General features: G+C 33.1%; 1 protein-coding gene and 1 long non-coding RNA gene across 2 annotated transcripts; both read right to left on the minus strand.

Moving 5' to 3' along the window:
• Positions 1-44,778: 44,778 nt before the first annotated feature.
• On the minus strand, positions 44,779-52,854 carry LOC129217628 (uncharacterized). Its single transcript, XR_008580237.1, has 3 exons — positions 52,783-52,854; positions 50,770-50,894; positions 44,779-44,863 (listed from the first exon to the last, which is right to left on the minus strand). It is a non-coding gene; the product is annotated as an uncharacterized LOC129217628 (long non-coding RNA).
• Positions 52,855-68,032: 15,178 nt separating this feature from the next.
• Positions 68,033-90,439, minus strand: LOC129217629 (ER membrane protein complex subunit 3-like). The gene is made up of 7 exons (XM_054851958.1): positions 90,129-90,439; positions 88,302-88,359; positions 82,406-82,604; positions 77,630-77,711; positions 75,833-75,912; positions 70,225-70,307; positions 68,033-69,154 (listed from the first exon to the last, which is right to left on the minus strand). The coding sequence occupies exons 1-7, from the start codon at positions 90,275-90,277 to the stop codon at positions 69,053-69,055; spliced, it is 753 nt and encodes a 250-aa protein (XP_054707933.1). The 5' UTR covers positions 90,278-90,439; the 3' UTR covers positions 68,033-69,052.
• Between the last annotated feature and the right edge of the window lie 53,740 nt (positions 90,440-144,179).

Consider the following 144,179-nt stretch of genomic DNA (forward strand, 5'->3'; position numbering starts at 1 on the left):
AATGTTTTATGTAATTTTTAGCACTTTTTAGTACTTTTGACCTCACAGATCCCGAACCAATCGCGCCAGACGGATATTTTTTGTACTATTGTGTAGGAAATTTAATTTTAAATATGATGAATGAAAAAATTTTGAAGGTAGAGCAATTTTTGTATTTTTTATAGATTTTTGAAAAAACCTTTATTTTACATTTTTTTCTGGGTTTAGTTTTTTTCAAAACCCATCCTGCGACAAGTATTGAACCCTCAATTCTAAAATTTTAGTCGGTAATAGTAAAAACATTCCGATCCCTTCAGAAGAAAAAAGTTTTGAAAAATACGCAATAGTTTTTTTTTTACAATTTTTTTAATGGCAGAACACAACGCGAGCTGTTCGCTTGCCGGCTGATTCCGAGCTTACCTCATCACGTGATCCAACTGAAATCGTTTGCCTTCTCTTCACCTTTTTTTTTTTTTTTTTTTTTTTTTTTGCAAGAGCTACTTTTTGAACACTACGGGGAACATAGAGCCTTTATTTTTGAGGGCTATTTTGATTAAATAAATGAAGCCCGCGATTTTTTCCATGATCTTCGTTTCTGTTACGAATTGGCGGTTAGGTTAGGTAGATACAGAGATAGATAGAGGTTGAGTGGACAAAAAATGTTTTTGTTTTCGAATTAATACTTATATAAATAAAAAAAGATTGTACTGTCAGGAGGTAGATATGCGCAGATCGTATTGATTGATAGGTAGACAAATATAGAGTTCGATATAGCAGATGGACAGCAAGAAAGAGGCATGCCCGTCATTTAAGGAATTTCAACGGGGTGTCAATGCCCCCCCCCCCCCACAAACCATGACTTTGAAAAAACAATGCTTTCACATAAAAGTGGAAGTGCTTTTTGTTATTTTTCGACAAATATTGCATGAAGAGTACCTCGTTTGTGTCTCCCCCTCCTTTAAAAATATTCCAAACGACGGAACTGGATGTAGATCTAGAAAATATTTTATTCAAACTATATCTATGTATGATATACATAGATATAGATTGATTGATAACGCCACGAAATTTGTTTAAGCAGCTGCCGAAGGCGGCAACATCGGTGTAAAAAGGCGAATGATAATATTGAGAAAAAAGAGAAAAACATTGATTAATACCGTCAATAAATTGTCTAAACAGCCGCCGAAGGAGGCAACTCTGGCGCAAAAAGGCGGACCAGCTGGTCGCCGCAGGCGGCTAGTTAACAAACAATGGATGATGAATTTCTTGCAAATTTGCTATGTTAAATGGCTCGCCCGTGTTACGGTTCCACGTTATGATGATTTCGTAATATACTATTCCACGTTGTGATAATTTGCTAGGAAAAATTTTCTTAAAATTGGTATGGAAAAAGAACAAAATAGAATTTTCGAAAAATCGCTTCTAGGTGCACACCCCCATGCTACAGACTTATTCTGTGCCAAATTTCGTGAAAATCGGCCGAACGGTCTCTGCGTTATGCGCGTCACAGAGATCCTGACAGACAGATCCAGATAGAGAGAGATTTTCAGCTTTATTATTAGTAAAGATATTTTTTTAAAAACAAGTTTTGAAGTATTTATGAGAAGAAATACAATCGTGCATGTCGTTAAATTTCAAATCTTCCAGCATACAAAAAAAGAAAAACTTAAAAAAGAAAAACTTAAAAAACAAATTTAGCACTTTTCATATTTCCTTTCTTTCTCGTTTCTTTAAGCTTTATGTGTAGCAAATGTCATTTTCAGTTTAACATTTTACAATCACTGCAGAAAAAAAACAACCTTTTATTATGTGAAAATGACCTTGCTATTCGGAGCACAGAGTTTACTGTAGATTATCCCTTGTTTCAAACGGAGTAATCCAAAAACGCTAGATTCAAAACGGCTTTTTATGGGTAATAATCTTTTTCAGAAAGCTAATGGTAGTTATAAAACATTTCATTGTTGTCATAATGTCGGTAATTTTTATTCGGCAACGATAATTCTATTCGGTGCTTTTGTGTTTGTGCCAAAATATAAATTCTTCTTTCGTTTGGGAAAATGTGTGAAAATTTTCGGAATTAGCTCGGGGCATTTTCGAAAGCGAGCATTTCTGTGTTAAAAGATAAATACAAAATTGTTTGTAACATTTAGGAAAGTAAGTTTTGGGAAAAATGAAAGTTCTGCTTTTATTCATTACATTCTGCGCCGAAAATTGAATTAAATGAAATCTTCTTAATGTTAAGTTATTTGCTGCAACAACATTCAAGCTATTTTCTAGAGAAGACAATCAAAACTTCACAAGATCTGAACTGCGCAAGAATAACGCTGCACTTGTAAGTTGATTTACAGGATTTTAAAAGTATTAAATTTTAGCCAGTGTTCTTGTTTTTATGTAATGGGGTCGTTTCCGAAATTTTAAAAGTATTTTTTTTTTTTTTTTTGAAAGAGCACGCTTAAAAACATAGGATCTGACCATTTTTTAAATAATTTGACTAAGTTTAATATTTTTAAAAACTTATTTTAATCGGTGCGCTTTTATTGTTTACGCTTCTGCCGATGACATCACAAATGATGAAACGCTGTTCACTGATGCCATTCACAGAACACAATATTTAATTCGCTTCTTAACTCACATGTACTGGCAACGATATGGTTGATAGCAAGCGTAGTGCGCAATATTTAATTCGCTTCTTGATTAACGTGGAAACGCGGTAGACAGATGCGCCAAAGTACATTTTGCGTGACATCATTAAGACCAAGCCTTATTTTCAAAATCGGGCATTTTAAAAGTTAATTAAAAATCAAACGTTGGGAAAATTAAAGTTTTTTCTCGCTCCAGTTTTTTTTTTTGGTTATTCTATCAATTTCAGTGACTAAAAGTAGTACTTTTGCGGCCGTGACGTTTTTATGTAGACAGGGTGAATCTAAACTCTTGGGCAAAATTTTAAGAGGTGTTAGAGGTGAGGATAAGAAGCAAGAATCATAAGGAACATAGTTATGGTCGCAAACTCAATGCTGTGCGCTACATGCACACAAAACCAGAAACTGATGGATGCATAACACATGCATGCATCGCGATGACAAAACACTTTCCGTCGCAATAAGGAGCCATTTTGGCAAACTTCCGCATTTGTAGCGAAGCGTGTGAGTGCTACTGCTGTCCGTAACTTTTAACAACTGGTCTAAACATTTTTTAAAAAACTAAAATGTTGCGTAAAATCGTTTTTGTGCAGTAAATTTTCAACCTGTTTTGTATTCATCAGTTTCTATCTTTGTGTGCATGTAGTGCGTCAGCATTGCGTTTGCTACTATGTTTTCCCTATAATTCTTACTTCTTATCCTCCCCTCTAACACCCCCTTAAAGTTTTCCCAAGAGTTTAAACTCGCCCTGTACATTTATGCTTTAATTCAGAAATTTTTATCTTTCGATTTTAGTTTTTCAAAAATGTTAATACAAGTAGTAGCATCGTGTATCTGAGTATAGAGTACAATAAAAAGGAATTTGTATTTGAAAAGTAATTATTTATGCATGCAGAGAGGGTAAAGCAAAAGCTCCCTACCGCACTGTTTATAAATTGTTTTTCAAAAAAAAAAAAAGGAAAATTGATGCTTTGTAATATACAAAATAATTGCTAGAATTCCTTTACTCCGAAAATGTAAAATCGAAGTTTAAAATTCCTTAATTAAAGTGCAAATACAATAGAACAATGTTTATCCAGGCTCCATTCATCCGGATCTCCGGTTTATCCGAATCAAATTTGTAGAGTTTAAAAAAAATACATTTGTATAAAGTATAATTTTACATTATGATTGCAAAAACAGAACTGTGAATGCGCCCAATACTCCGACTACGGCAAAAGTTGTTTGCAGGCATGCACTTTTCAGAGGCTTGCCCGTCTACTAGAAGGGCGCAGTTGCAGATGGAACTGGTACTTCGATGGAACTTACTGATGGAACTTTGGTGTACATCTAGGAAACACTATATCTATGATCTAGACATGGGGTTGACAGTCGAGCGGTAACTGCTTCCCTCAGTGTTAGATGCTGTGATTATGGGGCGTTTCTTTATCTCAGGCTAACCTGGAAATAAGGAAAAACTGCTGCTTTAGTAGGGTTGTGGGCACTTGGAATAGCCTACCGGATGACGCGGTAATGCGCAAGGGGGTGGATAGCTTTAAGAAGGCCATTGATCTTCATTGAGGACTAATTAATTGACTAGACCAGCCTAACTGGGCCAAGAGCCTGTTGCTGGTCGTCACATTTGTATTTGTATATTTTAAAACATAGTCCGAATTTTTCTCCTCTCCGGCGTAGATGGCACCATTTTGTCGTCCAACAGTACCTCCTTGGACAAATGCGTAACCGAGATATTTTTCACTGATACTCATACGATTGAAGCTTCAAAATCGATTTGTTTCAGATAAATAAACCACCAATTACAGACTTTCTACAGTGCTATTCCTTTTGTCCCGTTTAATATGAAACACCCTGTACTATAACCAATGTTAAACAAAAAATACTATTTGTATTAAACCTATTTTGGAATCTAAAAGAAAAATAAATAGAAAACTTACTCGCTTACGAAAGTCATTTCAACTATAATTGAATCCAAAAACTGGAACAGTTCAACTATTTTTAAGCAAAGCGATTTTATATAATATATATATATATATATATATATATATATATATATATATATATATATATATATATATATATATATATATATATATATATATATATATATATATATATATATATATATATTTCAAGTGTTACCTTTTTTTAAGAACTACGGGAGAAATAAATCTATCTCTCTTTTCTTTTTTTCGTTATTTGGAAAAGAAAAATATTTCTTTTCAGTGTTATAAGTACACGACTTCTAACATGTCCTTAGAAACAATGTTTATTTCCCATGACGCTATGCTAAGTAACTTCTTTTCCAATGAAAAACTTTGACACAAAATAAATTTTCGAAACAGAACTTTAATCAAACCTTTTCACGAATTTAAGCTTTTTCCGATTTCTGAAAAGCTTTTATTTCTCCTTCTTTGGTAATAATAAATTGGAAATATATGAATTTAAACGAAATTTCCCTGCTTAATAACTTGATTACAATATTCTTCAAGAAACAAAAATATTTTATTTCTGTTCGCCCACATTGTTTGCTTTACAATCGTTCAATAAAGTAATTTAGGATTAAAAGTATATTCACGCACTTGTGTGAAATACAGTTTGTTCCAAAAATGACTGATACATTTGAAAAATCAATAAAAACTAAGCGGGCAGCGATAGAAAATAATCGTTTGTTGCATTATGATTGGGACAACAACAAGTTTTCAAACAGACAAAATTTTAAAATTAGTTAAAATGTACCTCAACAGATGGCGCTGTAGGTATTTTAAAAGGTATAAAAGAAAAGGCAGTCTGTAAGACCGCCAAAACGACCGGTATGTTTGAAAAATCAATAAAAACTAAATGGGCAGCGACAGAAATACACCGTTTATTTGCAATATGCTTGGGAAAGCAGTAAATTTTCATACAGACACACCAGCAGCCTTCTCTAAATACCTGCAGCGCCATCTGTTGAGTAACATTGTTACTAATTATGAAAGTTTGTCTGAAAATTTGCTGTTGTCCCAAGCACATAATGCAACAAACGGTAAATTTCCATCGCTGCCCGTTCAGTTTTTAGTGATTTTTCAAATGTGTCAATCATTTTTGGAACACCCTGTACTTTAATAATAAGGCTAGACAAGGAAAAAATATTGGTTCACAAAAGCTGACTTAAGTTAAGGCATGTTTAATGACAAACTCAAAAAACTATATTCACAGAGTTCACAAAAATTATTCAATGTTCTCAGAAATCCATCAGTCTTCTCCAAATGTGATAGACCTAAATTTAATCATTTTCATAATATACGATTTATCAACTGTCACAAAATCAGAATGACCTTTACATATTACCAGTAGATGCATCTAACCGATATATATATATGTATAGTGCCGCTCTGGTTAGTTGAACTGTGACATTGACTATGTTTATCTGTTTTAGGGGAGTTTAGTGAAAAATAGACCGGTAATTATCTCGGGTTTCAGTTGGAACATTTTTGAAAAACTACTAAGAAAGTTTCTCAACTCAGCTTAGCGCCAATTACCCCTCCCTATTTTCCGAAACAGTGGTAAATATTGTCAGAGTTGGAGCTCAACTTCTAAGAGCCTCACGACTAATAGTAAATTTTTGCTTGTATTGAGGTTATTTTTTTGAGAACTATACATGATATAAAAAGCTAAGAATAGTGTCATTCTGAAAAATTGGGCTATGACAATGCTTTCTTTGTTTTGGGGAGTTCAGTTTAAAAGGGGCATGTTATTCGCTCAGATTTGTGTCAGAATTCTTTAACTCAACTCAGTGCCACCGTAAGAGCTATTCATGCAAATTCTTACATATAAATTTTGCAAATTAAAATGAAGAATATAAAATAACAAAAAAATTGTTTCAACCGAGGTATATAGGGTATTCAACGATGTATGTTATATCTGAGTATATATAGAGAGATATATCATACCATATTGTCAACGAGGTATACAGGTAGTTATCAAAATAATGAAAACACCTGTAAATAAAAGTGACATTTTTGAATGTGCTTCGTACGTAATAAAGAATAAAACTAGATATCTGTTTTTTTTTTATATAAATAGCAATGTACACATTCTGGTAGTATATGGTGGGTTAACTGAAGTTCTGGACGTCTTGGATTTTTTCAAACGCGTGAAATGTCGGACCTCTCAAATTTTAAAAGAAGCCAAATTGTTGGAGCGCGTCTAGCTGAAAGCAAGTGTAACTGAAACATCTCAACTTTTTGGTGTTTCTAGAGACACAGTATCTAAAATCATGACAGCATACAAGCAGCGCGGTAAGACAACCTCGGCAAAGCAAAACAGTGGACAGAAGGAGAAGCTTATAAAAAAGAAACCGACGGTATTGAAGAAGATGTAATGTCTAAAAAGCGAACACAATATCAGCAAAAATGACCAGAGAACTCAATCACCATCTGGATTCACTAATGTGAGTGATTAGAGTCAGAAGTCACCTTTATCAACAGAACATTTTTGGCAGAGTAGCGATTCACAACATACTTGTCACAGAGTGTTTCCATTATTTTGATAACTACCTGCATATCATACGAGGTATTCAACCGAGCTAACATAGAAATTTTTGAAAAAAATTTCTATGTTTACTCCTCACGAGATATTATTATTGACGACATTTTACCTATGAAATATTAGATACATACCGTAACGAAATTTAATTTCTACGCAACTCAGCATAAGCATATGCGAGTAGTATTTGATTGGAATTTTACATGTGATAAAATTTCACGTGTCATCACATACATTCAAGTATTTCAAATCAATGACTCGAGAACGACCTGTTGTTGTTTTTCGAGAGAGAAGAGTTTTTTTTTTCTTTTTCTTTTTTACGAAGTCGGGAGTAACCTAATTTATGATGTTTTCTCGACGTCAGTTCTTAATGGTACCCTTGCAATTTCTTTCTTCCAGTCGATTTTGTTGAAAAGCATTACCTTCATTTGGAAAGAAAAGCCTTCAAGTAAATCCCTTTGTGACGCAAAGAAATTGCTATTCAATTAAGCATTCGCTTCTCCGATCGATGCTACTCTTTTAATAGCAGTCACCTTGAATGTGATTTTATTTCTTCTTTCCAACCAATTAAAGAAATTTCTATTGAAAATACATGAAAAAAATTCTCATTATAGTATCTACTAGACACGAAAGCGTTGTTTAAGAATTAGTTCGGAATTATTTTTTACACATATATTTACATATGCAACTTGCGTACGTTGTTTATTCCCCAAGGGCCGCCATCACACTCTTTTATGTGCCACTACTATCGACGAATCGCCATTACCACTTGAATTTTGACACCTATTTTCCCCACTATAGCGAGGCGAATAAGCTCTTACGATAAGAAACTGCACTAAGAATTTAATTATGCTGAGAGTATTCAAAGGTCAAATGAATAATCAAGAAATTTTTAACGTGTCGCATAATTATACGACATAGATGTTGACGATTTCCTGCAGCTTGAAAATTCGTTGATTGGGCATTGGTTTGGACACACGTGTTTTTGGGTGTAAGAGGTCGATATTTTACTGGTGCTGGATCTACGGGGAGCTAGCCGGGGCTCTATCTTTTGGTGGTAACTTCTGGCGGGGGAGGGGGGATTCACCCTACTTCTGCTTTTTATTTATTTATTTTTTTTTTTTTTTTGTAACTCAATATAAACATTTTGAAGATGAGTAGGGGGCTGTAGTTTCCAAATTTTTCCCGGGTCGGAAAAATCATAGATCCGGCATTGCACTTAACCACAATTGACAATAGCGAATTTGTGCGGAATTATGCATGACTGAAAAACAGTGTAATCTCATCAGTAAGAAATGAAATCAATTCATATGCTGTGTATTTCGCTGTAAGAGTATTCGGTGTTCTAGTTATCTTAGTAGGAGAGTTAACTAAGCCTGAACTTACAAATGTTCGAAAATATTTAGTTTGAATAGTGTCCTAAAATGTAGTCGCCTAATGCATCTGGAGTTTTGTGGATAAAAAGAATACTAGTAATTCAAATTACCTAGATTAATTTCACCTTGGTGATTATTTATAAAATGCAGTCCATGGTGTATTGATAAAATGCAGTCCACGACAAATTATTCACAGATGACTCAAATGATTACGAATACAATTTGAATTCGCTGCTCTCGAAGCAGTAATGCTCTCATGGCGTCAATTAACTTTAAATGTATTCTATAACATGAAATTTTTTGCGGAGTCATTCAATAAATCCAAATCGAAGCGAGTTCAAACCCAGTTGGCGTATGAAGTTACATTTCAAATCGCCCATATGAGAGCATAGCAAAACAACCTACGATTAACAGAATAACAAACGAAATGGTAACTTAAAAAGAAAACATTTTGTATACTACATCGTGCAAATTATCTAAAGAAACCTTATACACACTTTATACTATTATGAAAATTCCCCTTCCAGCGTGTGTTTAGTTTGTGGGAATGGACCATCTTTCGTTGGCTAATCTGGTTGTCTGCGTTCTGTATTAGGAATAATGATGATCTCCTCCTACGCATACCCCAACAAACGATCATCACTTTCATGGTGTTGAAAGTGACAAGTGCTGAAAAGTCATGGCCTTTACGTTTGAGAACAACAGAAACAACATCACTTTGAAACTGTGATGGCAATATTTGCGATTCCTGAACCGAGAAAGAATTATCTCCCGAGATTTTTTTTTTTTTAAGAAGATGAAATGGTTGATCAATCAAACATTTTTGGACAACGCAGTAAAGGGTGAAACACATTTTGCATGGCAGAATCAAATAAGATCAAACAGCTGCACTCATTTTAAATATCACACAATATGGCAAAATATTAAGTCAACGCTCTTCAAATTTTGAGCAAAAATGATATGATTTTTGAAAAACATCTTTGGAACATGCAATATTCATGTACTTTTTTTATTTGCCATCAGTTTTTTCCCCTTTAGCGACAAAATATACTTATAATCACACATGTGCCCACAGTTTTTTTTTTTTTTTTTTGGAAGAATTGGAAGAAAGGAAAGGTTTTTCTTCGTGTGTGTGTGTGAAAGTTTAATATAGTTTAAAAAGTTCTCTTTTATGTAGTTTTCATTCACAAAGATAAAGACAGCACAAATCGAGGAATGCATGTATTGATGAATTTTTTGCCAATAGGATAATGAATTAATTTTGAATTGATGCATTTTACATTTCAAAGATTAGGGCTAATTTAAAAATGAAAATTTTTAATTCGTTGGAAAATAAATTCATTAGGAGTCTATCCAATCAAAACGCACGCAGACGTCATTGCTTACAAGTTTAAAAACGCTAAGCTTAAATTTAAAAAATTTTTTTTTTTTGAAGTCGACTGAAAACAACGAATTTCGCTTTCAATTATTTATAACTGAAAAGATTATCACATTATAAATTTAGTACTAAAAGGGCCCCACTAAGTAAAAATTTATGTCAGCATGAAACATTATCGAATTTCCCATTCAAAACATGAAGAACTTTTCATCTTCGTTGCATATTTAGAAGCAGTAACTGTGCTTCATCTACAACAGCAACCATCTCATAACTTATTCTGACTACTTCGCTACCTCCAGACTGAATTAAGTCACTTTTAATGCCATACTTTAAGACTCTGTTCTTTTAATGCAAGACGTCAGCTCTGAAGAGTTAAGATTAACCGTTATTGCACCGGGTAGCAGTTGTCAGCATTGAAGAGTTGGGGTTGCTTCGTTAATGATAATGCTCGAACCATCGGAAAATTCAGTTTGTGTCTAGAAATTTTAATCACTGAAGGGCGATATACAGAGTGTAATTATCTGAAGTTGCTCGTAGAAGTTATGGTAATTTGGAAGAAGGTTGCAGCATGTCAAAAAAATGAAATTGTCTTTACTAATAATAAAGTTGAAAGTCTCTAGGTTTGGATGTCTGTCTGTCAGCATCTCTCTGACGCGCATAGCGCCTAGACCATTCGGCCGATTTTCATGAAATTTGACACAGAATTAGTTTATAGTATGGGAGTGTGCTCCTCGAAGCGATTTTTCGAAAATACGTTTTTGTTCTTTTTCTATTCCAATTTTAAGAAAATTTTACCGAGCAAATTATCACAACAAATTCATCATCCATTATTTGTAAATCAACAGGCGAACCAAATGATCTTTTAATTTTCTACTACGGGCAAAGCCGTGCGGGTACCATTAGTATGAAATGAAGTTGATGACTTTAACAATCAGTAAAATATTTTCTGAGGAGTTAAGTTCCATGAGAAATGCTTATACATGTCTATTTAGAGAGAAATTTTCTGATATTATGAAATAACTTTAAGGTTTGAGTTTCTGTTAAGCATATTGGTTTAATATAATAAAAAGTTGAACTCACACATTATGCGAACTTAAACTCAGTGTGACTACATACGTTGGCTTAAAAAACATTTTTTTTTAATCTTAATATTTGATACTCAAGAAAAAAAATGTCTTGAAATGTTGTTCAAATTTTAAAAATAACTATTATTTGAAATATAGGGTTCACCACTTGACTGTAAAGTACATGAGAAGCAGTGTGTAATGCACTCATTGGCCACTGAATTAGAAACCTTTGTGATTTGCATTTGAATGCGTGCACTGTGCAAGGGTCTGGAGGGAGTATCATGATATGGAGCATGTTCGGTGCAAAAATTTAATCCCTTATCATTATTCAAAATGAATGATGTTAATGGATTAAATTTTTGCACCGAAACAAGGACAAGAGGGGTCATTGTTTTAAACTATTCAAATCTCAGGCTAACCTGGATACAAGGAAAAACTACTACTTGAGTAGGGTTGTGGGTGCTTGGAACAGCTTACCGGAAGAGGTGGTAATGAGCAAGGGGGTGGATAGCTTTAAGAGGGCATTTGATTTTCATTGAGGACTAATAAATTGCCTAGGACCGGCCTAGCTGGGAAAAGAGCCTGTTGCTGGTTGTAACATTTGTACTTGTATTTGTTCTGCTGGCATGGAATTGGTACCTAGGGGTTCCTTGAGGGTAAACAAACAGCCATGCGATGCCTAGATATACTACCAGATTAAGTGCACCCTGCAATGTTGCATTTTTATCTTGATAGCGACGGATACTTCATGGACGATAATGCAAATATACATCGTGACAGAAGTGCTGAATGTTGGTTCTCTAAGCACCCGTCTGACTCCCAACACCTTCCCTGGCCACCGCTTTACCCAGGATCTTAACCCCATAGCAAAGGACGGATCTAAAAAGTGTTCAAGGAGGAGGCGATTGATATTTTGACCAACTTCTTACGCATCTGGTTTACACATTCTTGTCGGGGGGGGGGGGCACGGTAATTTTATGCAAAACAACTATAGTACTAAGATTTAGCCAAATAGATCTTCGAAATTATTCCTTTATTTTTTCTGTTGAAAGATGTATTCTAAGCTTTCATTTTAGAACTTCTGTTTCGTAATAATTTCAGGAGAATGTTTCGAAAGAACCTCCCTCTAGCATCAGCGAAGGTCGTCTAAAATTGCGCTTTTTGAAATTTCAGTTTCGAAAAATTACCAGAGGATAGTCAGTGAACCCATTCTTTCCCTTAACATTGCCCGAGAATTCTACAATCTTGTCTTTATAACTTCTATTTTTGCAAATTGCTTTCAAGCTTCTTATCCTCCTAACATCGCCAAAGAGCGTCTATAATTCCCTTTTTGAAACTTCAACTCCGAAAAGTTTCTGGAAGGGAGATTCGAACTCCATTCCATTTCTTAACATCACCAAAAACAGTCCACACTTGCATTTTAGAACTTCAATTCGGAAAACTGTCAATGCATGGTCCCTCAAGGGAGGGGCGATCGCCACCATCGCCCCTCCCTTGTATCCGTCCCTGCCCATAGCAAATGTGTGGGATATGGTGAAAAGACGAATCCAACAACATTCTAATCTTCCATCTAATTTACAAGATCCAAAAAATCAATGTTAAAAGCTACATGGAAAATGCATGGTATTCTCTAGATATAAAAGCACTCCAGAATCTTGCAGGCTCGATCCCCAAACGAATCAGAACTGTTATCCGCACAAAAGGTGGTCTAATAAAATATTGACATTAGATTTATAATTCATAGGCCAGTAAGTGTATTTATTTCATTTGCATATTGTGCAAAGCAATAATAACCAGTTCGAATCTTAACAGTTTCTATTTACATTCAACAGAAAACTACAAAACAGAATGAACCTTGTAAGCAATATTAGTGCTCTTACTACCATCACAACTATAGTTTTATAATTATAATAATCAAATTTCATTTTTGCACGGTACTCTTCTTCGTTTCTTCTTAAAATGTAAAACATAGACTTCGAAAAAACATGATATGCAAAACATCCGAGTTCCATATTTTCTGACCTGAATTTTAAACCCATTTCGTCTGTAAGCGTTAAAAACAACAGTATGAATAATGCAATTAAAACAATTTTTATAATACTTATATGTTTTACTAAGATAACTTCAAGTAAAAAAATCTTGAAAAATTATCAAGTAAGGGAAGTACCAATCCTACTTCTTGGTAAAATTTTTAGAACAATCAGCCATTTTTTTCTTGTGTGGTGACAACTTCTTTGTTTCAGTAGGTGTTTCATATTATTTTATCCCTATCTTTTCCGTGCGAAAACGTATTTTATACTGACTAATAAGCTAAGCTTAATTATTGCAAACCATTACGAGAACATTGAAGTTAAATTATGACACTATTTGAATTTTTTCATCAAGTTAAGAATTATTTATTTTGCAAGTTAGTTCTAAGGATGATAATGAGGCACTTGTGACTACATTTAGGGACACATGGAACAGTTCCATATCCTCTCCGTAATGTTAATATTAGTGTTGGACATTATACGCGTTAAAAAATGCGTAAATATTTATAAAAATATCATTTTTCTATAAACAGTTTGCAAGTTTATTGTAAAATATTACAATTATAAAAAATGTATTTCTTTTCATTTACTAAATAGTTGATCAACAATTTAGTGTTACGTATACATGAAATAAAAAACCCAAAATATGTTTATTTAGTTAAAAACCCGAGTTTCATTTTAAAACACATTATCGTTCTCTCTATGCTACTTAAAAGCAGTATATAATGAGATTAATCTTGACATGGTTAAATATTATTTGTACTAGATTATTTTAAAGGTTTATTTTCTTGTCTATCTATTGATCAGAACATACTTCATACGTTTAAAGTTTGACAGTTTTTGAACACCCACCTAAAGATTTCAATGACTTAGTTTTTGCTATGAACAGTCCCCCCCCCCCCTCAGGAGAGCACCCCTGTCAGTTGCAACCTGTACAAATGCCATAATTTTAAACTATCAGAGGGCGCACAATGAAATAAGTCCTCCTGAAATATCTTATTATGTTACACATGATCAACATATTCATTAAAACCAGAAAATTTATGAACGCGAAAAATATCTATCAGCATCAGAAAATATTCATTTCAGACAATCACATATAATTTGTTACTTTAGAGCAACTAGTTCCTCACGAATGAAGATTAAGTTCGAACGAAGTTCGGAACAGTGGCTCGGATTCCTTGTCTCGATTAATTTTCTCAAATTATTAATGATTTCTCAGCTTTTAGACCTGACATGTGTTTGAACTCAGAATACACTCACTTAATCATGGGGTTACCTTATGTTATTACTCTGGCACTGATAAGATTTTGGGGATAGTTTCATAAGGAAAAGGAACAATTTGACAGGAAAAGACTAAACTTATCTTATAAGTAAAATTTTCATAATCACAATAAAAATATTTTTCAAAATAAAAATTGCGTGAAAGAGCTAGCTTTGAAGTGAGCGTAATGCATGGGGAGCTCGGGAAAAAATATTCAATTGTAATTATATTGGAGGCATTGGATCATATGTTGTTCAGTTCCAGGTCTGGATTACAAAAAAAAAAACATGAAAATATTGATAGATTGTTCTTTTATCTGTTGTATGCTGTGTGAGCTATGTCGGACTTCTACCCTAGCGGTGCTTGTCGAAACGCAAATTCTGCCTTAAATCTTGTTGCAATATATACAGCCACATCGCGCTACAATGCGATTCGACTTACGCGAAGCGGTTATAACGTGAGTTTATCTCGTGCAATGAATTCTCCTCGTATCATCACCAAAGTTTTGTCTAAAACTGCGTTTTTAGAGCTACAATTTCGACAAATTTCTGTGGTGGATTTCCCCCGAACCTCTCCCTTTTCAACATACTTGGTTTTTGCGTATTTAACGTTTCAATTTCGAAAAAGGAACGTGGGAGCTCTCTCAAACCTAACATTATTAAACCTCTCTAACATTATTAAAGCTCATCTAAAATTCATTTTTAAGACTACAAATTAAAAAAAAATCCGAGAGTGCGTGTGAGCAGATTTGTATCTGCCCAATGGCTATCGAGTGGGACAGTGAGTAGGCAATGGGCACCACCGGAGTCAGGTCCGTACCTGGGTCCACGGTGTCTAGAGTCGTAAGTGGTTTAGATCTCGTTCCCTTACGGGTAAGTATTCCAGGCCCCACAATGTATGCCCGTAAAAATTTTTAGGTCCAGAGATTTTCTCTTTATAATCTTGATCTGTAGGTGTTCTAATGTGAGAATATCTTGGGTAGACATGTTGAATCCTGCGCGAAATAATTTTACAGGCCATCAAAGATAGCGGCCATTTTGGTTCACGTGCTCATTAGGTTTTTCGCAACGTGCGTACCTATAAATTTAATTTTTAGTTTTGAACTGAAATTTTTTGGGCTTTAGAAAGTCAATTAATGTAATAGTTATGTCATAAAAACCGCTCTGACTTTTCCCACAATTTTTACGTGAGGTATCTCTGACGTTTTTTGTTTAACATTCTAGTTACTTAAAAGTGTACAAAAATTAATAACTCTTAATGAAACCAAACGATTTCGAAGTGTAAAACCTTTTGTGTAAATCAATATTTTTCAAGGTCACCAGCGCAGCCAGCAATATCTTCTGTAGGGGGTTTTTTGGTCAAAAATACCTTCTGAAGGGGGTTTTTTGATGAAAAAACCTTCTGAATGGGTTTTTTCGATCAAAAATACCTTCTGAATGGGTTTTTTCGATCAAAAATACCTTCTGAAGGGGATTCTTTGGTTGAAAACACCTTCTGAAGGAGATTTTTTGATCAAAAATACCTTACGAAGGGGATTTTTTGATCAAAAATACATTATGAAGGAGATTTTTTGATCAAAACAGCCCTTTTATATGCATAAGCTACTGTATTAAAATTTGCATTCATGTTAAAAGCAGTAGCTATAGGGATTCCCCCCCCCCCCCTTCGCTCCACGCTGTTCAAGGTTATTTATCGTCTGCTATCAAAGTAATTGTTTTCGAGTAAAAATATTCCACAGTTCCAAAAACTTTTTGTTTCATGTTTTTCTGTGACAATAACTATTTTAGCAATGGCTGATATTTCTAAACCGAGTTCAGAAAGTTTTGGTAGGCAATTGAAGACATCTTGAAGACAGTTTTAACAAACGAATATGTAGTTTGTAAAAAGGAATCAAGAGAAAAATTATGTTCTTCGACAAAAACAAGTTCGGGAAGCTGCTGAAATACGCAAAGACGCAATATTGGAAAACGCAGCAAGAAAATATAGTGTGTCATTGCAGCAACTAGTGCTATAAGAAATACACAAGAGGAAAAACGCTAAAAAAATGGTAGAAAAAAATGCACAGACAAGTTATTTTGAAAGTGAAAACAATGTTTTAGAAAAATCAGAAAGTGCTGAAGGAGGTCCAAATGAAGACGAAGTTTTTGACAGAGTAGCAGATATTAACAGCGATATTAATGTTTCTGCTGCGAATTCATATGCAAATCCAAGCTGTATAAGTTCTTATATTCGAAAGTATAAGTGAGAAACCAATACACAGTCTGCGCAACATCTATCCTCAAAATTTGAACTGTTTAAAAAGGCAAATGAAATATTAAAAACTCTATTAAATGCTGGGCATGGATTTATTCTTTCAGAAATAAAAGAGTTGATGCTCAATGTAGATGAAAATGCATTGGTTTTTATTAATGAAACAAAACTATTTCTCGTAACAACGTATAATGAAAGGATTCTTTTCTGTGCTTCCTAAAGAAAGAATGCACTTTTGTTGGTTTTTTTTTAGTCATTTATCTCCAAAAGTACTTGCTGCTGCTTTTAGCTCACAAGAAGCTGTGAAGACTGCAGAAAATCATTGAGAATCTTGAGAAAATCATTATAAGATGTTGATTTTAGACTACAAGAGAAGTTCTGCTAAGCGAGTAAAGACGATTCAGGATGCTCTTGGCTCAAAAGATGAGGAAAAAAGTCAAATAATGATTCAATCGCTACGCACAAATATTGAAAGCTTGAAAACAGAGATTGAGTTTTTGTTAAAGGATGTAGTGACAAATCAGAACTGTGCAAGGGTTGGGAAGTGTTTCGTTCACTGGTATCACTTGTAAAACACTTGATTATTGCTGATCGCAAAGAAAATTACAAATCATACGTTCAAACTGTTGAATTACTGTTTCCAGTCTTTCGTGTATTTGATTGCATCATTTATTTACTATATGAAACATGGTACGTAGAAAGGATAAGAGCGTTAGAAAATGAGTGTCCCTACCTGTAAGAAAAATTCATTCAAGGTAAATTTGTTGTTAAAATTCAATGCTGTGAAGCCAGAGATGAAATTGGAACAAACGACTCAACGGTCACAGAAAAGTACCGGAGAAATTGCAGGGCAGACGAGAAAAAGTTGCCGGAGTGGCATTTAGAGTATTATGAAATTTTAATGATATGCAATGTGTTTCGTGGTCTTACTAGTTCTCATTTAATGGATCACTGTGAGAGTGTCCCGCATCCTTATTTTTATAGGCAATCGTAGCCAGTATTTTGATGAAAATGTCAAAAGACTTGTTGATTTTATCTATCAACATGTAAATCCCTATGATATTTCTGAAACAGAGCAACTTTACAACTTTCTCACTAAACAACTTGTGAATGGTAGTGTCAGGATTCGCCTTCTCAGTATCATGAATATCATGAATCATTGATCAGAACCGTACCGCCAGTTCAGACTGGATACATTTTGTTTCAAAAATTGTCTGATTTACTTTCCAAAGTCAACCTACCATGCTTTGAGGCACACAGTTCTTCATAAAATATCACTTCTAAGTAAGCTAATGGGAAAGAATCAACTTTAACAAGGGTACAGAGACATGGAAATAGCGAAAGAAAGGGGAGAATGCATTAAAAATATTTTAGCTCATGACTTGTTTCCAACGAACACATTATGTGATGGTCAGGGGCGTGCACAGAAAATTTGGGGCCCTTCAGAAATGCCCACAAATGTTTCGGCCGCCCTTCCATATTGTTTAAGCACATATTTCATCCCTAGTTTTAAAAATAATAGGCCCCCTTCAGGCTCAGGCCCTTGCCAACAGTTTTCTCTTCTCCCCCCCCCCTCCCCTGTGCACGCCCCTGGTGGTGGTGATTCACCTACCAAGCTAGATTGCAGAAATATCCGTTCTCAGAACATTTTTTATTTAGCAAAGTATCCCCAATAAAAACTGCCTTCGTTATATATTTCATGCCACAAGTCCGCTAAATAAAGAAAATTTTTGGCGAAGTTATCAGCAATGTTCTGCATGGATTCATTCCTGTATGCTCTTTTCATGAACTTCATCCTGTGTTCGATAGTTATTTGCAGCATGTTGTGAAATAATCCGAAAAGATGAGAAGAGAATCAACTAAGGGCAGAACAAACATTGCTGTAATTCACAGAAAAACACTAGTACTGATGCAGGTAGAAAAATTCTGATCTTCAGTATCAAATAAGGAAAATTTACAGTAACTAGCACGCAAGGAAATAGAAGAAATGTCCAAAAGTGCTACATTTTCAGCTATTGCTAGTGGTTTAACAGTTAATGAAGAAGCAATCTGCAATACTTTTCATAGGAGATTTGAGACACATCATTGAAGAGCTTAATTAGAATAACTCAAGAGAAGATGCAGATCTACGAATTTTTCCACACATAGACTGGGCTGATAAAAATTGCTCAAAAAGAGTGGCTGCGGCATCAAATGATACAGACGTCCGTCGTAGTGCAATAACATGCAATGCAAAAACAGATCGTAACCTTTTTTAAAAGTAACTAATCTTGTATTTTTCGTTTATTGTGTTGTTGAAGAAACATGTATGTGATAAACAGGAGTTTAAAATGAGCATTTTAAATTATTTATTAATTTTTGTACCCTTTTTAGTAACCAGAATATTCAACAACAAATGTCGGAGATATCTCCACGTAAAATTGTGGAAACAGCTAGAGCGGCTTTTATGACATAAGTAATACATTAATTGACTTCCTTAACTCCAAAAATTGCAGTTCAAAACTAAAAATAAATTTGTTGGTACGCCCGTTGCGAAAAACGTAATGAGCAAGTGAACCAAAATGGCCGCTATCTTTGATGACCTGTAAAATTATTTCGCGCAAAATTCAACATGTCTACCCAAGATATTCTCACATTAGAACACCTACAGATCAAGATTCTAAAGAGAAAATCTCTGGACCTAAAAATTTTTACGGGACTACATTGTGGGGCCAGGACTAAAGGGGGCCCCGGCCGAAAGGTCAGTTCTCTGGAAGCCCCAGATGGCATAGCAGAGCGGGGTTCCCTGTTTCGTACCCCCGGCTCCCTTCTCCCCCTTATGAAGTGAATATTATTCTCAGGATTATCTTCGCATTGTCAATTCTTAGACATAGTAGCGACTTCTACAAAAACCTTAAAAAAATAATAACCCCATTACCTTTCCCTATGTTTGAGATACATTTGAGGCCATTACATGAGGCCACCAGTTTCATACATCCCCTTACTTTTTTGATCTCGCTGCGGACCTGCACATATGCGTATAGGGTAAGTTATATAAAAAGCGTTTATAGATTTTATTTCTCTTTTGTACATTAGGCAACGTAAAATTTCATCATAACAGAAACGTAAGTGTACACAAAAATTGTAATGAATTTCATGTTTACATAGACCATTAAAACTTTCTTTTTTCTTTTCTCTTTTTGGTTTTGTTGGAGGGGGGGATGACATCACAATTACCCCAAACGTCACCCATTGCTACGTACGCCCTAGTTTAACTGACAAAAAATATCAATAAATTTTTCACATTATTTTTAACTAAGAATTGTTGTCTTCTTGTTCTAACACATGTGTCGTTAAAATTAAGCACGGTCAATCTAAAGATTTGTCTTTATAGTTCAACTGCAGTGGTATTTGTAATGTATCGAACTAACTATACAGAAGCTGTACCCTTGAAAAAAACCGAATATTCGGCTTACTTACGGTTACGTTCTTAACTACCATGATTAAAAATGATCTATGAATATACATATCTTTTAATCTATAAATTTGATCCGGAAGATCTGGTTAAACGATGGCCGGATAAACGAGGGTTTTCTGCATTACTTCTCCATCAACCAATCTTCTTTTTCGAAATGTTTAATTTTTCAAAGCTGATTCAATTTGAATTTCTATTTTTTTTTATTATCAGTAAATACTATTATGTCACAAAAATCTGCCACAGAGCTATTCATATCCCCCAAAAATTGCAACAGTCAACTCTCTTAGAGAAGCTATTAACCTTTCCAAAACTTTACCTCTCTACTTCAATAGGGTACTAACTATTTCCAACAGAATAACTACAGATTTGCCGACGTAAGCGCTCAGGAAAAGATGATTAACTTTATGGACCAATAAATAATAATTGGAAAATCAGCGGAGCATTAAAGTGGTACCCAAATTCTGAGTTACATCTCGCTTAACATACACAATCCCTTACATGTAAGTTAATAATTGTATCTAATGTGTAACTAGAAAAGTATTTTATCTTCATAGAAATTTGTAGTAATTCGGACGCACTGCAAAGGATTACTTTTCACGTTTGGGTAATTTCGTTGGAGGAAAACTAAAGCGCTTTACATATTTTTTTCTATCGCTTGTAAAAACCAAGTCTCTGTGTAAGAAATTCTTTCGAAATTGAGTTTAAATCGTGCCATCAGAAATCTTTTTAGAACGAATGCAAGGGAAGATTTTTAAGCATCGTTCAGCTATAAACGTAAATGTACTATTGGTGGAAGGTATTAATTTTTCAATATCTCTACTTACGTTGGTTCTGTGTGGAGTTTTTGTACATTTATGCCATATACTTACATTTTATAAATGTAAATTTGTTATTGAGCAATCACGATTGCTTATTGTTCTCACTTGACTGTTTTGATGTCCTATGATTTTATTTTCCCACCAGCACCCTCTGCAGCATCACCGTCGACCGGCTCCTCAGGATGCTTCTCCTCTAGCGAAAAACGTCTCAAGGTTGCGTCAATATCCTACACTTACACGCAAGCATACACGCACGTACACACACACAAACACATACACACACACGCATACATGCAGACACCTTACACGTACACACACCTACACACAACTACTCACACACTCATGCCTGCACATAGACACAAACACATATGCCTACACACACATACACATCCCCCCCACACACACAAACACTCATACACACAACTACCCACACACTCATACCTGCACACAGACACAAATACACATGCCTATACACAAATATACATACCCTCCAACACACAAACACACATACCCCCCCCCCCCCCCACACACACACTCGTGATTGCGAAAAACATAATTTGAACTCAAGAGGTCGAAATTCAAAGTATTTTTTATTATTAAGTTGACCACCCTTGTAAGTTGATTACCTGTCTATGTTGATCACCAATATATGCATCAAATTTGGCTGAGAATCATATAACAAACCCTTTGTAAGTTGACCACCTGTCTAAGTTGACCACTAAAGTACTGCACCGCAAGTGGTCAACTTACACAGGTTTCACTGTATTAGTTTTTTTTAGCATTACTATTTAAAGAACAAGTAGTTCTTTCTTGTCGCTGACCACAGTTTTGGAAAAGTGATTTAAGGTTTGGGAATGTTGAAAATGGTACTAATAATCATGAAAATGAGAATAGCAATAACAATCTAAAAATTAATGGTACCGAAAAATGTTATGAACCAGCTGGATGAAACTGAACGTAACTTCCCAGTCATACACAGAAATTCTTGGTAAATACAGTCGAACTCGCTTTTAACGAACACGAAGAGACTCCGATATTTGCTTGTTATGCTCGTAAAAATCGGGTTGCCGAAAAAATGCATATTAGGTAATTTCATATGTCTGTGCAGTACTAAACAAGTTGGTTAACCGTGCTCTATTGCTTTATAATTTTTTTCAGCAACAATAGTGCAAAATAAAGAGAATCACAAGCAGTGGCGTAGCCAAGAGGAGGATAGAGGGGTCATAACCACACCTAGAGGCTCATCATGTACACATGAGAAAACCTAAAATTGTGCTTTTTGGCCATTAATTACGAACATTTTCGTATCACCGCCGCCCCCCCCCCCACACACACATGAAACATTTCTCGCTACGCTTCACAAGAATCGATGACATAATCCAAAATAAACGCTAAGATACCAACAATACTTTCCCTGCGCAGCAAAATATATATTTCCGCTTGACTGTATAAAAATTCAATTTGCTTACGGAATTCACCAACCTTTTCTGCCAAATGGCTAGAAATAAAAATAATTCATTCAAATATTCCAAAATGATGCAACAGTTCTAACGACGCCGAGGAATCAATAAAACCGAATTTTCGGTTTTATTGATTGCCGGTCTTTGCCATAGAAAGCATTTTTGAAACACGAAAAAAAGATCGAAAACGTTCCAGCAGTCTCTGGGGTGTAATGAAAATTGATAGGCTGCCTCCGAACGCATTGTGTTACCTTTCTAGCTCGTTCTTTTTTCGCGTCCTAAAGCCTGATAAGTTTCATTCCCGCAGTCTTTTGTAAATGTCTCTGCTTGTTATAACGTCAGCTATCGGTTTTGTATTTTTTTATTTTTTCGGCGTTCTCCGTTTCAAACGAATAGTTGTTATTTTTGAGTATGGGGAAAGTAAAAAAAGTGCTCTTTTTTTTTCTGTTTGTAAAACAAGTCGTTTCATATGTCTGAAAGCTTTTGTATCGGAAGCATTTTGCTTTATTCTTTCGTTCTTAAAAGAAACTATGATTCTGATAACATTGTTACAAACAAGCTTTAAACTTTTCCTCTGAACCAAAATGATTTAATAATTTTCGTGATTGAAATGTACGTATAGAAACCACTTTTCCAATTCATAAGTCTTTTAAATTTACTATTACGATATTTCACAAACGATTGTAAAACATCGATGTAACAAATTAAAACATTGGCGGTATTGACACATCGACCAAAAACATCGATATTTTCAAACATCGATATTTTTATCAATATATAACATACATTTTTGAATGCACTACAGTACAGACTTACATATATGATAATCTCTAACAAATGTTTCTTAGTGGATCAGTGAATTCTTTCGGCATTGCGTCAATTCATTGAATTATAGCTATTATTTCAGAAATTTCTGCATAAAGCCAATAATAAATTATGCATATTTTATATATATTTGTAAATTTAAGCAATACAAAAGAATTCGTACCCGACGAACATATTGAAAATACTGAACCTCTAATCATGAATTAAATTTAATAGGAATAATTTCTCAACACACGTGTGAAAATGAGATCCGTATTTGAGAACTATCGGGCTTCTGTACTTCTGTTGTAAGACATCAATTCCTTTTGTATATGGTGTAAGGGGTATGTCATTGAGTTTGATGTTTCCGAGAGTTCAATGTTTTTGGATCATTTTATAGATACCAGCGTTTTTTTTTTTTTTTTTTTTTTTTTTCATTTTGAAGATCGATGTTTTGAAGCATTGATGTTTTTTAATCGATGTTGCTTCACTGTGAGAAATTTTATAATAATTTTGAATTAAAATACAAAAACATCAATATCGAAAAAACATCGAACCCAAAACATCGAACGTAAAACATCGATGTTAAAAATGTCGATGTTTTAACAAAAACATCTATGTTTCCAAAACATTGACATCGATGTCGCACCCCTAGTAGGTACGGAGGACCCTGGAGTGTGATGTACTGTCTTGGGTCCAATCCAAATCACCGAGGAAAATCCTTGTTTCTGGGGTAATGTTGCTTCGGAACTGGGGAGGTAGTTGAGTCAAAATAACATATTTTTTTTTTAATTCAAAAAAGGGATCTTGCAACCCCGAAACTTGTGTTACAATATTCTTCAATTTGTGTCTGTTAATACGTTGACTTTACTATGTAATAATTTTTGTAAAAGTAAACGCTTAAATTATTATCATGCTTCAATTTTTAAAAGTCGTTTTTCAATCTTTCAAATCAACGAAACAAAATGCGAAGGAAAGTAATTACAAATTCTATGTTTGCAGTAAAATTGAAAAGGTCAGAAAAGTTTTTTTTTATATTGCAGAGACAGGTATTGTTATTAGTAGTAGTAGCAGAATGCATTAATAAATGAAAAAAAAAAACTTTTGGGCTGAAGAGGAAAAAAGGTTCCAAAAAATATTAAAATCTGACCTTGATAAGCATAAGTAATCATCTTTCGGATGTCTTTACATCCATAAAATCATTTTTTTTTTTTTTTTTTGAAAAATGGCTTTGTTATCCAAAATGTTTGTATGTAATTTTTGGAAAATGTTGAACTTTTTTACTGTTTTTTTAAAAAAAATTAGTCTGGTGTTTTATCAATATTTAAAATTCAGTAAGTTTTATCTATACCAGTTTTGTACTGCTTAGACTTTTTTTTTTTTTTTTTTTGAATAATATCATGAGAATTAGAAGCGAAAAATTACAAAAATTCGACACTTTCACAAATTATTAATGAAGCAAAACTCATGAAAACCAAAAAAAAAAATGTAACGCTAATGGTGAGGAAAGATGTATGTAATCCCAAAATATCTCATGTGCACTCTACAACGCTTAGCAATTTAAAGTGGGAAAACACCCAATGATATTTGAATAGAAATCTTAATATTGTGAAGCCCTGAGAATTTGAGCTCTGACAATATTTATCTCTGTTTCGGTAAATAAGGAGGGGGTAATTGGCGCGAAGTTGAGTTGAAAAACTTTCTTAGTAGTTTCTCAAAAATATTCCAACTAAAATCCGAGCCAATGTTACGTCTATTTTCCACTAAACTCCCCTAAAACAGGTAAACATAGTGAAGGTCACTGCTCAACTAACCAGAGCTGCACTATACACAAACAATCAAAGTTTTCAATTTCAAGTTTACAAAATGCCTTTTTATGCACGGGTAGTTTGAACAAGATACAGATATTTACCCATTTTGTCGAAAATAAGAAATTTGTCCATTTTTTGAAGGCATTTTTCTTTTTACAAAAAGTTTACATGGGCATTCGAAAACATTTTTTTTTTGTTAACTGGAAAAGTATGTAATCGGCTTAGACTTTTTAAGTGTACATCCCCCCCCCCCCCACCAATGAATTCCAAAATTATTTATCTGAAGCAGAGGTTCCTAAACATTTTCGATATATGGACCATCTGCCCCCCCCCCCCCCGATTTTGTAATGGACGTTTCAAAAGAAGACGGAAAAGAGTGATGCCTTAAAATTTGAATTTCATAACCTGCAGAAATTGAAATTCCCCCCCCCCCCCCAAGTCGTTCTAAAACAGTTAGGAGAAAGCAAAATGTGTTGAAATATCATGGAACGATTGCAGAAATTAGTTATAAATCAACTTTTTTAAGAATTATTTTCTAATTCCTCTTACCATTAAGTAAATTTTCACTTTATTCTTCTACATTTCATGAAATGGAAGAGACGTTTGCTACTGATATAAAATAATACTATCATGTAAGTATACTGGTAATGTTTTGGCGACAACTATGAAAATAAGATTGTCTGGCGGATCGTGTACCTCTCATGTACCCTTATTTTTTTTTTATTTCGCTGACAAACACGCCCAGTATGCATGAATAGACCCCTAAGTTTTAATGTTGGAGACACGTTGGGAACCTCCAATCCAAAGGACTGACGTTTCATGACCAGGGGACACACCCCTGAACAAACCATACTTAAACAACAGTAGTTTTATAGACATTTTCATTTCATAAACTAATATCAAAAAAGAAAATGATTTGAACTCAAATTAATTTGAAACTGCTTCAGTTGTTTAATCACAACTGCTTCTGTATACTGATACTAAACGATTCAGTTTTATTTAAAAACATCCAAAAATTCGAGACACAATTGAAAGAAAAAGTTTAAACTAAAACAGTTAATTTTTGAAACAGTTTGAGAGCTTAAAAAGTAGTTACAGGTACAGCAGCAAGTACAGTACAGCGCACATTCGAACATCAAAACCGTATCACCGCCATGAAAGGTTCCAAGAATCAGCAAACAAAGTTAAGTTACTGCCAGATGCACAAAGTAGAATTCATTGTAGTATTCTATTCTATTCTATTCAAGAGTCACAACTGACTACAACTGTATTTATGTCGAGGTCTGCATACTAGTGCCTTGCCTCCATTATTTTATATACCGATAGATGGCAGCACCATCACCGGATCGAACAGTTAATGAGAATTTAGAACTAGTCCAAGAGCTAATAGCTACCTGGTACTAGCACCCCCAGAGGTATCGTTTCACTTGGAGGACATTGAGACCACGAGCATATTTAACGTCGCCCAGTCCCCTTTAATGACGACGGTGGGTCTTCGACCAGCGGGGATCGAACCCGAGCCCCTCCGGCCCCGAGTCCAATGCCCTACCGATCAGGCTACCACGGCCCCTTCATTGTAGTAAGAGAGAGAGAGAGAATAGTGTAGAACAATATCCTCTTAATTTAAAAAAAAATTAAATAAATAAAAATTAAAAACTCGTTTCCTCTTAATTATTGTAACAAATTCAAGAATTTTGACAATGTGATACTGTTATTTTTTAAAATTTCTTCAAAAGTATATTTTTGACCTGTTATTTATCCTTTTTGTTACTTTCAAGTATTTGGGTCTGCAGATAAAAACTAGAAAAACTGATGAATTGGGGCCTCCGTAACCAAGCGATGGAATGCACTAGCTCTGACAGCTGCCTGGGTGCAGTAGAAGAGGTTGTAGGTTCAATTCCCTCCATTTCCATTCAGTGTTATTTCCTTTTCTTTATGATACAAATTCAATTCTGAATCGTGCCAGCTGTGCTGTGTAGTACTCACTGCGGAACACGATTTTTTTTTTAAATTTCTTTAAAAAAATTTTACAGTGACGATTTTTTTTTAGAGAAAAGAGTTCAGCCAGAGATGAGAATCCATTGCTTATTTCAGCTTTAAAATGAGGTTTTCTCTTTCCATACCCTTACTGAGCGATTAAATTCAAACTCACACGCTGACCTCTTGAGCAATTTTTAGGTTAATCTGTCCTAGCACAAAATATCCCTTGTATCTCAAACGGGACTTACAAATTGAAAGTGGGCTCCGAACCACTAGGATATTGCAGGAAGAAGGACAGTATGGTCGAACATTCAATCATTTGTCGGGTATAAACCCTTTATGGGCCATAATCTTCGTGGTAGAGCAATGGATGAATTTAAACATACTAAAACTCTCAAATGGCGAAGTAAACTATATGTAGGGTAAAGTAGCTAAATACCCGCCGTGTCTAATTTCGTCCCCTAAGTTTCTCTAGTCTGATACTAGGTGTCGCCACCGGTGATATGTTTTCCGGGGAATATTTGGGAGAACTGACCTAGGAGTTTAAGGGGGAGGGTGTGTGAGCTCATCAAAAGAAAAGGTGAATAGGAACTGATTTACATTACATTCGCATTATTTTTAAAATTAAAAACAAAATAGAAATTCTGAGAATAGTGCCCTCTCCACTCCGTTTTGCGCTCCCCCCCCCCCCTCCCCAAAAAAAAGCAACAGCGCAGGTCACATGTTTCGCATTAAATGCTGCTAAAATTAATTTACGTTTTCCGATAAGATTATTAAAAATGAAATGTCCGTCTACTGGATTAATGCATGATCGAGCATTGAATTTCTATGGCCCTTGCTGGAGAACTTACCCTTTTTAAATATAGGTTAACCTTTTTAATAAATCTTTTTATTTCCGAAACAATCAGTGGAATATAATCAGAAAAGTGTAGAATTCAGTGCTACACTACCTTTACTGTTATACTGATTGCTGAAATGTATTAATTTTTGCAAAATTCAACAACTTAAAAAGTCGACGACTGATGCATTTATTCAATAACTAATAAAAACAACACATGAACGAAAATAGTAACTTTTCATGGATTTCTTGTAAAACATGCATAAATGTCGACGGAAATACAATAAATTGGGATTTTAAATAATTGTTGTGTGAAGGTCATAGCGGCGACAGCAGTCCCCCGTCAGAGCTCTATTATAGTTGTGTTTGCCGAGAGAAAAAAAAGAGTCATATGAAACCATTTAATTTTCCTTTAAATCCGCAGGAAAAAAAAAAAAAAAAACTCCTTCACTTATCCTGAAAATATCTGAAAAGAAGACATGACAAACTCACACACGTTCGTAAAAGAAAGCGCTTACAATATGTTTCGTAGTGTGGAGCATAAAAATTCAAATCATGTTTTGGTTGCAGCATAAAATTTTATTTTTTCTTCCTCTGGAAGAACTAACAGAACTGCTTTAGAAGCGAAAATACGATGCGTATAAAATAGACACTTGTTATGAACATAGAACTCACACTCTTCAAGAAAGTTGAACATTTCCAAGAACTGAAAGCTTAAATTTGTTGCAGTACCAACTGAAAATCTGGCTGATAAATATACCTTTCATCCGAAGGACAATATTTTGAAACGTAAATAGTACTCAGAGCTGATGGTAAAGTATTTAAGAACAGTGCATTTTTAACCCCCGACGAAAAAGAAAGGGCTGTGTGTACATTATTACTATATTAGGTCCATTTCAGGAAAAAGTCAATCGTTTGTGTCGCACGTGACGGTGCATATGTTTCATTTAAAAGTAATAATTCTGAAGGGTAACGACGAAATTTTTTCCTTAAGATATCGCACATAAGTTTAATTTGTTAAGCAGAAAAAAAATTGTTTATTAAAGTCTTTTCAAGTATTATTTTTTACTAGAAAATCGCCCGTCAAGTTATATGTGACGGGTGAAAACTGCTTCTACTCTTCTACATTCGAACGAAGTCATTGCCTGTTTGGTGATATTTTGAAACTTGAAATTGTAACCCTAACTTCAGTGGATGAACCCTAAACTCCAGTAGGGAGTGTTCATTGTTAACCATTTTTTCGTTTCTTCATTCCCCTGAAATGAGTCTTACCAGTAAAACTGTTAAATTACCGGATCGAGTTCAGCCTTGTCGGGATAAAGCCTTTCCCTGCATGTTAAACATTACCAAACCATATTATCAAATTACCATGCCGTGGAGAGAGTATCATTGTTGAAACACGCAGGTTACTCGATCATCGGCTAATATTTACATGAGGATGACACGTATGAGGCGTCATGTGTGGGACAAAATGACCGTTTCCCGTGGAATGACCCATTATAAGCATATTTAATTTCATTTTCAATCGTAATTATTCCTGTGAATGTAACTGAAATAAATATAAAAAATACGGGAACTTCTTTACTGAAGATTTGCAATGCGATTCGTATGCAACATGCGATATTTCAAGATTTAAAAAAAATCATTTATTGGGGGGGGGGGGGGGGGCTCACAAATCGTATATGGCCGAAAATAAGTGAAAACATGTCGAAAAAAAATCCAGGAAAAAATTGTTTTTGACGATTTTTTAAAATTATTGGGGAGAATATCCCCCTGAATCTGTCCTTCTTGCTACAAATTTTAAGTTTTTGATCTTTTCTTCTCTCTGGCCTCTCAGAAGAAGGTTAGCCGTTTATAAAATGCTCCCTTCCCCTGGTAATCAAAATAATATCTACGAAGCAGTCGAAAACTGAAAACAACGAGCTGATGTGTGCATCACATGACTTCCTTTTACTCCAATTTAATGTCATTTCCCTATTATTGGCAATTTTAATGTGATTCAATAGTTTACTCTCTAAATATCACCAAAAGTGGCGAAATTGAAACTAGATTTTAAAAAAATGGCGCAGACTGGCGATATATCGCCAAGTGTCCGCCAAACTATAACACCACTAGAGTTTACATCGAAATTAACAATGATTCCTCCCCCCCCAAAAAAAGGGGCAAAAGACTCCTTTAAAAACTCCCGAATGCAACCAAAAAGAGAGGTGCAAAACTAGACCCCACTAGGAGTCTACGTACTAAATTTCAACTTTCTAGGACAAACCGCTCTTGAGTTATGCGACATACATTGGCACCTACGTACATACAGACGTCACGAGAAAACTCGCTGTAATTAACTCAGGAATCTTTAAAATGGATATTTCGCGTGTCTATACATAGGCACTTATCCACGTGTGCTCGAGTCGAAAAAAAAACTTAACGTTCATTCGGGGGTGAGCAAAATGGAAATTAACGTCGATTTTTTAGGGAAAATTTTTTCGCTAATACAATACTTCCTTTTTTGTAAAAGGAAGTAAAAATAAGGGAGAGCAACCTCCAAAAAGTGGTGAGTTATTAATGTGACCACAGACGACCCGATTTTGTCAAACCTTTTGTCTCACAGTCTGAGTACCGCTAAAAATATGCTTTTCTGTTAAAGTTCCATCAAATTCATTGTTAAGAGTAAAATAACCTATTTTAACTAAAATCAACTTTCCGTATTAATTCAAGCTTTTTTTTAATATATTTTTAAAAAAGCATTAAAAATTTTTAAATGAAAATTGCTTCCAACGGTGCATATGAGACAGACACTTTGCGGTTATTTGCTGTAAGCTTTAGTTACTGATGGCATATTGAGTAGCATTTCAGCTTAAGTTCCTTATGGGTACACCTGAATTACTTTCCATTTATTAAATATGATCTCATTTCAAAACTATTGAGTAGGTCTTGGCCCCCATGGGCTAAGGCGTCACTGAGTTAAGCTTAGTAATTTGTATCTAAAAAGAAAGCAATGCGAGTCTTGTAATAAAAGAAAACACTTTAGTTTGAAATCTATTGAGTTGTTGAAGAGCTGTATAGTTCCTTTCCTGAAATAAAGCCTGTTAGCAGGACCTGATTACCGAATAGGCCAACTAGGTCGCGGCTAAGGGCCCCCACCTTTTTAGCCCCCCCCCCCTCCCCCCATGGCTGAAACTTTTTTAGCCAAAGACAAAAATTGTGAGGTTTGACAACAAACGGGACTAAAAAGAAAAGTTTGGCCTAGAGCCTCTTTTCTTGTAAAATCTTACGAAATATTCGTTGGAGGCATCTTGTTCTTATATTCTTATACAGTAGATAACTATTTTCTTCATTTCTTTCAATGTAATGCAACAAACAAGTGTAGTGTCGCCTTTCCGCACTGAGGTCTTTCATTTTAACAAATTCATCTCTAAAATTGACATCAAATATGATATAAAACAGTGCTTGGAAAATAAATAAATTTTATATATATTTCACATAAAAAATACAGTTATAAAACGAAACGGAACAAAATAGGAGTCATTAGTTTCTCATGTAATTTCTCGTTCTGAAATAAAGTTTTAATGTAATACATTAAATATGGTGTGAAGATGAAAAAAGTTTTATTCTGTGCAATCTTATGTAAAAAAAAAGAAAGAAAGATATTGTCAGGCTACCTGAAGCGCATTTCCGAGACACCTACTTCAAAGCGCCAAATAACACAAAATATTATTGAATTTTTCATATCAACCCAACTTTTAATCTCCAGAACATATTTTTAGGAATCAATATCAAAAGACTTGAGTCTCTTTCGCCCGCACACCCCCAGTTGTGTCAACGGCTTTTCTGAAATAAAACATCCTTATTGATTCGAAAGCTCCGAGAATAGAAGGGTTTTACTTGTCACGGGGGATTTGCCGTGATATGAAGTTTAGCCTGGGGGCAACCAACTTCGCAGCAGATATTGATATCGAGTGATTGTGATGCAGAAGCTCACGTTGCATAATCTATTATGTTCCGACTCCGAGACAAATGAACAGTGACAGCTCCAGAAAAGAGACTTGGTCTCACTGACTCGCTGCCGAACTTTGCACGTAACTCTTAATTAGTTGCTAATTCCTACCGGTTTTGAGTATCTGTAATTGATTGCAGTGAATGGGTAATGGCTGCAGATATTAGTTACATTTATGCATCTGTAACTAGATATGTGGTTAAAAGTATAAGTGTTTACTTTGCTTCTTCCATGCGATCAATCAGGCACGGCATTTAGGGGGAAAGCAGCAGGGGTAATTTCCCTTTCCCCGGCTTTGGGAAATCTATGTATTTACATACAGGGTAAACTTGGGTAATGATGCTCGCTCATTTAAGGGAAAGCATGATCACGATTAATTATAGTTTGAGCAAACCTAACCTGGCAGCATCGCAATGTTGTAATTAAAATCTGTGAGATCTTTAAAATGGTGACAGGTCTGGTTTGCTTTAACTATAGGCAAATTTTTACAACAATCAGTATACTTTTTTGACGAAGAATAACTCCCAAGCTAAAGAAACAGTGGATGGGGGTAGTTCAGTTCAGGTAGGTTGTACACTCAAAAAGGGGATGCAGCATCATGCATCAACATTTAAGAACGACAGAAGTTGCATGAACAGGTGTTTGAGCTGTTCGCATTCCTAAATATACGAGTAAATTTTTCTAACACCGAAAAGCGATTAGAAATAATAGCATAAACCTCCATTCCATCAAATGAAAGAAGATCCAAAAGAACCTACTAATGACAGAAAAAGATGTACTACAGAAAACCTTTAGCGTAAAAATAAATCTTATTCGTCAATTAAACGTTTATTAGATATAATGTGGTGTAGAAGCAATAATCAGAACTATCCTAGCCCTGAAGTACAAGTTCGAGTCAAATCATAGAATACCATTTTCAAAATACAGATGAGGGAGATTTTCGGTAATGATGATTTTGGTGACATCATTAGGAAACTAGGGCAAGTGCAGATAACGTGTTCGCGGCGAGTTTACAAAAGTCTTAGCACCATGACTGTCGAAAAGCAGAGGTGCTAGAGGGGGGGGGTGATACGAGGCAATGCCCTCCTCCCAGTTTTGGGAGGACTTTATACAATAACAACACGCCTTCCAAAATTTTAAGACAAAAAATCATGATTCCCCCCCCCCCCATTTTTTCGAATAGTGCAGAAGTGAAAATGAAGAGAATAACAAATGTCCTTTTTTGATGGAGAAGGGGGGGGGGGGACACCGTACAATACCGTTTAATACAAATATCACAGTTGTCACTGGGGTTGCTGAAAATGTGTCTAAAATGACTACTTTGGACTGCAACCCATTAGAGCAAGTATGTAAATAAAAATATAGGCTGAACCAGCTATGCATTCAGATGCTGCAATTGCAACTTGTCAAAATAATCGACGAGTATTTTAACAGATTAGAAACTAAAGCAAGGGAGACCCCCCCCCCCTCCTTTGCCCTAACAGGACGATCTTTTTGTTGTGATTTGTTTTCTTTCTTTTCAGAATGTTTTTTTCCACTTTGCGTGATTTCAAAAATTAGATACTTTAGGTTGTTGTAGACCACTGGTGAGCAACTTTTTTCTGACCGCGGGCCTTGGACCGCATATTAAAATCATTCTCGCGGGCCAGAACAAATTTTAAAAAAATCAAAATATTTCATTCTTTTCTGAAAAAACATGGGAAAATACGGAAAAAGAAGGACAATTACAGACGAATAATTGTTATTATTATTACTTGAAGCTTATTTTGATAAATTTGATGCATACTTTTAAAAAAACCATCAAACCAACATCTGAATATTCGGCTCCAGGTTTGCGACAGTCACTAATCGTGCTATTCGACTTGCAATATTGAACAAAGCAACGGGCCGGGCCACACAAATCAGCTTCACGGGCCGAATATGGCCCGCGGGCCGCAGGTTGAGCATTACTGTTACAGACGAACGATTTTGAAGAATCTTCTGGTTTCATACGCTCAAATGAAATTGGCTGATTTGAAGTGAATGCTATTGCAGAAGAAGCACTGAGCTAAAAGGTTTTGATACAGCAAAATTCTGTTAAATATAAGTTTACACCATACTTAACGCATTTATGTACCAGTGAAGCAAAAAACTGGAAAAATTGTCCAACCATTGCAGAAACGGAAAGTTAAAGCGCTTATAAACCATGCGTTGATTTTTTTAGGAAAACAAAATAGAAATCTCAATCCCCAGCAGTTCAAAACTAAACTTCAGATTTTCAAAAATCCTTAATTGTAGAGAAAACGTCTGATTAAAAGAATGGTTGTGAGGGAGGCGAAAGTGAACGAAAGTTTTGCACATTTCTTGTAAGATCGCTTTACTTCCTGATGAAATGTTTTTATATGAAATTTTGCTTCCTAGGCAGCAAGTTACCTGTTTTCTAAATCTATACAGGATTTCTTTTGAAGCATATTTTACTATTGATAATTTTACATTTAAGTCATTGTTGTATTAGTCAGTTGGTTCGAGACGTGATCAAAAACCAATTGTACCGACTGTATGCAAGTAACCAATACATTATCTTTTCCTCCCCCCCCCCCCACTCTTTCATGCAGCATTTTATATCTATTTTAGAAAATTTCGAAAAAATTGGAGATACAGTAAACTTTCGATTATCCGCGGAATAGAGAAGCACGGTAACCGCAGATAAGCGAATTTACGGATAATCCGAAAATTAGGTTAAAATATGCTAGTGTAAGCAAATAGTACTTACAAAGATCAATAAACGCTCACGCACATTTAATAGCTAAAATTATATCAGTGGATGTAAAAGCTAGAAAATGATCAGTCATTATTGCAGCGGATAACCCAGATACGCCTGCCAATTGTACAAGCAGATTAACTGCAACAGATGAATCAAAGTTAATCAAGCACGTAACGGGGAGGGGAGAGGAATTTTTTCAAGACTGGTCCGGTCACTTGTTTACGCACGTAAGTAATGAAAATGTAAAAAAAAAATCAGTAAGTAGTGAAGATGCAAAGCAGTAAGTAGTGTCGATTAAAAATTAAGTTTCAAGTAGTCTGGTTTCGGTGAACTTAAAAGATTTAATGTCATGGGAAGTTAGGGGGAAGAAAGCAATAGGGATTTCTAAAAATAAATTTAGCTCTTTTTAAGTTAAAATGTGTGCATTTATCTACATTCAATAAATCATCGCCGATCTTTTTTTTTTTTTTTTTTTTTTTTGAAAAGGTGAAAGGCAGCGGATAAGCTGCCCGCGGAAAATCGGAAGTTTATTGTATTCAGTATCCGGGGGTGCAAGTGGACTGAAGTAAAATTTTCAAAAACTATCAGGAAGCTCGGCTGCCCGCCCCCGTAAAAACTCTTCAAATATGATACAAAAGTCATTTGGGGGGGGGGGTTACATTTAAGTTTTTAAAAGAAAATTAAATAATTTTTCAGTCTTAGGGTGTTGTTAGCCCAAAATTTTGGGAGATGGCAACCCAAAAATTTCGGATCATAAACACCCCTGTCCATATCCTACTTAAAAAGGAGCGTTTCGTCTCTCTCTTGATACCATTCCCCAGGCCGAGGAGTGCTGATGACCTTTGAAAAAAGTGAGAAAGGTGACAAATTCGTAAACAAAGGGACAAAAAAGTAACTAAAAGGTGTTCAAAAGCAATTTATTCAGAAATAAAAAAATAGAAAAGGATTATCCCTTTTTACTGACTTTTGCCGAAATAGCACATACTTTTTTAAAAGACTTCTTTACAATTTTGAACATGAATATTATAGGGCTAGAAAGTAGCAAAATAAAAGACATTTTCAAAAAACTTTCAGTGTAACCTTTATGTAACTTTAAGATACATATATATTTTTTAAATCAAAATAATAACAAAGCTTGAAATTGTGAAGTAAAGAGCAAAATGATATATTTACTGAACATATATTTTATGTTATTCAATCATATTTTTATTTATTTATTTTATCAGGGCTAGATTCAGCTAGTTGAAAAATTATCAGCATTCTTTCTTTTTTCTTTGTAAAAGAAAACATATCACTCAAAAGTATTGAGGATACAGAATAACTGAGAAAACAAATTTAAAAAATCAGAAACTTTGACAGTAAAAAAATGATAGTAGTACTTACAATTTAAAAATTAAATAATGTTGAAGTATGAAACTGAGAATATCATTTCATATGCCTAAAAATGTTCATGTTTTTTTTTCTTGTTTTCTTTTTTTCTTTTCTTTTCTTTTTTTTTTTTTGGCAAGCTCTGAAAATATTCAATGACATTTCCATGGGAGGTATAAAATAAATGCAGGGTTAAATGCAGGGTTTTTTTTTTTTTTTTTTTTTTAAGTTATTAAAAAATTATTGTAACTAATGAAAATGGAAAAAATTAATGGTACAGTCATAGAAAAAAAAAACGAAACACTTTTAATTATTCGGCCATTTTTCATGCTAGAAAGGAAATAAAGATGTCATCCGACTTAGTTTAAAGTCTTCTTTAAAACTACGTAGGTAAAATTTTGATAAGGGACCATATACAAAGCAAAATGAGCACCAACTCTTGATTTTCAAATGGGAACCCCTAATTTTTGCTACATAATTATGTTTAGACCGCAAAATACAGCCAGGATACGAAATTTCACTGCATTCCGTGCAGTAGAACAGGAGTTATTAACGAAAAACGTTTTAGGGACCATCACCACATTGAAAACGCTTCTTTCAAGGTCACGGTTTATCAAGTAACGGAAGGTGAACAATGAAAAGATCGAGATTATCCAGCTCAACTCATGCTTTTTTGAAGTTCTCTTTTCTTCCGTAATCCGATGCGTTTTAGCCGATTATGTTGCGGCAAAAAGCAAGTTAAGGTCGTTTTTTTTTTTTTTTTTTAAAGTTAAAATATTTACTGATTTTTGTTTATCTGGATTAACCCAAGAAAGATGTATGGGGTTTGGCTCGTCCATCGTATAGATCGTTGTTTAGTAAATCGAATAATGAAAAATTAAAAGTAATGGAACTTTTTGCCTTTTCTAATATGAACCTATTGGATTGCTTAGATTAAGCAAATTAGCCTCATAGAAATGTAAATATCCAACCTTATACCTAGAAAGATGATGTGAATATGTTTGATAAATGTATTGCGTCTATGTTGCAGGTTTATTTTGGAATGAATAGAAAGTCTTTTGAGTTAAAATGGAATTGCGCGTTTCTAATTTCGCAGAACATCGGCAGAAGTTAGGGTCATCGCACACAAAAATATAAAAAATATACCGCACAACGTGGGAAGACGCAGCATTAAATACATTGGAGACTCGAGCGAAGCAAGGTCCATTTATTCCGTGAAAACTTGCTCTAAATACATAAAATGAACGAAGTATCAATCTAAAAAATAAAGCAGAAGCAGGAGAATATAAATACCCGTTAATGAGCAAACCCTTTATACTCGAACTTTATTTGTCAAAAATTTGGTTATTTGAATTAATCCAGTGGACAAACACAGTAATTGTTCTAGAGGCTTTTTTGTAATCAAAAAAAGAGAATTTGTTTCAAATCCTAATTTATGCGAAAGATCATAATGCGTGGTATTATTAAAAAGACATAACACAATCGGCGGTTTTAGTTAAACATGTAACATTTCTTAAAACCAATTTAGGAAAGTAATTTCCCAATGCTGTTTCTAGCAACGAGATTCGAGATGGTTCAACCCGTAATTAAAAAAAAAAAAAGTCATTTTAATTTTAACCAAAGTGAACCGAAACCTGACTTCTTGTCATTTCTCCGATTTTGTAACATTACAAACAAAACTTAGCTTTATTTGATATTGTTTCGCGCACTATATACTTGCACACTAGCATTGTCTACAGCATCAGGCTGGCGCACCTATAGCAATATTCTAGGCAGCATACCCGACAGGCGGGTTGAACTATCCAGAGGACACGATTTCGTCCTCGCTGCATATTTCGCAGACTGGAATCGGAACTAAGCGTGTGGGATGCGGAAGTCATCTTATTGAAGCTGAGAGTGCGAATAAACTGGTAGGCAAAGTAAATTTATCTGCTGTATGTTTACGGCATCTCACTGGTGAGATAAATTTTCTTCCTCCACCAGTTTTTAGGCACTCTCGGCTTCAATGACATGACACCTGCTTCATTGTTCGGTTAAATCTAGTTCAGGGCTGTGTGTTCAATATTAGGACTCACAGCAGCCATTGAATGGGAAAACCAATTCGCAGTGAAGGCGCGGGCCGCATTCAGCCCGCGACGTTGGTCCATGTGGCCCGTTGTATGTTCAAAGAATAAGAACAGGAAGAAGAATTAGTTCCAGTGTCACAAAGTTGGAGCCGAATATCCAGATATTGGATTCTGAAAAAGATGCATTTAATAAAATAGGCACCCATTAGTTGATAACAATATTTTTTTTCACTTTCTTTCTTTGACGATATTTTTCCATGTTGTTCAAAAGAGAAGAAAATATTTTGAAATTTTATCATTGTCTTGCGAGAATTATTTTAATGTGAAATGCACGCCAATGACCGAGAAAATAAATAGAAAAATAGTATTTAAATTATAATTAAGAATAGACAAAAACTCAACTTAATCTAACACGCAAATTAATGTTTTGTTAAATCTTTGACGAAGTCAAAAAAAAAAAAAAAAGTTCACAATTAGCCACAACTACTACTTTTGTGCTGAATACAGCTCAAAGCACGCGGCCTACTAATGCGATTGAGATTTCCTCTCCTAGATCCTAACACATTGAAAATTATCCAAACTCTATACAAAAAAAATTAATTCCTAAAAACCAGTAAACTTATCTAAGAGCAATTATTACTTTTTGACCCATTTGGATACTGTTAAAGGAGAAACTTCACACTGTCGGCTATTTTTCGAGTACTTTTTCCCGAATTAGACAAGGCAATAATTTTTCATTTTAGCAAATTATCACCGGGAAGAGCCACTAATTCTACACTCTATTGCAACATGACTGGCAAGACACTGGGGTTTTGTTGTATGTTTCTGTGAAAAAGTTGTGCATGTTAATTTTTTTGAGCAATCACGATTGCTTATTGCTTTTATTTGACTGTTTTAATGTGATATCATTTTATTTTCCCACCAGCACCCTCCGCAGCACCATCGTCGGCCGGCCGCCTCACGATGCTGCTCCTCTGGCAAAAACCGTCTCCAGGTCGCGTCAATATCCTACACACACACATACACGCGCTCCTACACACACACATACACGCACTCCTACACACACACATACACGCACTCCTACACACACACATACACGCACTCCTACACACACACATACACGCACTCCTACACACACACATACACGCACTCCTACACACACACATACACACACTCATGCCTGCACAGACACAAACACTCATGCCTACATACACACACACACGAACGCCTACACACACGCGCGTACTCACACATACGAACGCCTACACGCACACGCGCGTACACACACACACACGAACGCCTACACGCACGCACATGCATACATACACACACACGCACCCACACGCATGCGCTTACACAAACACACACACACATGAAAGCCTACAATTACGCGCGTACACACACATACGAACGCCTACACGCACACGCGTGTACACACACATACACGAACATCTACACGCACCCGCGCGTACACACACATACACGAACGCCTACACGCACACGCGCGTACACACACAGCACTGCATACACAACACGCACACACATGCGCTTACACAAACACACACGCGCATACATACACATACACGGCTCGTGATTGCGAAAAACAATATTTGAATTCAAGATGCCAAAAATTCAAATTAATATATATATATATATATATATATATATATATATATTATTTGAGTTATTGTTTTACAAAAGGCAATGGTTAAACGCAGAAAAAAAAATAAAATAAATTAAAAAAAAAAAAAAACAGAAGTATTTAAAGTATAGCTTTTGATTTAAAAAGTTCTATAAAATATTCTTTTATTAGACAATGAAGTAGTGTTTCGCATTATTTACACATTGACGTCTGAACGATATCTACAAAAAACTGACGGTTGCAATATTGTGTTGTTCTTCTGCAGAGACAGCGAATAAATTTATGCATTTAAAAAATTCATAGGCGTAACTCTAATGTAGAAAAACCACGTTATAATTGGTTTGCTTAGTTTGTTGAACAATTTTTTTCTTTTTTTACGAAGAAACCAACTTTCATAATTTCTGTTTTAAAAAAGTATACGGTCCCCTAAAGTAGGAAAAAAGGAATTTTTAAGCATAGCGCAAAAACTACTGAATATTTTGAGCTCAAATTTTGGATTCCCCAATAAAAGCTCTCCTAGATTGTTTTTCTGTTAAAATTTAATATGGTTTCAGATCATATTTTTTTCAAAAAATATTAAAATAATTCATAAAAAAACTAAAATTACATTTTGGGCGTTATAAATGATGTTTTTATTATTGGGTCGATTCATATTTTGATACAAAAAAACAATCTTTGCCGTACCTAATCTAGTTTTTGTGTTATGAGTAAAAATATCAAAATACGTTTTAACATTACGAGAGGAATTTTTCAAAACTCGATTCTGAAGTAACGGCTGGATCGAATTAAACAAAACTTTGTATACAAAGTTAAAAAAAGATGCTGATTAGAAATATGTGATAAAAAAAGGGGGTTCTCATTGAAAAATTTGAAGTTGATGCTCGTTTTAATATGAAGACGACCCCTTAACAACAATTTTTTACCATAATTATGTAGAACTTTTTATTCCTGAAACAATGACACCTTACACGTGTCTCTAGTATCAATAGTCTTTGAATACGATCGAGTGTTTCGTTTTTTTTTTCTATGACTGTACAAAAATACTATTCTTGTACTATTTTGTTTTATTTAAAATAGTACAAGGGGCTTGAAGCTTACAGATCCAGACCCGACTGGTAGAAATCAACTGTAAAACAGAAGATTGCTTAAGCAGGAGTTTTTCGCTCAAATCAGGAGAGCTGAAAAATGTTGCATTGGTATTATTTCCTTATATTTATGGCTTTTTGCTAAAAAATGTAATGATAACATTTGATTTTCTTTTTTCTACTGTCTTCTGAATTAATTCTACTTCTTTTTCTTTCAGTTTTTCTTCATACTTTTAACTTACTCGATCATAGCTTGAGCTACTTTTGCTGCTTTAAGGTCTTTTTTTTTTCCAGAGCTTTCTTTAGTTTCGGAGAAGCTTCGTCAAAAAGCTCTTCTCCTGCTGCTTTGGTTTAAAGATGCTACTTTTTTAATTATTAAAAAAAGATTTTCTTAAAGCACATTTCAAGAAAAGTGACAAAGGTGACAAAAATTGCAAAAGGTGATTAAAAGTAACCAAAATTTCAAAAGGTGACTAAAAGTAAGCAAAATTTTAAAAGGTGACTGACTCTTCGGCCTGATGCACACACATTAGTAAAACGAAATATCAAGAAGTGAAGCAAGCCTTTTTGTATAACAGGTAAAACACAAAAACCCATCAGAAAAGTTGTCAGGACTACAAAAAATATCTTATACCTAAAACAGCTTATTGCACCCGGAAAGTGTTAATCCGGTCCTGATTACAACTGATGATGCTCAAAAAATAAACCTGCTCCTCTAGGAACTCAGTCCTAAATCCGGCTATGATTGGGGGCTCTCTCAATGGGGGTCTTTATGGTATTTTGGGGGAGGAGTTAGCTTTTAATTTGGGGGGGGGGGGGGGGTAATGGGTTTATATACCATGGTATATGTAATGGGCCATAAAATACATCAAAATATAATAATTCTGCCTAATAAATAAATTAAGGTTCAAAACAATTAGTAAATAATATGCAATATAAAGTTTAAAAAAACATTAAATGGCACTAAAGGTTTCATTAAAATATAAAAAGTCCTCTAACTCTGTTATTAATAGTATAGTGTGAGTTTCCCGTTGGAAACTCGAAAAACTTCTGACCAGTGCCGGACCTAGGCGCACCATGGCTCGGTTCTCTCCTTGGGCTGCAAATTCACACTATTTCAATTTTTTTTTTTTTTTTTTTGGTTGAAACTCAATTTAAAAACTTTGAGGAAGATGGGAGGGTTGGGACAGCAGTTTCAAAATTAGCCCCACCTCAGAAAAATCATAGATTCAGCATTGCTTCTGGCACCGTGTACATTATAATTGATTTTACCATGGGAGGATCCAGGGAGGGAGCCATCGGGGCCATGGCCCCCTCCGAGAAAAATTTCAAGAATAGTTAAAATCCCCTTTTTTTGAACAAAAATGTAAAAAATTTCCCCTATAATACATACAAAATCTAACAATTAGGGAAACAATGAGAAGGGGAAAAAAGTTTCAAAAACAGTAAAAAACCTTTTTTAGAGCAAAATATAAAAAAATCCTTACTATTCCTCGAAGTCTAACAAGAATATAAAAACAACGCCGGGGAGTAATAAAACCATACTGAGGAAGTTTCAAGTATAGTTTTTTAAACCCTCTTTCGTAGCTTAAACTGAAAAAAAAAAAAAAAAAAAAAAACTTCATTGTAATTTATGTGAAGTCTAACAAGAATAGAAACAATGCCAGAGGGAGAGCATGGCCACCCCACGAAAATTTCAAAAATATCAAGTGTATACCAAATATTTGGGTTCATTTAGCATAATGGGCTCGCCTTGTTAAGCGTGTTTACTTCCCCCATGGGGAAAAGAAAAGGGTATGTGTTAGTAAGTGTCCGATAAAAAGTTATACATTTAATGATTGCGCATTAAGTTAAAGTTAGATTTAAATTTTCTATTCTATTCTATTCAAGAGTCACAACTGACTTCAACTGTATTTATGTCGAGGGCTACATACTAAGTGCCTTGCCTCCATTATTTTATATACCGATAGATGGCAGCACCATCACCGGATCGAACAGTTAGTGAGAATTTTGAACTAGTCCAGGAGCTAATAGCTACCTAGTACTAGCACCCCCAGAGGTATCGTTTCACTTGGAGGACATTGAGACCACGAGCATATTTAACGTCGCCCAGTCCCCATTAATGACGACGGTGGGTCTTCGACCAGCGAGGATCGAACCCGAGGCCCTCCGGTCCCGAGTCCAATGCCTTACCGATCAGGCTACCACGGCCCCATTTAAATTTTAACCTGGCTTTATGCAGTGCTATGTAATTATTCTTTATTCCCTTTTTGTAATATGGGACCCTCCAAACCACTCCTCTTCCCCTTGTTAATATTACCAAAGATCGTCAACAAACAACGTTTTAGTTTCCAGGTGAGCCCCCCTCCCCCCCTCCTTTAAGTCAACATCGTTCAAGATCAGTCTAAATTTTGTTTTAAACGCTTGAGTTTCAAAATGTTTCCTGCGGAGAACTCCTCCTGCTATAACATCATTGAAAGTCTTGAAGAATTACATTTCTGGAGCTTCAACTTCGAAAAATTGCTGGTCCTCTAAAAGTTGCTCATGAATCATGGATTGCCTATACATTTGTAATTTAAAGAGTTCAATTTTGAAAAAAATTTGGGAGTGAACCTCAGAATCTCTTCAACCCCTAAGGAAGTCTAGAATGCGTTTTTAAGTCTATAGATTAGTAAAATTTCCTGGGATAGGTCTTTTAATCTCTCCTCCCCTTAACATCACTAAAAATCGTCTAAAACAGCCTTTTTAGAGATACAATTTCGGAGGGTGCGCTCCAAACCTCTTCTCCCCTACATTACCAAAGATAATTAGAATGCATCTTTAAGACAGCAATTTAGAAAAAGTTCTTGTCCTTCGAATTTCTCCTCCACGCTCCACGTATTATCACGAAAAGATCGTATTAAAACTGCGTTTTTGGCTCTACAATGGCAAAAAAAAAAAAAAAATCCGCCGGAGAAACCCCCCCCCCCCCAGCAGCACAGCAGTATCGGCCAATGTCATAACCACGGTGTTTGGTAGATTGGCCAATATCGGGTAAAGTTGGGTCGGCCAGCGTAAAACGGCTAACTTTTTTACAATATTGGGCAATACTCGTTGCCAGTATTGGCCAATACTGGCAAATCAAAATTGGGTAATGTTGGCCTGTAATTTTTCCCCAGTATTGGCAGATACTCGGAGCGAGTTTTGGCCAATATCGGTTAAAGTTGGGTTGGCCAGCGTCGAATGGTTGACTTTTTAACAATATTGGGCAATACTTGATGCCAGCATTGGCCAGTACCGGCAGAACTAAATTGGCCAATACCGGGTAGCAATCTCTTTTGCCGCATTGGCCGATACTCGAGCCAGTACTGGCCAATGGGACCAGGTGACACTGGCCGATTATATACGTAGCTATTAGCCAGTGTTGGGTAATACTGCTAAAACAGAATTCAGTCTTTAAAAAAAAATCGGCATAGAGGCTTCCATCCTTCAGTTTTAGGGTTTTTACCCCCTTTTAATTGAAGGATGGAAATCTGTGTGACGATTTTTTTTTATTTTTTAAACGGAATTCGTCTTTACTGAGAAGTGGCACCCATAGCTATGAAGCTTTGACACTGCACTAGAGGTATAAATCCCAAAACTGTGCGTTTGTGTTTTATTCCTAGCGCACTAGTCAAAGGTCCCTCGACCTTTCTGTCTTAAAACGATATAATTTACGGCTACAATAACTAAACTAGAGGAAAATTGACGGTTTATCATTTATTTTATAATTAGATTATTGACAGTAATATCTTTCATTTTTTATGATTTTTAATGAGCACAAATTCCTTTTTTTTACGCCAAATGTTAAGATTGTGGGAAATTAAGATTCATTATTGTTAAGAGTAAGGATCAGATTTAAGCATGATAGTTCTTCCCATTGACAGTATTTCCATCATAAATGTTTTGTTCGTTCATTCGATCATATATATGATATGATCAAAATCCTTATTTTTTCTTAAATTAATATTTTGGAACAATTTATATATTTACAAATTCATTGGGAAAATTTTTTTTATTCATTTTTTTACACATTATCAGCTAGGTAATATGTCAAAAACATATATTATTTATAACATAAATATGTTTCATTAAAACATACATATATATTGTGTTTACATATTATGAGCTTTTTTGTCTTCGTTTCAACCATTCAGTGTCCTTTACTTGATACTGTGAGACCGATGATCCCAATCTACAGCTCCAGCAAGTATCTGCCGATTCTGCGGCTGATAGCATTTGTATTCGCAGCATCCCACTTAATTTTTACACTTGCTAAAGAGAGAGAAAAAAAGCAGTCACTTAAATATAATTACACTTTTATTTAAACTCTGCAATGTGCAAAGCAAACACATAGTAAGGATTACTACTTATAACCAACATGCAAATTGTAAACTACATACAATATACTCTCGTTTTTTGCAGGGGTTACGTTCCACAGAAATGCTGTGTAAATGAAGACTTAACAGTAATGTTAAAATAGGTTAGGTTATGTTCCATTGATAAAAAATATGTACTAATTCCAATACAAATACACAATGGACATGAAGAAAACATGAATTAACTTAGGGAATATGAATAAGAGCTGTTTATGATATTCCTTTGGCAGTCATTTTTCTATGCAGGGCTTTTTCTTTGTGGGGCTTGAGCACATCCATGGTCACTTGCATCATTTCCATGATGGGATCTTCCTTTACAAACACACAAATCAGAAAGATCCACTGTCAAAATATGGCTCAAAATTTAAATGTGGAAGCTTTCGGTCGAGTATAATCAATGTTGGTATTGTTGTTGGTTTTGTTCTTATTTGTCACTTCTAAAAGCTTTTTTTCAAGTGAGCTATGAATTGTGTGAGTTTAATAACATTACTTCTGAAAAGAGCTCTAAAAATGTCTTCAATGGCTCAAGCTCCCTTATAAGCATGCCAAAATGCAGTTTTCATTTGTTATCTACAATCTTAGAAGTTTGAAATATGAAAATTTTGAAAAATTTTATGCATTTTAATGCTGCATCTGCATAAATCAAAACTCATCCATATATAATGAAATAACAGGGTCAAATCTTAAACTGTGTGTAATGAAATCCGTGTAAAATGAGGGTATTGCAAATTAATTGGTAGTTAATCTGACATAAGTAGTGGTGCAACAAGAATGGTTTGAAGGTCAAACTCTCCCCAGAGTTCTTAGCTTCAACATATACTGCTAATTCTATTACTGTAGAAATGGTAGAGTTAGCAATTTGCTACCAATTAGATAAAATTAAACACATCAAGACTATAGACCTTCCCTCCCATTCAGGTAAAAATTCTTGCTGCTCCAGTGGAGATAATTAACGACTATAAAATTATTTCACTGCTGATTATAGCAGTAACGAAACATTTTCCAAACCATGTCTTACTCTTTGATAAGACTCTATACTTTGGCAAATTTATATTTTCAAAAAATTTATCGCAGATTCCTACATTTTTTTTTCTTTCTTTTCGGCTTGGGGGGAGGGAAAAGTTCTCAACTTATACCCTTTCCCCAAACCGATAAATGACACCACATACAATGGAGATATTTTTTTTACAACAATTATGTGTGATGAAATCATATGATTCCAAAAGTTTTCTTTGATAAATTTAATTTCAGCTACAAAAATGATGCTGCTCACCATCAACTAAAACGTTTGCAGATCACATGAAGATTGCTCGTGGACCACTGTGAGCTTTTAGTGGTAGCCCCCATTTACCCTTGCAATTATTAGACACTGTAAAATAACTCATATACAAATACATTATCCCTCATATTATTTTAGCAAGTATTTTTAAATTACAAAATGAAAAAATTACGCATAACTTGATTTGCGGATATAAATGATTTTCTTTGAATGGTTGTGTACTTCTGTTGTTGTAAACAGAAAGAGAGAAGACTTATAGGTTCAATATCAAACAAATTTATGTAGTACAATCCTAAGCTAGGTAGTTACAGTAGAATATTTACAGGTGATAGAAATTCAATACAGATTAAATGTATAAGAAAATCACTTTGAAGAAATTTTTATTTTAGATTTAGCTTACCACCATTAAATTTAGATTGAATTAAATAGAAAAAATCTTATTTTATCATTAAGTAGTTTATTCTGCATAAATTGTTAATTTTATTACTTTCAAAAATGATCCATCAAACTACTGTTCAGAGTATGGATTTTTGAGGATCAATACATTTCTTAAATTAAGATCAGATTCCATAAAACTTTTAATTTTTGCTCACAATTCTAATTGTTGTATTTTGCAAGCAAAAAGGAAAAGAAATCCTAGAGGTTTTAGATGCTAATTCTTCTAATTTTTAAAAATAATTGTATTATTTTATAGAAATATTTTTTTATATTCTAAATAATATTTAGAATATAAAGAGATATTTCTAGGCTTGAATAAGTTCAAAATACAATGAGTATTAAAGCAAGTCATCTATTTTCTTTGTCATTCAAATAAAGATACTTCACAATCAAAAGTTCTTAATCGTGCACTATTTACTAAGACAATCTGGTACTAGTTTTACTATAAACACTATTTTTCATGAAAACAAAATCTCCTCAGGGCTACTACTGACTTCAGCTATTAAAATAATTGCTTCTAGTAATCTATGATATAAAAGCCTTCAAAATAGTTGCCAGATGCAGAAATAAATAGATGCGGAAAATAATTTTTGAAAAAGTCATCAGATGTAGAAAATAATTTCGAAATAGAAAAAAAATTTAAATGTTCAATAATCGATAAACATACTTTTTTAAATATATAAAAAGTTATAATTTGTACACAGTACAAAATTAATTCAGACTGTCAAAGTAATTTTAATGTAAAAAAAAATATTCAGATGTTAAATTTAAATATTATTGTTTTTAATTCATAATTCTTGTGACCATATGCATCAGCCTTACGATTACAAACTCATTTAAAATTGACAATAACCAGGAAAAAAAAATTAATATGAACTAGAAATGAATATATATATATATATATATATATATATATATATATATATATATATATATACTAATTAACATTAAATATAAAATATGCAGATTGAAAAAAAGAAATACTTGGCACTCTTCAACAAAGAGATGGCAAATTTAGTAAAAATCTCATTGTTGTAGGTTAAGCAGGTCTTTAAGAAAGTAACATTAAGGTAAAAACCTGTTTCTTATTTTAAACACTACACCCTTCTTGAAATTAAAGGAAAAAAAAAAAAAAACTAGTGCTCTTTTTCATTAAAAATATTTTCCAAGTACCAAAACTGAACTTATATAATGATAACTCCAAAAGAGATAAAAATTCTTACAACAGAAATCTAAATAGAATTTAAGAGAAGAAAAATGTGCCTTTTAGTCCTCCTTTGTTTTGTTTATCTATCTGTGATAAAATTTGGTTGTAACCAAAGAAACATTTGCAATTTCTTAACTTAATTATATTAAACAGACATATTTTTCATATAATTTAAAATACTACATATTCTTTCAACCTAAATATGTTTTTTCTTTTAAAATTTAACTACATAGCAAGCTTAGAAACAATTAAGTCCCCTATGTTACTTTGTTGTCTCCTGTGTTACCAAGATCAAGGTAACACAGGGAACAAAATGGTATTAAAAATTCCCCTTGTATTAATGGAAACAATGCAAAAGTATATGATTTTTTTCCTTTAAACTCAACCTGAAAGTTTTAACATGGGTTAAACAATAAAATAATTAAACCTTTCTATAATTTAATAGTAACACAGGGGACACATGAAAAGACACCTATGTCTAAAGTTCTTTTTGCTTCACCTGGAACTCTTCAAAATAGCACATGCGAAAAAAATGGCTACTTTACATTAATAACGTGTAGAAGTACATAGCTATAGTTGACAATATTTAAGTAACACATTCTTATTATAATAATTAAAGAAGTAAGGAGGCAGTATCACAAGAGACAAAATATTTTCTTCCATAAAATAAAAATAAATTTGAAATTTTATTTTAAAAACATGTTAGTATAATATGTTAATAATGAGTTGAAAAGAAAAAGAAACATATTAACATGAAAAAAAAAGGGGGGGGTTAAAAATAAAGTGCTGTTGGGACATGGTTTTTTTTATAAGACACAATTTCAATAACCCCATTCAAAAAAGTAAAAAATGTACTTAATTTTAGTAATGTATCAATGAAAAATATGTCAGACCTATCATTTTTAATATTTACATTTAACTTTGGAGTAAAATTTGGGAAAAAGTTATATGGCAGTTCTCAAAAGGTGGGAGCAAACACAGACCTCAACTTAGAAGCTTCAACACAAAATAACTTTCATTTTAATTGACTTAAAAATTTTTGAGTTAAATAATAAAACTGTATAGAGGCAAGAATTATGGAAAAATGAAATTTTGGAATATTAATGATAAATGGAAATAATTGTTAAATATATTAAAAATTATAGAAAAAATGCTTTTCAAATACCCTTAAAAATATATTTTCTTTGCTAAAAGGCACAATTTTAGACTTTCAAATGTTAACTGAGCAAATGTACCATCAAAAAAAATTTTTTTTAAATTATTTCCAACCGTTTCAAAACAAAATTAAGGGTATGAATCTCAAACTGAATATTTTTTTGATAATATTTTCTACAAATTAAAAAATTAAAGACAGATTATTTATTGTGTAAAAAATTTTAAAAAAAGAAGGAAGTTGGAAGTTTCATGTATGTCCAAAAGTTACAATCTTGACAATGCTATTATTTGAGTACTAAATATATGATTTATATGTTTTGAAGGTATGTTTCGATCCTCAAAATCAATTGTTAATCATTTTAAAGTGTTTTCATATGTTTTTATGCAGTATCTTTGAAGCAAAATCACTTTTCTTAAACATATATGTGAGGTGTCCAAATTGCGTTATGATCTAGATGCCGATAATTCTGTCCATTGATTCAATATTATAATATGATCTTCTGTCTCGTTAACCTTACTAACTAAAGGCTATTATAATGTTAATTTCTTTAATCCATTGCAATTTTGCACAATACGTTATGCATTAAACATTACATAAAAAACAGTAGAAACTCAAGTTATGATGTAACGAATAGTAAACAAAGGCGGCAAAAATTGCCAAGCAAACCCCGATTGGCGACAACTCACAGCGTACGATATGCAAAGGGTTACCAGAGAGGAATTCAGGTTTTCGCCAACAGCGTCGGTTTTGGCGACTTGGAACACCTGCGCTGGCAAAATGAGTATTTTTTTTTCCTTATTCTACAAAACCATAACAAAATTTTATTATTTTAAGACCAGTATATAAGGTCACTCATGTACTTCATAAATCCTCTATTTTTCATAGCAGAATTTAAAAATAAATAAAATTTTCATTGGAAAAGTTCAAAAACTGAAACTTGCATTATTGAATGTCCAAAATCTGTTACCTACCGGACAACTGTATGCCCAAAATCTGTTACCTACAGACCGATCATTAAATTTGCTATTTATTAAATTGCATAAACACCTGCTGTCTTTTTATGTTTGTGTATGATGTTCTAGGTATACATGCTATGCAATAAAAGCAAAATTGATTTCAAATTCCAAAATTTTAAAAATGGCTCAAAAGCAACGTTTTTGTTCCCACCTTTTGAGAACTACCCTACAACTTAAAGTCTTGGACATTAAATATTACATTAAATTTGGAATGACCCAAATACAAGATTCTTGATCTATGATTGATCACCTATCAAATCATGTATCAGGAAAGAAATTATCAATTTACATGATTAGTTTCAGCTTAATATTTTTTCTAAACATAGATAAATTTACTATGTTACATAGAAATGCTTTAACATTTCCAAAAACAGATAAATGTTTTTTATTTTAAAAAACTAGAAAGCTATTTTAATTTATTATTGCCAACCAAGAAGTAAATTTTTAAAAAAATGTTAGCACAGATTCTGCTATAAGTGAAATTGTATCCAAAAACCAAAAAAAAAAAAAATAATAATAATAATAAAGACTACATTTTTCTCAATATTGGACAAGAGTATTTTTTAACAATATGTTTACATTTTAGCCATTGCTCTAATTTTATGTTTTCCCAATTGGAAGGTTTTTATCACTGGTCCGACAGAAAACTAAAAAAATCGTGGTACAAAAACTTTTTATAATTGGCGTTATTATTGAGCAAACTTACCAAATCATGGATCAGTGAAGTGGACTAAAGGGTTGCGGGTTCGAAGCCAGATGGTCGAAGATCTTCTGTTGCGTGGACAAACAGGTATCATTCATCTCTAGAGCCTGATGAGAGAGGATTCCCTGCTGAAAAGATCATGAGGTCATACGGGCGGCACAACTTGAACCTCTGGCAGGCAAAATCACATAGATATTAAAAAAGGCAGTAATTAAACAAACCTAAATAATAAACAGTACTATTATGTTTCAAGTAGGTATTTTATTTTTTACCAAATTACAGTGCATTCTATTCTAGTTCCAAAAATAAATTTGAAAAATATCATATATAGATATACCTATATCAGCGAACCATGGCAACATACAACTGAAAGTATTGTACAACTATTTAAACTTATATTAAAGTTAATTTTCTAACCTTGAACTATAATTCTTGAGACAAAAATAAAAATTATGTAATCAAAAAAGTCAATTTTTTAAACAGATGCAAACAAATCAAATTACTGAAAGATATTAATGAGAAGTTTACATTAAACTCTTTTTCACATTTAGATATAAAATAGCAAATATTAAAACATTTCAAATTTTGTTTTTGAAAATAAGAAAATATAATAACAACATTCACTGTAATATGCTATTATAGGAATTTTGTTAGTTGAAGAGATTTCTTTTTTTCCTCAATTCTATGTAGTTATTTGAGCATTTTTCTATGCATCAAAATCTTGAAGGCATATATGCTTTTTATTTAAAATACTAACAAGCAATTACTACTCCAGCAAGTAGGATGATGTAATAAGTAACCTTTTAGATTATGTAATCTTTTGTGGTTTACAGATTTTTACAGATACAATTTTAAGCAATTATTATAGAATTAAGTATCTTTTCACTTCCAGCCATTATATAGCAGTTATCTCAAATAACTTGGATAAGCACAAATCACAAATATATCTAATTGCAAATAAATATTTAATATTACATACAACTTTGAACAATTTAGTATACAACCGCTGGAATCGCAATACAGAGAAAATTCACAGCACAACAGAGATAAAGATACAATTTATGCTTACTTTAATAACTTAATACCTTTACTTTCTTAAACTGATGTCAAGTGCCAACTACTGTTAAGTGCACCAGAAAAAAAAAAAAAAAAAAAACAGCGTCAGAGAGCATAAGCTTACTACAACCCTCTTTTGCTACGGTACCTATCCATTTCCTGAGTTTGGATTTCCCTGAAAAGTAATATGTTATATGCACTTGAAATATTGAAAATATTTGTGAATTCATGAAATTATTTTCATCAAAACATCACTATTTAAAAAAAAAAAAGGTTGGAAAGAATCAAAGTTTCCATCTTTTTTCCTCGCAGCCTCAAAATGTTCAGAAATTGTACATATCTGATTCAAAACTGAATTGTTAAATATATTAACTGGTTGTTGACATAAATTAAATACTTATATTGCCTCACAAATAAGCTTTATACTTGACAGTAAATGACAATTATTCTAACTATATTCTAACTTATTTTTTCAAGAGCGCGGGAAGAATTTAAGGGAAAAAAAAAGAATATTTTATATGTTTTTATCTTGCTCGATGCCTGAAAACAGCTAAAATGCAATTTCCCTGTACTATATGAAATCTCTGCAAGATAAGAAAATATAAAACAAAGCAAAATAGCTGTAACATATAGAACTAAACAGTTCGGCGTTTTTTTTTTTTTTTTTTGTAAGTGTTAGCGATAACGTTAATATAGCTCGATTCTCAAAACGTGAAAAGGAACGATTTATAATAAAGGATAGCACATGCTAAAAAGTTTTAATTGAAAAGCTTCCCCCCACGCTATTGACATCATAAAACAATCACAAACACAGCACAAGCAAATTTGGAAGGTTTTTCGGGTATTCAGAACATTATGTGTATTGAACAAAGAGTGAATGCAAAAAGTATAACACATTTCAAATTCTAGTTTAAAGAAATTTGCAATTCTATTCAATATACAAAACGATTTCAAACTTACCCACAGAACGAGTTAATGAAGTAAATAACAGCAATGGCGTCCTTCGACGGAGCGGAGCGAGAGAACTCCCGGCTCTGCGCATGCGTCATCAGAGAGCGCTGGATGTACAGCACAATATCGAATGGAATCGGCTAATGTCGGCAAAAGCAAAACTGCATACATTTCTTTATCGGGGACAATAGATTCCTGAATTATTTCAGAATAATTTTTCTCAATTTTATCCACTTATTAGAAGCAGCAAACATCCAATAGGAAAACTATTTTGAATGTAATTCTCTAATTCAGAATACCAATACAGCACAGTATCGGATGCGATCGGCTAATGTCGGCAGAAGATAAAAACGCCGTACATTTCAGTATCGTGTATTATATATCGATAAATTATTGTAAAATGACTTTTTTTTATCGTACCTACGTATTAAAATTCAAAATGTCTTGCAAAAAGTCAGTTTTAAAAGTAATTTTCTAATTCAGAATGTCAATACAGCATAGTATTGGATGCGATCGGCCAATGTCGACAGAAATGGAACGCCGTACATTGTATCGTGGATTATATAATTCGATAAAAATTATTGTAAAATGAATTTTTTTTGATTGAACCTACACATTAAAATTCAAAATGCCTTTCAACAAATATGTTTTAAAAGTAATTTTCTAATTCAGACTGTCAATACAGCACAGTATTGGATGCGATCGGCTAATGTCGGCAGAAGATAAACGCTGTACATTTCGGTATCGTGTATTATAGATCGATAAATTATTGTAAAATGACTATTTTTCATTGTACCTACGTATAAAAATTTATAATGTCTTGCAAAAAATCTGTTTTAAAAGTAATTTTCTAATTCAGAATACCAATACAGCGCAGCATCGGATGCGATCGGCCAATGTCGGCAGAAGCGAACCTCCATATATTTCGTTTTTGTAGATAATAGATTCCTAAATTATTTCAGTATAATATTTCCCAGTATTATCAACACATTACAGAACAAAATATTCACTAAAAAAACTATTTTAAAAGTGATATTTTAATTCAGAATGCCAATACTGCATAGAATCGGATAAGATCGGCAAATGTTGGATGAAGCGAAAACCGTAGATTACTTTATCGTGGATGATAGGTTCCGAAGTTATTGGAAAATAACTTCTCCCAATTGTACCCACGCATTAAATTTCAAAATGCTTTGCAAGAAAACTGTTTTGAATGCACTTTAATAATTGAGGTGCCCAATGTTGCTGAGTATCGGACAGCATTGGACATTAGACAGGAAGCGTAAATTTCCAAATATATTTTTGCAGTGCTAAATTTCCTCAAAATGTCTGTTATTCATGTTATTCTTTTGGAATTAAATTGCGAAATGTTCTAAAAAGTAACCGTTGATTAAGTTTTTCTAATTTGACCAGTATCAGTTGGCCAAGCCTATACAGTATTGGACTAGATCGGCCAATAGCGAGGTCTGTCAGTTTCTTTAATCAGGAGTTTCAAATACCAAATCTACTGGAAAAAGTCTTAGAACAGTTCTACTTTTATGTTAAACACAAAATTTCCTTTTAAAAAACGTTTTATAAAGCCTTTTCACTTTTTCAGTATCGGGATGCCAATACTGCCCAGTATTGGCCAAAATCGGGTAAAATCGTCCGACATACGACGACGCACGCCAGGTTTGGCCAATACTCGACCGATATTGGCCAAAATTGTTGTGCTACTGGGGCCCGAAGCTCCCTCTTCTCAACATTTTTGGAGAAAATGTTAGCGTTTTTAAGGTTTCAATTTCAAAAAATAGGCGGGGGGAGGTGGGCTCGCATCCGAGCCCATAATATTACGAAAGACAGTTAAAATGCATTTTTAAGATTACAAATCGGAAAATTTTCCTTAGAAGGGCCCTCAAATCTCTTCTCCCCTAACATACCAAAGATCGTCTAAAATGCGTTTTTAAGACTAAAATTCGAAAATGTCCCGGGGGAGAAACCCCCGGGCCCCCTTTACCTCGGAATTGATATTATACTAACGGTTGGTTCATATTTTCTTCCTCTTAAATCAGAAGTCATATACAGTCGGCTCAGAACACAGTACTGATTACAGGAATACCACTTTGAGGAGACGATATATGCATACACATTTGTTAAAGAAAAGAGGAGAATAATTGGGATGGTTACAGCCTTTACGTTAAACTTGCGTCATCTAGTGAAAATTCCTTAAAAATTGCTCTAGTTAAAGGTGGGCTATATTGAGATTTGTAAAATTCAAAAATTTTCCAAAGCATTGTACTTTTCCAAATGGCCCCCTCCGAGAATTCAGTCTGGATCCGCCCCTGGATTTTACTGCTATAAGATTTTTTTTTTTTAAATTCTGAAGAGAAGACACAAGACAGCGTGTGTTCAAGCTTTTTAACTTTAATTTTAACTGTAGCTGGCGCAAGTTGAGAAACATATATATTGCATGTCTGTTTAATTTTGTCTTGTTTCTGTTGTTTTGTTTCTTCTGAGTTCTTGTACTTAGTTCATTTAGCTTTGTTTTGAACGTTATCTCTTGAATCTTGAAATCATATAATTAACTTTAATTTCTTTAGTATTATTTACAAAAGTTTTGGTTACTTTTAATGTTTTAAGTAAAATAAAGGACGTTTTTATGAAATTTTTTTTGAGTTGTGGACTGAATTGCAAATTTTCTGAAAATAGCACATGTAGTTACAAAACAGCGTGTTTGAATATAATTTTCAAATTGCATTCAAACAAGCAATGATTATAAAACGAAATGGAAAAATATTCAAAAATATTTGTTTAAAACATTATGCAAGGTCGCCCTATTTTGTTACAGAAAATTCTACAGATGGCAGCACTCTACAAACATTTTGTTATAGTTTACGTTTTGCTTGTCAAAAGTTCTATTTTCAGTTCATTTAAATAAATATAAATTGATAATTAAACCTATTTTAATTATTTTGATAGGGATTTAAAAAATTCTGGACATGGCATGTGCCGATTCTTCTAGCAGGAATTTCAAATCGATTGATCAGTTGATGTGCCGTAAATAGTAAGGAGCAGAGAAAATGCACCAATATTTAAAGGGTAGTATAGTCTAGTAATATACAGTGGCTCCCAAAAGTGTTCGTACACCTACGATTTTCAATGAAATAGGCCATTATCCATTGGTTAGAATTAATATTTCGGAATAGGTATTTTATTATAAGATCTATGATCTATATTTAACAAAACTACATGGAAATTTTTAATAAAACATTAAAACATAATTATTAAAAAATAAAAAACCAAAAATTGCCGGAAATTTTATCTCACAAAAGTCTTCGTACACTTTGAAAAAATGTCAAAAAATTAGTAAATAATCTAACTTTTTACAAAGTTATTATTTAGTAGAACATCATGCAGTATCAACAAGAGCTTTTAAACGTCTGGGAATAGATTTCATTGTTTTTTCTTTCTTTTTTTGCGTAATTTCTGAGTAAGTGTTCAACCCCAGTTTGAGTCTTACTGTTTCTAGCTCTATTTTCGTTTCAAAGCTGTATTTTCGTAATCTAGACCCCAGATACCTCTAAATATGTTACATTAAGTTCAAATCTGGAGATTGAGGGGGTATTTCTAAGCTTAAGGACAATTTTTGAGGCACCAAACGCAAACGTGTGCTTATTATCGTTATCTCGATAAAAAACAAAGTTGTTTCCGATTACCAAATTTTGGGCTAATAGTTTAAAATTGCTTTTTAAAATATTTAAATGAACAGCATGAATCATTATTTTATCAAAAAATTTTAAATTTCCAAGTCCTGATGCTGTAATGCACCCTCACACTAAAACACTTTCACCGTCCTGATTAACTGATCCAACTTAGTTCTTCAGATTAAATTCCTCATTTTTTCTTTTATTTACAATTATACAACAATTTAACCAAAAATGTTAAATTTATTTTCATCTATAAGTAAGACGTTGTTCCAAAACGTTTTGAGCTTATTTATCATTGATTTTGTGACGGAAAGCGTAAGCTTACTGTTATTCGCACGAACAATAAAATTTCTGCAGGAAGAGGTCCCATTTAATCCAGTTAATCAGAGAACTTGGCGAACAATTTTAAGTGAAAATTAAACGTAAAATGTTTCATTCAATTCTGCAGAAATTTTTTCAGCACTCAAATGTGTATTTTTCATAATTTTTTTAACTGTAAACCTCCGATCACGCATTGTTAACTTTGCCAGTTGACCTTTTCTTACCGTGTTTTCGATCCCATTATTGTCTTTAAAGCATTTTATCAAGCACTTCACTATAGAATGGTATAAATTACCTAATTTAGAGACATTTCAAACCAATTTACCGCTACTGTGAGTAAACAATTCAAATTTCGAATGGTGTTTGTGGTGTTTTTCAAATACCAGTTATTTTAAAGTAATAAGCACAATATTAAGGAATAAATAAACAAAAAATTAAAGCCAAATGACTTTTAAGGGTCAACACAATGCAAAAATAATAAAAAAAATGACATATGATAGTTTTAATCATGAATTTATTCGAAAAAATTTGAGTGTACGACGACTTTTGTGGCGTATTATTTCTCCGTCTCTTCATTTTTTGACAAATTTCAAAAATAAAATCTGGCAATATTTTGAAAAAAACTACTGAGTTTTATTCAGAATGGCATAAGAATGGTGTGAAAAAATATTGGGCTTCATATTCAAATTCAGTTTTGCGTTATTTTGGTTTTACTACAAAATTTCAAGGTGTACGAACACTTTTGGGAGCCACTGTACTTTCTCTGTTATGTGTTGGGGTAAGTGGGAGGTCGATCTTAAAAGTTTTTTTCTAACTTATAATAACTTGTAGTTTGTAGGATATCAGAGAGACAACTGGACTGTTTAAAAGAGTTTAGGATAAAGAATGCAAAAAAATAAAATATATAAACAGACACTTAAAAAAACAAAAAAAACTAGAACAACAATTTGAAATTGTTTCAAAAAACCTGAAATCTCATTTTTCGTAATTAAGATCTCTTTGACAGGTCAATAAAAAGAAAGAACTTCTCGGGGATCAATAAAAATACGCACACACAAATGATTTTCTCTACTCCATCTGAAAAGAACTTGAATAACAATAGCGAAAGCAGTGGCGGATCCAGACGATCCTTTTTGGAGGGGCAAATGACTAATGAATTACAGGGGGGGGGGAGAGACTGACAAATAAAAATAACTTTAAAAAAAGTTTAAGAACTGAAGCATGTTTTTATATATCGAATAATGAATAACTTTTAAACAGTTTGAATGAAAGTTTATATAAGTTTTTGAAGCACCAAGAATAAAAAAATAATACTGAAAACAAGGGAAGAATTTCTATATCATTAATATTTTGGATCCATAAATATCCAAATTAAACCATTCAACTTTTGATTCGTTGGAGGACTCATGAAGTATTGTTAGTAGCCATTTAAGTCCCCAATTGTACTTTTTTTCTTACAAAAGAAATGTTATAGGTGTTAATATTGCCTCTATTTTCAATAACTTTTGTATTGAACATAAGGAAATACAAAAATTACATTTGTAAACAAAATTTGAAAATATATATGAATTTGTCTGTTAATTGAACTGTTTAATATTCGCACATAAGTAGGAATGTTTGCGGGCTCTCCCCCGAAAATTTTTGTAAGGAACGCCTTTTTAGGTGCTCTTTGGTGGTTAATAGGAGGAAGCATGGGCACCCATATGCAAAAATTTTAAGGGGGCCTCAGATATTTTCCACCATAGAAACCGATTTCAGTACAGATTAGAGTGATTAAAATGTGACATTTTTAACAACATATTCATTAATGGTTAGAGAAGAAATGTTTTTACATTTTTGCAAAGAATGAAGTACTATAAGCAAGAAGGTTCTAATTTCAAGGGGGGGGGGGGGCTTAAGCCTCCACTTGTCCCCCTATATGGGCGCCCATGGGAGGAAGGGAGGTTTGTTGGTCCCTCTGTGGAAAAGTTTTGAAATTTAATTGTGTATTTTCGAAAACAAAATTGTCTGCCATCTTTAGTGACTTGAAGGGAAAGGATGAGATTCAGGAATTCTCCCCAGTTCCCAGATGTTTTTTGATATTAGAGCAACAAAAAATGTAAGTTTAGAAATCTTTAATGATACTAAAAACAAGGAGGTTTGATGCAAAAAACGAGAAGGTTCTTTACGGGGACTTTTCCCCGGAAAAATTTTGGGAATTGAAGTCCTAAAAACGCAATTTTTCGGAAAAGTTGTAAGAATAGTTGTAGATTATATTTGGTAATGTGTTGAGGGGGGGAAGGGGGAGAGAGAGAGAGATTCCTCCACTTCTTCCCCGAATGGTTGCAAGATCTAATTGTTTCAGGTGGCAGAGGTGAAATAAAACATTTTAAATTTTAAGATTGAAAAAAAAAAAAATCTTGAACATAATTGATGAAATGATGTTGGTGGTCTTCTCCCGGAAAATTTTCCAATTTACAAACCCTTTGAGCGGGGGGAGGAGGCGCTCAATACCTCTCCCTCCCTGCGGTCTGCCACTGAGCGAAAGGGTGGAAACATGGATTAAGGTAAGGGGTTACAGACTTAAACACCCAAGTTTGGAGGCCTAGATCTGTTGCTGAAGTTTTAAAATATTGTACATACAATTTCCTAATGTAGCACAGATACATGTGGAATGTATCCAGGATTCAGAAGAACGATATTCTGTGATAAGTTTCCTATTCAACTTTTGAAGTTAGCGTTCAAGTAAGTGAGTATCTAATCGGAGTCAAAATTTTTTTATGTAGGTAAGAATTTACATGTAAACAAATTTATTTATTTTTTTCAAAAATCCTGAGATATTGCACAATATTTTTTCAATCACTAAAAAAAATGAAAAAATATTTTAATTGCAAAATGATTTTTTAAAATAAAAGAAACTTCAAACATGCAGCAATAATGACGTGAAACTACTGGTGAAGTGAAACATTTAACAAAGTTCATACACTTGTGGCTAAAAAAAAATTTCCCCGACTTTTCTAGGTTATTTTTTAGAAAATTCCAGGTTACTTGCTTCGTTCAGAACTGCTAAATAGCAATATTTTTCAAACAATTAAAATTGTTTAAAGTAGCAATGCGGAAGAACTGAAAATTTTCCCCTTAGATTAAAAAAAAAAATTCTTCTTTCTGTTTTTCTTTCTTTCCTCTCTCTCAAAATTATAAGGTTCTTTTTTACACATTTTGTTCAAAACCATTTTAATTTGTTTAATACTTGTTTAAAATAAGTACTTTCAACTTATTTTAGCATTTCTTCAATGTCATGTGTAATGCGTAATATTAGCGTTTTGCTGTAATCGCGCAGCAATCTTTTAGCATCCGCTTTTGGTTTACAATACTTCTTTTTATTTTCTTACTGGTATATAACACAAAACGTATTGTTTCATCAGTTTTTTTTCTTTCCATATTAAAGGATGCTTTCATAAAAATTAAAAATTTTCTTTTCTAGAAAATAACTTATAGAAATTCATAATTTATTGCACATTTTATGTTACTTTTAATAGTTTAAGTTGAGATAAACATTAAATTCTATTTCTGTAAATTTAAATCTACTTCCATTGTGCAAGCGACCAAATATGGCGACTAAGTGAAAAATTTAAGACCAGTAGATTTTTGAATTTGGAGCATAAAAGTAGTTATAAATGATTAATAATCCTTAAAAAACTACAATTTGCGTCCAAGACAATAAGGATAACATTGCTTTAAGAACAATGTTTTTCATTTCTCAAAAAAAATTACTTAAAATAAAAAAAATAATAATAATAATAAAAACAATTTGCAGCACATTTCGTGTTATTTTCATAAATTTGCAGCGAAAGAAAACATTAAATTATGCTTTTTTTTTTGGAAACTTAGGCATTTAAGGATCTTTTCCCCTTCCACCAAAGAAAAACGAACGAGTATTAGAGAAGCGGATGCAATCAGATTTCAAAATCTGTGAAAAACTGGGACTGACGTGTAAAAGTGTAAGAAACGGTTAAGATGCATTCATTTTCCACCCTATCTGTAGAATTTGGAAAATGTGCAGGTTCTTGAACGTAAAATCCATGACCCGTTGTCATCTATGATTTTCGAGCATTTTTTGCTGAAAATCATGCCTTTCCATGACAATTTTTGATCATAGTTGAAACCCCAGACTTTCTAGGTGTGCGGACACCCTGTTTTTTGATGAATTGAGTAGCAAAAGTTATTAAAGTTTCAAATGACCAGAAATATGTGACAAGTATCTAAAAAGGCATATATGAGCATGTGCAAAATTTTTGTTCACAACAAATAGAAGAAAAAAGTAGTTTGTACGGTTTTTACATAACCAACTGCTTTCAATAGGTAATAAAGAAGGAACTAGGGGAGATAGGCACTAGAGAAGACCAGGTACTTTTCATACACATTTGATTTTTCTAATTATTGTTACTACATACCAAAATTAAATTTTCTGTAATACTGTCAATATTTTCCCATTAAAAATAATTTTAACACCTCTAAAAACAAAATTTCATTCATACAAAATAAAATCTAAAAAATATTGCAGACACTTGGCTCATTTTTTAATGAATGCAAAGTTTTGAGCCTCTGATGGCTAAGCAAAAGCTCAGCATCACAAGCTCAAAACGTTTCCTGCATTGAAAAAGGTTTGCTTTTTAACTGGGAATCAGGAGTAAGCAGTATTTTTGTAGCTGTAAGACGTTAAAAAAGGAGTTTAATATTTTTGTTTTACACCACTTAAAAATTAGAGTGTTTGAAAAACTTGCTAAAAACGTATATTAGGCTACATACACAACGATTCATGAAATTCAAATTTGTTTTCAATCTCATACCTCAGGTAATAATCCTTGTATGATGCATCTAGTTACGAACATTTTGTCTAGATAATATTATTCTTAGGAATAAAAATGCAATTATATAAGCTAATGAATCATCACTGTTGTTAAAAAACAACATCCTTTCATACTTCTGCAGTTTTCTAGCAGAAAATGCTTTAAAGGACAAGGCAGGGGTGATTGTGAGTTCATAAAAAAATACCTGAAAGTTTCAAAGCGAGAACGGAGGGGGGGGGGGGGGGTAATCTTTGGCCTTTATTACTTGAGTGCACCTTTGCCATAGTATTAAATAGTTCTGAGTCAAAATATTGTGTGTACATTTGATTAAATTTTTAATGGGTTACAAAGTTACTTTTGAGCTGGTGTTATAAAAATTATCTTGACATTTGTCCATCTTAAGGCTCTTGCAGGTATATTTGATGAGTATTATATAATTTTAACAAAATTGCGGAGGTAGGGAGATAAAAGCATAATAAAAAAAAAAAACAAAAAAACAATTCCGGTATTTTCAGACATAAAAATACCGGAAATAAGTTAGAAAATACCGGAAATTCGGTAAAATACCGGAACACAATCACCCCTGGGACAAGGGCTATTTTAAAGAAATTGTTAAATAACAAGAAATAGATAAATATCTGACTGACCAAGTGCAGGCAAAATAACAAACCACACCTCCTCACCCATCAAAATGTCTCTTAAACTCGACTTTGGGGATGTTAAATATGCTTATTTTTCCTACATTTTTTTTTGTCATTTCAAGAGCAAAATATGATTCCATGTTATTCAAGATGTCATACTTTTGATTAAAGCATATGCAGTCGAACCTGTCTATCTCAAATGTTGAGGGTTCAGAAATTTTTTCCGAGGAAGAAAGGTTTTGAGATATGGAGGTTTTTATTTTTACATTTAAATCTAGTGACTATGAACTGTTCAAGCAATGTGTGCACTGTCAGTGAACTGAATAAAAATATAATATGCAGAAAATAAAATAAAATAAATGAAATAAACAATTCACAATAATTTAATGCAATGCCATAATACATACCTCAATGAAAAAAAAAATGTTTACAAAATTCGATTATTGACATCGAATTGTTTCATCGACAATTCTTATGAATATTGCAATTGCTGTAAATTCTGGTTTTGATTCTTCCTGCTACTACCTGCCCCCTACTTCTTCACTTACCCTTTTTTGCTTTGCATTAGAAATATTAGCACCACGTGTCCAGTTTGTCAACTTGAAGTCACACGTTTCATCTCTCCCTCCCCTTGTAGTATTGTGAGGCAGTCAGTGTTTGCACCTTGAATTCGTTCTGTCCCACGCTTCCCTCGACTGAGGCTCGGTATTGTCCTTCATTCTTTCTTATTTTAGGGATAATCTCTCGTCTGCTTTTGCTCTTCAAACAGTGAAAAGAAAACAAGGTTGTACTTCCAATTTCCGTAGAAGCGCATTTTGAGCTTTGAGAAATAGAGGTTTTGCGTATGAAGTATTCAAGAAAAGTAGAGAAAAAAAGCACGAGAAATTAGCTTTGAGTCATGGGAAATGAAAAAAATTTTAGATATGCAGTTTTTTGAGGCAGACAGGTTTGACTGTAAACGAATGGCTGGAAGAAAGAATGAATAATGTAAAACTTTCATAAATAACTTCTGGGAAATTCAACTCTTATTAAAAAATTGTGCATTTTTTAAACATTTGTCACTTTTCAAATTAAGGTATCAAAAGTATAAAAACAGAAAAAAGAAAAAAAAAATATTTTAGAAGTTATAGTATGCTGTAGAAGGCTCAATTTTCGCATGTGGGATGTGAGTACGTTCCAGTTGTGCACTTCCCTTTTTGTTTTCGATCGGGTGTTCTAAAAAGCCTATATACTCTTTTTTTTGGTTATTAATTACTTATTTCAATGGAAAACTAATATAGCGTCTCAGACTGACGATCATTTGTTGATATATATTGCCGAACTGGACCATGGAAACAAATATGAGATGACGAAAATGTTTTTGTGTCATTTTGTTAGATTCCCGTTGAACCGACGGTAATTTTTAGAACACTTGCGTGCCCCCCTCCCCCTCTCTTTATTTCTGAAATTAAACTCTAGTTGCACTTCCGAGTTGTTTAAAACTAACACCATTCATAAAATTAGAGTTCTTTTTTTCAAACTTAACCTATTGTTTAGGAAGAATTTACAGCATTAATGTAAGAAATTGATTAAAGACATTTTGAATGGTGACATAGTTTGGAAATCAAAGGGACTTATGAATTTTTTCTTCGGAAGTGCTGAAGTCGACTCAGAAACTCTTAAGAGGCGTTGGTGGTAGCGGTTCTGTATGAAACAAATGAGGCCGAAGTTAGGAACGAAGTTTAATGTTGTGAGTTACTCCAAAATCAGCGGTTGAGCCGCCCTCCCCCCCCCTCGCTCCCTTCCTCGTCGTTTCAAGCATTTCTTAAATATTTAGCGATTATTTATTTTGCTCTAGAAATGTCATTTTGCATATTTCTCATTCTTGTTTCACCTTTATTTCATAATGCGCCATCTTTTTTGCATCATTTATTGATTGATTTTTTTGTATTGTAAGTAACTATTTTCATGTATTTTTATAAAATCAATCAACAAGTTATTTTCGTTTTCATCATAATTTTAATAATATGTTATAGAAAAATTTAAAGGATTTTCTATTAAGCAATTTTTTAAATTTCAGCAAATTAATGTTAAACTGAAAAATTTAATTTGAAATTGTTTGTAGTGCTTCATAAAAGATTTTAAATGATCAAATTGTTCAATATTATGTGTGCAAACATCAGAGCAAGTAGTATATGTATTCAATTATTATTAACTTGGAGTAAATATCGAGTTTGTTTATTGTAGCTGCGTTTTAAGAACCTCACTCTTTTCATGGCTATTTCTTTTTTTAAGAAAATTTTATGTCACTGTGATAGCTTTTATGAAAAATGCAAATTTTTCTATTCATAAATTTTAAATAAGTATAAAAATATTCCTATTATGATTTAATATTGTAATTTATCTGTTACCTTTTTCGTTTAATTTCATGACTAAAAAATGTCTACGTGCAATTGTTCCACTTTAATTTGTTGACGTTTTCATATTTTTAATCCTAATTTTTTTTGAATGATTAAACAACATAATTTAAAGTTTTTAAACTGTGTATAGTGTGCAAAATCCATACATTATTACAATATTGCTGAAATCTTAGTTATATGTTCAATTAAAAAAAAAAAAAAACAAATCAGTTGGTTATTAAACAGTGTCTTTGTTTTTCTTCCTTTTTTCTTTCTTTCTTTTTTTTTTTTTTTTTTTTTGGCTGTTGTTCTTTCTCAATCATTTAACAACAGTCAAAAAAGAGAACCATAACTACATCGTATATAGATTGTACATTGTACGATACAAAATTTTGGGGACAAGCTGTATAAAACTTTACCCAGAATAGTTCACAATACCTAAGCACATCCACCTTCAAAGGGTCACCTTGAGGGACTATGTACTTCTGCTAGTGTTCATATAACTTTTGGAAACACTCCTAGAAGCCTTTTTCACAACCTACTATGATGCAGATTTATCTTCTCCTGATGGAGGAAAGCGGTATCCATGCAAATGTTTCTTTGCTGGTAACAGGTAAGAGTCACACGGAGCTAAGTTCGACGAAACGTTATGTTATTTGTTTGTCATATCAGAGCATTGATCAATCAAACCGTGCATCCTCAACATGAAAGTCGCCTTCTTCCCTACGATGACGTTAAAGCAGCAGCGCAAGAGGCCTTACAGGAGGTTGCGAAAAATGGCTGCCAGGAGTGCTTCTAAAGGCTATACGAACGTTGGCAGAAGTGAGTAGTCGTTCAAGGCGATTATTTTGTAGATAGATGTGCTTCGGTAATGTGAAATATTCAGGAAAAGGTTTTATACTGCTTGTCCTCGAAATTTTAGATCATATTACGTAAGTATGAGTTTTCACTCATAGTCACTGAGTTTTACTATTTCATAACGTTTCTGAGTGACTCAAGTTTACGTGGATGAAGATATCACAAGAGAACTTGCGATAATCAATTGAGGAGGTGTTCAAAATGGATATTTTGGTCATCTATATGTTCTTAGGTACATATGTGTGTACAGATGTGCTGAAAAAACCTGTGAAGTTTAAATTGGGCGATTTTAAATTAGAAATTAGGTCAAAATTTGATTTTTTTTAAATTACAATTCTTTATTCGTAGAAAAGAAGTAAAGTGAAATGAATAAATGATTCTTTAAATCCCTGACAATCTTATAAATTTATTTCCGTTAGATTTTTTTTTTTTTTTTTGCCATCGGCATCGGCCATCGGCAATCGACCATTTGAAGAAAAACAATCGGCAATCGGCCATTTTTGAACAATCGGCCCATCGGCCAAAAAATGCCATCCGTCGAGCCCTATTGGTTATTGCTTCCAACATAATGGAAATAAATATTATTACATCAGCTATTTTGCCTTTAACCTTTTAAAACTTTAAATGAAGATGGAATTTCATTTTAAAACTTTTCAAAAAAATTCTCATTTTAGTAAAAATAAAACAAAATTTTACTTATTTGATTCTTAGCCAAGCATAGTAACCATTGAAAAAAAATGAAGAAAATCTAATTCCTATATCAGAAGCAAAGAGTTTGCATTTTCCAAAAAGAAAGCATCAAAATATAAAAATGGCAAATAAAAGAATTTAAGCAAAATAATTTTAGCATTGCCTTGTAACAAATCTATGATAAACAATATTATTAATAACTCCAACATAGTCGTTGAAAATTTGGAGTGAGCAAAAGATAGTAAAAAAAAGAGACACAGAGATAAAAGCATAAGTAGACAACACTGGAATTTCAGTGATTAACCAGAATATAATCACCCTTGATAAAGTTAATAGATGATAATAAAATTAATAATTAAAAACAAGGATATGTCCTTCTTGCTTAGAAGACATCATAGAGCTGGTCTAGATAAAACTGACCAAAAAACAAACTCACAAAAAGCTACATGCAGGTAGAAGAAAGGTAAAAAAAGCTGCTGTGTCAAAAGAGAGCTAAGAAAACTTGTTCCTTAACCTCCTACAAAGTTTAAGTTTAAGCCATTGATATTTTGAACATTAGAGTGCAAATTAGTTTTTCAGCAAAAATTATCTTCAACTTTTAGGGAAAATATTGGCGTTATTTCTATTTAGTCAATTCATGGCAGCTTTTTCAAAAGAAAACTCAAAAATGATCTAGATCTTTAACCATTCTAGAAATAAACACCATTATATTCTCATTCAATAATCTAATGATATTATTTCATTAAACATAGTATTTTTGGAACTCTAAAATTTACAAAAACACCAATTTGACCATTTTTAAATTGTATTTTCCAAACATAATTAAAAATGATTGTGCCTTATCTACTTTAACAACTATTCTACATTTTGCGGTATGAAGAATATTTTAAATTTCAAACCAATATTTAATTTGAGAAAATACATCAAAAGAAAACTATATTTTATAACCTTATGATAAAACAGTCATCTATAGTTAAAATAACTCGAAGTTTTTAAGTTTAAAAAAAAAAAAAACAGAATAATATAGTCTGACCACGGATGAGATGGAAAGGCAAATATCCGGTTTACAAGCAGAAATGAACACATCCATTAGTTTTGAGGGATACCAGCTTTTGCAAATGTGTGCTAGCCTTCAAATTAAGCAGAGTCACCTTAAATTGACGAAGAACACACATCATTTTTTTTTATTTCACCCCTTCATCTAGAGAGACTCGCCTTTGCTGGACGTTTGCTAAAAAACACATCTTCCACGGGCAGACTGTAGATATTCATTCTTATCTTATTAATCTTCATTTGTATCCTAGAAGTAACTGTCTAAAACTTCCTAAGAGTAACAAAAGTCAGATTCCCACCAGCAATGCAAAAAAATTAAAAATAGACTTTCTGCCTTGAATTTAGAGCAAAATGTCAGTAAAGAGGGATTGAGAAATTTTTTCTTTCATGCTCCAGCAAAAATTTCATTGCAAGATGTAATTTATTAAATTCTGTGTTGAAAAAGAGGATAAGGATTAGCAACAAACAGTTTTTACTTTTATAACGAATAAATGAATGAATTATCAACGTTTTAATGAACAAAAATTACAATTTACTGCAATTTTTGTAGTATAGGCCTGGTTTTAGCAATTTGCAATTTTGCGCATTAAAACGTTAGTAATTTTAGTATTTAGTTTATACTTCATTTGCATTTCAACCCTAAGATAAGTAAAATGGGGGAATTTCTTACCACAGTAAACTCTGAGAAGATAAAAAAAATCTATTCTTTACTTAAATCAATAAACAGTTACCCAGTGAAGTGTTTATTTCTGTTTAAGTACCAAGACAACAAACAGCAGTAAAAGAAAATATAAAATACAGGCTTTAATTTAAGAATTTATTTCATTGCATAGTAAAGGATTCAAAACTGATGTGCTACATGTAACAAAAGTGTTTAAATTTTTGTAAACAATTACAAAAAAGTACACAAAGCTGCATTTCATTGCTGACAATATTCATATTAATGTACAATAAGGCAAACAATTGATAAATATATTAGTGCACATACTCACAGCACACAATCCATTTTGGTGCGAAGTTTTCATGATAATTCTAAAGAAAATGTTCTTCAAGAATAAAATCAGTTTTTATTTTTTTTTCTAAATAAAAGTATTAAAAGATTCAACAAATCTGCATAATTTATGTTCCAAGAGCATAACTCTCAACTTAAACACATCAGTGAAAAAACTGATATAAATAATCTACTTTGATGTGAGGTAGGTATAACAAATTGACACGAATGCTCAAAATATATATACAAAAACAATTGCTTTCTCTTTTTCTTTTGAAGACAATGTAATTAATATCTAAATATATTAGAAGAGGGGATAAAAACTTAATCTACATCTAGTTTGATAAATAGAGATTAAACAAAATTACTTAAATTCAACACATTTGTAAAAGGAAGACCCTAATTTTTGAAAAGAAGAAAAGAAAACAAAATATATCAGGGGCTGAAATTTAAAAATCTTTTTGAATTCAGATAGACTCTTCTTCAAGCTTTATGTATTCAGACGTTAATTTTGAAAGAAGAAATCTGAAAATTTTTTGCAGAAATCCGGTCGTAAATTTTAGTTTCAGTATATAAATATGAAATACATTTTCATACGGAAATGTGAAAGATACATTTCAACTTCAAATTAAGCTTAAGTAAAATTATTCCACAACAAGTGATTATTTCCATGACCGGCAAAATGTTTGAAATTCCTACATATGATCCGATATTGGAAAATAAATAAACACGAACCTCAATATATATGAATGAATAAATGAAATACTTCATAAAATTTTCACTTAATTAATGAAATTATAGTTCCAAGCAATAACTTCTACACACTCAATAATCAACGAGCTCCTGTTTCGTGTGATGACAGGCCAACTAGATCAGCTTCAATATTTTTCAAAGCCCAAACATGATCACAGATTTCTAATGCTTCCCATTCAGCCTGAAGAGAACAAAAAATAATCAGTAAACATTAAAACTTAATTCAAAATGAACTTTAGAAAATCAGTTTCAGACTAAGAAAAACCACATTAAAAAAATCATTCAACTTTCTACAGTTATTAAAATGGCTTCCATTTTGTGAAACCTAGTGGTGACGCACTCATTAGTTAGTCATTCACCATTGGCCATCTGACACAACCAATCATTTTTGACAGAAAAAAAAAATCTTGTTTCTTGTTTCTTCAAATGGAATGGAAATGGCCAAGAAATTTGTATCCATCAAATTATGACAGGTGATTTTCAAGAATAGGTAATAGGAACTATATTGTCGCCTCAGAGCAAATTTACAGAGCAACAGTAAGATATCTTATCCCAGCAATAACACTAAGATATCTTACTGTTGCTATGAGGCGATGATATGCATAAAAAAGAAATGTTGATTAGGATGCAGTAATAAAGATATACATTTTATGGCCTATTTCTAACAGTACACTTATCATAAAGATTATTTGCAACAAATAACATTAGGTAATTTTTCTTTCTTTTCAATCCCTATTGATGGGAATTAGTAATCTGAGAATTTTGTATTTTAAGTTTTTTATTTTAAGTTCATCTATGTTGACGCTTGTTTCTTAAAAAACGTAATGCTACCCCCCCCCCCCTTTGTTAAAGTGAAATCGCTTAGCCTATTCTCGTTGTCAGGCAATCTGAAAAATCAGAGCAACATCAACTTTGGTCCAGTGAGAAAATCATGGAAATGCTTGCTGCATTTCCATGTTTTCAAAAATGAACCCACTGTTTTGAAAAGCATGTGTCCTTAGGATCCAGTTTCATGAGTCATTAAACATGTATGCACTCCAATTTTTTCTCTTTCTTTCCCCCTAAAGTTGATCACATTTTCCAAGTTTAAACTTTGGTAAGCACAATTTACGCCATTTTCCGACACTTATTGGATTATGACCAAAGGTTCAATTTCAAATGCTTCTAATTTTGACAGAAGGGATTACAAACAAAAGTATAAATCATACAACATTTGTTGCAATACACACATATTTTAGTTACACAGCTTACTTTAAATGCTTGTTTGGGGTCTGGAGGCATAGCCATAGCAGGTCCTGACATTTGATCTTGCATAGCTCTTGTTTGATCAGCAGCTAAAAAGGAAAAATGTAATTAAATTTTGATACCAAGTTGTAGATGGGAAGTCAAACCAAAAATATTTTCATCTTTGAAAACTTGAATATTTCATTAAAAATTAAAAATTACACAAACACAGAGATTTATATGACTCATCAGCAAAAAATACTTTTTAAGTGAAAAAAGAGATGGATTATCGCAGGAACTACATAAGCAGTTTTAACCATCGGCTAAAACCTGTAAAATTAGAAAATACCCGAAATATACATCTTACCTTTTGAAAAAAAAAAAACAAATAAATATTTGTTTAAAAATTACATGCTGTTGCCAACATTGTGGAGAAAAAAAGAAGCAAAGCCATGTATGACATTTTGAATCTAGACCATGGAAACCTTTAATATAATAGCCAAGCAAAAAAAAATGGAAAACCAACAAAAAGCCTAAAACCATGCATAAAACTCAAATTTAGAAAGAAAGAAAAATGTGCATGAGAAACTGCTTTCTACAAAAGGAAATGAAGTCATTTAAATACAATACTGTTCAGGTATTTTTAATAAGAAAGTTTTTAACAACTGTGCTTTACTTTTTGGGTTTACCAATTTATAAAGGTACATACATACAAGAATGACAAAAGAAGTACAGGAGTGTGTACCTTGTATAACACGGTTAATTTGTTCCGCGTAGTTTCGAAACCGTATTATATGAGACTTTTTTTGAAAATAACATTTTTACTTATTTTTAATACTAATTATGTATGTGCATGAGAAAAATCAGATTATAAGATGTATTGTGCTATTTCAAAACCGTGTTATATCGAAACCAAGTTTCATAAAAACAAAGTAAAAACTTGTTAGAGTTATCAACCATTAACAGAATGTGTTAAACAAAAATGGAATTCCATCTTTTTAAAATATAACATATGAGTTATATCAAAACCATGAAGCATTAAAATAAAGTATAAATACTAGCTTGAAGTAAGTTTTGTACTGTGTAATATCGAAACCATGTTATAATAATCGCAAATTTGGTACTGTAATATCAAAACTGTGTTGCAGAAGTAACGTGTTATAGGAAAAACGCCTGTATATTAAAACTAATTTATGTTTCACAACATAAAAGTTACTTGTGATAAAGATCTTAATACGTCTCTTTAATTAGCCCTGTTATCAATTATATTGGCATACATGCAGATAAAAATCCTACGAGAGCACTGATAGTGAATAAATTTCATGCTTGCTTCAGAGAAGACTTCACTAAAATTTTCATTATGATTATACTATTAATGTTATTGTTGTAAGGGGATACATTTTTGTAACTATGGGTTTTATATTTAATCATTTAATGGGGAAATTACATGAAATTTACTGTTGTCCATCCTAACCAAAAATAAAATTTTATTGCAGAATTTAATTTTTTAGTGTTAAATTGCACCTTAAGATTAAAACAAATGATTTAGTGAAATCTCAAAGTATCTAAGTGGTCTAGTTGCTGAGATATAAGTAAAAGCAGACCTTACAATTTCCGGGACAAACATGGCAAGTATAATAAGAGTGCTTAAAAAAAGCAGGGTGGTGTGGTGATGAGGCATGTAAAAGAATTCTTGGAAATTCGGTTGGCTTTGAATGCCATCGACAAAATTTAATCCCTAGAGCAGCTTCCATCTGATGGAATCTGGCCGTTAAAATGATCTGTGCAATTGACATCCGTGCTGTAATAGCAGCACATGAAATTCTGGGTGCCATATCAGGGGATCACACTAGGTCTGCAAAAGGCTAACGCACCTAACGTAGCCCCATTACAAAAACAAACAAACAAACAAAAAAAAAAACATTGGAAAAAGGAAGTGAACTAGCAAAAAATTCTAAAGTAGTTAAATTTACCATATAACTCTTACAGAAAAACTTCTGACACTATGTAAACATGTACTGTCTTAAACAGTACCCAAGTAGCATCAACTCATTGGATTTTGCTTGACCGATCATCGACTCCTCCTAATCTCATCGCATAATGCACGCTGATATCGTTACGATCAGAATCCGAGAACCGGTTTTCGACGAGCTGTTTTTTATCGGAAATCTATGTCCTTACGATCAAATTTTCCAATTAGAATTTGCTGGTCTAAATTTCATCGGAAAAAAAGATCGTTACGATCAAATTATCCGATTAAAATTTTCCGAGCTACATTTCATCGTAAAAAGAGATCGTAGCGATCATTTTTTCCAATGAAAATTTGCTGAGTTACATTTCATCGGAAAAAAAGTAGGTTGTTTAAATTTTCCGATAAAAATTTTCCCAATCCAAAATTTTTCGGAAATCTCCCAAGTGTTAAGTTTTATTATTCGAATATCTGATGATTGATCAAACGTATGGCTATATGGATCAACATTCAGGGTTGAGAATCGGAGGAAAAATGACTGATACTTTGACTCCGAATCCGACTCCTGGATTTTGGAAAGGTTTACTCTGACTTGTTTCAAAATCAATTCAACTTCAAATCCACGATTCTAACCCCGATTACCTCACTGGAATTGCAAACAAAATGAGACTCCGACTCTGGAATGACTTCTCTCCATCTCCAAAACAATTCGACTCCGTTCAATTTGACTCCCAAAATTACCGACTCTGACTCGGTTTGCAGCCAAAATAAATGACTTTGGCTCTTCACTAGCTGGCGCCACAAGCATTAACCCCCCCCCCCCAGCCCCACTGAAAAAATTATTACTTTCCGTTCAGAAATCTGTCATGGTTTTACCCCCAATAGATGGCGCCACAAATGATTTCCCATTTAAAACATTATTTTCCTCCTTGGTTAAAACATTTCTTGTCTAGTGGTTAGCATACGAAGTTCGTACCCCAGAGGCCGAGGGTTCGATTCCTGGTCAAAGCAATTTAGAGTAAACTCGTGAATCACGTTCATCAAAAGTAATAAATTAGAAATTAAATAGATAAGAAATTAAGTTAACAAGTTATTAAAAAAAATTAAGATATTAAATAATTGTCCCAAATGACGGATTCCAAAATGAAGTCATTCGAAAATACCCCTTCTGAAAATTTTTATGATGGCAGAAAAGTCACGTGATCATCCAAGATGGCGGACCCCTTTCCCACTGTTGAGTTGTTTTCCTCCTGCTTGTCCCTATATCACGGCGGTTACTACTTCTCATCGTATTTTCATCCTAAATTTATCGCCTCGGAATAGCAGTGCTCGTATATTGCTCCAAATCTCATCGTATTTTAATCCAAAATTCATCGCCATTGAACAGCACTGCTCGTATATTGCTCCAAATCTCATCGGTATAGGGATTAAAATTCATCGGATTTCGATGATCGGATTCTACTATTGCCAATGAGACATATTGGAGCAATTTCCGATGAAAACTCATCGGAATCCGATCATCGGCCGATCAAAGTTTGATCGGATTTCCATGAATGGCCGATGATCGGCTGATGAGTTGATGCTACTCGGGTAAGTTACTGTCTATGAGGGAGTACTAAGGGAGAACTACATTCAATATCCTGACAGCCCGGTTATCACAACCGGAGACAGCAGTTTGCATTTATTATTTATTATTGACATTTTTATAATTCTGAGGTGCAGACAGGAGAGCAAAGATGTTATGCTAAAAGCTGGTAATATTCGAAAAAAACCATAATACAGTGGAATCGGCTTAATTGGACCAACGGTTAATCAAACTAGCCATTTATTCCGACCAAATCTTAAAGAACCAAAACAAATCCCATTTAGCAAGCCTAATATTATTCGCTTATTGGGACTAAAAATCTGTTTAATCAAACCAAAGAACATGAAATAAAACTGAAAAAAATTAAAAATCGCCCTCTTGAAGCGAGTTTCAAATGGGTGAATGAACTTAACAGTTAGTGCAATAAAAAATAATAATGGTTCCTTGTAACTTCAGGGGTCTGTCCAGGATTTTTCACAGGGTCCGTTTTTTGTGAAAAATCAAATAATTTTGTGAAAAATCAATTAATTTTGTGAAAAAATCAAATAACTTTGCAAAAAAAAAAAACTTTTTTTTTTTGTAAAAACGAAATTTTATAATTTTGATGGTTCAAATACTGCATCATTATTGGTTGTTTTGCTAGCATTTGGGGGGAGGGGGGACATCGCTCTCTGGGAGATGGGCACCCCTCAAGTATCAATATTTATATACAATTCTACATTGTGTAGAAAACACAAGAAATCTTAATAAAGCGAAGTTAGCTTGAAAAAAGAATAAAATGTGATTCTCATATCGGATGTAAAAAAGATTGCACTTTTCAAAATGTAGGCATTTAAAGAAAAAAAAACGGTAAATAAAGGAGTTAATTTAAAGTCAATCATCCTTGTTAGCATTGGAAAAACAAACCCATATAATTTTTTACCAAAATAATAGTTACTGATAGCATCGCAGATATGCAAGTATTGCATAACAGGTGAGAATATTTTCTAATCAAGTGACTAAAGATTTAATGCCAGTCGCTAAGTGGCGAAGTTAACCCTATCTGAAGCGATCACATTTTTTCCCCACCAGTACTCCGTTTGCAGTTCTAAGTTCATTTTCTGATATATATTATTATTGTTTATTAAATCATGAGCAGGGAGAAAAGTGCTTAGGAGGCAAAGTGCTTATGAGCTGCCTTTTCAGAGCAGAGAAGATGGCAACAACGCTGCAAAATAGCTATGATAAAACAAACAAGCAAAATTATTTAAAACCAAACTGACTTTCAGCTGTTAATTTCTTTCAAAGGAACAAACAAGCATTATATTTATTTGGCAGTTAGTAGTTATTTATTGCTTGTAGAAAGGGCAGAAGTGCAGTTTTTTTTTTCTGTAAAACTAGCAGATTTTGTATAAGCTCATCCCTCTAATTTAACTTTAAAAAAGGTTTTAAAAATTGTTTTTATACACGGAAAAATATGCGTTATTTTGATTTCAGACTTGCTCTTTCAATAAACAATTTGTGAAAGATACGTTTTTGTTTATTAGAATTTTGTGAAGGGTCTGTTTTGGTTGATCGGGATTTTGTGAAAGGTCCGTTTTAGTTGATCAGATTTTTGTGAAGGGTCCGTTAACGGACCCAAATTTCCTCTGGCCAGACCCCTGAACTTTCAATTAAATCCAGCAATATTTGCAGGAAAAAATGGTTAACAAAACTCCCATTGCATGGTGACACTGTTCTAGCAAAGATCAAATTTTTAGTGAAAGTGCAAATTTTTTCAGTTCAGTAAACACGATCAATACATAAATTGAAAAAAAAAGAAATAGTTGTAAAATAAGCAATTTGCATTTCATTGAAATTTTTAATGACCAATCAGTACGTTTTTGCACTATTTTCCACTCTCACATCTTTAGTTACTTCTGGTTATCAATTTTTGGAAATAATCTATTGATGAAGAATTAAATAATAATTAAGGAAAAATTTCTCCCATGTTATATTTTGGTGCATGAAGCGTTACTTAAATCCAAACGAACACACTCCTGAATATATAACTATTCTTTCTAAAAACTTTTCAAACAAAAGTTATGATTGAACAAACCTACCATTGTTTTCTCCCAAAACCAGGGCGTAAATGCTTCTTAAACCAAAAACATTGAGAAAATACCAAGATGCAGAGCTCACCCTGAAACAAAATTTAAATTAATGCTGATTCCTTCCTTAGACAATAGATCTTTTCAAAAGCAGTCAACATTTCATTTAAAAAAAAAAAGAATATTGTACTTAGTTGATTACTTTCATAAATTGATTTCAAGTTCACACATATTTAAAAGTCATTGGGTATGTACTTCATTTGTAGATTTTTTTTTGGGGGGGGGGCAAGTTTCTTGGTTCATGAATTTAGTATAGTGTCATTTATCGACATGATAAAAGATAATTCTACAGAAAATGAAAATACGGAATTGCTAGAGAAAAATATTGTTTTATTCATTTTAAATGCATAACATAGCAAAAAAAAAAAAAAAAAAAACATAATAATGCAAATCATTTTGAATTTTAAAAAGTAACTTTTATTACTTTAAAGAAAAACAGAACTATCACTTAAAAATAAATTTCAGAAATAAATAATAGGTTGTTTTTTGCGCATTATGTGTTTTCATTTGTGTCCATTACAGGGTGCCTATTAACAACTTAAATGATTTGTTTTCAAAAAAATCATTGATTAAAATCTGAACTGGTGGTAAAGGGCCCTTTACTTTTGAAAGTGAGGGGCCAGTTGCCCCCCTCTTGTACAAGATGCCTATGGTGGCCAGGTAACTGTTTTAAATTAGTTCCTGTGACTTTTAGCAGTTGCTGTATTCTGCCTTTTATTTTCTTTTATAATGAACACGACAAGAAAAGCATAAGGCTATAAAGTGCTTATGCTAAAAAGCTACAAAGTAAAAGTCCTGGCAATTAAGGCCCACTTCTAAAGCATGTATATATTTGTAAAAAATAAAAAAAGAAATTTTCAAATTAATATTGCTTTAACAATGAATTTTCGTAAAAATTTAAAATACAATATAATCTTGATTTAATGATTGACATGGGACTGGAGAAAGTTATCATTATATCAAGGACATTGTTTAATCAAGCAGCATACACATTTAATAGTCAAATCCAGACAAGTGAAATGCATTGTTAAATTCAGGAAAATTGTTTTGGGTATCGTTAAATCGAAGTTACACTGTATGTGTATTTAAATTTATAAAGACAAAAAAATACTCAATACCACATTTCTTGCATTAAATTTGGTTGTAATTCAAACATTCATTTGTTATGTTTTCATTTTATATGGTAATTTCATATTAACCAGATGAAAAACTTACTGTATTTTTCTTATTATAGCGGATACAGAGATTTTATATAATTTCACAAGGAAGCGGGTAAGAAAGAAAAAACACAGGTAGCTGTCTGATTTTAAGCTACCATGTCTATACATCAATAGTAAAAATCTAATTTTTAAAACTTTGATATGTGTTCGTTTTTAAATGACTTGAGTTGAAAAAAAATAATTTGAATTAAATTTTTCTTATTTGATTTTTTTTCTGATTTTCTATTTTTCTGTATTTTTAGTTTTACACTTTTTAAAACCAGAATACAAAAACTCACTTTTTTAGTGATGTGCAACATTTGAGAAAAAGCTTTTTTTCACCTTTTTGCATTTAAGGCTCAATATAGGAATGGTTCAATTACTCAGTAGTAAATTTCAAAGAAAACAAAAACATACAACAGATACAGTTACTTATGGAACAGCAAGTTAATATAAAGAAAATAATTGCTAAACAATCTTGAGTTCAATACAGTTTGTAAATAATTCTAAAAATTTGCAATGACAAAAGAGCAGTAAAATCAACAATTACCATGATGCATCCAAAGACAACAACTCTATTCCTCTTTGCAGCATGGGCTTGAATCTCAATGTCAATGGAAATGGTACTTTAGCTAAAAAATACAATTTAATAAATTAGGACAAACCGGGATGTTAAAAAAATCTTGATTTTTTTTGAAATTAGTTTATTTTTAGTAAAAAAAAAGATGTTTTTATTCAATCAGTTTTCTTTAAAAGCTTTGAAAAGACTTTAAAAACTTCAATTACAAAAAATTTGATTTAAATTTATAAATATAACTACAGTGAAACCTCCGAATAGCGGACAATCAAGGGACTAGAAGTTTTGTCCGTTATTGGGAGGTGTCCGCTATTAAGAGGAACTACTTAATTTACCTTTTTCAAAATGGGCTGTTATTCCCTTTGTAGAACACAATCGAAACAATTGCGAAAGGTTTACTACATTTTAAGTCAAGAGTAATTAATCTGTTTTTTCTTAATAAAGGTATACTGACAGCACACACATTGTCTTAAAAAGCATTTAATCAATTAAAGTAATCAGTTAAAACAGTTTGACATCTCTTTTTTGCATTACCAACGGTGGCGATTCGGCGGAGCAACCCCCCCTCCCCCCTCACACTTTTTTAAGGTTAATTTACTTATTTTATCTCGAGTATCACTATTGCATGATTGACAGTTGGCAATATGACCTTGAATATGGGTAAATCTTTTTCATGTCTAAAAATTACACAATCCAACAAAACCAAGGCGCCATAAAGCGGACTACTACCGGCGCCGGTCTGCTCCATTGCATATTCTGAGAGCCCCAGTTAGAAAAAGCGCACAGTTTCCTCTTTTTTATCTTAACTTTTGAATAGTTACCCTTTTAATTCCAAGAAACAGTGATAAGGAAATGATGGGGGGAGGGGGGGATATCAGTTGTGGAGGATGAAAATCTTTGTAAGGCAAGCAGTTACTAAGATATTCTGTGGAAAGAAAAAAATAACGGAAGTGCTACGATCACAAGGGAAACTTTTTGTGAAATAACTGTCCGTTATCCGGAGTGTCCGTTATTCAGAGTGAATTACGTGGAATGGCCTATATTGAGGGACTGGGACTTGCAAAAATGTCCGTTAATTAGAGGTGTCCGTTATTCGGGAGTGTCCGTTAAGGGAGGTTTCACTGTACATTGAAAATTGATGTTTTCAAAAAATTACAGAAAACTTGTTGAACATTATGTGGAACTGATTTGAATGCAATTCAAATCCAATTTGAAATAAATGTCACAGAAGTACACAATAAGTATAAAAAAGGAGAAAAACAATTAATTGGGTAGCTTTATAAGAGATGAAAATCAAACGAGTTAAACGAAAAAATAAATAAATAAATAAAGTAGGATATTTTCAACTAAAATCAGATTAAAATAAATAAATAAAATTTTATTAATCCTTATAGAAAGTGTTTCCCCAAGACCTAAAATGGAGCACAGCATTTTTTGATAATAGGGCACTCCTTTAACTAAAAGGGCACTTTCTCAAAAGAATTTTGCTGTAAAAATGTATAAAGTTTTGTAGTAAAATCTTCTCACACCTATTTTAGTGGGCAAGGGTAATGACAGATTAATATTTAAAAACCATATTGAAGTGAATTTTTAGGGTTATTTCATGGTATTTTTAAAATTTATGTAGTCAGTAACATGATCTTTTTTTGCCATAACTTTTTAATTTACTGTTTGATTTGCAAATAATTTTAATTTGAAATGGTGTGTTGGTAGGAAAAGCTCAAAATAAAATAATATGCTAATCAAACAGGAAATTAAAAAGTTATGGCACAAAGGGTTACGTTACGGACTCCATATAAATGTCTAAATTACTGTAAAAAGACCCTTTACCTTTAAAGCAAGAAAATTTTCTTTTGTGATATAGTGTTGATAAAGTTAGAAGGGGCAAATATGGAATAGCTTTAAAATCATTAACAAAGAACTATTCCTCAAAATATGGAATGATTCCTAAAAATCAATATCTGATAAATTGGGGCATTTTAGGATAATTTGATAAGAGTTAACGTTGAATGTCTGATTGAAATTTCAACAATGATGAGCAATACCAAACATATACAATTGTTGCTTTTTCACATAATTTTGATGCTCTTTCAAAAGAAATTTCAAAGCAACCCAAGTTTGTTTTATATATACACTAGTGGTACCCGCACAGCTTTGCCCGTAATAGAAAAATTAAAAGGTCTTTTGGGTCGCCTGTATATATAAATAATATATGGTGAATTTTCTTGCCAGTTGGCTTATACCCATGTTACAGTTCCACATTATGATAATTTCATATCTCGTCAATTGGTTTGTGCCCATGTTACGGTTCTACGTTATGATAATTTCGTAATTTATTCATCCATCTTATGATATTTTTGTTCTTAAAATTGAAATAGAAAAAGAACCACATCGAATTTTTAAAAAATCGCTTCAAAGGGCACACCCCCACGCTACAAACTAACTTTATGCCAAATTTCATGAAAATTGGCCGAACGATCTAGGTTCTATGTGCGTCTCAGAGATCTAGACATCATACAGACATCAAGAGATCCTCCGGACAGAGAGACTTTCAGCTTTATTATTAGTAATGAAGATTGCAACTGCAAGCAATTTTATAAATTTCACTACAATTAAGCGGAAGAATAGAATCTTTAGCAGAAGCAAATGAAAGTAAATTAACATGAGAAAAATCACATGTAGGTCTACTAGAAAAAACCTGGGCAGATTTTTTTGGGCAGGCCTGGTTGGGTGAATTCTGATAAAATAACTTTTAAGAAAAAAAGGGACCAGTTAGGAGCTAGTGAAGTTTAAAACTTTCAACATAATTTCTTTAGTTAAAGTTAGAATAAAAAAACTCAATGATAAAAGAAAGAAAAAAAATCTACTTGCACTGTTAAACACCCTCTAACAAACGTAAAACATATTTTTAAGCTTCAAACTTTCTTTAGTTAAGGAGTACAGTAGACTCTCGTTTTATGCAGGTTAATTTTAAGCGTTTTAAGATTTGCAACCTTTATTTTATTTTAAAAGGATGAGTTTTGGTTTTATGCGGATGCGGTAGTGCAAACAGATAATTTTCCTCTCTTTTAAAATCCAATCTCCTAAAGATAGCACATTACACGTGATAAACTGCATTTTGGCATGCTAATAACCAAACGTGGGTCCCTGGAGACATTTTATGCGACTGGTTCCAGAACTCTTTCCAGAAGTAAAATTATTAAACTCACACAGCTCAGAACTTACTGGAAGAAGAGCTTTTAGGAGTGACAAAAGAGGCCAAAACCAACGACGATATTGACACTTCAGTGACATACAACCAAAAACGTTCAAATTGAAAATTTAGATCCATTCCTAGAAATAGAAATGATCTTTCTGATTTGTTAGTGAAGGAAGATTCTATCATGGAAATGTGATCATGGATGCGTTAATGCTCTGCAAAGAATTACAGAGAAAAATTCTTAATGACTGCCAAAAGACTATCATAGCCAGCTCTTCTTTATAATCAGAACACAAAATTAGTTTATGTTTTCTTTATGCATGTTGTGCAAAAAAATCGATATAAGTACACATTAAATTTATTATACAATTAGTCATCACTACCATGAAGTATTTTTTTATCTACCTAACATAACCCTTATTTTAACAGTACTATTAGTAATAGAGATGTACCGAGTACTCGGTAACTACTCGGTACTTGGCCTACTCGGCCAATATGCCGAGTACTCGGTACTCGGCCAAATTTTGATCAGATACTCGGCCAATACCGAGTAGTTGCAAAAAACTAAATATATTAAAATTTACAAAAAAGCTCAAGCATATATAATTTTCTGCAACCATTTACAATTCAAATTTAAATTTTGAGAATAATGAAGATTGAAATACTTCAATGGAATAAATCTTGGTTCGAATGTCTCGAAAGTTAATAAAACTTTTTTGTTAAAAATTGTGCAAATATGGAATTTTTGCTACAAACTAAAATTAGTTATAAGATATATAAAAATACCTTAGCTTTAAAAATAAAAGGAAATAAAACAACGTTAGAAGCACAGTGCAGGATCACTGCAGACACATTGTTTGGCGTTATGAGGAATTTCTTTTTCAATGCACAAAATGTGAGCAGGTTGATTTAAAGGCATTCGGCAAAAGTCGAATTTTTTGTCGTATGCCTTTACATTCTTTAGTTCACATGTTATGCACTGAAAAGACGATCCTTGTAACACAGAAAAACGTGTCTGCAGTGTTCCTGCACATTTGTTTTTTTGCTTTTAAAAATTATTTATGTTCAGCGAACTAGACCTATAATGAATAAATTTGTATAATTTGTTTTAATTCCAACTTGATAAGTCATACCTTTTATTTATTCATTTTTAATTTGAAAAATATTATTTTTGCAAAATTTTGTAGTTAAATTTCAGCAGGAATTTAGTTTAAAAACTATTATATGGACAAGGAGGTCTATACTACTATTTCAATAAGTTCAAAATTCATCGGTGTGTGTCGGTGGTCCTTCTTTCAACATAATTGGTACTGGGAAGCTCGGCCGAGTAGTGAAAGGCCGAGCACTCGGTAACTCGGTACTCGGCCGAGTAATAAAAGGCTGAGTACTCGGTACTCGGCCAAAGTGCTACTCGGTACGTCTCTAATTAGTAAAGTAAGACTAACAACGTTTACGCAGCATTTCCGTGGAACGAAATCCCCGTGTAAAACAAGGGTCTACTGTAGTTAAAAACTGAAATTCAAGTAACTATTAGTAGAAGAGCAACTTACTTGTAACAAATCCAGAAAATGTCCAATTAATCCAACCTCCAATAACAATCATTGGAAGAACATTGGTAAAGTTGCCCTTTACCATATCTGTCATAACGCTAGGATCAGTCATAGGGTTTTGAGCAGGAGGATTGCGTTTTTGCGTCTTGAAGTACCCTACCTCTTCATTATTGAAATAATGTTTTCTCAAAAGGAAGGCCTATAAATACAATAAATATTTAAACTTAAATGGTAAAAGCAGTCAAACCTTCAACACAGTATTATGTTTTGTGCCAGAGAGAAAAGTTTTCGAAATTCTTTATTAAATTTTCAAGTTTTCAGTAATGTACTTCTTCAAGGAACAGATTAAATTTGGTACAAAATTACTTTGCACCCCACGGAACTTCACCTTGAAGCATTTTTTAAATTTAAGATTTTTTTTTTCTTTTTTGTTTTTTAGTAAATTATATATTAATATTAATTTCCTATTTGTATGAAATTTTAGCAACTAACAGAATTATTGGGAGAAAAGATTTTTCACATCCCTTAACAATTCATGCCAATTGAAAGTTTGTTTCCTGTACAAGATGAAGTTTGTTTCAATTTTCTAAATTGATTAGTAGAACAGGAGACATCAGGGCTTCTAAATTAACAAAAATCCTGGTCTAAATTTAATTTTAGCATTAAGCTGAAGAGCAAAATGTTACAGGAGACAATGAATTGGTAAACGACTTTTTACACTAAAAAAAAGGGTTGTTTTGCTATGCTCAAGAACCCCTTGGCCTCTGGAGTAGTGAAATTTGGCTCAAGTTAGTTTGGAAGCTGCTCTTTGAAAGATGTTCCATACATTTTTTTAGCCTAATTTCCCAGTAAAAGTCAGAGAAAGGAGAAAAAAGCATGAAAGAATGCTTAAAGTATCTTGAAAATGTTACAAAAAACAAAAAGTCCAAAAATAAATAATCAAATAAATATTGAAAAATTAAAAATTGGAAAGTAGGGTATTGAGATGGGGGAAAATGTTTGTTGGTCTGTTTTTCTGCCCCCCCCCCCCCCAATAATTTTGAGTAAATTGTCAGGTTCGAACAATTTTTTTTGTTTGAAAGTTCTCTGCGAGGACGCTTCATTCCTATATTTCACTTTTTGATTTAAACTATTTTTTGTTCAATTTTGAACAGTTCCAAAAAACTTAACATTACCGCCTACAGGGAAATTCAAGGCAATTCCGAACAGTGAGGCGAATTTGCTTCAAACAAACTTTGTAGGAAAAAGCATTTGATGAAAAACCTGTATATAAAATATCTTTTTGATTTGAACAATTTTCCTTTCAATTTTCAACAATTTAAATCCTTTAACATTAGCGTCTACGGGGAAACTGAAAGTCAATGTAGATTCCGCACTTGAAGGCGCATTTACTTCAAACAAATTTTGTTGGAAATAGCTCTTGAAGACCAACTCCCGACACCGAGAATTTTGAGGCACCTGACTCCGACTCCTTTGCCCGACAATTAGTCAAACTCGGACTCTGACTTCCTAGCTTTGGCAAAAATTTATGCACCGAGGAAAAATGACCGACTCTGATTCTTGGACATTCGACTCCGACTCCTTTATCCTAAAATGAGATAGACTCCAACTCTGCAGCCATGGTTTTAACTGTGAAATAATTGTTGTTAATAAGACTTTTTTTCATTTTCACTCTAAAGTTTTAATTTAGGTATTCAGTTTTCGGCAAATAAACTCAAATTCATTTATGTTTCTACATAAAGATAGATGCAGACTTTTTTTTTTTTCTTGACCATGAAAATTATTTCTTTAAGTGGACATATTATATTTTTAAATATATTTTGGTAAGTGATTTAATTCATTAAAAAAAATATTTTTGGCAAACAGGGGAAAAAGAAACAATTTTTTTTGATATATTTATTTTAATGAGCTTATTAATTTTAATTATTATTTTTTCGTTTTGAAAGTGGTTAAAGATTTTTTTTTAATGGAAAAAAGTATTAGCTGCTTTGTTTAAAAGGCGCTGCTAATTTATTTGTTCATTTATTTATAATAATCTATTGACTAGTTTTCAGTACGGTTTCAGGAAAGGTAAATCTTGTGCAACTAATTTATTACATTTCTATGACAAAGTTACCATGGCTTTGGGCAATAAGAAGCCTGTAGATGTTGTTTACATTGATTTTCAAAAAGCTTTCGATAAGGTACCGCATGTTGCTCTACTTAGCAAATTAGCTGATATAGGAATAGGAGGGAAAACTTTCATTTGGGTAAAAAACTGGCTGACCGGAAGGAAACAAAGGGTAGTTGTAAGGGGAAATTACTCTAATTGGAGTGAGGTTTTAAGTGGGGTTCCTCAAGGATCAGTGTTAGGGCCTGTTTTGTTCATTGTTTTTATGAACGATATTCACAAAAATATTTCTGGGAACATGAATTGTTTTGCTGATGATGTCAAAGTTATGGGGACTGTAGATAATGAAGAACAAGCAAAACAGCTGCAAGAGGATCTAGATCATATTACGGAGTGGGCTGATAAATGGGGTATGGCTGTTAATGTTGGGAAATGTCAAGTGCTACATTTAGGGCATGGAAATAAGTGTACAAGTTATTATTTGCAAGGTTCAGTCATTAGTCAGGCAGACAAAGTTACTGATCTGGGGGTTTTAATAAGTCAGGATTTAAAGTTTAGCCAACAGTGCAGCATCGCTAGTAACAAGGCCAATAAGATGCTTGGGTTTATCAATAGATCTATTTCAAACAAATCTAAAGAAGTTCTTCTGCCCTTATATAGAAGTTTGGTAAGACCTCATTTGGAGTATGCTGTTCAGTTTTGGTCTCCTTATCTTAAGAAAGACATTAATGTATTGGAAAGGGTTCAAAGGCGAGCTACAAGGCTAATAAATGGACTTTCTCACTTAGACTATGATTCCAGGCTTAGAAGGTTAAAAATGTACAGTCTTGAGCAAAGAAGAGACCGAGGGGACATGATTCAGTTGTTTAAATTTATTAAAATGAAAGATGTTACGGGGCTGAAGTTAAGCACTGAAAACAGGACAAGGGGTCATTGTTTTAAGCTATTTAAATCTCAGGCTAACATGGATATTAGGAAAAATTATTATTATAGCAGGGTAGTGGAACCTTGGAACAGCTTACCGGAAGAGGTGGTAATGAGCAAGGGAGTAGACAGTTTTAAGAGGGCCATTGATCTTCACTGGGGATTGTAAATCGACTAGGACCAGTCTAGCTGGGCCCAGAGCCTGTTGCTGGTCGTCACATTTGTATTTGTATTTATTTATTTTTACACATCTAGATTTTTAGATGAGTGAGGTATATTTTATTTCTAGAAATCACCTTAAAATATTTAAAAAATATGTTTGAAACAATTTGCGATTTTAGCTATTTTTAAGAATATTGATCAGGTACTAGAAAGTAGTATGGATATACGGGAAAGTGCGCTCATTTAGTTCTAGATGGAACTTCTTGTCAAAACTAAGTTTGGTCATCTCCTTTTTAATAAGTTAATCTTACTTCTTTGGGTGGGAATAGGATTTTCATAATGAATTAATTCTTATTAAAAGGAGCTCTCTAATTAAATTTGATTTTCTATAGAAGGGTTTGTTGGACTTGCATTGGCTCTCCTCTGATATGCCCCCCTCTTGGCGAGATTTTAATTTTTCGCTCGATACGAAAATCGCCAATAAGGCGATAACTTGGCAACCCTGGTTTTGCAACTTGAACGCTGGAAAGTAGTTTCTCGAAGTCTGTCTTTTTGCACGTGTCTGTGTGGTAGGAGGTAGGTGCTCATATGTTCCGCTTTTAGAGTATTCTTTTTCTTGTTGTTTTTTAATGTTAATTTAGTTGAATTTTCTATTTTAATTATGAGTTCGGTTTGTGATGTTGTCCAAAAGTATCAATTGAAATTTTTGAATGAATCTTCTTTTTCTTTTTCGTCAGGTCGTCCAACGTTTGGATGTACCGGAGTCCTAAATAGATTTTTTATATTTAAACTAATTGAAAATAAAGAGGTTTTTTTAGAATTTTTAAGGGAAATTGGTTTACTTAAGAATGAAATGTTATGTTCTAGATGTAATTCTGTTATGAAAATTAAAAAAACTAAAAAATGTTCAGATGGGTTAATTTTTTTTTTGTAGAAAGGTTATTGGGGGTGTTGTTTGTGGAAAAGAAGCAACGATCAGGAGTGGGTCATGGTTTAGTTCTAGCAAGTTGAAAATAGAGGAGATTTTTTTGATAACATATGAGATTTTAATTGGGACCAAAACTGCTGATATTGAAAGTCAATATTTTTTTTCATCACAAACTTTAGCCGATTGGCGAAATTATATTAATGAAGAAATATTAAATTACATTGAATTAAAATCCGAACAAATAGGGGGGGTTGGGAAAGTTATTGAAGTTGATGAATCTTAATTTGGGAAAAGAAAATATAATCGGGGACATGCAGTTGAGGGACAATGGGTTTTTGGGGGGGTTGAACGGGGTTCGGGGAAAACTTTTTTGGTTGCTGTTGGGGATAGGGGTAGGGAAACTCTATTTTTGGCAATTAAGCAGTGGATACTACCAGGCACGACGGTGCACTCCGATTGTTGGAGGGCATATGATACATTGGGGGAGGAGGGGTATGAGCATTTAACAGTCAACCATAAACTTAATTTTGTAGATCCAGAAACTAAATGTCACACTAACACAATTGAATCCACATGGAGACACGTTAAAAGTACTCTACCAACATATAATAGATTAGGGGATTTTAAATTTTATTTAGCTTATTATTTATACAAAAAAAATTGTGAATACAAAAATGAGGATATGTTTGTAAAGTTTTTGGAAATAATTCGCGAAATTAATTGGGTGGAGTACAAAATACAAGTAAAATAAGGTTGTTTTTTTTGGAATTTTTTTTGTCAAAACAAACATAATTTAAATATTTTTGTAAAGTAATGATAATAAAAAATGGGATAATTTCCCTAAGAGCGGAACATATGTGCACTGCCTCACGTGAGAAAGTAAAAGAAAAGTAAAAAAGGTAAGTGAACATATTTTGAATTATTGTGTTTTTAGTGTGTTTCTGGTAGTTTGTATTTTGGTCTGGTTGGCATTTTTGTAGCACAAAAATGGTGTTAATTTCACATAAAATCTGTGACTTTATTGTATACTGAACGGAAGAGATCTGTGACTTATATCCGACTGTGATGTATATTAAAAGTCGGAGGGATAACGGACCGAGCGGCAGCGAGGTCCTGGCGAGCCCGAGGTCACATAGTACTTTCGTAATGAGACCGAGGCAGGGCCGGCGAGCCGAGGTCTCATTACGAAAGTACTATGAGACCGAGGGCTCGTATCCCGGAGAAACAACGGAAAAAAATTAATGCATTAATTTCATTAAATAATTAATGACATAATTTGAATTTTTCCTGTTGGCGCTAAAAAAGCATCGCTAAGAACGATGTATGACATATGACGTCATACATAGTTTTCTTGGCGACGCTTTTTTGGCGCCAACAGGAAAAAGTCGCCAAGAGGGGGGTATATCAGATTTGTTCCCTTGCATTTAGTCCTAATCGTAACTAATATAATGTAACAAATTATATTTTTGGCCTGTCTCGCAAAAGCGTAATGAAGTTCAAAATGCATAAATTTTACACCAAATGCATGTAAGTTAGCAGTTATTCCATCTTTATAACAGTAGAACACTGCAAAAAAAGTTACAATGTTTTACTATAGCAAGGCAAATGCAAAAATAACTTTTAGAGTAACATGTAGCAGATTTTTATGTTTTGGCACAATATTCAGTGCATAGTATGACCTTAACAAACATTTTAAAAAGAAATAAATAAATAAAAAGGATACAATTTTAAATAATTTTGTAGGATTAAGCTGAATAAAACCATTAACTTACTTGTCTGGGAATATATTTGCCATTTTCTCGAAGAAGTCGGCTTCTGATAATGGCTTGACTAGAAAAAAAAAGGAGAATTGTACACAATTTAAAAATAATTTGAAAAACAAAATGAACCAGTTTTTCATAGAAAATAAAAATCATCATGTATAACACTGGCCCACTTAGCCACTTAACATGAAAAAAAGTTGAACATAAAATATGTTTTACATAAATTTGAAACCATTTCATTTAGATCTTAATTCGTTTTCAAAAAATCTTCAGAATGTAGCTTATTGGCTTTAATTTAAAATTATAATATGAGAAAAATTTACCAAAATTTGATTCAACAAAATTGCACTAAATGTAAAAATTTTTAAAATGCAAATAATATATAATTTCTGAATGGACGGGAACCAGCCACTGGTCTCACGGACAACTAAACTCATAGTGGTCTGAAATAAGCTGTTCTCAGACCAGCAGACCACCAATTTCGAATGTTGACTGAAACGATTCAACCAATGATTTATTCTGTCATTGAGACGTGGGAGGATAACGGAACTGAAATTTGGTGATCCTGTTGAGCTTTTGAGGTAGAACAGCCTAGTTGTAAAACAAATGTTTGATGTATTATTGGTGTATCAGTTTGTTGCTGCCAGAGAATCATGTTGTGATATATTTTAATCATATTTCATTGCCTTGTATCTTTAGGGGTTTGGTCAGAGGAAATTTGGATATGTTACCTTTCACGAAGAATCGGGTCAAACAAAATGGACCCTTCACAAAAGTCTCATCAATGCAAAACAGACTTCTCCCAAATTATTTATTGAAAGAGCAAATCAAAAACAAAAATAATGTACATTTTTGTGTATAACTCTAGATACTTTTTGGTACTTTTTCTTAGGTTAAATTTGGAAATTAGCTTATACAAATTAATCCGTAAATTCAGCACAAAAAAAAGAAGAAATAATGGCACTTCTGTGATGCTTGACTTCTTGCTAATGTAGTTCGTTTATTTAAACAAAAAATTAACTTAAAATAAAGTCAGCAGTTTTGTGTTTTATAATTTTGTTTGCTTGTTTCATGCCAGCTGAAAGGAGGAAATCACCGGCTTTCAGCAGTGTCTTCAGCAGCCTCTTTCAATTGAGAAACTGTTTTGAGCTTCTGGCGCTACTGCACCAGAACCTTTCTTATGACTGCTGCTTAGCCATCGTAGGCTCAAAACTTTGCAAGTTCTGAAAAAGGGTTACATGTATGCTTTTCTGATCAAATTAAGAAATTCTAAGTTTGAAATGTTGTTTTAAAAGCCTTTATTTTCACTCTATCATCAAAGGCGGAACAAGTGAAGTACATTTTGGTGAAAAAAGATTTCTTCAAGGGGTATCGAACCCGGAATGATTTGCACGGGAATCCAATACGCTGACCACATAGCCACCGACCAAGCTGCTACAGGCGAAAAATCTCTAAGCTCTGCTTAAAACTTTATAGGATGTTTTCTCGAAATGTTCTGAATAGTGCGCTTTATTACTTTACTGTTTGGATACTCCCAAGAGGTACTACTAATCTGCTGAATTTCATTCCGATCTGAATTTCCGAGACCGCAAGGTCTCTGCCTCAGTGTTAAATTTGTGAAGAGAGTCGAATAGAATCCACTACGCCAAACTTACATTTACAAATCATATTTTATTTGGAGAAAGAAGCCCTAAACATACGTGTTTTAGAAAATATTTTGAATGTAATGTTTTAAAAATATTGTAAGCAGCAGTTTTAAACGAAATGTTTTAAACGTGTAACAACCCTGGGTTGAACTAAATTGGCCATTAAATAGAACATAAATTATTTACTAACCTATCCTGCACTTGGGTCAATTCAACTTTCTTGGGTGATGTCAGAAGAATCGAAATGTAATGCCTCACAATTCCAAAAAGAAAAGTAAGAACGACGATAGGTAGAAATACCCATAGTCGGATATCGGGATCCAGCAATAACTCAGTCATTTAAAAGATTTGAAACAGAATTCCAAAAATGATATATTGTTACAAAAGGAAAAATTTTAACCAAATTTATTTTGTTTGAGTAGTTTTAAATTGTGATGAAGAATTGATGGTCTAATTAAATTTTTGTCTCCGTTCCGCTGGAACGAAAAATAAAAAACGACATGCAACCAACAATTATTCAACTGTTGCCATATTTTTGTTGCTAATAATTTTGTATTTCATCCGAGGCTATCTCTGTTAATGTAATCTGAGCACAAAGAAACAAGTAGGATCTTTTAAATTTGTGAAATATTTAGGAAAACGCATGAAACTGAATGAAAACGCGCAGTGAATCAAATTAGTTGGTGAAATCATAAATTGGTAAAAATGCATGAAATCATGAACCGCTCGATCATTGCAGTCAAGAGAAAAAGATTCTTCCAGATAATAGGAACAGGAAACATGCCAAAAGAGTCGCCAAAACGAACTCGTCGCCGCATTTATGCCAACCTCTGGTAATCGTTGGTTGCGTTCGACGAGCACGACCGAGAGCGACCGGTTAGTTAATCACGTGAAAACTAGTGATCACATGCTCCAATCAACCAATCAACTGCTTAGAATGGTAACCGCTGAGGTAACCGGTTGATCATAGAACGCCGCGGTTAGTAACTGGTTACTTACCGGTCGCCCGGTGAGGTTCGTCGAACGCAACCGTTATTTGGAGTACTGATCACGGATTTATTTACACCTGATTTGATTTACACGAGGCGTGGTGATTATGATCCGCAAAAATTGTTTATTTCTTGCATTTGTGTGTTTTGTATTTTACTTTTTTGTTTTAATTTATTCATTTTGATTTGTACTTTACATTCCTAACTGGTATGCGACTACTAATTATTGGTGATTCGATGATGAAATACGAATTTAAGAAGTTGATGTTCCCAGAAGAAATTTAAAATTGATGATATACCGGCGTGTTCTAAAAGTGAATGGAATAAAAATCTTGATATCCTAACTGCCTATAAAGTAAGTATTTTTAAAGTTAAAACGCATTATCTTTTGAAACGGTTGGTTATTTGACAGCATCGTAGATGACTTCCAAATCATATAACACAAAATTCCAAAATTCAGTAAGTAATAATTCACTTGCTGCAAAATCATATCATAGTCGGCTCTTACAAATGAAGAATATGTTGTGCCAGGGAAGAAATTTCTCGGTCAGATTATGTTTTTTCTACCAGCAAATATCAATTGTCATTGGTTCCTACTGTTATTGACAGTAAAAGATATAGAATGATCAACTTTTAGGATCTTAAAGGTTTGAAAAAATTTAGTTGTTTATTCTGATTTTATAATGATATGGAGAAACTTCGTTTGTAAACTTTTAAATATCTTTGATAGTGATGTAAGTTATCCTCCTCATAACACTCACATTGATAACATGAATTGTAGGGTATGTGTTTGACTATTAAGAATTTTGCTCAACAAATTCTCAATAGTCAAAATTTTATGTCTTCATTTGATATACTTGCCAGGGTTCAAAATTAACAGTGGTCCACTAGTCCAGGACCAACCACAAAAGTGTCTACTGGACCAGCGAAATACAAATTGTAGTGGTCCACTTGACCAGGGAAGTTTTATTTCTGCTTTCCTTTCAGAAATTGTAAGCATCACAATTTCGATACCATAAGAAAGTTTGCACCTTTATTTACAATGTTTAGATTTTCAGTCTGCAAAAAAGACTATGTTAAAAGATTTCTATAGCATTATAACATAGACTAGTGATTTTACCTCTTGTGTCATGTCGATTAAAAATTGTAAATTGTCTCTATATTATCATGTTACTTTATTTTGTTTTTTTCCCTTTTTTCGTATTGTTCAAAATCAGGATGTGATAATGGACCACTAAACGTGTGCTGTTCTGGGAAATTTAGATTTTACTAGTCCATTGGGCCAGTGACGTGTTTTTCTAAATTTCAACCCCTGCTTGCTTCTAGGAAGCAAATTTATAACACTCTTGTGGGTTGGAAATAAATAATTACGTGTGAAACTGATTTTTGAAAGGTAAGAGAAATAAGTTATTGCTCTACCTTTCTCTGTATACTTACCTCACAAAATACTTTTTTATGTTAATGTACTTTATTTTACAGCTGCTGTGCAGAACTGATGAGGGCAGTTTTAAATTCCAATGCTTGAATTTATGCAAGTCTCTTGGTGGCAATTTTTTTCATCAGAGACAGAAGACCCACAAAACTAAGACTGATCCATACCTTATCCAAATGCGGAGTGGAAATTAATCCTAGTGTATGCTCATGCAGTAGTTCATTTCATGCTACAGTTTAAAAGTTAAAATGCATTTTTTGTTCTTTCTTTTCTTTTTCTTTTTTTCAAATCTTTTTAACACAATTTTTAAACACGCCAGCATTAACAGCTGCCAGTCCTAAGCCTGGATAAAGTGTGAAGGAAAATTGTACAACATTTTAATTAAATTTGTTTGTAGGTATATTATAGCCGGAAGAATTGGTTATAATTAGTGCCAACCTTTCTGTTGATGCTTTTCAGTTTGCATTGGAAGAAATTGAATTTCAAGGAAATATACATAAATAGTTTTAATTTTCTGTCAAGTATTACTATGAAATTTGAAGAAATCCTAAGATTTAAATCTCATTTCCAAAGTGTCTTGTTTAATATTAAATCATTTCTTGCTTTTACAGCTATCTTACGACCTTTTGTTTTGAGCCCTAAGATCCAGAACTGGAACCAGGAGTTTCAATACAAGGATTGGTCCAATCTCACAATTTCCTTTTCAAGTAAATGTTTCTACTGAGTAGCATACAGCAGGAAGATTTGGTTTTAATTAATGCCATCCTTTCTGTTTGTGCTTTTCGGTTTGCATTATCTCTTCAAAGTTTCTTCAGAGAGCAGTGGATGAATTTTGCAGAAGCAGCTTTGAATCTACATTGAACCCTTTAAATTGCTATCAATAAATCACAAGTATAAAAAACTATATATATTTGATGCACTTCTATGATTGTAACATTTTTTTGTGTATTCAATATTGTAATAAAGTATGATACCCAACATTTAAAAACATGGACTCAATTTTGATGCAAAAATAAATTGAATGAAACTGTCATTTGTCATGTTTGAACTTTATGCATAACATTGAATTTATTTGTTCAATTATGTAATATGTGTGCAATAATGATGAATTCTTATAAGTTACAATTTAGTAAATATGAAAAAGTAAATTTTATTTCAAATTGATTTGAATAATCATGAATAAGAGCAGGGATTGTTAATATTCATATTGTATTCAGTAACATTTAGTTAACAGTGACTAAAAAATATGTCTTTAATTTTAGCTAAGAGCAACATTTTCTTGTTAAACTAATTAAATGCGGTAGAAACTTGTTACACCTCAAGGTTTGAGGGATATATTTTGCACTTGCCTCATAACTTAACCATGGTATAACATTATTCATTATTGCCTTCCCATTGGGCAACAAATTATAAAAATTAAAATGAAGAAAATGTGCATTTAACTTGGGTGTTATTGTTTGACAGCTGTATTTTACATGTTATTTTTTTTCCCCGTTATAGAACTTGGGCAAGAGAGGAGAAGAATTATAGTTACATTACATGAAAATTCCAACTTTGTTTTGTACATGCATATTAAATGCTGTCATAATTTCTTTTGTTGGCTAAGGTTGCAGAGGGCTCAGGGCGATGAGACCCCTGGACCTGGAGAAAGGCACCCTTTTCAATCTTCAAAGTAATTGTGTGTTTAGTATAATAATTTGCATCTGCAATAGTTAATCAAGCATTCTTTCATAATTTAACACATATACATTACATGATATCAGGCCTGGCTCCTGGGGTAGGCAATTGCCTAGGGCAGCAGATTTTAGGGGTAGAAAATTTCAAAGTTGAAACATTTTTTTCTTTTAAATATGAATAACTGTTTCAGAATCATAAGATTCACTGCTTCAATGCAAAAAAAAAAAAAAAAAAATATATATATATATATATATATATATATATATATATATATATATATATATTTAAGACTGTACCAGTGCTTGAATATGCTAAACATAGTTTAGAATTGAACTAGAAATTCAATTTAATTTTAGAGGTGGCAAATTGCATGATTTGAATGTCTTTTGAAAATATTAATATCTGTTTCTAATTCATAAGATGCACTACTTTAATGTTAAAATTGAAGTGTGTACCAGTGCTTGGATATGCAAAAATCAGTTTGGAATAAAACTAGAAACTCGCTTTAATTTTAGAGGTGGCAAATTGCATGATTTGAAAGTCTTTTGAAAATATTAATATATGTTTCTATGGCATAAGATGCATTACTTTAATGTTAAAATTGAAGTGTACCAGTGCTTGGATATGCAAAAATCAGTTTGGAATAAAACTAGAAACTCACTTTAATTTTAAGCACTTTACTATTATTTTTATTTTATTAATATATTATTATTTTTATTATTCAATGGGGGGGGGGGCACTTGTCAATATCGCCTAGGAATGCAGAACTACTAGAGCCGCGCTACATGATATAAAAATAGTTTTGCACAATTCTTTAATCTTTTTGCTATCTACATAAGATTTAATTCAAAGGAAGCTGTAAAATGAATGAACATTATGGTCAATAGCCAGAAAGTATAAAATTCCATGCTGAGAATGATAATATGACTAAAAACCAAATGTTCTAGAAGAGAACTTTAATGCCCCCTAGTTGTAATCATTAAAACTCCATATTTTTTTTTTTTTGAGCAATCACGATTGCTTATTGTTCTCATTTGACCGTTTTGGTGTCCGTGCCTTTTTCAACTTGGACCAGAAGCCTTTGCAGCACCACCGCCCACCGTCCTCTGCTGGCGGCGCGGCGCTGCTGCTCCGGTTTTGAGCTATCCGCTTCTCATGGTTCCCATGTCCTACACACACGCACGTTCACACACATACACGACTTCACACATATACACTCACACATACCTACGTGCATACACACAGGTCTACGCACACACACACAACTATGCACAAGTAACCGCCCAGGAGGAGAGGCAGACTTGGGGGGATAGGAGCCGTTTCTAGAAACAATAACTCCAATGAGTAGGTCCCTGTCTCAGTTCGTGATTGCGAAAAACATAATTTGAATTCAAAATTTCAGAATTCAAATTGATTTTTTTTTTTTTTTTTGCGAACAATTTTAAAAGAATTATTTTTTGTGTAGTCTTATAATTTTTTTTCTTGTCTATCCAATAAACAGATATGCTGCAAAATTTTGAAATTTGATAGTGAGCAGAGTTATTATAGGGGCTCATGTGAACAATTGAAGACTTTTTTTTTTTTTAATATCATAAAGTAAAGAAACTTAAACAAAAAATCTCAAAAAATTCCATGACATAAAGAAAATATTTAATAGGGACGTTTATGGGGAAGTTCGTCATTAGTTCATAGACTAGTGTGCATCTAACCTTAGTAAATAGGATGATTTACGAAAATTCTTAATTCCAATTTCCATTATTTTGACCTAAATTGCCCTTCATCTTCATTTCAAATTTTAGCGTTTACACACTTTTTTTATTTTTTATTTTCTACAAACTACCTTCAGTTTCCACTAGTACAGCGCTGTACATATATAAACATACCATGTCATGATTCACACCATGTGGTATATAAACCAATCTAATAAAATAATGTGGTGTATAAACCAAAATATAGTCCAAGTGGTGTATACCAGCTAAGAAAATGTATATCTGAAAAACATAGAGCAGATCAAATTCATCTAAAGTCAAACCCAGTGGCGAATTCACCATATGTCGCAACTGTAAAGGGGATCCGAATGACGCACAAAAGTGCACATGATAAGTGCACTATGTTTTACATAGTTTTGTTTTAGAGAGGGCCTCCAACTTTGTATTCTGACGGGCCCTAAATCTAAAACCGCAGCTGGTCAAACCATCTATTTTTTTCCCCAAAATTAGGGCCTGGTTAAGACATCAGGGAGCCGTGTGTAGTCAACTCTTACAATTTTAGCCATTGACGAAATCAGTTTGAAAAAAAAAAAGCCGTTTGGGGCCACAGCCTAGTTGACCTATTCAGTAATCAGGCCCTGCCTGAAATTAAGTGAAAAATTAGGTATACCAATAATTACCAAAAATCGCAATCATAAAATCGAAACCTTTTGAAAAACCGCGATCAAAAAAACGAAAGCTTTTCATACACGAGTATAAACTTAAAACGTTTCAATTTTCTTCATTTTAGTCCAATTATTTCCCCAAAAATGCAGTGAAGTTTTACTGATTTTCTTCAGACCATCTTACTGACCATATTCTTTGAATAGAGAGAGAAAAATTACCTTTTTTGCGACCTATATAAACGGAATTTAAAAAACTTTTATTTTCTAAATGTATTCATTTTCTGTTTTTATATTCTGTTTCGTTCTCAATTCCAGCGCACGGCAGTCCAGTTCCTGCACTTGTTTGCAATTTTTATTTATTATTATTTTTTTTTTTTTATTCAAAGATGTCCATTAAGAATGATGACGTACCCCTTCAGATGTTACAGAGCATCCACAAATTGTGCAAAACTTCTAAAAATCTCAATGGCGCAGTCTGCATCGTGTTTTTTCTCATTATCGACGGGATCCTGACTATTTACGCATTAATACAATTTCTAAAGACTTAGTGCAATTTTTTATAGCCAAGCCACTATCTCTTATATCACTTTTTAAATTAGAATTGAGGCCTTACCCCGAACCTAGACTAGTATATTCCATATCACAGTAAAAAACAAAATAGCATAAAATGTATTTTTTGCATTCAGTTTTAGGAGCCCTGCGTTTTCAAAATATCCTGCTTCTTGTTTTTTAGAGACGGGACGTCAGTGTATATGTGTGTGTGTGTGTGTTTGTGTGTGTGTGTTTTTTTTTTTTTTTTTTTGAGAAATCACGATGGCTTATTGTTCTCACTTGACTGTTTTTGACGTTCCTTTGATTTTTCCCACCACCACCCTCCGCACCATCACCGTCGACGGGCTCCTCACGATGCTGCACCTCCAGCGAAAGCCGTCTCCAGGTTGCATCCATGTCCTACACACACGCACATACATACACAACTACACACACAAACACATACACCTACACACACCTACACAAACACATACACACCCATACATACAGATACCCACACATACACACACAAAAACATCAACTACCCACACATTCATGCCTGCACACAGACACAAACACATATGCCTACACACACATACACATACCCCCCCCCCATTCATACACACACATACACATAACCCGTACACACAAACACACACGCCTATACATACACACACTCGTGATTGCGAAAAACATAATTTGAATTCAAGATGTCAAAATTCAAATTAATTTTTCTTCTTTTTTTTTTGGGGGGGGGGAGCAATTAAAGGTATTTTTCAACACTCATTTGTGCGCAAGTGATTTTTTTTAAATAAAAATTTAAAATTAGGATAATTTTATATTCTCAAGTAGTTTAGATTATTCTGGAGGCCAAATAATTAAGCATTCAACCTTCATTTCTCGCGACATATCATCATCGTGAGCACAAAAATTGGGGGCACAGGGCCGCAGTCCCATCTATAGAGTCCCTAAATGAAGTGAGTTTGGAGCATTCAACTGACTCTTCTGACGATGCTCATGGAAGCATTAATTAAAATTTTACCAATTTTTCCCCGTTTCTTGTTCATTATTATTATTTTAATTGTCATTATCTGATTTTTAAGAAAAAAAGACTCTGCGAATGACCTGCTTGATCTGTACAATCAAATCACAGAAAACACCAAAAATAAATTGACATAAAACGTTTAAAAAAATAATTTAATTAAATTATGCGATGTTTACTCTTGTTTACGATTTTTACAAGACTTTTTTTACGTTTGTGAAAAATACTAATTTAAAAAATATTATTAATGTGAAGAATTTCTACTTATACCATTTTTAACTGTGACCAAGTTAAGTGCTTGTTCTGTCTTTATCCACATCTTTGAAGTGAATAATTAGAATCTTTCAACTGAGCGATAAGTTGCCAAATATGGTAACCCTGCAGTGTTTCCAGTTCCTATTATTAGTCAGACTAAGAGAAAAAGGTCACAATTAATGGTGCTGCCATCTATACTTCAAAAGAAAAAGCCTTGCTCTTTCAGGAATTCTTGGCATTTAAGGTTTTTTTTTTTCTTTTTAATTTTAAATTTGGGTGGTTGCAAGTTTTTGAAAATTATTTTAAGGTACAGAGCATGATGAAAAAAAAAAAAATGAAAATGATTATTTTCTCATATGCCAATCTATCAAATACAAATACAAATGTGACGACCAGCAACAGGCTCTGGGCCCAGCTAGGCAGGTCCTAGTCAATTAATTAGTCCCCAATGAAGATCAATGGCCCTCTTAAAGCTATCCACTCCCTTGCTCATTACCGCCTCTTCCGGTAAGCTATTCCAAGTGCCCACGACCCTGCTAAAGTAGTAGTTTTTCCTGATTTCCAAGTTAGCCTGAGATTTAAATAGCTTAAAACAATGACCCCTTGTCCTGTTTTCAGTACTAAACTTCAGCCCCGTAACATCTTTCATTTTAATAAATTTAAACAACTGAATCATGTCCCCTCTGACTCTCCTTTGCTCCAGGCTGTACATGTTAAGCCTATTAAGTCTGGTATCATAATCTAAATCTGAGAGTCCTCTTACCCAGGTAGCACACGAACATTGGTCCAACGTCATCATATTACATTGGACCAGCGTCGGCATCTTACGTCGGAACGTACCTTAAAACGGTACGTCGGAAAACGGTTATCCAACGGTTGGTTATTGGTTAGTTTCCAACGTTATTCTAATGTAAAATACAACTGTAAACTAACCATTTACAAAACGTAATTTCGATGTAAAATACAACGTCCAACCAATGTTATTCCAATGTAAAATACAACAGTAAACTAACCATTTAAAAACGTAATTTCGATGTAAAAAGCAACACTTAACCAACATTTTCTAATGTTGTTCCAATGTAAAACACAACAGTAAACTAACACTTTCCAAACGTAATTTCGATGTAAAAAAAACAACGCTTAACCTACATTTTCTAACGTTATTCCACTATGAATTTCAACGCTAAACCAACTATCTTCCAATGTTATCTACTTTAACTGTAGCATTTCATTAATAAAATAAGTATTACGAGGTGCTTAGAAGAACGAGTGTAAAGAATAATTTTCAGTCATATTAACATAAAATGATAAAATGGCTGAATTTAATACAATTTATCATTTCCCTATCATTTACAAACGTTTCAATAAAATATGAACAAAAATTAAGTTATTGATAATTCTTACCTTTTATTTTTCTGAATAATTACTCCAAAATTATCTTCATAAGCATACATTAGTTTCTTTTTTTCTTTTTCAGGAAATATTAATTACCAGCAAGGTTATTCTTAAGACAGAATAAAATTTTTGACTTTAAAATTCTGCCATGAAAAATAACCTAGCTTGTTTGAAGGTTCAATTTTGCTTTGACCTGAAATAAGAATAAAAATAAAAAAAAAAAAAAGAAACATACGCGTAAACATTTAGTTAGTAAATCTTCATAGCAATTAAAATGACGTGGGTGAAACTTGAATATTATGAAAAGTTCTTATTTTATTGTTTTGCCGAACTATTATACTCTCCCATTTCATTCAAAAGTTCATGTTCACTGATTTTTTTAAATTTTTTTTTATTATTAGGGAAGGAATTTTAATGTATTTTATCCATCAACGAGAAAAGCTCATTCAAAGACACAATTTTATTTCTATGGTAAATTGCACATGTAATTTGTAAGATGAGGAAACTATTTTTAAATATTATGCGTTTAAAATTACCGAAGCTAAACAAAGAACAACACGAAATTCTGAAACGAATTCAAAGCGTTCACAAAATTCTCCAGAAAACTAGTTACAGCATCTATCAAAAAAAAAAAAAAAAAAAAAAAACAGTTTGAATATGCGCAAAAATTTTAAGAATTTTGATTCATCGGAACCCCCCCCCCCGAAAAAGAGAAAATACCCCTAGAAACAACCTCCCCCTAAAAACCCTGCCAAAACGAATTTGTAGAAAAAATTCAAGTAGTTTAAAACGAAATCTGGGCCTGCACACCCACAATGATTTGTCGTGCTTGGAAAACAAATAAAAAAAATAGTTGGAAAAATGAATTGATTTACTTTGAAAGACTTGAGTACTTGCGAGGATTCAACACTCGCCGTTAGCAAGTACGACACGTGTGATTGTGTATGAGACCCTGGAATGAAGAAGAAAATGGCTATGCTCCGGCGCACCCCTCCCTCACCCCTTTCAAGTCCTGGGGTCTTAACAAAACTTCAGAGGGGGGGGGGGGCTTATGGAACGCATTACGCACGCTTCGCTGAACGTGCAAATCAGCAACGAGCTTGCAATAAATGGGCGTAAATGTGAAACAGGTTTGAAGGTTAGAAATAAGTTGGGAATGCGTTTAGTCGGATATAGGTTGGTTTTAAACCATCCTCCGATGCTTCGAATGATCGGATGAGCGTATGAAAAAAACCAATATCTAACCAAAACATATTTCCAACCATTGCGATGCATTTTCAACCTTTCTCCAACGTAAATCCGATGGTTTGTGCTACCTGGGTACTAATTTAGTTACCCTTCTTTGAACCCTTTCCAATACAAAAATATCTTTCTTCAGATAAGGCGACCAAAACTGAACAGCATACTCCAAATGAGGTCTTACTAAACTCCTATATAAAGGCAGAAGAACTTTCTTAGATTTGTTTGAAATAGATCTATTGGATGAACCCAAGCAGGGCCGCCGTTTGGGGGGGGGGGGGGACACCGGACCTATAGTACCGGGGCCCGGAGCTCTGGGGGGGCCCGTAAAGTAATGAAACAGTTTTTCCAATAATAATGTTAATAATTTCTCGAATAAAATTAAGCTTTTGTTCATGAAGCGCTAAGCTGAAATCAACCTGACCACTGGAATTTTGCAACGCAAACTTTTCTTCTCCCGCTACAAAAACTCGTTAAGTCAATTTTTCCGCGCGATCAGCGTTGCCTAGGAATCTACCTTGACTAGCTGCACGCTGTTTGTCCACTCGGCACATGTTGATGCGACCAATGGTCGCGACATCGCGACGGGTAGGCGGATAGCGGCCTGGGAAACCACTGCTTCCAAGAACCACAAGACAATGCAAGCCAGCGTTTAGCAATGCGCTGTCGGTTACAATGCAATCCGCAAGGAGAGTCGGTTCGAAATCTCATTTTCTTGCGATTCGTGAAAGACGTAGTATTTCGAATGTGCTTTGATTTTGTTTTCACGGTAATCTACGATCTCGCTTGACGCGTGTTTTAATTTACGTGTTAGAGAAAGTTTTACTGCAGGTCTTGGTCAAAATGTCCTACAAACACAAATCAGGGGCTGAAAAGAAAAGGCTCCGAGCTGAAAAAGAAAAAAAAAGTGCTATTGGCAGGCAAGAGATTACTAATTTTTTTCAATCCTCTGCTTGTTTTTCTGTTCAACCGTTATTTTCTGGAACAACTGAACTGGAATCAAATCAACCAACTACTTCAGCGTTTGAAATAACTGAAGAAAATTCTCTGGGCTCCGAAATTAATGAAAGTAGAGGAGAAAATGTAAATCAGCTGGATTTAACTAATAATGCAAATCTGAACGATCCTGAAGTGCAACCAGTATTTTCTGAAACAACTGAACTGGAATCAAATGAACCAATTACATCAGCGATTGAAATAACTCAAGAAGATTCTCTAGGCTCCAAATTTGATGAAAATAGAAGTGAAAATATAAGTCAACTGGATTCAACTAGCAATGCAAATCTGAGTGATCCTGCAGAATGGCCGGACTTTATAAATGATACTCTTCGCTCAGAAATAATAAAAATTGGAGCTCCAAATTTTAATAAACTGTCTGCAGTTAAGTTTCCACGAGACCTAAACAAGCAACAGTTTCAAAAGAAGCTTCTATACAGCAAAAGCTCAAACCAAAGAGAAGAATTGCAGCGAGACTGGCTTGTATGGAGTTCTATGAATCAAGCACTTTACTGTTTCCCCTGCTTTTTATTTAAAAACTCCATTTCTAGTAAAGGCAATAGCAGTCTTGCGAAGAAAAGTGGTTTTTCACCAGCTCAAGTGCCTTGGAAAAAATGTTATTCTCGATTTCCCTCACATGAAGAAAGTGCAGGACATAAGAATTGCTATGTTTCGTGGAAATCTTTGGAGCAGTCTCTGGCTGGGAAGGGTATTGACAGCAACATCCAAACTCTGATAATGTGCGAGACAGAAAGATGGAAAGCAATTCTTAAAAGAATAATTGATGTTACACTTCATCTCGCTTCTCGAGGTCTCGCCTTCAGAGGAGATAATTCCCACATAGGGCATGTGAGCAACGGAAACTTTTTAGGATGTTTAGAATTGATAAGCCATTATGATGAAATAACTAGAGATCATCTGAACAAAATTAAACTTGAACAGGAACGTGGGGAAAGCAAAAAACATACGCATTATCTGTCATGGCAGAGCCAAAATGAATTTATTTCCTTATGTGGTGATCAGGTTTTGAAATTAATTCTTGCAGAACGTGAAAAGGCAATTTATTATGCTATCATAGCTGATGCAACACCAGATGTAAGTCATCAAGAACAGAATGTATTGATATTAAGGTATCTTTCTTTCTCATCAGATAAGAATTTGTTTGAAATTCAGGAGAGATTTATTGAATTTCTGAATTTCTCAAAAAAAAACGGGATTTGATATTGCTCAGGAATTGCTGAATTGCCTTAAAAAGCATGCGATTCCATTAGAGGATTGCAGGGGACAAGTATTCGACAATGGGTCGAATATGAAGGGCGCTGTGAAAGGAGTCAAGAGCCGAATTCTAAACGAAAACCCACTTGCTCTATTTTCACCTTGTGGGGCCCACTCGTTAAATTTAACTGGAGTAAATGCTGCAAAGATGTGTCCTCAAATAATGACATTCTTTGGTTCTGTGCAAGCATTATTTGTACTCTTTGCAGCCAGTCCTTCCAGATGGTCCATTCTTTTAGAAGAGATACCAATTTCTCTCATGGCATTATCAGAAACGCGCTGGAGTTCTCGCATTGACGCTGTTCGACCCATCTCCTTGCACCGTCCAGGATTATTGAAAGCTCTCGATCGTTTGTGTGATGAACTACAATTAACCGAGAAGGCCTTCAGTGAAGCTCGAGCATTAAGAAAATACTTTAGCTCTTTTGAGAGCATGCTTATGTCAGCTTTCTGGTTAAAAGTGCTGTCATGTATTGACGAACGAAACGTGATTATCCAAACACGTAGAATTTCCCTGGATGTGGAACTGAACCTTCTAAATGATATCCATAAAGATCTCCAAAAGTTAAGGGATGGTTGGCCTGCAATTTTTCAAGAAACAAAATTGGTTTCTGAAGCCATGGACTTGGAGATCGAATTTTCAATTTCAAAAAAACGAACAAAAAAGAGAAAAGTATTTTTTGACGAAGGAGCAGAAGTTGAAGAAGAAGCAATGCATCAAAGTACTGAACTCTTACCCGGTGAATATAAATTTCGAACAGAAGTAATTTTTACAGTTTTGGACTTTATTATAATTGATATAAATACTCGTTTTGAAGAAATGAAAGAAATTTGTTCTCTATTTAAACCAATACTGAAATATATGTCCTTAGATGATGAAGAAGTGCAAAAGCTGTCTGCATGCTTGTCATCAAAGTATGCAATCGACTTAAATAGTCAACTTGGAAATGAGATTATTCACATTAGAAACATTCATTCGTCAGTGTTTAATGAAGTAACTGAACTTTCTCCCCTAGTGCTTTTGAATGAGATTTACAACAGAAAGCTTCAAACAATATTTCCTAACATATGTATTGCCCTTCGCATATTCTGCACTCTCCCCTTGACTGTCGCCCAAGCTGAAAGGGCATTTAGTAAATTAGGAAATCGAATTAAAACATGGACTAGATCAGCAATTGGACAAGACAGACTAAATTCGCTAGCTATTCTTGGCATTGAGCACCAGTTGGCAGCACAAGTGGATTTTAATTCAGTCATACACGAGTTTGCGACAAAAAAAGTACGTAGGGTGAGAATATGTTAGTGAATGTTACTGACAAAAAAAAAAAAAAACCACTAAATGTCCATTCTGTAATCCAGACAGGTATATCTATATTCGTTAGAAGTTAAAGTTATGGAAACGTATGTAAGTTAATTTAAATATAAATTTAAAATCTCATGTTCGGAGAGATTATATGTATATGTTATTTTCGATTATTAATTTATATTTACTCTAGAAACTCAATACTTTCTCCTGACTGTGGATTATCTAAGTCAAATGTAATATGTATGTGTGGTAATAAATTCAGCATTTATTTCAATGATATTTCGACTTATAATATCATTACGGTACCATTGTTCGGCTTTAATTTTTACGTCTAGAGCTTTTTATTTCGTGATTCGGATTTTTTTTCCCTTCGTTCATCCGGCTTCGCCTTACTGAACATTCATAATTCACAATCATGTAACTTCACTTATCTCAAACATGACAAATTATCCAATTTTTACCGCATGAAGTTACTGTATTTGAAAACATATTTTATAAAAGATGATTAAATTTTAAATTAACATTAAAATTAAAAAAAAAAAAAAAACTGTCGGCAACTAAACAATTGAACATCACATATGAATGCAATTTTAAACTACTCATTTTGAAGTTAATAAGTGTGTGAGTGAAAGGAAATGAAGCGCGACAGTTAAAAAAAGGAATGGGGGTGCGGGGGTCATGGGGGGGGGGCGGAATGAAAATTGGTACCGGGCCCCATTGCTGGTAGCGGCGGCCCTGAACCCAAGCATTTTGTTGGCTTTGTTACTAGCAATACTGCACTGTTGACTAAACTTGAAGTCCTGATTTATAAAGACACCCAGATCCATAACATTTTCTGCCTGATTTATGACTGAACCCTGTAAACGATATCTCATACGCTTATTTCCATGACCTAAGTGTAGCACTTGACATTTCCCTACATTAACTGCCATACCCCATTTATCTGCCCAATTAGTAATATGATCTAAATCCTCTTGCAGCTGTTTTACTTGTTCTTCATTTTCGACAATCCCCATAACTTTTACATCGTCAGCAAAACAATTCATGCTTCCAGAAATATTTTCATTGATGTCATTCATAAATATAATAAACAAAAGAGGCCCTAAAACTGATCCCTGAGGAACCCCACTTAAAACATCACTCCAATTAGAATGATTTCCTCTCACAACTACTCTTTGCTTCCTACCAGTAAGCCAATTTCTAACCCAAAGTAAAGTTTTTCCTCCTATTCCAATGTCAGCTAACTTGTTGAGAAGAGCAACATGCGGTACCTTGTCAAAAACTTTTTGAAAATCAATATAAACAACATCCACACATTTTTTGTTATCTAAAGCTGAGGTAACCTTGTCGTAAAAATGCAATAAATTAGTAGTACAGGATTTACCTTTCCTGAAACCATACTGCAAACTAGTCAACAGACTATTAGTCTCTAAGAACATCATGATCTTAATTTTGATCAAAGTTTCGAAAATCTTACAAATCACCGAAGTCAAATTTACAGGTCTATAATTCCCAGCAATACCTTTAGACCCCTTCTTGAAGAGTGGCGTTATGTTAGCCAGCTTCCAGTCCTCTGGCACCATCCCCGAGTTATAAGAAGCATTGAAAATATTCAAAATAACATCCACTAATTCCTCTGCACATTCAACTAAAATTTTTGGATAAATATTATCTGGTCCCGGAGCTTTAGTTGCTTTAATCTTTTTCAAATGAAATAAAACCTCCTCCCTGGAAAATACCAAATCCTCAAGCTGTATAATAGCTTGTGTCTTGTTAGTGTCAACTGTTGAGATACAGTTATCGTTAAACACACTGGAAAAAAAGTTATTTAGAACATTTGCAATATCCCTATCGTTTTGGATTAAATTTCCATACTCATCAACCAAAGGCCCAATTTGACTGTTTCGAGCTTTCCCAGAATTAGCGTAAGCAAAAAACCTCTTAGGGTTCCCATCAATGTCATCTGCCAGCCTTTGCTCCAATTCCCTTTTCTGAATCCGTACCAAATACTTAAAATTTCGCCTTGCCTTACCATACTGGAGCCTCTCCGCACTCTGACCAGTTTCTTTAAACTTACGAAAAGTGGCTTGCTTATAATTAAGAGCTTCTTTAGTCTCCCTGGAGAACCACATGGGCCAAATTTTGGTACTAACACCTTTTCTCCTAAATGGAACATAGTCCCCAACGGTTTTAGCAAGTTTATCCTTAAATTCCGTCCACTGCTGATCTACGTCGCTATTTTCCAACCCTGACGAAAAAACCTCTTTCAAGCTCTGCCTAAGTGCAACAAAATCAGTGTTTCTGAAATTGGGCACAAACCTAAAATTATCATCTTTGCACACTTCAATTTTAACCCGGAACCTAATGCTGTTATGATCACTATCTCCAATATGCTCCCCTACACTCAACCCCTGAACAAAACTACCTATGTCACAAAAAACTAGATCCAAAATCGCCTCCTCTCGAGTTCGCTGAGTTACAACTTGATCTAAGAAACAGTCACCAATTACTTTTAAAAATTCCTCTTCTTTGCCATTACCAGGGTAAAAATTATTCCAATCAATACCTGGAAAATTGAAATCCCCCATTATGATAACGGATCCCTTACTGGACATGCCACTAATAATACGGTACATCTGTTCATCTTGTCCCTGGTTTGAATTAGGTGGCCTATAAATGTTTCCAAAGTGTAGCTTTTTGCCCTTACTGCTCATCAACTCCAGCCAAACCATATCAATATCAGTAGGCTTATCATTTATGACCAATTCATTGCAAATAAAATTGTCTCTAACATAAAATAAAACCCCACCACCTCTTTTACCTACTCTATCCTGTCTGAACAAATTATACCCAGCAGTATGTAATAACTCTGCATCAGATTCGGTAGCCCATGTCTCTGTAATTCCAATAACATCCAACTTCTCATCCATAACTATGCTTTTCAATTCATCCATCTTGTTCCTAATACTGCGAGCATTGGTATAGAAAACTTTAAGCATGCCTAAGTTGCTTTTATTTAACACCCTGAAATTTCCTAAATTACAATTGTTAACATTACTACTCTTGTTCGTCACTTTATTTCCATTTCTAGCAATACCCAAAAAAATTTCATCCTCTCGATACCTGATGCTTGAACCATGCCCCCCATTCCAACTTAGTTTTTTGACTCCGAAGTCCTTAAAATTAATCCACTAACCATTTTGACCCCTGTAGAGCTCAGATGCAGGCCATCCCTAGCAATCCAATCCCGTTTACAATGACTCCATACATCAATGAACCTGATACTGCGCTTTTCGCAAATTGACTTCAGTAGCAAGTTCATACACCTCGCACGTTGATTTAGCCAGCTCCTATGCACTCCATACCTGGGAAGCAAACCAACCACTTGGACATTCGTCGAAAAGCTGGTTGCTTTATCCAACAGGGATTCCCATTCCCTAGAAAACTCCTCATTTTTACTATGACCTACATCATTTGTTCCCACCCACAAAGTAACCATGTCCTCCTTATGCAATACTCCCTTCTTTTCAGCAACCATATTAACGTCTTTTACCCGAGCCCCTGGTAAACAACACCTAGCCACCTTACGCTTTACTCTCTCAACTGTGTTACCCACCTCCCTTACCATAGAGTCCCCCAAAATTACACCCTTAGTTTCCCAATCTAACTCCTCATTTGAAACTTCCCCCTGAATCTCTGGAACATTTATACCCTCTGCAACTGGCCTACACCCTAATGCTAACTGGGCTTCCAAAACTAGCATCTTAAGTCTTAAGTCTGAGAGTTCAGCACATTTAGTGCAAATATAATCCTCTTCAAAAACAGACTCATTTTCCCCCTTATACAGGCAGAACATATGACATAAATCACAAGAGATCCACCTGTCCCCCTTCCCACTCTTTACCTCTTTCATAATGCATATAACACCCATTTCTACTCAGTGAATATGTTCCAAAAGGCAAAACAGAAAGATAAAAATGCAAAAAAACACAGAATAAATACTAAAAACAGCAGTAAATAAACAGAGTTGCTACACCCAATAAAGCACACAAGATCAAAAACCAGGAGATCACCACATGTTAGGCTTAGCTCCAAAAAATGCAAAAACACTTCAAGAATACAATAACAGCAAAAATGAGCCCCCAAAACACAATAAAACTAAATTACATGATAAAGTGAAGTAAAAAAACCTAAAACTAGACAGTAATAATGAAAAATTATAGTAAGAAAACACTTATCAAATTAGCAGCAATAACACTCCCTGCATCACAGGCGCCCTCTAGTGGCCAATTACCACTATCATTAAAAACATAAGTGAAATATGCTGAGCGGATGAGAATTTTTAAATGAATTTCATTACTGTTTTACGAAATCATGAATTTTTTCAAGTCATCACATTAATTTGGCAATTTGCTGTAGCTTAGTAATAGTCTTGATCAGAGACTGATACAGAAATAATTTTTGGAGGGGCCCCGAAAATTGCAAAGCCTCTCCCCCTCCCCTCTACAACGTTTCATAACAAAGTTTTCATAACTTTATTTTTAAATATTTTTAAGGACCCCCAAAGGCCAAGTAATCTCTTTACAAAGACATAAATATTTTCAACTAATATACTTTAATGAGAATGTAAAATATCTTTCACATTTCAAGCCAATTCAACACTAAAAACTTAACCCAATATATTTAATAAGTGATTTTAATTAGGAACATTGTTATAATACGAGAGCTATTAAAAAAAAAAAAAAAACTAAAAAACTCATATGAAAACATATTTCGCTCATATGGAAGAAGAGTGTCACAATACGAAGAAATGAAATTTTACAGGAGAAGGTTTGAAATTTAACTCTTCAGGCAATCTACTGTAAGAGTAGTAAGTTTGCTGTGCTCTCCAGTGGTTGATTACAGAACAAAAAATTGTCTTTTTTTTTTCAAAAAAGATAACGTCATTTGAAGCCGTTCAAGTGAAAAAAAATGAAAAATTAAAAAGTTCGTATTGTGGCAGTCTTCTTCCAAACCAGCGATCTATTGAAAGTTTTTAGCAAACCCATACCTCATTTGAGTTTTTATGAATTAATTTACATTGGAACTACAAAATATCTAGTAATTAGGAAAATCATAGCTTCATAACGTAGAAGTTTCAGAAACTATTTCTTTTGCGAATTTCGAAGTTGCTGATTTGTTATTAAATCCATGGTACAGTCGAGATAACATTTTGATACATGAAACTTCCATCTTCCATTAATACTATGATTTTGCCAAGCGAATACCGTCATGTGGTTTCCTTTCATTTTGCATTGTTTATAAGCTGGAAAAGAAATGTACTATTTCGCTAATAGCTTCCTGGATCGAAAGGACTCTTCTTGGTTGGTCAACACCTTTTTTTTTCTTGAAATGTTAGTTATTGATTCCATTAAAGAAGAATTAATGGACGAATAGCGATATTACGTTCCCTTGAGTTCGAAATCAGTGAGTTAAATATATTCTGCCGCTCTGGCCTCTGACCCCAATATTACTTCTTTAGCAGACAGAAATGTTTTCAACCAAATATGTTTGTGGTGTTTCGTGCTCTTTTAAAATAGCTGTAAAAAATAATTATTTTTGCTATAGAGAAGTCAACTAAAAATAATGCATAACAGTGAAGTTAATTGATATTTTTGGGAGGAGTCCGAGCCACCTGCACCACCCCTTCTAAAATCCACTATACACTAAGTGATCTTAAATTTTTAACACGGAAAACACTGATACAGGAATATTGCAGAAAATTATATTGCCTATACGGACGACCCAACTGGTCGACGCAGCGACTCACTACTGGGTATCACTGTGATGACAAAGTTACTGTGGGGGGGGGGGGGGATGTACGATTTTTTTCCGTCACTTTAAGTTTGCCCTTGGAAGGTATTGAAGTAGATTTTCATGCGGAGCTGTTTTACAGAGGGATGAGGTGTCCCAACATCCGAGACAATGGAGAAAGCTCCTGTATATGAACTAATGTTTCAGGGAATTTTGTTTGGGTCAAGCGTTTTTAGTAATTTTGAGTTTCCTAAAACTTATAAATCTCTAGTTTACAACCAGTCTATTTATTTGAATTATTTTCTAAAACTCGCATTTCAAAATTAGTAGTTTTTCTTTCTTTTTTCTTCTTTGCACTTTGTTGATCAGATTTCGAATCAACCGAACAACAAATTAAAGACAGTTTTGACATAGGGAGCACTGGAAAATTCGACTGGACTAAATATTAGATCAAATCAACGACTAGTACGAATTATTCAAGTTCGATTTAGAACAATGCATAAATAAATTAGATAATATTATAGAGATATTCTTTAACCAAATAATAAAATAAGCGGATGCTGTAACTAGTTCTGTATTTACTTGCAATTTCGCTTTACCCACTTCTGAAGCCCCAACTTTTACTAGTTATTATAGAGGCTTTAGCTTCGGCTATAGAGCGTTACCTTAAGCTTTTAAACATGAACTTTAATTCATTTATTTATTTATTTTTCGTAAAAAAAAAAAAAAAAAAACCGTATTAATTGGCTGAATTAGGTATATAGTTGAACTTTGTTGATCGCGATTATCGATGTGAAACTTTAATGTAGCAAGAAATTGATAGGATTTTTGTGAAATTTCCTTGTAGGGAAAAAATACTAAAAATACTTGGGTACATCTACCAGGATTAGCAGAATATTTTTTTTCTTCTCTGAATTGCATTTAGTGATAAATGAACACATTATCTTTTTTTCTAAAAATCTGAACAGTGTTATTAAAATCACATATAAAATGTGACAAAATCTACGCATATTTCCAAAGAAAATAGGTATTTTGTTTTTTGTTAAAAGGCGACAATTGATGGGGAAAAAAATCGATTTATCGCGAGACTTGCCTGCTAAAAGTGAATTAACATGCAATAAACAAAAAAAAAAAAAAAAAAAAAAAAAAAAAAAAAAAAAAAACTTCCTTGAAATTTTTAATGCATTCTGCCCGGCTAATATTTTGTGTTTGAATATTAGAGAAATATTTTTTTTTTAAAGTGTTGAAATAAATGGCATATTGATTGCTTTTAAAATGTAAGTTGCGTTCCAATATCTTTCCTCGTTTAATGTCTTTTCCTAAAAAAAACATAGAAAATGTATTTTCTTTAAGAAAAGCTTCATGAAAATTTGAAGCGCATTCGACAGTTTTTGAGCATTTTTTGTAAATATTTGTACTATACAGGTAGTTTTTTTTATGCTATTATTGTAGTCTTACATTAGATAAATCATTTCCCTGCTCCTTTTAATTCACTTTTTTTTTTGCTTATTCTTAGCTCGATAAATAAACGTGCCAATGATGTACGCATATCATATTTACGCATAGTTTTTCAATTTAGTTTTCTCAGTATTTAAAAGGCAGCCATGTTGTATTCATTCCCTATCTTTGAACAGAAAATTATAACTACTCGTTTACTATTGCATCATCTTATATTTTCAAATGCATTATCTAGTGCTGTAATTTAACTAAATTACGCTCGTTATTGGAATGCTCAAAAATCTTAAAGAAACCTGTTTTGAGTGAAATTGTTTAAAAAATGTTTAATGCTTCCATCGACATCAAGGGTGTGTAGAGACTGTTTAAGCAATGGCTCAAATGTGACTTTGTTGTTTGTTTACATACACTGCATGTTTCCGAAAACAAAGCAATCTTATTAGGGATTATAACTTGTTAGCTTTTTTGGGTTTTGATTCTGTGACTTATAGTAGAAAGGTGCCAAAAGCTAAAGCAATTTATAGTGTCTTTGCTGGTATGCTTCTACCCATTGCAAGCTTTCTTAGAGATAAAAAAGTAACCCTAAAAAATAAGATAGAATTTTAGAAATTAAAATAAAAGCATTCATGTTATTGTTGTATTACATTTATATTGATAAATTGTATGTTATAAAGTTAAAAATGATTTTGGAAAAAGAAAATAAACAAACAAAAATATTGAAACGCTAAATAAAAAAAAAGGAATTAATTGATTTTAAATTATTATTATTATTTACTCTTTATGAAAACGATTAATTGCAAAAGGAATTACTAAATGAACATTATTAATTTAAAAGTTGAACTTTAGCTAACTTATATTTGAATGTTTAAGTTTGTTGAAATCTCGTCTCTGCAGAGATTTCCAAAGAAACCAAATTTATGATATTAGGTGAATATAATAAAAATACACAAAAACGTTTTTAGCAAAGTCATTTGCAAAGAAGAATAATGTTTAGCATGAAATACCCTCCGTGATGAACTCAGTCCCTCTGTGAAGACTTTAATTCTGTAGTTCTTTAACTCATTTGAATTTAAATAGAATAAACGAGAGGACACAACTTTTTATTTGAATGCTCATTGTACTGAATGTAGAAATTTTTTTTATAATCATTGAGCTAATTTGAAAATGAAAACTGACAGCAAATAAATATGCATATTAGAAAAAAGAAAGAACTTTTCAAGCCGGTCCCCATTAAACACCATGACGAACTATATGTCCCTGAAAAAAATCAGAGCTCTTTTACCATGATACTAGTGGCAACTTTACTGATAGGCTTTCCTATAACGCCTTCAGTTTTATCACCCAGTTTTAAGGAAGTTAGTGGAAAAACAAAAATCTGGTGTTTGATACTAAGTTTCATAAAAACAATTTTGTTCATTATATCTTCTTTATATCTTTACCAGATCTTGCCAACAAATGCTAACAGATTTACATTTTACGGTGTTGGGTTTTGTGGTTTAATCAATATGCTCCTCCTGATTACCAAAAAAGAAAAGATTTATTCAGCTCTCAAGTTTATCTACCATTTCTCTGGGTTGATGAACCCAGGTGGCTACATAGGCAGCAAAACTGTCATGCTGGATTTTTTAATAATTGCTGTCATAGTTATATCTGTAACCGCTATTCAAACTGTATTTTTCTTTTTTGATATGTGGACTGAGTACTCGCAGATCATTCAAGCTCATTTCCCGTTCGATTCTACCGTTCTAGAAACTTACGTGTGGGTGATAATGTTTTCAATCGTCTCAACTTATAACATCAGCAGTCTAACTTGTTACATAGCGTTGCTACTTTGCTACAATTCGTTCAAAGCTGTTGGTGACATAATCAAAGCTTACGGACACCAGCTTATGATAAATGTCAGCGGAAATTTTAGATACGAAAACATTTCACGCAATGTCACGCTATTCAAGAACATCGTTCTGTTGGTGAGGGAAGTAGACGATGCTTTTAGTGCTTGTGTCATGATGTTATATGCCACTATGATGAGCGGGTTTTTGAACACCGTCAGCGTCTTGATTTCAAACGATGAACATTACAATACACCCATAACCAACGCCTACGTTGGAGTCCTTTTCGTGACCTCCCTTCTCAGTTTCTGTATTTTGACCTACTGTGGATCAAGAGTCTGCGAAGAAAGTGAAAATCTCAAGACTGTCATATGCGAGTGTTCTGACGAGGTTTTGAAACATTCTTCCCACGATGCAGTGAAACTGATGAACTTCAGCATTCTTTTGCAAAATATTAAAGGTACGAATCTTTCAGTGACTGGTTGGAACATGTTTGTGATAAGCAGAGGGTTCATTTTAACGGTAACTGGAGTTATTGTAACTTATGGTGTTTTGATGTACCAAATGAACTAACCTTTCCGCCATGGTACAACTGTCATGTGTAGGATATTTCTGTTTTGTTACAACGCTGGTTAACAGCAAAGATTTCTTGGAAGATTGATTTCAGTGGTACGACACTGTATTGATACGTAGAATTGACTTCGAGATTGAAAGTGACTAATTCGGGGAGAGTCGGGAGGAATGAGTCAGCTGTCGAAATACCATATTAAACCTTATTTCTAGCTCGTTCAGTAGATGTAGAATCCTTAGATTATTTCTTGCTTCTAATCTTGTACAAAGACGCACTTATTTTGAACTTGCTAGTAGTAAAATGAGCTACACTACATGAAATACACCGCCAACTCAGTTATTCCAGCCGAGGACTGCAGTTTCGTGCTTATTAGCACTCATCAACCAGACATAGGAAGTGACTGAGATGGAGGTGGACTGAGTTGGCGGTGTATTTATCGAATTTCTGTCTTAGCGCTCGCTATAAGGCGGTAACTTACTGAGCTACACTAGTTTAAAGGAAATTAAAAATAAATTTATTAATTTTATAAAATTTTAATTAATAGTTTCTTTAATTAAAAAAAGAAACCCGTTAAAAGGCGACAGCATTTTATAGGAAACTCAGTTTGTAGGAGTATTAAGAAACCACCAAGTACTTACTTTTATTGTTATTACTATTACTACGACAGATTCAGATTTGCTTTTTCTGGAATAACGATTCCCCACAGCATATTATTTGCAAAATGTTTAAAAAATAAATGATCAATAAATAAGCAAATAAATATTATCCCACTCATTGACACGTTTTAAAAGAGTGTTTGAAGCAAAGTTTGTTTTAAAAATAAAATGAGGGGATTAAATGCATTGCCAAACGGCGCAATAGTTATAAAGTATTTCAAGCAAATTGTTGAAAAAGAAAAAAAAAAGAAGAAAAAAAAAGAACAACGAAAAAAACCCCCCAGAAAACTATCGAGTTAATTTCTGATGATCTTATTTGGATTTTATAAGTGCATTCGGGAAATTTTCCGCACTAAAGTTTATGTAGACAGAGCTTGCTATAAAGCATATTATACCATTAACAACAGGTGTATGTATAAGCCGTTGAGAGCAGAAGTTGTGTAAATCGATTTTTTTTTTTACAATTTGTACTGACACTATCATAAACTAATTTCAACTTTATCTGAAAATGATGAAAGTTTGGGATTCAACCACTAACAGATGACAGTGATTGTAAAACGGAACTTAGTGTTTTGCACAAAAATTGGCTACTAAACAATTGGCTACTAAATCATTCTGTTATCACGCAAAATCTTGTTTAATTCACTTACACCACTTTATCTCAAATGTTTACATGATTTATTACAATTATTAAAACATCAAAGAAATATGCATAAAATAAAATTTGAAATATTAAAAGGTGTAGTATTTTTTAAAACATATAAACATTTAATAATTTATTACATCTTTCCCCCCTCCCCGCTTTTTTTTTTCTTAAATTTGAAAACGCACAGCTAATGAGTCAAAAATAAATTTGATTGTAACTTTTATATAATTATTATTGTTACTAGCTACGTCGCCCGGCTTTGCACGGTCCACCTCGAAAATAAAGTTATGTCAAGTGACACGTTCTCAACAATCAGGCTTGAACAAAAAAAAAAAAAAAACACTAAACTTTTATGGCAGATTTCGGGAAAATAACCAATAAGTAAACATTTTAAATCTCCCGATTACAGGAGAGGCCTTTAAAACACAACCGAGAATTTTACTTGCTCATATTCGAGACAAAATATAGCAACAGATCTTTCGTCTCAATGATTTTCTTCACGCTATAAATTTTAATAAAAGCATTGTTGCGGAAAGTTGAGATGAAGCACTGAATAATAATTTAAATGCAGGAAAGCCTTTGAAAAATAGGGATTTTGTGTCGAAATCTAAGTGTCATAATTAATAGTTTTTAATTGCTATCTCCGCTAATTATTATCGGAGAATTATGTTAAATAGTCAAACATAAAGACTGGAAGATTACGAATCCATCGATACCTGGTTCGATGGTCAGTTCACTGTCGTTCGAGAGAAGAAGCTTGGACACACATAGATACATAGGTACATACGCTCAGTTTTTAATTATATAAGATTGTTATAACTTGAAGAACAAACAACCATAACCAATCATTTTACGAGTTGCAGAAGCAATTGGCTACATCCAATTTCTTCCCAAGTTCCTCTCCCTCGAGACGTCACCTGTCAGATTATCCATTGTAGACACTTCCTTTGTCAAAGGAAACAAACTTTAAAAGCAGGTACAATGTGTCCGCCATTACTGGTCACGCAAAATTTGTAAATCTCTGGATAGACGCTCGCCAAAAGAAGAAGGATAACAGGCCAAATTGTTGCAATCCTTCCAAAAGAGTTCTCTCTTCACAGTTCTTCGAAAATTCTTGGAAACCGTGAAACTGCTCTTTGCAGTGCAACGGGTGGTAGAAAAGAAATAAGAGATGCGTCACAGCATTCAGTATATAGTCGTTCTCACTCATTTTATTTTTTAATTTAAGACTCTTTCTTAACATACCTTCTCTGTCATAATCAGGGCCGGATTAGCCATAGAGCAGAAGTAGCAAATGCTACGGGTCCCTCGCTTCTGGGGGCCCCGCGCCATGAGAAAAAATTCCAGAAAAAAAAAGCTACTTTCCGTACTTTAACCCGTTTAAGTTTCTCTCTATCTTTCTCTTCTCTCTCGATTTAGCTTTTCTAAATGCTCAGATAAAATAAAAATCTTATTTTTTCGCTAGATTGCTTTCCAGAAATGTCTCCCAATTGAAGCCTTAAAAACGCAATTTTAGTTGATATTTCTTAGTGGAAGGAGAAAAAGCTCTGTTGGGTCAGAAAAGTTTCAAAAATGACCTAAAAATTACAATTTTTGGCAAAGTTTGGAGAACGGAGAATTGGGTTTTCTCTGGATTTTTTTTTTCTTTTTTTAAAATGAAGTCAATTTTAAGCTACCTTAGGAAATTTAAGGGAGTTAGGGTCCTAAAACTTTCAGCTAATTCAAGCCTAAAAAAATGAAGTTTTGGTTGTTTCATAATAATAGAGGAAAGGGGAAGGGGTTCTTTCCTGAAATTGTGCTCAAAACTGTAGTTAATTTCAGGATATCTTTGGGAGGAAAGGGTTTGAGGGATCGACCCATGGTTTAGCTGAAAACAAAATTTCAAGCTATGGGAGAAGATTAGAGAAAGGGATGAGGGTCTGAACTCCCCCAGAAACAATTCTGACTTCAAGTTTCAGACCGTGGTTTTAGATTATCACTGGAGACGTTATCGGGGGGGGGGGGGGGTTGCTTCGCAGAATGTTAGAAACTAAAATCTTCAAGACGCAGGCTATCTTTAGTTCTAATTTTAGGTAAAGATTGATGCTTTGGAGCTTTTTCCACCGAATGTTGAGAAGTTAGGAAAGTAGGTGGGTATTCTCCTTTGGAATTTTTTTGAAATTTTGAAATCGAGATGGTTTAAGGGCTTTCTCCGGAATTTTTCGGATTTAAGGTTCTAAAAACCCAAATTTAAGCAGGAGAAGGAGGATGCTGAAATTCTTAAAGCACAAGTCCTAAAACCACATTTTAAGGCTTTTTTTGGTGATGTTAGACAAGAGAGGGGAAAAGGTTACCATCCAGAAATTGTTTAAAAGTGGCTTTCTTCTTAAAGCGTTCGAAATTGGAGTCCTAAAAAGGTAATTATTAGTCATTTTAAACTCTCTTTGGTTACTCAACTTCATTTCAATTTATCACCCTCAAAATTTTCCGCCCGTGACACGACCCCGTAGATCCGGCACTAAACAACAATGAGCAAAATTAAGAGATCATGATAGAAGAAAAAAAAAAGATTCTGAGACTTCACACTTACCTGTATGTAGAGCGAAATAAATGAATTGTAAAGAGAACATTATTTTTTGATGAACTAAAATAATTATGTGTAGAAGAAAGACTTTAAATATCGTTTCTATTTTTTTCCTCTGAGTGGGAGGGAACTAAAAAGCTGCCACCCATGCCCGAACCTTTTCTTTTGCATTACGAAAGGTAGCCGAAAACTTTTTTATTCGAACTTGAAATTCAGATAATTTCAGGAAGAAAATTGTTTAGCATAATCGAAAACCCGCTAAAACTGCTTTCCGGAACTTCAGTTTCGAAAAATTTCCATGGGTGTAATACCGAGCCCGATCCCGTCCTATAACGTCGTCTAATAAGGTGGCCTGCAAATGCGCGTTTTGGCCTATAATTTCGAAAAATTAAAATGGGTGTGTACCTCTCCCCCTCCAACATTGTTAACAGTATTCTAAAATGCACTTTTAAGACTTTAACTTCGAAAATTTTCCGGGTTGCATCGGAGAGTGCCTTAACCCCATCCCATACCGAAACGTAACCGCCGATGGCATACTATCTATCACGTTTTCACAACTTCACTTTCGAAAAATTTCCAGAAAATGGCTTTCACGAATTCCGCCCCAAAATCACCAAAGAACGTAAAAAAATACAGAGTAAAAAATCAGAGTATATAATTTCGAGAATTTTTGCTTAAAATTGTGTTTTTAGATTAATAACAAATAATGAATTCAAAAATTTTTCCAATGGGACCTCCTTGAACACCACTTTTTCTTCTCTCTGCAACATCATTAAGGATAATCTAGTTTTATTTAAGACTTCAATTTTAAAAAACTGCCTGGAGAGTCGCTGTGAACTCAAATTTTTTACTTTGATCGTGTTCTTTGGCTTCAGTTTCTCCAAATAATGGCCTCCGAATCTTCTCTTCCGAATATGATCAGGGGTTGTTAGCATTGAATTTTTAGAATTGATATATCGAAAAATTTCTGGTTGTAAGCCCCCGGACCCCCTCCCTGTATATCGTCCAAAAATTGCGTTTTTGGAATTAAAAGTTAAAAACGTGTAGTAACGGGAAGACGAGAGACAATAGAAGAGGATACCATCGTAAAGCTCTAAAACTGTATCCACATGTATGTATTCATGTACGTTATAAGTACACCTCCCGTCTCCATGAAGAAGTGCTATATTGTTCACTATATCATTCGAAAACAAAGGGCCCCTTGGAAGCATTTGCTACAGGTCCCGCGTTGGCTTAATCCGGCCCTGGTCATAATGCACGCTTTTTTGAAAAACATTACAAAATAATAGTAATTTTAAAATTAGAGTTTAGCTAATAAATTTAACGAATTAACATCGAGGATTAAACTTTTCAAGTGATGCAGGTTTTTGAGCTTTCTGTGATTCGAAGCAAGTAATCAGTTCAAAAGCGCTTTTAACAATCTTTTTTTTTTTTTTCAGTATAATTGTTCAAAATGGTTTTTGAATTCGAGCTTAAAAAGTTGCAATGTTTAGAGCAGATAATGGGAAACATAAGCTATTCTCTCTTTAAGCTTAATATATATTTTTTTTAATGAAAGTCTATACTTAAAAAAAAATAACAGGTAAATTTACCTTTAATTTAAAGAAGTTTCACCACAAAGGAATTTCAAAACGATAAAAACTTCAAGATAAAATGCACAAAATGGTTTTTAATTCTGAAGGCTATTTATATGAGTTTGGTTCGTTCTAAAAAAGTATCAAATGTAATAAATGAGTATATGATTTCTAGATGACAAAGCTCAAAAATTTACATTTTATCTTTTCCCGTTATAACTAATTTAATTCTGGAGCAGCCAATACATTTGAAACTGCTTAGCTGCTATTAAGTTTAGCTAACCTTTAACGAATTTTGTATAATGAACATCTCAGCGGCGGGTGAGTCGTAAAGGGGGTTGACTGCCTCCTCACTCCTAAAAGTAAAGGGTTCCTTGCTCCCTCCCTTTTCGGAGGTAAAAATTAGTAATCGATTGAAAAATAATTTTCTGCTCAGTGGATTGATTTTTTTTCGCGAAAAAAAAAAAAAAAAAAGCTGAAAACTCCAAAAAAATAGACCTTTTTGATGTTATTTCATTCGAATGGAACTTTGATTTGGAAAGAAAGGGGGGGGGGATCCTACAGACATCCAGACATAGAGACTTTCAGCTTTATTATTAGTAAAAGAAAAATAGTGCATAATAGGCAGGGTTGTTTGGTTTAAACCACGTTGGTTTAAACCGTGGTTTAAACTAAGTGTTTTTTTTTAAAACCATTTTACTGTTTTCCCCCAGATATTTTCATCAATTTAATATGTTATTGCAAAGAATAAAATATAATTAATGCAAGGTAACTAGCAAAGCTTTATAGATAAATTACCGATTCAATAAATTAAGAAATTATATTTTTTAAGGTAATGAAAGTTTGAATAGTTTTCATTTTTTTTCTTTTTAAAAACCTATGCAGCTTTTCTATTAGGTATATAAATATACAGGGCAGACCATGTAAGTTTTTCTAAAATTACATGGAAAAAAATCCAAATAGCTCTGTTATAATTTTTATTTATCATTATTTTTCAGCCTTTTGCATTTCAAAATAGTCCAAAAAGCATATTTCAAGCAACTCTTCATATATTACCTAATTTGCTTGATTACTTAAGATTTATTGAGTATAAAACTTAAGTAATCAAGCAAATCTAAAGTAATCACTATTAACCATTGAAGTGATGCATAGTGTAAAAATATCTTCACACTAGAATACTTTTCGCTCATTGTTTTTTCTTTCTTTTTTTCTGCAATTTCTGAGTAAGTTTTCAGCCGCATTTCGAGTCTTACAGTTTCTAGCTCGCTTTTCGTTTCACTGGTGTATTTTCGTAATCTAGCCACCAGATATCTCCAAATATGTTCCATTAAGTTTAAATCTAGCGATTTACGAGATATTTCTAAGCTTAAAGTCAATTTTTGAGGCACCAAACGCAAACTTGTGCTGCTTATCGTTATCTTGATTAAAAAAAAAAAAAAAGTTGTTTCCGATTACCAAATTTTGAGCTAATAGTTTAAAAATGTTTTTTTTAAATATTCAAATTAATAGCATGATTCATTATTTCATCAAAAAATTAAAAAGTTCCAAAGTCTTGATGCTGATATACACCCTCACACAAGAACACCTTTACCGTACTGATTAACTGGTCTAACTAAGTTCTTAAGATTATAAGTTAATAAATTCATCCTTCTTCAGTTTTTTTTTTCTTTTTAAAATTAGAACTTGATACAGGAATTTGAAGAAAGATTTATATGGGCGTTAAGTATTAGTCAAAACATGAAGAAGTGGCACATGAGGTCAGGAGCGGCACATGAGGTCTTTGCACACGGGCGGCCGACACCCAAGGATCAGCCCTGATGACAAAATGAGCTTACTGAATTATGCAACTATTCAAAAACAACAAACATCTACAATCTTTACCCAGTAATCTTGAAATCTATAAACCTGTCTCGGATTTAAACATTTAGAAATGTCATCCCTTAATATTGAACAAACATGTAATTGTAGAGTACCCGTGCAACTGGAAAGTCAGTGAAAATCATCATGGATTTCAGTAATTATAAAAAATGTACATGGAAACTGACAATTTGGATTTGTGGATTTTATGTTCTAGAACAAATATATGTACCGAATTTCACAGATTGTGTCCAAGCTGAATGACTAACCAAGTTTAATTTACAGTTTGATTTACACAAGATTTTATTTTGAGTTAGTCCTTCCAACACGCAAACTCAAAATAAAACAATGTGCTCATCAAACAGTACATCAAGCAGTTATGGCAAAAAAAAAAAAAAAGTGTCATGTTGAAGATTTACATTCGGAAAAAATACGATGAAACGGCCCCTTTATTAATTTTTTAAAAAATATATTTATTAAAAAAATTTCAGAAGTTGAAAAAATAAAATCAGCTTAACCATTCGCTATTCACCTGTACTTTTACTTCATTATTACTAAAAGTTTTGAGGATTCTTTTATTTTGGAAAACCATTTTAAAATTAGAAGACAGAAAATTTTCACGACAATTTCATGTCAATTTTCTAATGCGGGACCAGTACGTCTTGTTTCCTCTTTTGGAATGAAAATATGCAGTACAAATAATCGTTATATGTTGCGGAGATTTTCTTTTTCTAGTAGATTGAATAAATATTACGTCCGCCATTTTGAAATCGTGGACACACGTGCTACCTATTTTTAATTTTCACTCACCTGTTTATGGGTGGGCAACCCCTTAAGACGCCAAGTAATCGCCAACTTCATTTTCAAAGGAAAAACAGTTTCGTATTCTCAAACACCTTTCTCTGCGGGAGGTATGGTTGGAGAGCATCGGCTAACAATAAGCGCTTTGTTAGCTCCCCCTATTCCCCCAGGTCTGAGGAAGAAATTGGAGTACACCGTGGGGAAAAGTTCATAGTGCCGTAACTATGACGACCAGAAGGGGAAAAGCTTTGAGACAGGGAAAGTTATTTGTGGTCTTGACAAACCGATTCAAAATACTTAGACTATAAAATAATATATGGCAAAATTCATAATGTACTATGGCATAGAACAAAGTAAATATTTGGAATGTTTGATAAATATCATAAAGTTTAATGACATAAAGTAGAATTCAGAAAGTGATCTTAAAAAACATACAGTACTGTAACTCAATTTTATATTGCGGCAATTATAACGCCATAAGACATAATTACACCAACAGTGGTTAACAAAAGCTCCTTGTTAAGCTTGAAAACGTTCCACGCTGTAAAAGACATGCTCAATTTGCAGCGTTGCAAATAAAGTATAACGTTTAAGGCTTCATGGCATTGGATATCTTTCGAGTCCATGCATTTTTGGACGATTTCGTTCTGAAGTTCATTATTCAGAGCACACACCTCATTTAACTTCGAACCGGACAGAGTCAACACAATAAACCAAATGGATGACCAACTGAACAGAAAAGCAGCATAGACAAGCCTAGCTGTCCCGAAAATGCTACGAGTCGTGGTAGCGATGCCAAATAGGTTCAAAAAATTTAATACCACTAGGACGTAAACTACAAATACATGGAACGAGACACAATCTTCGATTTCTTGGTGAAATTTCCGAGCTTTGTGAATTATATCCACGGTTCGTTTCATAGATTGCTGTTCGAATTTCAAGCGGTGCTCGTTCTGAAGTTTCAGCAAGATATTGCGTAGAATTTGTTCAAAAGAAACGTATATGTAACAAAACAGATTGATACAAAAAGTAGGCACGGCGTAAAAGTGCAGTATATAACCTGCTTGTGCAAAAAATATCCAGACAAGTGTGTGTAATTGATCATCTGGTGGATTGTTTAAAAAAAATCCATTCCACGTACTTGAATTCCAGCTACCTATCCGAAGGACAAGCCACATGCTTATGTACGACGTTAACGATGGAATGACGACACTTACTACGGCCCCCAAAACAACTTTTTCCTTGAGGGAGCAGCATGGTGGAATTTCCTCTGACACTCGAAAAGTTCTCAAATTTGATAACAATTTCAAGAACTTTTGTTTTTTCAAGCACAAAGAAAATCGGAGTGTTATGATAAGTAAGTTTACGCACACTGATATTATTTTAGAGTAGACGTTGTCGGTAAACTCAACATAGAATATTATCAATATAGAATAAATCTCAAAAGCAGTGAATAGAACGAACGATATTAGATTTACCAGGAAACTGAAGAATGATCTTAGGCTGCAGTCCAGTGTGGGGAATCTTCCATAATATGGTAAACCAATCAAAATCATCCAATCCAAGAGAAATGATACATCGTCTTGCATATCAGGCATAGTTTCGAACTTTTGTATATCTGAATCTCTACTCATATTGAAGAATCATGCACCAATACTAAGAATAATTTGACTAATGAAACTGGTGGTTTCAACTTTTTCTCATGAAGAAAATTGTACTTCTGATCTCATTCGACGGTAGATGTTTATCCAAGTTATTGTTATTATTTTTAAGAAAGGAAACTCATTAGAAGAACTTTGTCAACATCAGTAAACGTGAGTTAAGTAAACTTTTCATCATTATAATCAGTAGTGGTAATTTGGTAGCAAGTTCACTCTTCTAATAGTTTTCTACTCGTATTGCTTCCAAGTTTGGCGAAAGTTTGGCTTCTTCTATTATTTTAACCTATAGATAAATCGCAAACTCGAAAAACGAGTAATAGTTTGATAGGTTTACGCATCTTCATAAAGTTTTCCTCTCATAAATTAGAAATTTGATGATGGATGAATTCGTCAAAAGGGGAGTCCTTTCATATCTTGGTTCACATATTAATCAGATGATAAAGGAATATGAAATTTTGAAGGCACTTACTTTTATTTTGTAAAAATTCTTTTAAATACTTGAAAGCAAAAAAAGTTTTGTAATTTCAAAATTTTCAGTTATTCATCCTTTACAGTTTTGACAGTGCTAAGATTGGCAAGTTGCAGAGCATGCGCAGTTGCAGAAGGTATTTTGTTAAATGCAGAGAACAAACAGGTCAGTTAATGAATCAAATTCTGCATACTGGATTTAGATTGTCTTTTTATTTTTCTTCAGGTAGCATTTTAGACACACTCTCAGCTAATTTTCTTCGGCAAGAGAGCTGTTGTTAAATGACAAATACTTGCTGAGTTCTAACCATGATTGCCGCAATGAGAGAAAACATTTTATACGCCCCTTAACTATGGATATCAATGATTTTGTTTTTAAGGTTCAGTCGCTGGTGAAAGTTCCCGATTCCATAAAATGCCAAACGATTTGTAAGAACAAAACTTTCCAAAGATTTTCAAATTCATTCAAAATGGGGTGCTTGAAATCAGTGAAAATGCTTTCACTTTTTCATTAAAACAATAAAAGTTGATTTAAATGGAACAGATTTGAACACGCTTTGAACTCTTATCATAAACAAAAGTGCTTCAAAGAATTTCATTATTTTTAGATAACGGGTTTCAAAGGGGACAGCACTTTTAGAGATAAAACTCATTGTTGAAAGTAAAAGGTTTTCCTTGTCACCCACTTTAGACGATTCTCAATGTAACTGCTTAGTTCTTTATGTGAGTGATGGATGTATAAACATTTTAGAGATTATTTTCAAAATAAGAGCCGAAAGTAGTTTTCACTTTATATTCTATACCTGCTATTGCAAAAAAAAACCCCTAACCAATAAGTTTTGTAATATCTCCGACGCATTTTGATTTTTTTTCTTAATGTAGTATTTATCACTGCCTATACTGATCTTTGGAAGTTATTTTGTAATTGTTGTCTCAACAGGCTTTAGTTTATTTATTAGTCAGAAAATTTCTCTGGGATCATTTCTCAGGGAGTTTGGAATTGTAAGAGGGTCGTGAAGGCAAAAACGGACGTTTTTAAATGCGAGTAAATGTAAAAACGTCAGGAGTTTTTGATTTTGTTACTTTAATTGAAAGAGGGTAGGTTTGAAACGAACGACGAAAAAAAAAATATCCAAAAAAAAAGAAGAGCATAACTTGTTGACCCAGCGAGAAAAGAATCGTCGTAAATGGCGAAATTCATTGAAAATTATCCTAAAAAGTAGGTGACTCATTTCTGAGAGTGTAGCACACTAGAACTGCCAGAACTTTCCCCAGCTGGGTGGATATTCATATAGATCTTCCAAGTATATATATGTATTGCACAATACTGAAATCGGCAATATTGCTTGATATCAAAATTATCGTGGTGGGAGTTGACCTCTCAAACTCCTTTTGCTGTCTCCATGATTAAAATATTTACCTCTCATATGTGGCAGTGAGAAGCAAAGGGATGTAAGTGGAAAATTAAAAACTTGGAGATAACCAGTACATATGGTAGGTGAACCTCTCCTCTGTCTTGGGTCAAAAGATGGTACTAGTAGCCCCGGTATACAGCCCTGGTAGCTGCTATACAGCATGATTTAGAGAAAAAATTCAATGAAAGTCTACCTAGGAGCTAATCTTTAAACGCGTTTTACTCAAAACTTGAAAATGTCCACTTACATCCCTTTGCTTCTCATTGCCTCATATGTCCTTTTTTGCTGACTTTCAGTAAAAGTAAAAGTAGGCAGGAAAAAAAAGCATGAAAGAAGGCTTATATTACATCGTAAAAATATCGCTACATAAAAAAAATAATTAAAAAAAAGAAAAATTAATTTGAATTTTGTCATCTTGAATTCAAATTATGTTTTTCGCAATCACGAGTGTGTATGTGTATGTAGGCGTGTGTGTTTATGTGTAGGGAGTATGTGTATGTGTGTGTAGGCATGTGTGTTTGTGTCTGTGTGCATGCATGAGTGTGTGGGTATTTGTGTGTATGAGTGTTTGTGTGTGTGGGAACAGGGTATGTGTATGTGTGTAGGCATATGTGATTGTGTCTGTGTTCATGCATGAATGTGTGGGTAGTTGTGTGTATGTATGTGTGTATGTGTAGGTGTCTGTAGGCATATGTGTTTGTGTCTGTGAGCAGGCATGAATGTGTGGGTAGTTGTGTGTATGTATGCGTGTGTGTATGTGTTTTGCGTGTATGTGTTTGTGTATGTGTGTATGTGTGTGTATGTATTCGTATGTGTGTGTGTATGCGTGTGTAGGCGTGTGTATGTATGCACGTGTGTGTAGGATATGGATGCAACCTGGAGACGGTTTTCGCTAGAGGAGCAGCATCGTGAGGGGTCGGTCGACGGTGGTGGTGCAGAGGGTGCTGGCGGGAAAATAAAATCATAGGACATTAGCACAGTCAAAAAAGCAATAAACAATCGCGATTGCTCAAAACAAGTCAAAAATAAATTAATTTATATAATAAATATTGTAAAACTAAAAATTGGAAAGTAGGGTGAAGAAAAGATGTGTCTGTTGGTCTGTCTCCCTCCGCAACAACGTTTGAGTGAATAGTTCGGTTTGAACAAACGTTTTTTTTTATTCAAAAGATCTCGGCGAGGACACCTATTTCTGACATTTCACTATTTGATTTAAACAATTTTTCTTCTAATTCTGAACAGATCTACAAATAACTTTTGAGTAAAGAGACCGATTAGTAAAGATACCTCGTTTCCATATTTCAGTTTTAGATTTGAACAATTTTTCGTTCAACTTTAAACAGTTCAGAAAAATCCAACATTAGCGTCCGGGAGAAAGTTTCAGCCAAATATAGATCCCGAACTTAAAGACAGATTTGTTTCAAACAATCTTCGTTGAAAAAAGATTTTCATGAAGAACATGTATAGAAAACCCTTTTTTCATTAAACTATTTTAAGGGTATGTTTTAAGCAACTCAAAGCTTTTTTGACATGTAAGGGGAGAATTTTAAAACTTTTTGTCTAGACACCACCAACACTAAAAATATTTTTTAATGCCAAGGAAATGAAAAAAAATTGCACATTCTGAACATTTTCTGAACCTTTGGCTTCAAAAAAAAAAGGTCAAAAACTATTTATAAAAACAGAACTACCTTTTCTCTTAGACTTAATATTGGCACAAATCAGAAATAAGTATGACTGAATTGAAATGAAATGAATTATCAAGGTGCAAATGAGTTTATTGTGTTTAGACGCTTAGATTTTATTTCCTTCCTAAAGTTTAAATTTATTTTATTTTTAGAAAAGGAAAATAAAATAAAATACGGGTTGATTTATTTTATTTCCTTCTTAAAGTTTTAATTTATTTTATTTTTAGAAAAGGAAAATAAAATAAAATACGGATTGATTTACTTTATAACAGAAAGAACGAGCTGCAAACGACTTTATTTTTAAAAGAAAATTATTTTTTTAAGAGGGCTTTTTCCTTACTATTTTTTTTTTCTTAAATTATTACTATTATTATTATTATTATTATTATTATTATTATTATTATTATTATTATTATTATTATTATTATTATTATTATTATTATTATTATTATTCAGTTTTCGGCAGCAGATGAAAAGTAAAATTTGAGGCAATTTATTATTTCCAAAAAAAAAGAGCTGTAAACGAATCTTTTTTTTTGTTAATAAAATGTATTTGTTTGTTGCGCTTTTTATTTCTAATACTTTTCTTTTTTTTTTTAAACTAAATGGTTTCAGAAATTTTTTTGTGGAAATAGCTTAACTGCTTTTTCACTGTTTAATGGTGCTAATACTTTGCTTGTTTGTTTATTAATTTTTTGCGCATCTATTTCATCCATTTTTAAAAAAAGTTATACAAACATTTGTTTTTACAAAACAGCTTTAAATATTGAAATGGTTTTTTGACATAATTTTCAATCTTAGTTATTTAAGGGAACATTGATCAGATTTTGGAAAACCGTTATTGGTATACGGGAGTGTAGGCTCGTTTAGTTCTGGACGGAATTTATTCTTCTGATCCTGAAATCATTTCCTAGCGTCAATGGCAATATATACATCGAAAAATAACGCAAATAATGAATGAATGACACTATCTTATCTATCAGAACGGCTGTCATGATTTCGACTATTGCTTAAAATGCTTTCTGAGAAAGATCTTGCACTATTAGGACACTTTAATAAAATCATGTCATATAAAGCTGGTGAGTGATCTAACTCTTTACTTCTGTTGTTATTATGCTGAATTCGTTGACTTTTTTAATTTCAAAATGAGCTAATGGAACTACTTTCAAAGTTCATTAAAAATTAATCAAAGTCAATTTCATAATGTAAGCATTTGAATTTTTGTAGCTTGGCTTCACAGTCTTAAGCATAAGCGAATTAAGAGAGAAAAAATTAACGAGAAAGTAAAAACACTTCAAGTATAGTTACATAACTCTAGTTTGAAAACGAACTGGATATTTGAAAAGCATATATGTTTTCATTACAACTTACGTGAGGTTTTCAAAATGAAATGTGAAAGGTGTCTTAGAAGAAGATGCATTTTGCGAAGAAGAATTTTTATTTTAAAAGTTCATTCAATTGTTTTCTACTTTGTTCAGACATTTTAAATTTAGAGGACAACTAGCTGACAGTTTTAAATAATTTATTTTTAATTTACCAGAAACTTTACCGATTAATGTCAAGTTTATTTTCCACAAGAAATGAATTAAAGTAAAAATTATTTTTCAAGTATTTTAAAGACAAAAAGTATTTGTGGAAAAAAAAAAAAACATGAGCATGCTACTTTTATAAATTGCAGTTCATTAATATTGCACATATGTGTTCTTATTATATATTTATTCTTGAAAAAATGTTCGGAATGCGAATTTCAACTGACTTCGGCAAATATGAAAATACATTGAAACACTAAAAAATACAAATTTGAAATTAGAGACTAGAATACTACATTTGAGAAATCTAAATATTGAGTTTAATTTTCTGAAAGTATAATCTAAAAAGAACTGAATTAATTCCTTCACGTAATCCACATTGACTCCAGTGAAATGACACTTAGTAGGTAAAGGAGGTAACTTTGTAATGTTTCAGTTAAAACCATTGAAAAAGAACAACTTCAAAGGAGTTGAAAAGTTCATTTGCAAAATTTGTTCACTGCTATCGTTAAAAGCTTTGATGGTTATTTGAACATTGGATCTCGGGAAATTTAACGTCATGGAATATTGTATATGAGAAAACATACTGGACAATTTTGTACTACTTTCCAGCAACTTTTACTGACTCATTGTAAATCGAATTGTAGCTGATGAGTTTTTAACGTGACGATTTTTTGAATTTCCAATTTTGAGTCACTAATAATATACTTTTGATGAACAATCTTCAAAAAGAAGTAAAGAGATTTATAACTAGTACTGTAGATATATCGTCCTACAGCCAAAAATAAAACTGCATTAGAGAAGTTTTTTTTTTTAAAGAAGAGGTTTAAAAACTATTTTTTAGCTACTGTATATGGATGAAATGTAGGTCGGCACTGAAAATTTGTAATTGTAAATGAAAATGATTACAAAACTTTTAAATTGATGAAGGTTTTTGAATTTAAAAATTACTTTGCAACGTTCCTTGTTGAAAGAAAAGTTTGTGTGTTGTGGGAAAAAGATTGCTTTTCAAATATTTTAATAAAAGTGTTGATGACTATCAAAGAATATGTAAATCATATTTGATAAAGGGACAACTACTTTAGAATGGCAAATTTGTATAAAGATGCTGAAATAATCTTCAGTAAATACATTATGGTTGGTCTACCGTTTTGTAACCCTTCTTCAGGGAAAAATGAACAGAAAACTAAACTAAAAATCAGATGTTTAAAAGCAGGTAGATTAATTTTCACACTGCTTGGGTTTTACTTAATTTTAATAAGCTACGTCTTCAGCATGGGGGCGAATATTTACTACCAAATACTCAGCATCATTATACATATCTCACTCGTGTCCCTGAGATTTATCATACATCTAAGGCAAACTGATGTATTACGTATTTTAAAAGGTCTTCAACAATTTATTTCAGACTACCAACTTAAACCATACGTATCAGTAAGAAACCGATTAATAATTTACGTTTTCGTTAGCACATTTATTCCTATGCTTGCGACAGTTTATTTTATTTATACAACTTTACAAATGTATCAGGAATTTCGCCCTGAGTATGAAAAGTTCTTCGTTGGGTACGTACCAGAAAGTGACTTTGTTTTGGTTGTCATAGTGATATCAATCCAAATTGCTTTTATGATGTATCTTTTTGTGGCTCCTAGTCTTTGCTTAATACTGATTGGGTTCATTTTCACTTCGTATGCAAATGCACTAAGAGAAATCTTGGAAGAAACGAGAGAGGATCTTTGTTTGAACTTCAATTGTGTGCGAGTGAAAAAAGTTATCGAGATTTTCAACAGAGCGACAGAAATCCACCAAGATATAGAAAAGTCTTTGTCGTTTGCTGTGCTCATATGTTACACACTAGTATTTTTGAACTTCTTGTCGTTGTTTAATCCTGAACTGGACATGAATATGAACTCAGTTATATATTGCTCTTTGGCGTTCGTTTGGTCCATGGGATGGTTCATTGGACTGACCCTTGCTGGATCAAAGGTGAGTGATGTTTCTGTCTTGAGCAAGCAACTCCAGGTTGACGTTGTAGAAGAGTTTATGAGACAACAGAAACACATACCAGAGTATTTGCAGCTTTTGGTGTACTTAGAATGCTGTAAAGTAAACTTCGCGTTTACTGGTTGGAGCATGTTTGATTTGGACAAAAAATTATTAATGACTACTGTAGGAGGTATAATATCCTATGGCGTTATAATTGCAACATTGTAGTTTTAGTTTATATTACTATTTATGAAATTCTTTTTAGTCCCAAATGTTTACTTAAAAAGAACATTGTTGACATTGAAAATATATCTATGCAAATTTTGTTCATTTGTACCGTTCCGGTTCATCATTTCTTAATAATAACTTGATTGTTTTGTGTACCCATAATTATAATAACATATTTTAAAACTTTTCATGCTTACTTAGCCTCTTAATAAAGAATGAAAACATAAAAAATAGTTTCTATACTTTATTTGTCAATGTGTTGTTTGCTAGTTTAGTCGACAATGAGCCATGTGCGCACAATAATTGAATTTATTGGTCAGACAATTTTCGAACCAAAGCCATCATACCTTATGATTCAACAAGTAATGGGACAATTTTACTGTGTCGAAAATTGTAGAGTTAGGTTTTTAAAAAAAAGGTTAATAAAGAAGTATCAAGCAAAATTCATCATGAAGCGTTTACCAGGTCATTTTATTATTTCGGAACTTTTTATGGGAAATATAAAGCTAATACAGTAATAATATGATTGAAGCTATAACTTTTTTCTGAACTGAGCGGTTGAGTTCTTATGCTTTAATGCTACTTTTTTTTTTTTTTTGCTTATTTTTTTGAATTAACTCATGTTTAGATGTTGAGGCTGTTCAAAATATATTAGCCGTTCCTAAATAGCTAAGAAATTGATTATTTTCACACAGCTCTAGTATAATTCAGAACGTATAAATGATTATTTTTGTGTGGAAGTTTGAGGAAAAATTGTTATGAAAGTTACGTGAAAAATTAAAAAAAATCTTTGCTTAAATATTAAATCTCAGAAGTTGGCGAATGAAGAAAGCAGGGGACATAGCTCCCTAGTTCCCACTACAATTGGAAGTATCATTTCTTATCGCTGCATTCTGAGGGAATGTACGTGTAGGAGGAGCGTCATAACGTTCATATGGACAATAGCATCGCTTATTAATATACTATTACTATGAAAGATGTGTGTTATCTGGGCAAAGGAACGCAACAAGAGATAATTAAAAGTTTGTCATACAGTAGGAAGAGGAAGTGTACGGAGTTTTTGTAGCTTCTTACATAATTAGAAAGTTGAGAACTTAATTTCATTTCACTGGGGGTAATATTTTTAAACTCAACAGGGAGCTTAGGGTGGTTCAAAAGAATCTCTTTTTTCAGCTAGAGTCCCGAACACCCTCTATATTTTTAGACTTACTAATAGTTTTATGCTGTAAAAGTTTTAGCTTCTTACTCAAATTTTAAGAAGGTGCGAATGACCCCCTTAACTTAACATTAGCCGCAGCATAGAAAATGCCACAAATTTAGAAATATTTAATTTCCAAAGCTTTATTTATTTTTTTTGTAAATAATTATTTTATTGCAATGTATATACATATTACTAGTGTATATTATAATATGTAGCATTGTTTTTTTTAGTTCAATGTATTTTTTAATCTCCCTCCCTATACTTATGAAGTTTGGGCAAGGGGGTTGAGAACCTTCTTTCAGTTGAAACAGGAAGCTGAAATTCTTTCAGTATATTACTATTCACAAGTGTAAAAATACTGAGGAGGGTCCTGTTATATAAGAGAACCTTTTTGTTTTTAAATGTATTTTTGAACCACCCTAAGAGAGCTGCTGTTGACTACACTACGAAGCACACTGATGTTTAGTGTTCTGATAGCGGAAGTTAGAGGAGTTTTTATATGTAGCAAAAATTTGTCATATTTCTGCATATGATGGTCCAATAGCCATAAAAACGAATGTATACAAACTAATACTAAAATTAAATTTGATCTAGAGGAGCAATTAAAACAATGATGTTGTCGTATTTTATGTGCTATTATTTTTCTAAAAACCTTAGTATAATTTTTTATATTTGTATTTCTTGTGACGTTTAAACATTACCATGTTCTCCGATATTGAAATAGTGAAGGAATGTCATATGCACATAGAAACTCCCCGAGGATAGTTTCATATTAATTATTACAACTTTTAGAGGTAAAAATGTCTTTGAAAGTAGGTTTTTAAATAGAATTAACCAGTATGGAACTTAAATGCTTTTTCAATGGTCTTTATTGTATTCGTTGAATTGTAAATTTTGTTCACCATTTGTTAGATACGGCTTTTGATGTTTGTTACTTTACATTTGAATTTTTTTTGTCAAATAAATTAGAAAATAAATTAGTAAATAAGTTCAGCTCCAACCAATTATTTCATTATTTTGTTATAAAATTATGGAAGAAAAACATTATCCACCAACTGACTAGTTACGCAATACTTATCTGACTATATCTTTCTAAGATCTTATCTTTAAAAAGGACTACAAAAACAAATCTATTTGAACACGTTTTTGCAAAGGATTGTTTGAAGCAGAACAATCTTCTAATGCAGCATTAAAATTTCTATTTGTATAGACATTATCTTGATGTATGTTAAACACTAAGAGCTTCAAACAAGAAAAAATATTATCACGACTGTCACAAACTAGAGAAACATTTTAAGTCAACACGATAGCTGATAAACAGTGGTATTTGCACAATAACTGCATATTACATTGTATATTCTTTTTTCTTTTTTGAAATTGAGTCATTTTCTTCTAATTTTTCGTTTCAATTAGATGTTCCAATACAAGTTACACATTTGAGGCAGTGAGAAGCAAAGCGATGTAAGTGTCAAATCTAAACATTTGGAGAAAACTAGTGCAAATGGTAAGTGAACCTCTCCTATGTTTTGGCGCAAAAGGTAGTTTTAGTTGCCTTGGTAGGGGCTGTTATGCAGCATGATTTAGAAAAGCTTTTCAATGAAGGTCTACTTAGGAACGGCACTTAAAACACATTTTGCTCAAAACTTGAAAATGTCCACTTACACCCCTTTGCTTCTTACTGCCTCAAACGATGATGGTTTGGAAATTTGAAGAAAATATCTACTCCAATTTTTTAAAACCTAGTACATGATTTATTGAAAAAAGGTTCATCCTTATTCAATGATGGTTTGACTTGGCAAATTAGTTTTAATTTTGAATTTTATTCCGATGGCAATCTTAACAGATTATTGAAGCAGCAAACGTGGATGTATGTTGGCCATTATATTGACTGGTTCTCAATAAATTTGATAAATAGTACATTTTCATCCTCAATCAGTTGCTTGTTCAAAGCAAAAAGCTTTTTTTGTCTTTAAAGAACTTTTCATTATATAAGATGAAAATTAATTTCCGAGGAAATCTTAAGCATGCTTTGAGAGGGGATTCAAAACTTATTTTAAGTAAATTTCATATTATTGGGATACATTTTCATGAAAAATGTAGCAGTAAAAATCATGACATTAAATGTTGCCTTAAGCATAACTACTTCAAAATTTCCGAGAAACTGCTTACAACATTTGAAATTTATTTGATTATAATAAACTTTTTTATAGTTTTCCCTTCAAATATTTATTTTAAACTTATAATTGCTTGTAGTGATGCGATTATTTTATTTCTCAGGTACTCTGTGTCTGTTAAACAAACTGATATTAAGACACTTTTAAGAGACTTACAAACTTTCTTAAGCACATATCAAGTAAAACCATATATTTCAAAAAGAAAATTGATCGCATTTTATTTTGCAATCAGTTCTTCCATCCCAATGCTTGCTGCTGCTTATTTCATGACTGTTTTGTTGCGATATTTTGAGGAGTATAAATTTTTCTGCGAAGGAATTTTCCTCGGTTTCCTGCCCGAGAGTAAAAACTTCGTTTTAATGTACATGACAGTTTTTCAGATTATTTTTCTGATTCATTCACTTATCGTACCCAGTTTATGTCTTATTTTATTTAGTTTTATATTTGTCACTTACTGCAACGGATTAGAACAGATACTGCTGGAACTGAAACAAGAACTTTGTTTAAGTTTCAGTACTGGAACCGCTTGTAAAGTGATTGAATTCTTTACTCAAGCCATCAAGCTTCACCAGGATATTGAATCTACAATATCAATGAGCGTTTTTCTTGCATATGTCCTGGTGTTTTTGAACTCTTTGGCGATGTTTGTTCCTTACATACCAGATGAAAGGGAGTTGACCAGACTGATGTACAGCATCATGATGTTCAGCTGGACAATGGCTTGGTTTATTGGCTTAACATTGGCTGGATCAAGACTCAAAAACGTGTGTGATTTGAGCAAACAGTTGCAACAGGAGACAGTTCAATGCTTGTTGCACAGTAAGAAGAGAAAAATCGATGAGTTTTTACACCTTCTTGTATATTTAGAAAGCTGTAAACTGAACCTTAATTTCACGGGATGGAATATGTTCGATCTCAACAAGGAGCTGTTACTAACAACACTTGGAAGCGTTATGTCATTCGGTGTTCTAATCGCTGCATTCTAACAAGTTGTAAAAGTTTCAATAATTCGTTGTCATATTTCCCCTGTACACTACAGTGCCAGTAAAACAAATCTTTACATTTGGTTGGCAATTAAAAACTTCACATAACTTTTTCTTGTCATAATTTTACTTGGCATGCTCCCTTGCGAATTGGCTGAATACCAAATATTCGGCTACAATATGGCCGATTATTCGGTATTCGGCTAAATCACTAGGGAGCATGCCAAGTAAAATCTTAAAAAGAAGTTTGCATGTAAAAGTTTTTTTTTTTTTTTTTGCCGGCAATGTATGTGTAAGTATTGTATGTATATATTGTGTGTAATAACAATAAAAAACGGATGTCGGCTAAATTAGAAAATATTTTATTTATTCAAGATCAACATTTAGAGCAATGATATTGTCTTTTTATGTATTTTTACTGTTATATAAAGCTTATAGTTTTTATATTTTTATTTCATGTGATGTTAAAATATACTAGTTACGTATTCGGAGATTGAAATTCCGATGCAATGCCATATGCATAGGGAAATTCTCGAAGATGGCTTGACAATTACGACCACGATCTTTAGATATAATTGATCAAATCAGGTTTTTGAATTGAACTGATGATTAAAGAAAGAATTCACAGGCCTTGGTATATGCTTAAATATTATTTCGACTGCCGTTCGTAGACATTTCAACAAATAATTAAAAATAAATAAAACGTAGTGCATGTACTAAATGTATTTCAGGATATAAAGCGTTTCAAGTAACTTTTTCAAGTTATACCTTACATTAATGCTGTTTTCCACTGACTTTAAAAAAAAAGGGGGGGAGTGACTTTGAAAGTAAAAGATCAGCAACACAAAGTGTGCCCATGCTTATTCTCACTACTGATTTCTTTCTCCCTTTCCACTTAAAAATTGGTCCGAACCCCTAGAGAAAGTGTATCATAGTCAGAGTACTTTGCAGAAAGTACTTATATTGCAATACTGCTAGACTTATTTAAAAAAATCTTTCTACGATTAACTTTCTTGTATCGAATTATAACGTCATTACAGAAAACTTGGAAAGAACAACATCCGATAACCAACAAATTCTTGTTTTACGAAAACGTTTTGAAGTCTCCTTGAATTTACTTGCAGAATATAATACGAACCTTTTTGCAGCTTAACCACTGTCTCTACAACTTCAAACCTCCGTAAGAAAATTGATTTTCTCTGGATTAAAGCCTATTTCCGATCCCTTCGCAAACAATCCTTTTTTTTTCTATTTTTTTAACCTGTACTTGAAATTAAGCGGACTACTCAGGAGTTTTAAATGCCGACTGAAAAAAAGAGGAAAATGCAACCTCCCTCTCTTTTGCCAAAAAATATCTCTCATGATAAGGGAATGCCAGCTTTGATGCTGAAATTCATGTCTCTTTCTTGCAGCAGAGGAAAAATATATAAATAATAATAACCATAATAAATATAATAGTAATAATAATAATAATGACAAAATTACAATTATAAATGAAAATAAATAAATGTATAATAACAACAACAAGAACAAGAACAATAATAGTAATAATAATAATAATAATAATAATAATAATAATAATGATAATAATAATAAATATACAATAACAATAAAATACTAAATGAAAAATAAATAAATAATAATAGTAATAATAATAATAATAATAATAATAATAACGATAATACTAATAATAATAATAAATATAATAATGATAATAACAATAACAAATATATAATAACAATAACTATAAAATAAAAATGAAAAAAATAATGATAATAATAATAATAAGAAGAAGAACAATAATAATCATTATTTTTTTACTTTTGCATTGTTAGCATACTGGTTCCTGATTCTTTCATAGTTTAGTTTTCTCTCATTCAAAACAATTAAAATCAATTGCGAGTTTTTTTTAAATAAATATTTTGACACTATTAGTCTTGACGCCGGCCAAATTTTCACACACAGCGCTTCTACAATTGCTAACTCTTTACTATATTCATCTAAGAAGTAAATATTTTTCAAAGGGTTAAAAGTATATTGCCTATCGATACAACAACTCATACTTTTATAGAGATTAAATGTATTTGACTCTTCTAGTATTGCTGCATGAATTTTTTAATATATTAATAAAGTTGGGATCAAAACCTAAAAAGTCAGAGTAAAATAAAAAGTGATTTAGTACATTACGATAGTATAATATTGTTTTACTATTTGCTTATGCCTATTTCAATGTTACTTGAAAAAATTAATTTCTTTAGTACCGACCCCCATTTTGTTAACGATTTGGGAAGTAAAAGTGTTGAAAATACTTAAGTGTTTTAATAGCTATTACACCTGAGGTTCACTGCTTTTGGAGTTTACAAAACTTGTCAAATATATTTGAGTTACGTAATTGTTGAAACGCTCTCAAAGCGTTTATTGGGCTTGGACTTGAAAAGGATTATCGATCTTGTCTATTGCATATACTAAACTCATGCCAATAGCATGAAATCAATTTTTAGAATCACCCAATATTTCAGCCTTTACATTAAAAGATTTTTTTTTTTCTGGAAACGAGTTTGAATTCATCTACCTAGTAAACATAATGTAAACCTATAAAACCTATGAGGCACACATTAAAAGTCTATTTGATGAAAGTTAAGGTACATTTTGTTTATATATTTTCTAACAGTTTGTTTGAGTTATTATTACCGTATTACTCCGCATTATCCAGCATGCCGGAAAAAAGCGAGGTTGACCAGCATGCCGGGAAATTCGAATTTTTCGGCATGCCGGATAATTCGAGGAAAAGTAAATTTCCTCATTCAGTGCCAATCAGAAAGCAAACCACTGTAAGGGGAAAAAAAAAAAATCCCGAAAAAAATTATCTTTCAAAAAAAAAAAAAAAAGATGTGTATCATATATGTGCTTGTTATTTAAGGTAGGTCATTATTAATGGATTTAATTATATGCCAATAAAATAATCAATTCAGAAGCAATAATCGTTACTGCGATTTGTTCATATTTTTTTTAAATAAATTGTTTTAGGTTCCTTTTAGAGAGGTAAGTTTAATTTTTTTTTATTGGAAAGCTATGGTAAATTTTTAGCACTGGTTTAGGGAAGGTTAAATGTTTGCATATTTTGTTTAAATTTAATTTTTATAAAATTATTCCTTATTAAACAATATGTTTCTTGTAAAAATAACAAATGACAATGTTAATAAATATTTTTACAAAATTAAGCTGTTTATTAATACTAATAAGATATGTATAGAACTTATATTCATTTTTAATCTGAACATATGTTGTTCATAGTATTAACTTTTTTTCCTAACCTCAATTTTTCCGGCATGCCGGAAAGGACCAGGCAAGTGTTATTGAAAATCTGGTGACCCTCGAATTTTGCGGCATACCGGATAATGCGTGGTAATACGGTAATATGTTTAAACTCGAAAGTATCAATGCAACGTTGCTTATGAAAACAAACTTGAGTACATTTTTCCGTTGTACTGTTATAATATAAAAAGTACAAGACTAAATTTCAATTTATATAAAAGGTTTTATGCAATTCTTTCATTGCAAAATTACGTCATTAAACATTCTCTTCATTGAATTCGTTTTTCAGTAATATCTTTTTAGACTTTATTTCCTCTGTTCCACAGGTTTAGCCCTTGATTCGCATCAACGTTTTTTATATTAAGAATTTGAGTTTGAAATAAACAAATATATTTCTGTAAACAAACTGCATCAAATACAGAATAACAAAGAGACAGAAATCGTGAAAACATGGGTTTTCGTGATTTCAAGGAAATAACGACAAAGGAAAGTTACATTTATCTTTCATAATATGCGAATCTAAAGGATAAAGATTTTTTTGATTTTTGGAAGCGCTATACACTGTTGTCCAAAAGTTAAGAATAATTGTTATTTATGTGAGTAATGTGAGAAATATACATCGAAATAGGGGGAAACGTGATATGCGAGTGCAACATGGTTACAAAATAAGGAAACTACTCAAAAAAACGGTAATATTTACTTTTATCATCCCAAAAAATAGTTTAAATGAAAATTAGGCATATGAAGAGTTTACTCTTTGCACAAAAATTTTTCTTTAAAGATGATGCTGAAGTTCAATAGTGTGTATGGCCACCTCTGACTGCCAGGCACGCTGCACAAAGATTACTCATACTTTCTATGAGGTGGTGGATGAGTTATGGACTTAAACAGTTCTAAGCATGCTGGAGAGATCATTTTAGCTCCGGAGCGGAGCTTGGCGGGGGTGAACAGGCTGCAAGTTGTCTCCCGAGCATATTCCAGACATGCTCGATAGGGTTCAGATCAGGGGAGTTCGCAGGCCTCGTCATTCGCTGGATATTTTCTGATTCGAGGAAGTCATCGACCACAGCTGTTCGGTGACATGGCGCGTTATCGTCGATGAATATGAACTCAGGACCAACAGCACCTCGAAACAAGCGAACATAAGGCTCAAGAACCTCGTCTCTGTATCTTTGACCAGTGACTGAGCCTGTCTCAAAAATATGGAGGTCGGTACGGCCATCCAACATAATGCCCGCTCACGCCATTACTCTTGCTGACGCAAAGTGATGCATTTTTCTTATGTTTTGCGGTTGGAAACGAGTCCTCTTTTCTCTCCAGATTGTTACCTGACGAGAATCACTCTGTAGAGTAAAGCGGGACTCATCACTGAACATCACATTAGCCCACTGTCCCAGACTCCTATGCCGATGTTGCAAGCTCCAGTTTAAACGAGCGCGTTTATGCGCTGATGTGAGAGGAATGCAAACTGCTGGTCTTCTGGCATACAGACCGACATGATTGAGTCTCCTGTAAACAGTTTGCCTCGAAATTGTTATTCCTGTGACGGCACTGAGCGCCGAACCCAGTTCTCTGGCGCAGCTGTCCCTATGACGTTGTGCAGAAATTGCCAGAAAACGATCTTGGCTTGCGGTTGTGACTCTTGGTCGACCTGGTACTGGTCGGCGGGTAACATCTCCCGTATTTGAAAACCTCTGCCACAGTCTCGAGATTACACACTGAGGCACATTAAGAATACGAGACACTTCAGTTTGTGATCGTCCAGATTCTAGCATTCCAACGATTCTTCCTTTCGCAAACATGTCCGATTGGCGTCTTTATGCCATTATTAGTTCTGTTTCACCAGATCCAATGTTTCTTGGTACAGCAATTGCATGAAACGCGCCTGAACTTTCTAAAGCGTGCGAACTGTTTTATCCACATTCCGAAACGCGCACCTAATTCGCGCATGACACCACTGACTATACTATTTTGCATAAACATATTTTTTCTTCTTCAACCAATGAATCTCCATAAGTAACTTTATATAATTTTACGAAAATTTACAGATTTTTCTCGCATTTTATGAATTATGCTTAACTTTTGGACACCAGTGTAGGTAGACAATTTGAATTTGTTGCTATTACTCTCTCGTATACTCTGAATGAAAAGAATGGAAAAGTCTTAGGCTGTCGGAACTATTGTTGGTAGAAAATTTCTATCAGATAGAAAACGGTAATAGCGAATGTAAAAGTACAGGGTGTTCTGTAAAAGACTGTTTTCAAAATTGTATGACAGGAGAACGCTTAATGATAAAAATCAAATTCTTACAGAACATTTTAATGGAGGGAGCTAAATTTTGTCTCTCCGAGTTCCAAGTTTTAGTTCGAAAATGTTTCAATAGATAGCGCTGCTCATAGTAAGCCGGTAAGTCAAAAAAGAAGAATTTATATTCACCGATTTTTCCTCCGATTGCGACATGGGATTACAGCCGACGATTGTTTGAAAATATTGTTTTGTTCTTTTGTTCATTATTTTCGAAAAATTATGATGTAACTTTCTATATATTTTTTATATTTACGGACTTACTATCTGCAGCGCCATCTATTAGATAAAAATTCAACTAAAATTTGGAACTCATGGGGGAAAATTTACGGCCCACCACAGGAATTTTCAGCAAAAAATATTTTTTTTAATCATTTTCCGCATTCCCGTCATAAATGTTTAAAAACAGTCATTCCTTTTCAGGACACCCTGTAATATTTCATTGTTACTTTATCATCTTAACTAATGATAAAACTGAAAGTCTCTCTGTCCGGATCTCTGTCTGTCAGGATCTCTGTGACGCGCATAGCGCCTTGACCGTTCGGCCAATTTTCATGAACTTTGGCACAAAGTTAGTTTGTAGCATGGGGGTGTGCACCTCGAAGCGATTTTTCGAAAATTCGATGTGGTTCTTTTTCTATTCCAATTTTAAGAACATTTTCCCATGAAAAATTATCATAAGATGGACGAGTAAATTACGAAATTATCATAACGTGGAACCGTAACATGGGCACAAGCCAATTGGCGAGAAAATTCACCATACATTATTTGTAAATATACTGGCGTACCAAAAGACTTTTTAATTTCATATCAAGGGCAAAGCCGTCCGGGTACCACTAGTTATGGAATAAGGAGGATGGATAAGTTTTCTGTTATTGAAGATGTTGTGGATAGACAGTTTACAATGCGCTGGAAAGTTGCTAACGTGAACGTGAAAGTAAAATTTATTGCTGTTTTATAATTTGAAACATAAGAGACAGGATTGTTATTGATGACTAAAAGTGCAGCATTTTTAGGTAGTTGAAAGAGTTATACATAAACTGTTTGAATTTATTATAACATCATCGTGCGAAAGGGAAAGTAAAATCTTGTTCCTTCATAAGTGTAAAATATGAAGGAGGAATAAGTTTTAGATCACTGAAAGCGTTACCTTATATACTTTTTGCGTTTGCTACAAATAAGTAATGTAAGTGTACTCATTTAATGCTTGTCGAATATAAATGATGTAAATAATGGTGAGGAGAAAAATACTTTACTTTTGAATAGGAGCTTTTGGGGATAGCCATAAACAAAAATAAAACATTGAATAATGCAGTCGTGCTTTTACGTTTAAATTTACAGTTAATATTTTGCACTTACACATTTATAATTAAAAATAAATTCAAGCTGAATAAAAACTAAAAGGTATGATTACTTTCTTTTATGGACTAAGTATTGTTAGTTATTCATTTCGAGTTACATTTTTTGTAAGATTAATATGATTTTTCTTCTGAAAAAAAAAAAAACAAAAATTAATATTTAGATGAATAAATGAATGAATAAAATAACAAAACAATAAAAATAACTCAATGAAGGAAAAAGAAACATAACACTCTCCCTTTTCTGTCAAAGCATCTTTAGCAAAATGATGAACACTTCCCGTATTTTGTTTAAAAATACATTTCATTTTTTTGCCAACATTAAAAGCCAAGGAAATCACTAATTTGTCGGAAAAAATTAAATATGAATGCATTATTTTTTCACAATAGTAATCAAATACTATCATACTAATTTTTACAGCAACGTAATTTTTAAAATTAGGTATTTATTTGCTCATTTCGCAAGAGATATATATACACATATCGTATTTCTACGATATTCTTTCCTTAGTAGCAGATAAGTAAAAACAGGTTGTTTTGTCAGCAATAAGTAAATTTTCGACTAAAACAAAATTTGCATAAAAATAAACTATCCTATGTTTATACTTTTCTGCAAACGCAAAGCTTTAAATGAATAAATTAATACCTTTATAAAATTAATAACTTGTATTAAATTGTTTCGCAGGTTTTGTGAAAAAAATGGCTACATTCTTATATTTTAAAGAATAAAACATGGAGCGAATATTTGATGGAACTTGCAGTCGAACAATTCAGTTTTAGAAAGTTTCTTAACAGAATGAAATGCACAGAGAAAAAACTTGAAATTAAAATTCCCAAGATATAGCATCTTGTTTTATCGATGAAAACTGACATAAATATACAAGAATTGAGAGACAATTTCGGCATTTTGGGGGCACTCTTTTCATTTCTCAGTACCAATGTACTCGGAACACATAAAAACTATAGAACCTTAATTATTTAAATCAAATACAACGTTAATTATTTAAATCAAATTTAAAATCTAAAAGTCACTTTAAAATACACCAACATATTTCTCTGCAATATATTTTTTAAAAATACAGACGGTTTGAAAATAAAATATTGCCAGCCAATTAAAGTAAGATTTCCAAACTCTCCCAAGGTACAACATCCTATTGCACCTTGGGACACATCCGGTTATAATAAAAAACACTCTTCATGATTCAGGAAAAAGATCGGTGCAATATTTTTCCTTTTAAAGCTCACAAGCATTTTATTGGCTATTAAAACCAAATAATCGCAATTTTTACAGGCAATCCGTAAGAAATTCTGAAACTGTATAGGGCTTTAAATCTACATAAAGAGAAGAGAAATTAGTTTATACTTTTTAGCTCGTTTTAAAAACTTGGTACTTAAATATTTTTTTTCATTGATTTCGTTTGAAGATTAACATTTAAAAGTTACTCTAGCCTTTAAAACCTAATACTGTCTTTTTATGTGCTTTTATTGTTATAAAAAGCTTAGTCATAGTTTTTAAATTTTTACTTTATGTGATGTTAAAATATAGTCATGCAATTGGACATTCAAATACCAATGCAATGCCATATGCCTACAGAAGCTCCCCGAAGATGGTAAGTAATTTGATAAGTACGACCACGAGCTTTGAGATAGTGAATTATCATTATAGAAGGACATT

The sequence above is a fragment of the Uloborus diversus genome, chromosome 2 (genome assembly GCF_026930045.1).
Source record: "Uloborus diversus isolate 005 chromosome 2, Udiv.v.3.1, whole genome shotgun sequence".
Classification (NCBI taxonomy): domain Eukaryota; kingdom Metazoa; phylum Arthropoda; class Arachnida; order Araneae; family Uloboridae; genus Uloborus; species Uloborus diversus.

Bases quoted from the DNA above. Each gene is read 5' to 3' on its own strand.
- LOC129217629 (XM_054851958.1), bottom strand. From the start codon at position 90,277: ATGACTGAGTTATTGCTGGATCCCGATATCCGACTATGGGTATTTCTA. The intron at 88,360-90,128 runs GTTAGTAAATAA...TTTTTTTTCTAG, and splicing joins TTGACCCAAGTGCAGGATAG to TCAAGCCATTATCAGAAGCC. The intron at 82,605-88,301 runs GTAAGTTAATGG...TTGTATTTATAG, and splicing joins GCAAATATATTCCCAGACAA to GCCTTCCTTTTGAGAAAACA.